At 42.7% G+C, this 116,984-nt stretch overlaps 4 protein-coding genes across 12 annotated transcripts; 3 read left to right on the top strand and 1 right to left on the bottom strand.

The window, feature by feature from the left end:
• Positions 1-1,498: 1,498 nt before the first annotated feature.
• On the top strand, positions 1,499-15,100 carry TCN1 (transcobalamin 1). Its single transcript, XM_019035969.4, has 9 exons — positions 1,499-1,615; positions 3,919-4,098; positions 5,286-5,426; positions 6,332-6,487; positions 8,742-8,932; positions 11,926-12,115; positions 13,149-13,332; positions 14,660-14,778; positions 14,945-15,100. Exons 1-9 carry the CDS (start codon positions 1,537-1,539, stop codon positions 15,004-15,006), a joined length of 1,302 nt encoding a protein of 433 aa, XP_018891514.1. The 5' UTR covers positions 1,499-1,536; the 3' UTR covers positions 15,007-15,100.
• A 7,384-nt stretch (positions 15,101-22,484) lies between these two features.
• Positions 22,485-38,652, top strand: CBLIF (cobalamin binding intrinsic factor). The gene is made up of 9 exons (XM_004051256.4): positions 22,485-22,609; positions 23,941-24,117; positions 24,855-24,968; positions 25,401-25,541; positions 26,659-26,840; positions 30,631-30,808; positions 31,973-32,174; positions 36,189-36,307; positions 38,431-38,652. The coding sequence occupies exons 1-9, from the start codon at positions 22,531-22,533 to the stop codon at positions 38,490-38,492; spliced, it is 1,254 nt and encodes a 417-aa protein (XP_004051304.1). The 5' UTR covers positions 22,485-22,530; the 3' UTR covers positions 38,493-38,652.
• Positions 38,653-57,124: 18,472 nt separating this feature from the next.
• MRPL16 (mitochondrial ribosomal protein L16) lies at positions 57,125-61,874 on the top strand. Its single transcript, XM_004051278.5, has 4 exons — positions 57,125-57,410; positions 58,093-58,158; positions 60,159-60,307; positions 61,177-61,874. Exons 1-4 carry the CDS (start codon positions 57,356-57,358, stop codon positions 61,660-61,662), a joined length of 756 nt encoding a protein of 251 aa, XP_004051326.4. The 5' UTR covers positions 57,125-57,355; the 3' UTR covers positions 61,663-61,874.
• A 3,442-nt stretch (positions 61,875-65,316) lies between these two features.
• On the bottom strand, positions 65,317-113,118 carry STX3 (syntaxin 3). Of its 9 annotated transcripts, XM_055356206.2 has the most exons (12): positions 111,643-113,110; positions 95,872-95,942; positions 94,034-94,117; positions 80,866-80,965; positions 79,065-79,139; positions 77,413-77,480; positions 75,802-75,910; positions 74,872-74,945; positions 74,530-74,664; positions 72,553-72,663; positions 70,643-70,756; positions 65,317-67,249 (listed from the first exon to the last, which is right to left on the bottom strand). In XM_055356206.2, the coding sequence occupies exons 3-11, from the start codon at positions 94,052-94,054 to the stop codon at positions 70,673-70,675; spliced, it is 777 nt and encodes a 258-aa protein (XP_055212181.1). In that variant the 5' UTR covers positions 94,055-94,117; positions 95,872-95,942; positions 111,643-113,110; the 3' UTR covers positions 65,317-67,249; positions 70,643-70,672. The 9 variants fall into 9 exon arrangements, with proteins under 9 accessions (XP_055212181.1, XP_030871755.1, XP_030871759.1 ...); XM_031015895.3 differs by lacking the exon at positions 95,872-95,942 and having other exon boundaries at positions 111,643-113,112; XM_031015899.3 differs by lacking the exons at positions 70,643-70,756; positions 72,553-72,663; positions 95,872-95,942 and adding an exon at positions 72,323-72,433 and having other exon boundaries at positions 65,317-67,172; positions 111,643-113,118.
• Between the last annotated feature and the right edge of the window lie 3,866 nt (positions 113,119-116,984).

Below are 116,984 nucleotides of genomic sequence, written 5' to 3'. Positions count from 1 at the left end.
ATGTATAGCTCTCTGGTTTTCCTCCTTGGTTAGGAAACTCTCATGGAATCTATCTTAGGAGAAAAATCATAGTTTGGAAACCACTATGCCAAAGATCCCCTCGTGTGCTGGGTTCTCCAATACTGCCTGCTTCAGTTTCAGACTTACAACTTTTACTTCCGTTTTTAAATTTTTTTATTTCAATTTTTGTGGGTACATAGTAGGTGTATATATTTATGGGGCTCATGAAATGTTTTGATACAAGCATGCAATGCATAATAATCACATCATAGAGAAGGGAGTATCCATCCTGTCAAGCATTTATCCTTTATGTTACAAACAATCCAGTTATACTATTAGTTACTTAAAATGTACAATTAAATTATTATTGACTATAGTCACCCTGTTATGCTACCAATAGTAGGTCTTATTCATTCTTTCTAATATTTTGTACCCATTAACCCTCCCCATCTCCTTCCCACCACTTCCTTTCCCAGCCCCCGGTAACCATCTTTTCATTCTCTATCTCTATGAATTCAATTGTTTTGATTTTTAGATCCCACAAATAAGTGAGAACATGCAATGTATGTCTTTCTGTGCCTGGCTTATTTCACTTAACATAATTATCTCCAGTTCCATCCATTTTGTCACAACTGACAGGATTTCATTCTTTTATATGGCTGAATAGTACTCCATTGTGTATATGTACATTTGCTGTGTTCATTTATCTGCTGATAGACATTTAGCTTGCTTCCAAATCTTGGTTATTGTAAACAGTGCTGCAACAAACATGGGAGTGCAGATATCTCTTCAATATACTGGTCTTCTTTCTTTTGGGTATATAGCCAGCAGTGGGATTGCTGGATCATATGGTAGCTCTATGTTTCATTTTTTGAGGAACCTCCAAACTGTTCTCCATAGTGATTGTACTAATTTACATTCCCACCAACAGTGTACGAGGCTTCCCTTTTCTCTACATCCTTGCCAGCATTTGTTATTGCCTGTGTTTTGAATAAAGCCATTTTTAACTGAGATGAGAGGATATCTCATTGTAGCTTTGATTTCCATTTATCTGATGATCAATGATGTTAAGCACCTTTTCAAGCACCTTTTCATATGCCTGCTTCCCATTTGGATGTCTTCTTTTACTTCCATTTTTGTACGTTGTATGTGTTTGCATGATCAAATCTACTTTATCAGGAAACATAAAACATAAAGTGAAACGGAAAAAAAAGGAAAGATTCCAGGAAACAGTCATTTGCCTAATATATGTTCACTGCGCGGAAGGCAAATAATAGATGTGAAACCCGAAGGTTTAGGACAGGAGACAAAGGAAAGTTATTGCCTTATTCTCCCTAACCACATCCTTCAAGTCTTCTTCCTTATTTATTATATCACATGGACAAATACACTTGACCACACCTCCTGACATTGCTCAATATTTGCTTGAGTGAAAAGAGGCTGAGGCAACCTGAAGGAGGAGCTCTCATTACCTTCTGCCCATCACTTAATAAATAGCCAGCCAATTCGTCAACATTCTGGTACACTGTTGGAGAGATGAGACAGTCACACCAGCTGCCCCTAGTGGGGCTCTTACTGTTTTCTCTTATTCCAAGCCAACTATGTGAGATCTGTGGTGAGTAAACTTTGAGCTAAAATTACTCTAGAGTGATAGTCTACTGAAAACTGTTGACAAGAGACTCTATGTAGAGTTACCTGAGAAAAGATCCCATTCCAGTTTCATATGTGGTTGGACTCCATGAATGATGAAAAGGGTGGCAGGAGATGGTGAGGAAAGTCTCACGATGCATGTTGTTGTAAGAGGAATTATAGATTGTGTGTTCACTTGCCTAACTGCTCTTTCTGTGCTCAGATCCTCTCTAGCACAGCATCCCTACCAAGTAACTCTCTATTCATGTGAATTTTCAATGACAGAAAATTTATGCTCCCAGAAACTTTTCCAGATCATGGAAAGTTATCTTTTGGTCTTGATATGCAACCTTTTTTTCCTGAAATTCAATGTGTGATTTTTGGGTTAACCCCTTGTAACTACATAGAAAAAAATAATAATCTCTTTCAAATAGTGATGACTGCTGTCTTGTCATGAGTGAGTTTAGATGTTCCAAGTTGCATGTCCACCTTCCCTCAACTCTTTCCCAGGACACATGGGATAAAGTTCCATCATCTCTTGCATGGGTGTTGACCCCAGAGATTGTGTGGTTCTGTAAAAGAACATTAAAGTAAGAGAAGGGAAAACTAAATTCAGGTTTAGTTTGATCCCTTAGTTATTGAATGACCCAACATTTCTGAATTTCTTTAGCTTCATTCATAAATAAAGGATAATGAGGGGAGACTATTGAAGCAAATTATCTCATGAAGTCTGGTGCAGTTCTCAAGTGCATGACTTCTCTTTTGTGAGACTTTACTCTGAAATTGAGCTTCAAACCAGTCCAAAGATTACTAGGTGGTACTATCTGTGCTCTCTAACCAGTAAGAAGAGAACACCACAGAAGACAGGCTTGTATACATACAGGCTAAAGTATAGACTCTTCTGACTCTGATTTTTCTTCTTGGCCTGACATTTCTCCTGTTGGATCCTAAGAATAGGGGATGGCTATATAGGTTTTAGCTTTCAATTCATTTTAAATAATAATGATAATAATTAAATTTATCTTTGAGACTCAAGGAAGCTGATTTGAATTGTTGACCAGGAACTAAAAAGTCTGTTTCAGGGCCAGAAAATCTGCTGAGCTGGATGGTTCCACAAAATCTCAGAGAACTGACTCACAATTGTTCCATTGTGTCTGCAACAAACCATGACCTTTCTACAATCACTCTATTCAGATCTTCTTCACTCATTCTTTTAAAGTAAAGAAAACTGGGCAAGAGAAATTACATTTCCTTGATTCTCAAGTATAGTGATAAAAACTCCAGTTGAGCTGGAAATAATAGTATGTGCAGCATTTTACAGTTTATTCGGTGGTTTCTTGTCCAATATCTGTAAGGTAAGTGTTAACAGCCACAATTTTTAAATGAGAAAACTAAGAGTAAAACAAGTTACATAAGTTATTATCCACAGTCATAAGTTAAGGAGCACAGAACGTGGCCAAAATCTGAATCCAAACCTCATGTTCTTCTCACTCTCCCACTAATCCATTAGATAATCTGGAGATGTGTAGGATTTGGGGCTACTCCTCAAGATTATGGAAAAATACATTGAGAAAGTGTCCTGTGTTTAAATAAATAGTAAATCTTTTTATTCTCCTCTATTTCCTTGGGAGCTATGGATTCTCCTACTTCCACAGTATAATGTGACTTCCCTCCATCTCTGGAATTGGGGCATATTGTAGGCTAAAACTGGAGAGTTTTTCACAGGCTGCATAATGCTAAATAATGATCTCGATGCCCAGCCAGCTGGGCAATCAGACAATAAAGTTTTGGGGTCAATCACCAGTATAACATAGAATTATTACCTGCATTTTCTCAACATTAACCCAATTGATTTAGAAGATGGAGAAGGAAAGAACTGAATCCAGGAAGTAGAAAGTCCTGCTTACTGAGAGTCAGAAGACATGTAGTCTAGTTTCAGCTCAGCCTCCAATTATGGAAGTTTCTTTAAGGACAATCTATCTAAGCTTCATATACAAAATTAGGGAATGATGCTAGATTTCCCAGGCAGGAGTCTGCCAGTACACAATGATAAGTCTGCAACAGTTGTTAAAATATTAAAACATTTTCATGTTGGTTGTTAAAGGAGTAATGTCTGGCATGGGGGTGGGTTCAAGACCCACCTTTTTATTATTCCACCAACAGTCTGAAGCCACTGGATTGGTCTAGGTCTGTGCCATATCTGTTACTAAATATTTTTATATAACCCCTGCTGCAAGTCTTACTATTTTCTGAGTATGTGTTTCTTATTTCCTTCCTTCTCTGCCGCAGAGGTAAGTGAAGAAAACTACATCCGCCTAAAACCTCTGTTGAATACAATGATCCAGTCAAACTATAACAGGGGAACCAGAGCTGTCAATGTTGTGTTGTCCCTCAAACTTGTTGGAATCCAGATCCAAACCCTGATGCAAAAGATGATCCAACAAATCAAATACAATGTGAAAAGCAGATGTAAGTTTCTGTATTTTCTGGAAGATTTAGAAAAAAATCTACCTATTTAAAGATTATCTGCAACTAATCCTAAAAATTATGCATCCAAAGTATCCCTGCTACATCCCTTCTAATGGTACCAAACTTGAGGTAACAGAAACATGCCCAAAATACAATCCCATGCCACTCACCCTAGAGCTAGGTCTTGCTTCTTTTGGTCTTAAAAACCACTTTTCTTCAAGAAGCCACAAACAAAAGCTATGGATTCTTATCCATTAATGCTGTTACATAAGCTAGCTTAGTTCACAACCACATCGGAATACAGATCATAACTAAGAAAGCTGGTGATGGAAAGGCAACTATGGAACAATCCAGATTTGGACTAGGTATGGGTGGGCCTTGAACCAGTCATGTTAATACTGAGCCTCAGTTTTCTAGTTAGTATAAGGGGAAAAGAAGCCACTCTTACCTACCTCATAATATTATTATAAGAATTATGAGAATCCTGAGAGTTTGGATACTCTAAAAGGCAGAACATTAAAAATCAAGAATTACTATCCTAGCAAGCTGGTACCACAAAGAGAAAAAAAAAACCCAAGATCTTGTTGTTTATCTATTTTTCCTCTTTTTTCACTTTCATAAGGATTGTATGATTCCAAAACGATTCTGTGATTTTTATGGAAAAGACAAAGATTTAGTTTGCATTTATATAGTACTGCTCTAAAAGGCTCTGCTTTGAGGATAAAGAAGAGGGGAATCAAATATTCATACAGGAATGCATCACATAATGATGAATATATATGACGGTGGTCCCACAAGATTTTAATAGTGTATTTTTATTGTACCTTTTCTGTGCTTGGATATGTTTAGATACACTAATACTATTGGGCTACAATTGCCTATAGTATTCAGGACAGTAACATGCTATACTGGTTTTTAGCCTGAGAGCAACAAGCTGTACCCTATAGCCTAGGTGTGTAGTCAACTATACCATCTAGGTTGTGTAAGTACAGTCTGTGATGTTTGCACAATGACAAAATCGCTTAACAACCAGTTTCTCAGAATTTATCCCTACCATTAAGCGACACAGGACTGTATAGAGCGCAACAGAAGAAAAAAGTGATAGGCAATATAAGTCTCAAGGAAATCAGGAGGCCCAAAAAATCACAAGCCTGTACCTTGTTAAGCTTGAATACTTTTCTTTTCAGTGTCAGATGTAAGCTCGGGAGAGCTTGCCTTGATTATACTGGCTTTGGGAGTATGTCGTAACGCTGAGGAAAACTTAATATATGATTACCACCTGATCGACAAGCTAGAAAATAAATTCCAAGCAGAAATTGAAAATATGGGTAAGAATTAAATATTTAGAGACCCTAGACAACCTTGTCTTCTCCTCCACTGATTCAAAACTATATGAAGTTTCCCTCCACTCTTTCCTTCTCTTCATCCCGTTCATCTCACTATGTCTTTGCAGGGCACTTCCCTTTTTCTCTTTCAGTATGCATCTTGAATTTTCTTTTTAAATATGTTCAGCTGAGCGTTGACCCTATGTCAAGTACTACTTTACATATGATGGCAGACACACACACACACATACACACACACACACACGCACACACGCACACACACAAGTCACCATTCTCTAATCGTCCAAGAGCTTGGCTTTAAGTCAAATGATGAATTACACCAGAAATAGCTGAACAATACAGAACACAGTGTCATAAGTACAAAATATACAATGCTAGTATATGAGCTAAAGGTGGACAGAGTACATTATCACTGGGAAAAATCAACCGGCCATGGTGGCCACTAGTGAGGTGCACTGTTTTTATTTCAGTTCCCACCCAATATTTATTCTATTTTTCAGTAAGTCCATTTTCCTTTGAGATGGCCTCTAACCTAGGTTTCTACTTACAGTTTCAACACCTTACTATTGAAAACGCAAGAGGATTGGAGGTTGAAAACCTGTATTCTGGCCCTAACTCTGTAACCATCTGAATATCTAGATAGCATCTTAATCTCTTTAAGACTGTGTCCCCTCAGTTATAAAATGAAAGAAATTGAGCGGAATTTAGTGGCCCTTAAAAGCCCTCACATTTCTCAGGTTTTCTGATTCTATGGGTGACCTCCCCCTTCTATTAGCCACCTTTCCTTAAATGTAAAGAAATTAAAATAGAGTAAGTAGGAATAGATGGAAAATGCATACTCCATTACCACTTCCATGATTAAGGGAGGTATTTCTTCTCTTTTCTAGAAGCACACAACGGCACTCCCCTGACTAACTACTACCAGCTCAGCCTGGACGTTTTGGCCTTGTGTCTGTTCAATGGGAACTACTCAACCGCCGAAGTTGTCAACCACTTCACTCCTGAAAATAAAAACTATTATTTTGGTAGCCAGTTCTCAGTAGGTGAGTTACTAAGCCCAATTCCCTTGGTACAGAGGACATGGTCACCAGTAGGTCTTGCTCTTTGAGTTTTTCTACCAGTAAGTACCTGGATTTTATTTTCTACCCTCTTTGCTCTAGTCCCCTCAAAAGGGAATTTTCTTTTTGAGAAGAATGGATGATGGACGGCATTTAAGCTTCTTTCTAGATGTGTGGTATAGTAGAAATACCCGGTTTCTGCTCCAGCTCTTCTTTGGGTTATATAAACAATGAATGTTAACCCTTGATCTTAATTTTTCCATCTGTAAAATGAGGATAAAGCATGAGAATATCCACATGAAATATTTTAGAAAGGGTAAGTTTTAGAAAAGGGAAATGCAATGGAATTCATTTATCTTAACACTGTCTCTTTCTCTAGTTTATTGGGACAATTTGAATACCTTGAGAGTCTTGAACAATACCACCTCTCCAGTGACAAAGTCCAATATTTTAATCAATAGATTGTATATTCACCTTGGGAAATGAACCAGAAATTTCCCACTGTGTCAGCCTTAATATCCATAAAGAAGTCTTCAGACAGTTAGTATAGGCGCTTAGCCTCTATGGATCCAGATATACAAGTTCATCTTTCTCCAAATTCAAAGTTCAAATTGAAGTTCAAAGCAAATCACCATGTAGTATTTCTGGATAGTAAGAAGAATGTGAGATTTCTCAGACTTCTTTTCCCATGAGAGAGGAAAGGTCCCATGCTAAAGAACACAGGAGACACCAAGTATCAAGCCAGAAAACGAGTCCTTATCTTTCCTTCTTCCAGTCTCTTGCCTCATCCTCTTTTGTAAAGAGGTTTACTGGGCAACAACTCTGTAAAGTACTATTTTCTAATCAGTCTAATGAAACCCTTGAGAGCCTTAATAAAACATAGTTTATTTGATGCATTCTCTTAGGTTTTCTCAATCCCTCAGCCAACATGGCTAAAAGATTAGAGAAAGATGGAAAAGATGAGAGCAACCAAGATGTAAAAGTGAAATACTGTCCATGTGTATGCACCTACAAATCCATAGGTGTTTTATGACCAAAATATGTGTAAAAAAAGAAACCCAGAATTGTATTTAAAAAAAAAAAAAGGCAGGGTGCAGTGGCTCACACCTGTCATCCCAGCACTTTGGGAGGCCGAGGCGGGTGGATCACCTGAGGTCGGGAGTTCAAGACTAGCCTCGCCAACATGGTGAAACCCCGTCTCTACTAAAAATACAAAATTAGCTGGGCGTGGTGGCTCACTCCTGTAATCCCAGCTACTCAGGAGGCTGAGGCAGGAGAATCACTGGAACCCAGGAGGCAGAGTTCACAGTGAGATCGGACCACAGCACTCCAGCCTGGGCAGCAAGAGCGAGACTCCGTCTCAAAAAAAAACAAAAAACAAAACCAAACAAACAAAAAACACTCCAGACAGCAGCAAGAGAGCTTTAGAGATTCGTGCTACATCCCACCCTAAACTGCTTTTAAGCTAATTTCCTGGCTCTTTACCTACTATGTGTGATGGGTCTCTTTTGCTTGGCAAGTTCTTAGATACTTTCCAGGATGTTTGGATTCTCAAAGACACCTGTTCCTCAGCTGGGCTCCATGGCCTGGGATTCAGAGTTCAGGCAGCAGACATATCTTTGCAGGGCACTTCCCTTTTTCTCTTTCAGCATGCATCTTGAATTTTCTTTTTAAATATGTTCAGCTGAGCATTGACCCTATGTCAAGTACTTCTTTACATATGATTGCAGACACACATACACACACATACAAGACACCACTCTCTAATCCTCCAGGAGCTTGGCTTTAAGTCAAGATGAACTACAGCAGAAATAGCTGAACAACACAGGACACAGTGTCATAAGTACCAAAATATACAATGCTAGTATATGAGCTAAAGGTGGCCAGAGTACATTATCACTGGGAAAAATAAACTGGCCATGGTGGCCACTAGTGAGGTGCATCTCCCTTAAGTAACCTTAAGTGGCAGACCCATCGCACTACAGTATGAGGTAGGAACTATGGAGTACATGGCAACTGAACATTGGGAAGAAATCTTTAAATATTTGAGTGGTTAGTGCTGGAGAGATGATTGCTGTATCTTGAAATCTTTCTTCACCAATTAGCATGACCAACCATCCCAGTTTTTCTAGATCTGTTTTTCTTTTAGCACTGAAAGTCTCACATCCCAGGAAACCTCTCGGCCCAGGACAAACTGAGGTGGTTGGTCGCCTATCAACAATGTTTTGTTTCCTGACAGATACTGGTGCAATGGCTGTCCTGGCTCTGACCTGTGTGAAGAGGAGTCTAATAAATGGGCAGGTCAAAGCAGATGAAGGCACTTTAAAGAACATCAGTATTTATACAAAGTCACTGGTAGAAAAGATTCTGTCTGAGAAAAAAGAAAATGGTCTCATTGGAAACACATTTAGCACAGGAGAAGCCATGCAGGTAAGTCAGAGGGTGAAACAGGAGGCAGAGAAGGGAGTCTTCTCTGGAAGAAAGCAGTATTTTTTTTTTTTTTAAGATGGAGCTTCACTCTTGTTGCCCAGGCTGGAGTTGCAATGGTGCGAGCTCAGCTCACTGCAACCTCCGCCTCCCGAGTTCAGGCGATTCTCCTGCCTCAGTCTCCTGAGTAGCTGGGATTACACCTGCCTCAGCCTCCTGAGTAGCTGGGATTACAGGCACCCACCACCACGCCCAGCTAATTTTTTCCATTTTTAGTAGAGACAGAGTTTCACCATGTTGGCCAGGCCAGTCTCGAACTCCTGACCTCAGGTGATCCACTCACCTTGGCCTCCCAAAGTGCTGGGATTACAGGTGTGGGCCACTGTGCCCAGCTAGTATCTTTTTCCTTTCTTATTGGCCTCCTAAGACCTTATTATCCATTCTGCGGTTCCTATACTAACTTTCATTTTGCTCATACGATTCCCTTCCCCTCCCTGACATGCACTCTTCTCATCTTCAGCTTTACTTCCCCATAGCCAATGCTTCTAGGAAGCTTTTCCTAACTACAATTTCTCTAAGAAACTCTAGAGTCTACTACAATCTACTTTGTTGTTCTATCACACGTAGATTACACTTTCACACACACAGTAGTCCCCCCGTTATCCACAGTTTCACTTTCCACAGTTTCAGTCACCCAAGGTCAACTGAGGCTTGAAAATATTAAATGGAAAATTTCAGAAATAAACAACGCATAAGTTTTAAATTGTGCATAATTCTGAGTAGTGTGATAAAATCTTGCACCTTCCCGCTCTGTTCCACCCAGGAAGTGACTCATCCCTTTGTCTGTGCTTGTTAATCACTTAGTAGCCGATTATCAGATCAACTGTCCCAACATTGAAGTGCGTGTGTTCAAGTAACCCGTATTTACTTAATAATGGCCCCAAAGCACAAGAGCAATGGTGCTGTAATATATTATTATAATTGTTCTATTTGATTATTGCTGTTGTTAATCTCCTACTGTGCCTAATTTATAAACTGAACTTTATTATAGGTGTGGATGTATAGGGAAAAAACATAGTATATTTAAGGCTCAGTACTATCCATGGTTTCAGGCATCCACTGTAGTTCTTGGAATGTATCCCCCGCTGATAAGAGCAAACTACCCCATTACCTCCATTTCCTAAACTAGGAGCATGAGTCACAGTAACTGTGTCAGCAATCTAACTAATCTCACAAAACCGGAAAGTGGTGTAGATTGGGATGGGACCTGGGCTGTTGTTCTCAAAACTCACACTCAGCACCTACACTGTCGTGCATATGCCCTTTGAGGTCTGAGACTTTATTCCTGCATTCATTCAGCCATTGATTTACAAAACTCTAAGGGGAAGAAGATATAAGAAGCGATCAAGGAAGGTTTACAGAAAAAAAAAAAACTTTACTGCATCATCAGTATGAATAGATATTTTCCAGGCTGACTCAGGGCTAGAGGACTTTCAAGGGAGAGACGACAGTGAGGACAAAGACCCAAAAGCACAAAAGAATGTTAGGCATTTTAAGGTCAAGGTGTTCGGCATGACCAGCACAGAGTCCTTGGGAAACATAACAGGAGGCTGGAGGTGTAAGCACGGGTCCAGTCATAAGGTTATCTGTATTGTTGTTGTTACTATTTATGTTGTTGATTGCCTTACTAAGTTTGAACTGAATATAAACTGCTTTCCCATTTTCATTGCATATTTGAATCACCTAAAGGAGCTCTTAGAAAACACTAATACCCAGGCCCACACCAGCCAGGTAGTACAGAAATTTAGAGGTGGAGCCTGGGCCTTGCTCTGGTTTAAAAGCCCTACAGGTGATACAAATTCACAGTAGGATCAAGAGCTAATTGCCTACAACACATTGTTGGGTATTTTTAAATATTAATAACATTTAATTTATTGTTATGTATGTGAATAACATTTATTGACGTGTCTTAAGAGGAAATGTACTATGACCAGTTTTTCTTTTTTCTTAATATCCCACAAATGCTTGTGGACAACTTGGTTAGCTTAAGAACCTCCAAGAAAAGATGAAAACAGGAACTGTCCATCCCTGGGAAACTACAGAGCAGCATGTTCAAGTCCGACCCACCTTAGTTCCTGTCTTGCTTACCCCAATGCCCTCCTAACTTTTACTACCTCACAATTCTGCCCCTTCAATCAAGCTTACATTCTGCTGCCAGGAGAGTTTCTGTTTAATGAACTATTAGACTCCCCATTGTCAATCAAATGAGGTCAGACATCTCATCATAAAATTCAAGCATCTACTAGTCTAGCCCAACTTCCTTCTCCAGCCTGTTTTTCCACAGTTGCCTCCAATGTTCCCCATACATCAGTTCTCCTAAACCAGGAGGAATCCCCTGAGGAACTTTGCTAAAATGCAGATACTCTCATCATTGCCAGGTCATGTCCTGGCCATTCCTACCTAACACCTTTGTTCATGTTGTTCCTCTTGAGTGCTCTATCCTACTCTCCAAGGCCTAACTCAAATACCACCTTCTCCAGGAAGCTTTTTTTTTTTTTAGCTTAATTAAATGTTTGTGAGCTCCTCTCCTCTTTTGAAAGAGGCATCCCACTAGATGCATCCCTTAGGGCATTCCTCTGGCATCTCCTTTTACAGTAGTTTGTTAATATTTATTGAGTGTCTCCTATATGACAGGTATTTCCCAGCACTGGGATACAGAAATGAATGTGGCAAAGTCTGCCTTCATTGGAACTATTATAGCTTGTGTTATTAAGCAGTTCCAACCTCCCTGCCCAAACTAGTTTATAAGCTTCTGGATAACAAGAAAGATAACTGAGTTATCTGAGGTGCTTCTTAGGTAGTCAATGTTCAATTAATACTGAATTAGTTATATACATAGTTATAGATAAGGCTTCCCCCTTATTTGAAGTGTCTCATATTCTCTCTCTGTCTCTCTTTATCTCTCATCACCCCCCCACCCCACCCTGCCTCATTAGGCCCTCTTTGTATCATCAGACTATTATAATGAAAATGACTGGAATTGCCAACAAACTCTGAATACAGTGCTCACGGAAATTTCTCAAGGAGCATTCAGTAATCCAAACGCTGCAGCCCAGGTCTTACCTGCCCTGATGGGAAAGACCTTCTTGGATATTAACAAAGACTCTTCTTGCGTCTCTGCTTCAGGTATAAGCATTAAAGAGAGCACACTGTTTCGCTTTTCACCATAGCACCCAAAGCATGTGAGATTCAGGTGTCCTTTGAAACCAAAAGTGACCAGATAAACCTCCAAAACATAACAGTTGCCAGAGAGAATTCAGTTTTCATCATGTTACCAGGGATTACAGTCACCTGAGGATTTGTTCTTAACTGAGTGCTAGATGTCCTTCTTAGTTCAAACATTAACAAGGCAGACCTGATTAAATAATGTCCACCTCCAAAGGCGTATTTTCTGACTGTTGGATATAGAAGGATCTGAGCATCATTCTCATCCTAAATAAAGTATGGAGGATTGGTACCGTGACTCTGACTTTGCACAGTGAGTGATCCCTTAGGGAAATGAGACATCCGTGTGGAAGTGATATGCCAGTATTCGAAAATTGTAGCATGCGTTACTTAGTCAAACAAATGACCTTGCAACCAGGTAGAAGGAAAGGAGACATTGTCTTATATCTCTGTCCATTCCTGGTTCAGCCACTCAAGGTTTAGGAAACTTGGACAAAATGTTTAACCTCTAAGCTTCAGTTTTCTAATGTAAAAGTTGGGAACAAGGACAGTACCTAACATAGGTTTTTGTAAAGATTGAATGAGACAATCCATGTAAAATGATTAGTATAGTGCGTGGCAATTCATATGTTTTCAATAAACGTTAAGCAATAAAAAGGAGAAAAGACAAGCATTATTGTATGCTGTACCAAGGCAAAAAAAGAAAAAAAAAATCAGGATCCTCTGTGAGAAACAGAAGTTAGAGCAACTGAATTGCTTAAACAGCTGGGAGTTGAGCCAAGTGCCAACATTCACAAGCTGGTGAGTTTGGGTCTTAGTTTCTGCTTTAGTTATATGAGAAATTTGCCCCTTGAGTGATGATAATTGCTCGTTACAGTAAATCCATGTCTGCATAAAGGCAAGGAGTCCTTGGATAGGGGTTGAGTAGGTCTGCAAACTCTAATATCATTTTTATTTTTCTGAATATTGCTCTGGGCTTTTCTGTCTCTGCCAGGTAACTTCAACATCTCCACCGATGAGCCTATAACTGTGACACCTCCTGACTCACAATCATATATCTCCGTCAATTACTCTGTGAGAATCAATGAAACATATTTCACCAATGTCACTGTGCTAAATGGTTCTGTCTTCCTCAGTGTGATGAAGAAAGCCCAGAAAATGAATGATACTATATTTGGGTAGGTCTGTACCTAACCTAAGGTTAAGATGTTTGCTATCATTTCTAAAGATGCAGTAATAATGCATTCGCACCTAAATACAAAGTATATTTAAAATGCTTCTGGATCAGTAGCTTTGCTGTCCATCTACATCTCACAGCAGGAGTTTAAAATAGGAGGTGAGATATTTCATCTGCTTGCACATAATAGTAAATTAATGTTCGCTAAATAAATTAATGAATCTCAGGGCTCTCTCTTATTTCAGTAAAATTCTTTCAATAAATGTAACTTCTAAAGTCAAACATTTGAGATCTAGAACAGTGGTTCTTAACTCTTTTTGAATCACTGACCCCTTTGAAAATCAAGTGAATGTAATGAATGTTCATCCAGGAAAAAAATGAACGTACACACAAAAATTGGCATTTGTTTATTTATTTATTTTACAGACAGCATCTTACTATGTTGCACAGGCTGGTCTTGAATTCCTGGGCTCAACAGATCTGCCCACCTCAGCCTCCCAAAGTGCTGGGATTACAGGCATGAGCCACTGCCAAATTTAGCATTTCAACTGAGGGTTTCACAGATACCCTGAAGCTTCTCCCTGCCCTCGCTTTCAGAAAATTCATAGATCCCTAAACTAAAGTAACTGGTCAAGGAGGTCAAGTATTAAAATTAAAATAATGGCTTTGCCTCTGAAAAGTATGACTTATTTGGCTCCTTAACTCTAGTTGACAGTTATTTATCATATCTAACAACATAGCATAGGATGCTATAAAGAAAATCAGAATAATAATATAATATACATTATAAAGGCTACCCTCAAGGGCTTTAAGGGAGGTAGAAAAATGACCACGGAATATAAAACAGATACTGACCTGTCACTTTTTAATAAACACAATATGAAATATCAAATTATCCTTTCCTGTTCCTCTTTTCTAAGGGAAAACTCAGTAACTTATGGTGTCTCTAGCACATGAGGATAATATGTTCTTCTACTGAATCAGTATCTTCAGCAGTTACTATCTTGGGGTGGAAGGTTGAAGCTGTTATCTGAAAAGTATCTACCACGGCAGGTGGGGAGAGCAGAAACCATGAGCATCATTTCTCTAATTTAGCATGGAGTGTGGAGTGCCTGCATTAGAATCAGCTGGAGTGTTTATAAAGCATGCAGATTCCTGACCCACAGCTCATATCTAAAAATGAGAATATCTATGGATAGGGCCAGGAAATCTGCATTTTTTGTAATGTCATCAAGTGATTCTCAGGTACATTAAAGTTTGAGAAATGCCTATTGTTGGTTTCCTTTGACAATTCTAAGTCCCAGTAACCTACTGGCTGTCACCCACAGTTTCACAATGGAGGAGCGCTCATGGGGGCCCTATATCACCTGTATTCAGGGCCTATGTGCCAACAATAATGACAGAACCTACTGGGAACTTCTGAGTGGAGGCGAACCACTGAGCCAAGGTAAGGCAGAGACATGCCAAAAAGACCCATGCTAAAAATGCCCAAATGGAGAGGGGTGTGAGCCTCTGTGGGGATTGGGCCAAGGGGTTAGTAGAGATGACATCCATTATTTGGTGATTTAGTGGCCAAATCATTTGACCCAGTTCTCTTTCTTCTTCCTTTTCAGGAGCTGGTAGTTACGTTGTCCGCAATGGAGAAAACTTGGAGATTCGCTGGAGCAAATACTAATAAGCCCAAACTTTCCTCAGCTGCATAAAATCCATTTGCAGTGGAGTTCCATGTTTATTGTCCTTATGCCTTCTTCTTCATTTATCCCAGTACGAGCAGGAGAGTTGATAACCTCCCCTTCTCTCTCTACATGTTCAATAAAAGTTGTTAAAAGATTAACAACTATACAAAAAGAGCATGTTCTAATTAGTTCATTCTGAAAGGATTTTAAAATTTATTAGACGAAAGTCCACCTAAGGAAGAACTGAAGTGAAAAGAAATGAGACCACATGTCTAATAAGCGGGGTTCTACTCAAGGTTCTCCTCCTAACTATCTCAGTGGCATTGGGCAACTGGGTAAAATGGGGATAAGGTTCTAGGTCTAATGTTGCAGCAACAACCAATGAGATCAAGCAGAAAGTCTGTGAGAGACTGAACTCTCTGAGGCCCAGATGCAAGAGAGGAGCCCATTGGTCACACTGATTTCATACAGGTGGTGGGTTAAAAAAACATGTTGCTCAGAAGAAAGGGGGAAACGTGAGGCATATACATAAAAGGTCCGCCCGTAGTTTGAGAAACAATCTCATCCTCTGCCTCCAGCTGTCTCCCTTGGGTCCCACTTATTCTTCTCTTACATTTATTTTCCCTTTATTTCCCCATAAAATCACCCCAATATTCATATCATCAAAATACGTATGCAAAAAAGTCACTTATAATGTTCATTTCCACAGAATTCACTTTTTTCCTTTTTTATTTTTCTAATCAATTTTTGTCATGCTAAGAAGTCACGTCTTAAAGGAAAAAAGTTGAATCACATCAAGGCAGCACGAGCTTGTACTTACACTGAGTACCTAGGCTACATGCAGTACAGTCAGAAACTAGAAGGACACTTAAGATACCAAAGGACAAAAGGTACTTTATGTAAAGTGTAAAGTAACCCATTTAAAGTAATTTCCTGCAAATAAAAACCACAATGAGACACCATGCCACACCAGTCACAATGGCTACTATTAAAAAGTCAGAAAATAACAGATGCTGGTGAGGTTATGGAGAAAAAGAAACACATACACTGTTGGTAGGAGTGTAAATTAGTTCAACCACTGGGGAAAGCAGTGTGGAGATTGCTCAAAGAGCTAAAAACAGAACTACCATTCAACCCAGCAATCTCATTACTGGGTATATACCCAAAAGACTATAAATCATTCTACATCTAAATCTAATATAAACCGCGTGTATGTGTATTGCAGCACTATTCACAATAGCAAAAATATGGAATCAACCTAAATGTCCACCAATGATAGACTTTTAAAGCAAATACAGTACATATTCACTATGGAATACTATGCAGCCATAAAAAATGAGATCATGTCCTTTGCAGGAACATGGATGGAGCCAGAGGCCATTATCCTTAGCAAACTAACACAGGAAACTGCATATTCTCATTTATAAGCGGGAACTAAATGATGAGAACACATGGACACATAGAGGGGAACAACACACACTGGGGCCTATGAGAGGGTGGAGGGTGGCGAGGAGGGAGAAGATCAGGAAAAATAACTAATGGATACTAGGCTTAATGCCTGGGTGATGAAATAATCTGTAAAACAAACCCCCATGTCATGGGTTTATCTACATAACAAACCTGCACATGTATACCGAACTTAAAGTAAAAGTTTAAAATAAAGTAATTTTTAAAAGAAAAATGCCTTCAGGTAGAATTAGTTGAATTATTATTTATTTTATTATTTTTTGTAGACAGAGTTTCGCTCTTGATGCCCAGGCTGGAGTGCAATGGTGTGATCTCGGCTCACTGCAACCTCCGCCTCCTGGGTTCAAGTGATTCTCCTGCCTTGGCCTCCTGAGTAGCTGGGATTACAGGCATGCACCACCATGCCCAGCTAATTTTGTATTTTTAGTAGAGGTGGGGTTTCTCCATGTTGGCCAGGCTGGTCTCGAACTCTTAACCTCAGGTGATCCACCCACCTTGGCCTCCTAAAGCACTAGGATTACAGGCGTGAGCCACCACGCCCAGCCAGGTGAATTATTTTAACAATGTCTTCCTCATTTCTCCTGTGTTTTCTTCACAATCATCCTAGCTTCCTCTCCTTCACCAGTGACACTGCTTCACAGTCAGAGATTGAACTCTCTTCCAACATACTGCTTTCTGCTATTGATACTCGATGCTCAGGTTCAACTCTGCCCTGGTCTTCATTAACTGGGTGTAACACATGACCCTCATGAGTGGACAGAAATGGATTCTATCCCTTGGGTCTGTGTCTCATCTTTAAAGCTAAGTTAGAAAATATATACACCTACTGTGTACCCACAAAAATTAAAAATATAATAACAATAATAATAATAATAATAATAAAGCTAAATTAGAGAAGCTGGGAGGCATGTTACCCTTCCAGGATCCCTGGTGCTGTTAATCGTCAGATCTGTTTGTAGCCTATACAAGCTATGTGAAATTGAAGGATACTGGTTTAAGGTGAGAAATATGCAAAATGTCAGAATTGCATACTAGCAATTAGCACTACTAGCATTTATTTCTAACAGACAGAGCCTAGTTTCTCCCAGCCAGAGGTCTTAAAGTATAATGTAGGCCGGACGCAGTGGCTCACGCCTGTAATCCCAGCACATTGGGAGGCTGAGGCAGGTGGATCACTAGGTCAGGAGATCGAGACTATCCTGGCCAACATGGTGAAACCCCGTCTCTACTAAAAATGCAAAAATTAGCAAGGTGTGGTGGCATGCGCCTGTAGTGCCAGCTACTTGGGAGGCTGAGGCAGGAGAATCGCTTGAATCTGGGAGGCGGAGGCTGCAGTGAGCCGAGAATGCGCCACTGCACTCCAGCCTGGGAAACAGAGCTAGACTCTGTCTCAAAAAAAAAAAAGTATAATGTAGTAAGTAACATTGCTGTCTGATATAAATGCCTTTAATCTCAGAAGTAGACATGAAATAACACTCCCTTAGGGAGGGTTCCACTAACATCGGCCCTTGAAACCTAGTTCTGAGGACAGGCGTGGTGGCTCATGCCTGTAATCCCAGTACTTTGGGAGGCCAAGGCGGGCAGATCACCTGAGGTTAAGAGTTTGGGACCAGTCTGGCCAACATGATGAAACCCCATCTCTACTAAAAATACAAAAATTAGCTGGGCATGTTGGCAGGCAATTGTAATCCCAGCTACTCAGGAGGCTGAGGCAGGAGAATCACTTGAACCCAGGAGTCAGAGGTTGCAGTGAGCTGAGATCACACCATTGTACCCCAGCCTGGGCAACAGAGCCAGACTCCATCTCAGAAAAACATAAAAATAAAAATAAGAAACCTAATTGGCCACACTTGCCTTACAAGAAGCTCCTACAGCTTGAGACTATTACAGTACCTGAACTGAGTCTGAAGAGAGAAACTTCGTTTTGCTGCCACAGCAAAGAATAATCACCACAAATAAACCTTACTTATGTCCAGAGAGAGTCTAGGTGCTTTGATACCAAAATATTAGGCACAGGAGAAACAAGGAAATAAATGAACACATCACCCCAGTCAATAGTTAACCAAGGACTGTCAAAATATCCCTGTTAAGAAATGTATGGCCTGTGTGGTTCCTGTTCTGGGAATTATTTACTAACTGCAACAATTGTGTCACGATCAATCTTGCAGCAGCCCTGGTTGTAAATGGTAATTTATAATACAAGGAAGTGAGTGGTTAAAGAGCTGGCAGGCCAAGGGTGTGTGGATCATCTCAGGACGATCAGGAGCAGGCTCTGGAACGCAAAGTCAGCACCATACTGTACTCATAATCCTGTATTAGATTCTTATTGTTGCTGTAACAGGTTACCACAAATTTTGTTATTTAAGACAAATTTATCATCTCACAGTTCTGGAAGTCAGAGTCTTACTGGGCTAAAATCAAGGTGTTGAAGGAGCCGTGTTCCTTCTAGAGGTGGCACCAGTAAACCAAGTTCTTTCCCTACTTTGTATGGGTCACAAAGAAGGAACATGCAATTGGACAAAAGCAATTGGGTCGTATTCACTGGCCAGGGAATGGAGAAGGGGAGCTCTCGCTCTAAAGGCGCATTCTCCTTAAGCAATGGGAAGCAGGAAAATTTTCAAGAGTTAGACATGAGGCAGGGAGGTATGTAAGCAGGCCGTGGGTGGAGTTCCAAACACGCAGGCGCAGTCCCCAGACATACTTCTTCATACCTCGCGTGTACACAAAATGGCAGCAATTTTCTTTTAAGGGAGAGGAATCTAGTATTATAATGATATGTTAATGATCTAAAAGTAACTAGGGGTTGCCGGTTCTGGTTTGCACCGGTCTGGTGCAGGTCTTATCTTCCTCTGGTATTTGGCAAGGGATCATGAAGCTCCTGAAGCATCCTGGGCCATCTGGAGCTCTTTAAGCAGTGGCACCTATAGATAAAAAGGCTAAGGGGACATCCCATTACTGGGTATATACCCAAAGGACTATAAATCATGCTGCTATAAAGATACATGCACACGTATGTTTATTGTGGCACTATTCACAATAGCAAAGGCTTGGAACCAACCCAAATGTCCAACAATGATAGACTGGATTAAGAAAATGTGGCACATATACACCATGGAATACTATGCAGCCATAAAAAATGATGAGTTCATGTCCTTTGTAGGGACATGGATGAAATTGGAAATCATCATCCTCAGTAAACTATTGCAAGGACAAAAAAAACAAACACCGCATGTTCTCACTTATAGATGGGAATTGAACAATGAGAACACATGGACACAGGAAGGGGAACATCACACTCTGGGGACTGTTGTAGGGTGGGGGGAGGGGGGAGGGATAGCATTAGGAGATATACCTAATGCTAAATGACGAGTTAACGGGTGCAGCGCACCAGCATGGCACATGTATACACATGTAACTAACCTGCACATTGTACACATGTACCCTAAAACTTAAAGTATAATAATAATGAAAAAAAAAAAAAGAACAGGGACAATCTTAAAAAAAAAAAAAAAAGGCTAAGGGGAAACAACAGTTTAAGAAAATAAGAAGCCCTCCCAGCTATTTCCGTAGGGCTCCCCTAGTAACAGAGCTTGTGAAGAAGAATCCATTTCCTTGTCTTTTCCAGCTTCTGGAGGCTGCCCACGTTGCATGGCTCATGGCCCCTGTCCACCTACAAAGCCAGCAATTGCATCATTCTGACTTCTGCCTCTAACATCACATTTGCTTTTCCGACTCTAACGCTCTTGCCTTCCTCTGCAACTAACAAGGACCTCTGTGATGACATTGAGCCCACCCAGATGATCCAAGCTAACCTTCCTCTCTTAAAGTCAGCTCATTAGCCACCTTAATTCCATGTGCATCTTTAATTCTTCCTGGCCATATAACCCACGTAACATGTTCACAAGTTCCAGGGATTAGGATATGGGCATTTGGCGGTGTGTGGGCAGTGCCATTATTCTGCCTCCTATTCCTTCACACAGCATGCAAGGCTGTCCACCAAGAAGATGCCAACTGTCTTTCCAGCCTCATCTTCCACCATATACCATGTATTGGATATATATTGCTGCATAACAAGTGACTCTAAAACTTACGGGCCTAAGACAACATTTATTATCCCACAGTTTCTGCGGGTCAAGAATGCAGGGAGGGTTTACATGGGTCCTCTGGCTTAGGAGGGTCTCTCCCAGGGCTGCAATCAAGATGTCAGCTGGGGCTGCCTTCATCTCAAAGCTCACTGGGGAAGGGTTCTTTTCTCCCTGAATATCGGCTGGAGGCTACTCTCAGGGGCCATATGTGGGCTTCTCCATAAGGCAGCTCACACTTGGCCGCTGCCTTCATGAGAGCAGGAAGGGCAAGAGAGAGAAGGCAAGCAAGAGGGAAATCGGTCTTTTGCAACCACATCCCATCACCTTTGCTGCATTATATTCATTATAATAGAATGTGGCCCCAGGCCAGCCCACACTCTAGGGAAGAGGACTACACAAGGCATGAATACCGGGAGGTGAAAACACAGGGCCATGTTAGAAGTTGTCCAGCACACCCCAATACGTACCCTGTGCTCTCATCTCACAAAACTCACCCATGTTTCCCAAGGGGGAAAAAATGCTTTATTACCCATGTCTTACATTTGCTCATTAATTCACTCATTCAAAAAGTATTTTATTTCTACTGTGAGCTAGGTAGTGTTGTAAGGGCTAAGGATAGAGCAGTGAGCCAAAGAGACAAAGCCCCCCCTCATGGAGCAGACATTCTAGTAGGGAGATAAACAAACGATAAACAACCACACACTTAGTGCAACAGAGGGCAATGAGTTATAGCAGGCGAGGGGCATGATGGGTGTCAGTGGAGGTGAGGATGTAGGATCTTACGTAGGGCGGCCTGGGAAGGCGTCTCTAAAAGCTTACCTCTGAGCAAAGACATGAAGGATGTGAGGAAGCCACCATGAGGCTATTTAAAAGAAGACGGTCCTGGGCTGAGGGGACATCATGTGCAAAGGTAGCTGATGTGTTCAAGGGGCACAAGAAGTTCTGTGTGATGGGAGCAGTGTGAGCAAAGGGGAAAACGCCTGGAGCTGAGGTCAGAAAGGAAACCAGGAGCCAGATCTTCTAAGGTCTTGCAGGTCATGAAAAGGGCTTTGACTTTTATGCTAAGATGGGCACCACTGGAGAATATCCCCTTAAAATGAGCTACTTTACATGCAGGAAAAAAAAAAAAAAAGCTCCTTTCTTTATAATTTCAAGATACCATTTTCAGTTCTCCCTTATAAAGAAGTATAATTTGCATTATAATGTAGCTACACATCTGAAATATGTATTCTTAATGGATCTCACATTTTCTAATTACTTACTTTAAAAGATAATATCTGAAAGCTTTGGGTGTTTGAGATGGCTTTTATCTCCAGATAAGGAAAGAGAAATCAAACAAAACCATTTCTGGGAAACCGAGGTCCATTTCTTGCCTAAAGTCAAACAACTTCAAAGAGTCTAGGCTAGAATCCAGGTCCAGGTAGACATCATTAATTTCACAAAGCCAGATGTCACCTGGCAGATCCCTGCCTGACAGCCTAAAAGGACATGTTGTAAAGCAGGTGTCTAGGATCATAAAATGAGCTGATGCCTATGAATGGCCTAAATCCCAGTGAAGTAGTTACTAAAAAGCAGCCTGGTAACTGACTGGATACAATAAGGGCTAGAAGAAGTCTTGTTGATACTAGCACATTATCCAAACTTCCTGATGTCTGACCCAGGCCTTTGGTAAAGGACATTTTCTCAACATTGCCTTCACTGCATACCCAGCCCCAGGTTTTTCATATGACTGTGTAGCCTAGAAGTCACCTTCAGACACCTTGGAGGGTCTATAGTTGGTAAACTTAGATAAGCAAATGAAAATTTACTTACTTGTATCAGGAAAGGAGAGGTCAGCACAGGGGCAGTTAGGAGAGGCTGGGTTGGGGACAGATTATTTAACAAAGGGAAGCACATATAAGAGAAGGTAAAGAAATATTCCACTTGCAAATCACGGTACCTGTGGATGAGAGACATAGACGAGAGAGTGAGATGGCCTGGTTTGCCCTCTACCTCCTGAGCCTTCTCTGGGCTACAGCTGGGACTAGTACCCAGACCCGGAGTTCATGCTGTGAGTATGATATTTTTCCAAGGAGGTCAGGGAAGCAGTTGCCCTAGGGAAGGGGCTGTGACCTCTGACACTGAGTGGTTGAAAATAGCAATCACTATAGGAATTCCAAAATGGGTAAGTCTGAGTGTGATTGTGTGCTGTTCATCCTTCCTGACTTAATAGAGTAAGTTCTTTGAGAGTCAAGTCTATACGTTTTTTATTAAGAGAGATGGGGCCAGGTGCAGTGGCTCACACCTGTAATCCCAGCACTTTGGGAGACTGAGGCAGGAAGATTGCTTGAGCCCAAGAGTTCAAGACCAGCCTGGGCAACATGGTGAGACTCCATCTCTACAAAAAAAATAAATAAATAAAAATAAAAAATTAGCTGGGTGCAGTGGCATGCACCTGTGGTCCCAGCTACTCAGAAAGCTGAGGTAGGAGAATCGCTTGAGCCCAGGAGGTCGAGGCTGCAGTGAGCTATGATCACACCACTGCACTCCAGCCTAGATGACACAGCAGCACCCTGTCTCAAAAAATCAATAAATAAAAATAATAGAGATGGAAGTACTACTGCAGGAATAATGGTTGATGGTACAAAGACAGACACTCAGTGGCTATTGTGACCAGACACCACTACATACTAGTGAGAGATTTTGGTACTCACTGAGGATAAATTGTATCCCAAATCTTTAATACTCTTCATGAAAGAGTAAGGAAAAAAATGAATGCAAGGAAATCAGTGATTTCCAGGAAAGTGATAGAAACTATGAGAAATGTCATGAGCCATATTGCTTGAAGTTACTAAATTTAAAAATCACTTTCTTAAGGATATGGATTATTTGAGAAGATGTAGAAACTAATTGTCCTCAAAAGTAAAATCTCACCATTTTCTCCATTTCTCTTTAGTGACTTAGGACACTAATGCTAACCAAGTGTTCTCCTAAAAGGCATCAAAGATGGCCAGGCGAGGTGGCTCACGCCTGTAATCCCAGCACTTTGGGAGGCCAAGAAGGGTGGATTACCTGAGGTCAGAAATTCGAGACTACCCTGGCCAACATGGTGAAACCCCATCTCTACTAAAAATACAAAAATTAGCCCGGCGTGGTGGTGCACACCTGTAATCCCAGCTACTCGGGAAGCTGAGGCAGGAGAATCACTTGAACCTGGGAGGCAGAGGTTGCAGTGAGCCGAGATCGTGCCATTGCACTCTAGCCTGGGCAACAAGAGCGACACTGTCTCAAAAAAAAAAAAAAAAAGAAAGGAAGAAAGAAAAAAGCATCAAAGACACAGGGATAATGTTTTTGAGAAGGAATGAGGGTTAGAAGGTGAGTAAATGGCTTTCCTCTTCTCAGCCGTTCCCTCAGCACAGGAGCCCTTGGTCAATGGAATACAAGTACTCATGGAGAACTCGGTGACTTCATCAGCCTACCCAAACCCCAGCATCCTGATTGCCATGAATCTGGCCGGAGCCTACAACTTGAAGGCCCAGAAGCTCCTGACTTACCAGCTCATGTCCAGCGACACCAACGGTGAGACATCTGAGCTGCTCACACTCTCCCTGAATCTCACACATCACATACCACCTCCAGATCCCAATTCAGTGTCCTTCCCACCCCAATGCTGCCTCTGACTGTAAATGAACTACCCAAACACCTTTCCTTACATACCTGGAAGGTACCTGGAAAGAAACATGTATGAAGTCAGAGCATTCATGGAGGAGGTCAGTAAAGTAGGGAGAGCTCTGGACTAGACGTCGAAAGAGCAGCCTTCTGGTTCTGGCTCTGCCACGTCATAACTCTGGGATCTGAGACAAGTCACTGGATACTGCTCAGCCTCACCTTGCAGATGACTGTAATAACAATAACCCTACTACTACTAATAGCAATGATAATAATGATAAAATCTCTGTTCTGCCTATCTCCCAGGAGCTGCCTGCAGTCTCAAGTTAGATAAAGTTTAAATTATTTTGTAACTGTAAATTTCTGTATATAAATCTATATGAGTATTTTGCTGTTTTTCTAATCAAATACCAGGGATTCTCAAATACCAAATACTAGAGTCATCAAGTTACACAGAGGCCACTAGATTAAATATTCCTTTACGTATTCTTCCATATTTTTTTCTTTGGAAAGACAGATCAAAGAACTGCTCATATTATTAAAAAGTCAAAATGCTCTAGATAAAAAGCAGAGAACTCAACACTGGCTCCTGGAGAGCTGTCCCCTGAGGATGTCTCTGTCTAACTGTTGTGTTCTCTTCTCTGCAGATCTAACCATTGGGCAGCTCGGCCTCACCATCATGGCCCTCACCTCCTCCTGCCGAGACCCTGGGGATAAAGTATCCATTCTACAAAGACAAATGGAGAACTGGGCACCTTCCAGTAAGACCTGACTGGAAGGGAGAAAAGAGTCAGGCACATGGTTTTTCCTAAGAATTTTAAACCCAGAAAGGAAAAGGATGGGGGTGGAGAGAAAGGAAAGTTAGGGAAGATACACAATGTATCCTTCACTCTGGTCCTTCTGATAATCACAGAACGGAAAGATTCATTTCCAATCCAAAATGAACTAGACTAGGTCATGATCCCAAGGACACAAGCTTGTCCAGCCATCACCTGTCTGAAGACACAGAGTCACCCCTTTTATTCTTTGCAGATGCCTGATGATGTTCTTTTTGCTCTTTGCCTATGCTGTGTCTCTCTTTGGGGGCATGTTTTCTAGCAATTTCCTTTTCAAAGGCTTGGCTTTTCCTTCTTTGCAAATGTCCTCATCGTGGTGAATGTGAGTCTGATGAAGGTTCTCTGTCCCCTTCGGAGGCCCCAACGCTGAAGCATCAGCCTTCTATGGGCCCAGTCTAGCGATCTTGGCACTGTGCCAGAAGAACTCTGAGGCGACCTTGCCGATAGCCGTCCGCTTTGCCAAGACCCTGCTGGCCAACTCCTCTCCCTTCAATGTAGGTGAGTAGGTCACCACTACCCCGAGTTGGGAACATCAGAGGCATCGTGCACTGAATGGTGGAGCTGGCAGGGAAGTGAGAAAGGAGAGCATCCCATGGAGGAGGAGCTAAGGACGTGAACGTGCCTGTGGATGGGAGATATTTACCAGATGTTTGTTGGGCAGGTGAATTGAGGAGTAAGTGAAGGAAGAGGGGGGAGTATTATGTAGAAACAAGGACAATTGATAATACTTGATATGTCTGGGAGCTACAGAATCTCCGCTGGGAACAATAGTAACGTCATTCAAGTCAGAAGTTCTTCCCAAATTAAATATGAATTCTTGCTTCAGTTCTCCTCTGCCTCCTCTCTTTAATCACTACTGATGCTCCCACACTCCATTCTTTTCGATGCTTCTCCTCATTACATCCAAATATCCTCTCTCCATTAAACGGCTACTCTCGGAACCCTAACTCATGATGTTTCCCTTCATGGAAACTCGGGGACCACCTTGCGTCTTTGTTCTGCAAGCACATGGCTGCTTGTGAATGGAAGCTTTTCCCTCTACTACATCATGTCCTCCTTCTGTCCCCTTCTATGGATAATGATCCTTATCTGTGGGGGCCACTGTCACAGCCCGCATTCATGGTCACCTTTTCTCGTCTGCCAACTCTCTAAGCAATAGTATTATCTTAGGTTTTCACTCCCTTATGCATGCCCCATCAGCAACCTCTCTTGTTTCAGTTTCTGTCAGACAAACAGGTGAACCACTGCTCTAGGATCCTCCCTGGGCGTTAAGAACAGACTGGTCTCCCTTTCACATCTGGGACCTCACACATTTCTGGGGCATCTCTGCCTCCAAAAATTTGGACTTATTTGCTTCTGGTTGTCAGTAACACTAGCACCCTTAATGAAGTTATGCAACTTTCAAATGGAGATTTGGCCCTGCTGCTTACTTAATTTTTCTGAGCCTCCATTTTTTGTCTCTTAAATGGAGATGATTACAGGTACCATTTCACAGGTTGTTCTGAGGAGCAAATAAAATCATGGAGCCAGAATATAATAAGCACACAATAAATGTTAGCTGTCCATATTGCTGTGATGGTGACTATGGTGATCTTATACCCTCTGTCATTCACAGACACAGGAGCAGTGGCAACCTTGGCTCTGACCTGTATGTACAACAAGATCCCTGTAGGTTCAGAGGAAGGTTACAGATCCCTGTTTGGTCAGGTACTAAAGGATATTGTGGAGAAAATCAGCATGAAGATCAAAGATAATGGCATCATTGGAGACATCTACAGTACTGGCCTCGCCATGCAGGTAAACACGTGCTGGATGCTCTTGGTTGGGTTCCTGCCAATAAGCCTGGATTGCAGAATCAAAAGGCCAGGCTTCTACTAACATCTCTGTGAAAGTCCAGCTAGTATGACCTGAGATATATTCTTTGTGGTGCCTGGGCCTCAGTTTCTCTACTGGTAAAATGCAGGTAGGTGTTAATTCCTCCCTACCTCCTACGTAAAGTGTGAAAACAAATCCATATGAGCTCATTTCTCTTCCTTGGGAAAAAAAATGAAACAAATAAATCAAGAAATATATTAATTTATTATTAATAATGATCAGTTTATTTGTAATAGTTACAGACTATTACAATTTTGATATATAAATAAGAAGAATATTAAAGCAGGCCCTCTAAAAATATACAATTTTCTGATGCAATCTTACCAGCCAAGTGTTCTTTTTCAGTGTTTTACCTTGATCTAAAAATAGCAAGTTTATACTCAAAATGATTAAGGAAAATAACCTAAAGTTGACCCAGCCTCACAAAAACCCATAGTAAATGGTAAAGCAGATCTATCTGTCAGCCAAGTCCATATTCAATTCTGTGCTTTCATAGCATGCATTCCCAGGCTTGGATTCTGTAAGATGTGTTTGGTATTCATAGTTCCAAATCCAACAACCCACCCTACCCTAGTTGATTAGGGCAGCAGCCTCCATAGAAGACAGATGCACCAATGGTAGTGGGCAGAAACAACCAACTAGAATCAGAAACTAGCAACCATCTGTGGCTGAATCCTCTAATCCCAACTAAGAAGTTTGAGCTCCAGTGTCTCAAAATGTCCTATGGGGATTAATAGGACCAGGGACTCTTCAACTCAGAAAGCCCACGAAAGGGAGAATCATGGAATGATGATGCCAGCCCTAAACCTAACATAGTTGCGGACTATTAGAAAGAAATTGTCTCCTGGGGAAAACAATGGAGACTAGTATTGAGATTTCATACATTAAAAATTAGAAAAGGATATAAGCAGCCTAAGAATTGGTTCATGTTAAACATAAGAGCAAAAAAAAAAAATTTCCACTTCAATGGACCACATATAGAAGTGACTAATAAAAATAGAGTTCACTTCTATGTCACAGTCAAGGAGACTTTGTCATAGAACAAAACCCTGTTTTTTCCATGGCTGAATTTTACAAGAGCATTCCCAGTGCTCTGGTCTAGAAGCTTTTTGGAAAGAAAAAGGCAGTCTGGAAGAGATATAAAAGATGGTTTGGGGATTTTTTTTTTTTTTTATGTGTGACTCTCTAAAAATAACCTTGCTTCAATTTATCACGAGACAGTGAAGTGTTTACTTCTGCTAACTTGGTTTGTGAATTCTGTTTGGATTTTATCACCTGCCAAGTACACTCTGATAAGCTGTACCTGGGAATTAAAGCTTTTCCTATCAAAAGGCAGGACCCTGTCTACATCCAAATACCACAGGCCATGTGGATTTCTTGTCAGAATACATAATTTCTCCCTACCCATTTTACTGCCTCTATCTGGAACTTATTTAGGCATCCTGAAATCTGGAATCAATAGGTGCCTAATATATAATATTTTCCTAATCTAAAATATTCTGATATAGAAAATCAAAGGGCTCTGGAACTATCACAATTTAGGTTTGACTCCCAGACCTGCCACCATCTCAGACAAATATTGAATTTCCCCAAATTTTATTTTCCCCATAATAATAAGGTTGCAATTAGGTTAAATAAAATGTGGTATGCAAAAAAATGCATGCATAATGTCATGCTTAACAATTGTTCAAGATCTGTCTCAGCAGAGCAGTGATGCTAGTAAAGTTCCTTTTCAGCCTTTGTTCACCTTCTTCCAAGATGTCAGTACACTTCCAGTGGCCCAGGCCACGCTCTTCCCTACCCAAAGACGCTCATGAGGCATTTCCTCTGTTCCAGAACTTCTCATCTTTCTTCCATGAATATCCTATTGCTTTCAAATTTCCTCTGATAGGCGCTTATCTTGAAAAGGGATCTGATAGGCCAGGCGTGATGGCTCACACCTGTAATCCCAGCACTTTGGGAGGACGAGGCGGGCAGATCACTTGGGGTCAGGAGTTCAAGACCAGCCTGGCCAATACGGTGAAACCCCATCTCTACTAAAAATACAAAAATTAGCCTGGTGTGGTGGCAGGCACCTATAATCCCAGCTGCTCAGGAGGCTGAGGCAGGAGAATCACTTGAACCCGGGAGACGGAGGTTGCAGTGAGCCAAGATTGCACCAGTGCACTCCAGCCTGGGCATCACAGCGAGACTCCATCTCAAAAAAAAAAAAAAAAGAAAGAAAAGAAAAGAGAACTGATAAACTTCTTGATGGAAAGTTATTAATGACGTCTAACCACTTAATGTGTTATCCTCTCTAGAGTGTTGGCATTGGTGATGTGTAATCCCAATGAATATATCTTGCTTAGTGAAATTTGGGAGGTGCATATGACAAGTGGACAAGATATTGTTGCTGAGGAGCACCCACTGATGGCCCTTAAACCAACTGCCTTGTAAAGTGGCCTCTGTCCAGAGCCATGCTTCATAGATGCTGAGGTTCAGTGATGGTCGTCCCTGTCACAACTGCCCAGTTGTGCATACTGACCCTAGCTGAGACAGCCGTTTCTGACTCCTCTCTCTCTCTTCTCCCATTTCCTATTCCAAGCTTCAGGTGAACCAGTCATTAACAATCTCAGCCTATTAACATGCTCTGGTGGCCATAATCACACTGTAAAGGAAGGGAGGTGGTAATGACAGTTTCCACATCACACATCACACATCACGAAATGCTTTTATACATTAGCCCCTTGGAACCGCAAATGACTCCCCCAACAATAGATAGAAGTTATTATTTCTATTTTATTCATGCGATAGATAATGCAGCAAAATAGGTGAATGGCTGAATGGCTTGGTGTATTACTCAAGACTCATTTTGCAAGTAACAGAAACCCAAATCCTTTTAGCTCAAGAAAAAAAATGAGGATTTACTATTCACATACACTGGGAAGTCTAGGGCTGAATTAGGTGGTTTCAGGAATAACCAGAATAAAGGGCTCAAATCATGATATCAGGAGCCACTCTTTTTTCATCGTCTAGCCCTGATTTTCCTCATTCTTTCCTGCTGCAGGGCTTCTTCAAAGTGGCTGAGAAAGATGGTCACTAGCAGCTTACTGTTTACTTGCATGGTCCCAGTTGAATAACCTTAGCAGGAAAAAAAAAATCTTTCGGTGTCCCAATGTCTGTATGTTCAGGGAATGACTCTGATTAGTACATGTGTCCACCAATCACTGTCATCAAGGGGATGGTGACCACCATCAGCCCAGCCCAGGTCATGAGTCCATCCTGGGCCAGGGTTGTGGAGCCTCTGAGAGTCCTGACACAAGCACAAAGTGAGGGAAAAGTCCACCAAAGAGGGCACATGGCAACATGAAACAAGGGGTCTACTCCGTTTATGTGGCTAGACTGTCCTAGGCTAAAGCTCCCTCTGGAGCCCAGCTCTCACCCTCACTCTACATTCAAGAGTCGTTCATAAATATGACTGCCTAATAGTGTTCCCTGGATCTGATCATTGCACAGTTCTGTGTCTGCTGTCTGACAGACACTGTGCTAAGTGGTGGGGACATAGCATTGAAGACAAATGTGTTCCAAACCTTACATAGCATTGGCTTTGCATTCTGGGTGACTACGTGATCACAATGATTAGTGATCAAGTTTATCTCTTAAGACATGTAAGAGCCAACTCTCAGCTATGCCTAATTCCTCTTTCTCTCTCTCTTTCTCTCTTCCTTCCCAGGCTCTCTCTGTAACACCTGAGCCACCTAAAAAGGAATGGAACTGCAAGAAGACTATGGATATGATACTCAATGAGATTAAGCAGGGGAAATTCCACAACCCCATGTCCATTGCTCAAATCCTCCCTTCCCTGAAAGGGAAGACATACCTAGATGTGCCCCAGGTCACTTGTAGCCCTGGTAAGACATCCACCTCTCCTTATGTCATAAAGCAGCAACTTATGCCAGAAATGACATGTGGATCAATGTTAAGTGGCATATAGGCTTGTAATGTCCATTATTCCCATGTGGGCAGAGCACATCTGACTCCCAGTCCTTAAGAGTGTGTGCTAGCACACAGACATACCTTCCTGCACTCAGAACTCAGCCCCATATCTACTTCATTCAGCATATATTTACGCAGCCCCTACTATGTGCAAAGCGTTTTGTGGGATACCAGAGGTAGAAGAAGCTCCATGGTCCCAGCTATCAAACAACATATAGCTTCATTTATTCATTTCACAAATGTACCATCAAACACTATGCATATCTTATCATATCTGCCTTTCGCAAAGTCAGAAGACAGATGTGTAAACAAAAACTACAATATTTGGGACAATCGAGTAAGTATTAAATAGAAGTTAAAGCCACACACAGTGCAAATGCCAAAAAGAAAAATAGTGACCAGTTGTTGATTTTGTTTGGGAGGCTTCAGAGAAGAACAGAATTCATATTTAAATCGAGCCTTAAAGATCTAAATATGAAAGCTCGATGCACGCAATATATCAATGAGATGGAGTGGAAACCTAGCATGCCACTTTTTAATTTAAAATATCTTTATTTTATCCAATTATGCATACAATTGAAAGACACTAAAAATTCAAACATTACAGAAATATGCATTTGGAAAGTGGAGGTCTTGCATAAAAACTTATTACTCCAGAGATTACTAGCATTTGGTATGGATTCCTCAGACTCTTTTTTTTTAATAAAACGCTAACACAAAGCATCATTCTTCTTGCATTGCTTGAACTTCCTAAGACAAGAAGAGATTACTACGTTTCTCGTCTATCTCAATGCAGAATGTGAAGACCAAAATCAAGCAAACTGATCCCAATCCTACCAAACACTACCACATTCACTCAACCCCTTAGGCTGCTTCCCAGTGATGTCCCAACCTTAACAAGGTGGCCATGGAGTTTTTGCCGGAATTCTATGCTAGTTGTCCAAGTACTTTGTTAAATGGTATGAAACTCACTACTTTCTTGAAATGTCTTCTGGGGTGAGTTGCCAATAACAGAGATTTTGCACCTATGATACAAACCCCATAATCTTTGACAAATGTGGCCTCTTTGCCCTTCACAGATCATGAGGTACAACCAACTCTACCCAGCAACCCTGGCCCTGGCCCCACCTCCGCATCTAACATCACTGTCATATACACCATAAATAACCAGCTGAGGGGGGTTGAGCTGCTCTTCAACGAGACCATCAATGTTAGTGTGAAAAGTGGGTCAGTGTTACTTGTTGTCCTAGAGGAAGCACAGCGCAAAAATCCTACGTTCAAGTGAGTATTACAAATGTCATTCATCATTCTCTCAAGGCCTGATCTGAATTCCCATTTTTTATCCATCCTGTTTTCCTAATTTTTTTCCTTTTGATAACAGATTTTTATTTAACAGCCCCTTGAGCAGCTTACAATCTAATAAATAGGTAAGGCTCTCATGAAAACTTAAATCATACAAGTCAATATATGATGAAGTTTTAAAAACAAAAATTCAGAGGAGATTCGAAAGTCCATTGCAGAGTAGAACAGGCAAAAGAGACTTTGTAGCTTTGAAACACAAAGAATAGGTACTATTTAGGAAGATGTGGGAAGAGGTAAGTCCAGAAAAAGAAATGGCCAGAACAGGCCGGGCGTAGTGGCTCATGCCTGTAATCCCAGCACTTTGGGAGGCCCACGCCTGTAATCCCAGCACTTTGGGAGGCTGAGGCATGCGGATCATCTTAGTTCAGGAGTTTCACCAACATGGTGAAACCCCGTCTCTACTAAAAACACAAAATTAGCCAGGCGTGGTGGCACAAGCCTGTAATCCCATCTACTCAGGAGGCTGAGGCAGGAGAATCGCTTGAACCTGGGAGACGGAGGTTGCGGTGAGCCGAGATCGTGCCATTGCACTCCAGCCTGGGCAACAAGAGCAAAACTCCATCTCAAAAAAAAAAAAAAAAAAAAAAAAGGAAAAGAAATGGCCAGAACAAAGCATTTGCGATAAGACTGAGCAAGGAATTTGGGGCCAATGAATAGGCCAGGTGGACACACCAGGTTGGGTGACAGTGTAAAAGTCTTGAAATACCAGATTCAGGAGACTGAACTTCATTTTGCAAGTTTTTGAGTAAGAAAATCCACTTGGTAAAATGTTGCTTAGGTCGTGAGAATAGGAGACAAGGCTAAAACATAGGACATGACTCCAATAATGGAGGTGTGAAGTGACGATGACTTCCTCTGGGATACACGGACCCACACCAAGGCTCTGTGAGTGATGGGACATAGAGGTCAAGAGAAAGAAGCTTCAAAACTATTGATTAAAGGGTCAAGAAGAAAGAATATCTTTCAAAGAAAAGGATTAAATTCCTTAGATATGTTTAATGGTAGGCATTTGAAATAGGAACATTAGAAGGCTTTTGGCGGTATAGTCCAGGCACAGTGGTTCATGCCTGTAATTACAGCACTTTGGAAGCTGAGGTGGGTGGATCACTTGAGGGTAGGAGTTCGAGACCAGCCTGGCCAACACGGCGAAACCTCATCTCTACTAAAAAGACAAAAATTAGCCAGGCGTGGTGGTGCGTGCCTGTGGTCCCAGCTACCCAGGAGGTTGAGACGGGAAGATTGCTTGAGCCTGGGAGGTGGAGGTTGCAGTGAGCCAAGATCGTGCCACTGCACTCCAGCCTGGGAGACAGAGTGAGACGCTGTCTCAAAAAAAAAAAAAACAAAAAAAAGGAAGGAAGGAAGAAATTGAGAGAGAGAGAGAAAGAAAGAGAAAGAAAGAGGAAGGAAGGAAGGAAGGAAGGAAGGAAGGAAGGAAGGAAGGAAGGAAGGAAGGAAGGAAGAAAGAAAGAAAGAAAGAAAGAAAGAAAGAAGAAAGAAACAGAAAGGCAGGCTTTTGGAAGCATAGAGGAAGTACTAGGAAAAGAGGTCAGGATATGCAAAAAATAAATTGGACAGTCATCTCTTAGAGGTGATGACCTAAGTCAAGAACCCATGCAGTAGGTAGCAGATACATGCACCCAATAAAACCATAAGACATATTTAGTTATTCTCATTTTACAGATAGAACCCTTAGGCCCAAAGAAGTTAGTAATATTCCTAAGATCACATAACATGTAACTAATAGAGTTGAGAGCGGAACCCAGGTTGGACTGAATCTGATGCTCATGTTCTTTCCATGCCCCTCTCAAGGTAGGGGAAAATACAGAAATAAATCACAGAGGAGAAAATTAACTTTTAGGGCATGTTTATAGTTTGCAAAAAGAGGAAGCAGTAAAGAAACATGGAGAAGTCTAAGCTATAGGAGGAGAGGAGGAAAAATGCCAAGTCATGGAAAGGAAAAAAGCATCTTTTCTTTTCCAAAGAAAAGATGATCCAAATTCTTCAGGAAGATGTCAAGAAGGAATACTGACAAAGGCTAAGGAATTGACAACTGAGTGATACCACGTGGGTATCTATTCCACCCAGTTCTGTTGAGCACATTGTGTCTGCTGCTTACTGCACGACACCATAACTTCCCTAACTTCCATAGACAGGTCAGGATAAAAATTGCACTTCAAAACTATTTAATTTTTTTTTTTTTTTTTTTTGAGACAGAGTTTTGCTCTTGTCACCCAGGCTGGAATGCCATGGCGCGATCTCGGCTCACTGCAACCCCCACCTCCCGGGTTCAAGTGATTCTCCTACCTCAGCCTCCTGAGTAGCTGGGATTATAGGCACCTGCCACCATGCCCTGCTAATTTTTGTATTTTCAGTAGAGATGGGGTTTCAACATGTTGGCCAGGCTGGTCTTGAACTCTGGACCTCAGGTGATCCACCCACCTCAGCCTCCCAAAGTGCTGGGATTACTGGCATGAGCCACTGCGTCTGGCCCAAAAATATTTAATTTTAAAACCCTCTGAATATACCGTACTTCACTTCTCTGAAGTTAGCTTTAATTTTGCCTAATTTTTCTTTTTCTGATTATAAATGTATTAAATATATAGAGCAGAAATTTTGAGGGAAAAAACAAAAAGAAGAAAAATCATCTATAGTCCACACACAATATCACAATTGTTAATATTTTTTGTAACTTTTGTAGGTTTTTTTCTATGCATATTACAAATAGGTGTGATCCATCATATACATGGGACAGACAGATATTTCACGTAAAATTTGTATCTCATATTTTCACTTAACGTTATTGCATAAGTAGTTTCCTGTGTCACTGAAAATTATTGACAAATATTTTCACGGCTTCCAAATATTTAATCTTGGATATTCATTCCATCGCTCATATAATCATTTACCCATTCGGGGGAATTTACATTTTTTAAATTTGATTATTAATAGGTGTTTTCAAAATCCATTCATTTTCATTTCATTTCATTCTAAGTGAAGTAATTTCATATTCATTAGTCATTTGCATGTTTGCTTTTTTAAAATTTATTTATTTATTTATTTATTTTGAGATCACTTTATGAGACTGGCTAATTTTTGTATTTTTGTTAGAGATGGGGTTTCACTATATTGCCAAAGCTGGTCTCGAACTCCTGGGCTCAATCAATCTGCCCTCTTCAGCCTCCCAAAGTGCTGGGATAGCAGGCATGAGCCGCCACACCTGGCCCATTTTCTCTTTTTTTTAAACTTAACTTTTATTTTAAGTTTGGGGTACATTTGCATGTTTGTTACATAGGTAAACTGTGTCATGGGGGTTTGTTGTACAGATTATTTCATCACCCAGGTATTAATTCTACTACCCATTAGTTATTTCTCCTGATCCTGTCCCTCCCCCCACCTGTACCCTCTGATAGGCCCCTGTGTGTGTTGTTCCCCTCTGTGTATTCATGTGTTCTCATCATTTTGCTCCCACTTATAAGTAAGAACATGCAGTATTTGGTTTTCTGTTCCTGTGTTAGTTTGCTAAGGATAATGGCCTCCATCCATGTCCACTGCAGCACGATTCACAATAGCAAAGACATGGAATCAACCTAAATGCCCATCAATAGTAAACTGGTTAAAGCATTTTCTCATTTGATTTTATCTGATCATTTTATCAGATAAAATCATGCTCAAAAGAGAATATCATTTAAAATATCTGAAGCATTTATCTGAAGCATTTAAAGTGTCTCTATCCTGGCGGGTGGATTGCTTGAGCCCAGGATTTCGAGGCTGCCATAAGCTAGGATCTCACCACTAGCCTGAGTAACAAAGTCACACCTTGTCTCTAAAAAATTAATTAACTAATTAATTAATGGACTGTCTCTATCCCTTCATCTTACCGCTTATTCCCTGACCTAAAGTGAGATGTTAATCATATATAAACTTTTTTTTTAGATTTGAAACCACAATGACATCTTGGGGCCTTGTCGTCTCTTCTATCAACAATATCGCTGAAAATGTTAATCACAAGACATACTGGCAGTTTCTTAGTGGTGTAACACCTTTGAATGAAGGTGAGGGAAGAAAAGACATAGGCGTTATCTTCCATAGTCTGAAGGCTACATTCCTTAATTATTTTTTCATTTAATTTATTCATTCATTCACTTAATAATTATGAGATCATATGTGTATATACAATAATTCTATAAACAGTGATTGCTTATATATGTATACACACATATATTTTGTATATATATATATATATAATCATTACATAGAGAAAGAGATTAATTCTGTAGGCAGCGATAATACTTTTCACAGAGAAGGAAAGTAAGTCTTAAGAGACATTAAAGGGTCTTGTAGAAGGCATGCATCTAGAATGTAAAAGTGGATAATCAAACCCAGGTTTCCAAACTCTAGGACAAATTGTGCTTTGTACAAAAGTTTCACTCAAAATTCATGCTTCACCTTCTCTTTTAAAAAAATCTCCACAGAGAGGAATGCCTGCATATGGATGTTGGTGCATGTTTCCCCTGAAAAAATTAGGAGAAAGTGGGAAGAATAAAACTCAGACTTCAGCAAAACCTTAACATTTGTTAAAGCTTTTGCACACATATTAAAATATTCCCCAATTTAAAGAGCATTGCTGTATGGTTTTAGTCTAAGCATGATGTTACCTAGTTAACCTGATGTTAACTGTCACCATGCAGAGACATGTAAAGGCAAATAAAGTCACAGTACAGCCAAGGCTATAGGTTGGTAAAGATGCTTCATTATCCAATATTACAGTGGAGGAGATGTTTTTCTTAGAGTCTATCATGTATTTAGCAAAATCTTGCCAGTCAGAATTTGTGGAGTTGTAGCAAAGCATATAATAAAGATCTTGGTGTCACAGAGGACTTGGTTAGAAGCTCTTTCTCTTATTTAATAGCTGCATTATATTAGTAGTAAATCTGTGAGCCAGTTTCCACAGCTTTAAAATGGAAATTGCATTAATCATTTATTAGGTTATTGTAAGGATTGGAAATAATATACTTAGAATGATTAAGTACAATGTTTTTTGCATGGCATGTATTCAAAAATATTAATCATCATTATTATTAGTTTTCCCATCACCTTCATCCCAAGAAATGTCTCTATCAAAATATCCCATATACCCCATAAACATACACACCTACTATGTACCCACAAAAATTAAAAATTTTTTAAACACCCAGAATTTTTTTAAAAAAAGAAAGTAATTCACTTTGGGAGGCCGAGGCGGGCGGATCAGGAGGTCAGGAAATCAAGACCATCCTGGCTAACATGGTGAAACCCCGTCTCTACTAAAAATACAAAAAAATTAGTCGGGCGTGGTGGCGGGTGCCTGTAGTCCCAGCTACTCGGGAGGCTGAGGCAGGAGAATGGCATGAACCCAGGAGGCGAAGCTTGCAGTGAGCCAAGATTGCACCACCGCACTCCAGCTTGGGTGACAGAGCGAGACTCCGTCTCAAAAAAAAAAAAAAGAAAAGAAAGTAATTGCCCCAGGAACTTAAATCAGGCATATTCTCATGTCTACCAATTACTTTTCTTCCCTGGGAGAAAGAATGGTAAAGGCCTCTGGGAAACAAAAATATTTGGGCCTGAAACTGTCATTCTTTCTGTTGCCAGCTACCTGAAAGGTAACAGATATTGACAGCATCTATCTTTCCTGTTCTGAAAGACAAAAATTCTCAACCCACTGCTCTTTTTTTGTCTTACAAAATCTTCAAAAATGAACAGGAGGTTCTCCCTTGAATGCCCTAATTTTGGCCTAAATAAGCCATTTTAACAATAACCACCATTTATTGCACAATTATTCTGTGTCAGGTACTGTATTAGGTACCCAGCGGTCATTATTCCTAATTCTGAAAATAACTCTTCAGAGTAAATATTATTAACAAAATCTTGTATGTGAGGAAAAAGAGACTTGCGCATCTTAAAGGGTATACCCAAAGACTTACTCCATGAAGTGGTGACCAGAGACTGGAAACAAGAACTCCCTAAATCTCAGTTTCATGTTCTCTTCATAATCAAACTGTCTATTTCTCTCTAGGATGATTTTACTCCTTTAAAAACATTTAATGGGTTCACTGCATCTAGCTCACTGCATCCCTTGGGGGATGGAGGTGGTTACATGCACCACAGTCACCTCATGTTATTCTCTGCTTATTTCCAGGGGTTGCTGACTACATACCCTTCAACCACGAGCACATCACAGCCAATTTCACACAGTACTAAGGAAGAGGTGGGTTCAGCTTCTAAAAAACACCTCCAAAGGATGGGTGAAATTTTTTCCACTTCATTTTAAATCTATGCAAAAAAGCGAATGCCTGTGATGCTACCATATTCCTGGTAAAAACATGGAAAACCACTATGTAGAATAAAAATGCAAAGTTCACTGGAGTCTCAACATCTATGACTCATGAAAATAAAATTTTCATCTTCTCAACACAATGACTGCCAATCATCGTTTAAACCTAAGCTGAGGGGAAAAGGGAGAGTAGCTGATATTTTTGGATATCATTCTGATTTCTTGATTAATTAAATAGCACACTCCCTATTTCTACAAATGATATATTTTTTAAATTTCATATTTTCTTATCATACCAAGCACTCCTTTTCAAATTGCCTAACGTAAATATGCCCACATATGTACATACATGTATACATGAAATGGCCAAACTTTTCAACATATAAAACTCCCAGACTGTTCAAAACTTGGTAATTGATGTTATGTCTTAACTCTCTCCTTCCATTTCCAATTTTTTTGTTAAACTCATATTTAAAATATATATTTAGATCATTTAATATGTAGTTAGTAAATTAACTTATATTCAATATATTATACAGAATTTAATATATCATATATTTTACATGATTATATATAACTTAATATATGTTATATGATTATATATAATTTAACATATTATATATTTTATATGATAAATAGATATAGATCTTTGAAAAAAATTATGCTTTCAAAGATAAACATAACTATAATCTCTACTGGTAGGAGTGAACACTGCTACAAACTTTCTAGAGAATAATATATAAATTTGTATCAGAAGACCTAAAATGACCGGGCGTGGTGGCTCACGCCTGTAATCCCAAAAGTTTGGGAGGCCAAGGAAGGTGGATCACCTGAGGTCAGGAGTTCAAGACCAGCCTGACCAACATGGTGAAACCCGTCTCTACTAAAAATACAAATATTAGCCTGGTGTGGTGGCATGTACCTGTAATTCCAGTTACTTGGGAGGCTGAGGGAGGAGAACCACTTGAACCCAGGAGGCAGAGGTTACTATGAGCTGAGATCACACCATTGCACTCCAGCCTGGGCAACAAGAACAAAACTCCATCTCAAAAAAAAAAAAAAAAAAACAGGCCTAAAATATATACACCTTTGGCCAAAAAAAAAAAAATCCCAATTCTGAAATTTATATATATATATATATGAGAACACATAAATATACAAGAATCAAAAGATCAGCTGTAACTATTATAGACAAGAGCTTAGGTGTACAGCCACAAAACACTTCCTAAAACTGAACCCCAGAATCAGATAGACTGAACTGCCCAGGCACAAGCCTCCCATCTGAGCATCTCAGAGCAAGTACCTGCTCTCTGGTAACAGTCTGGCTCCTAGGAGAAGGAGGTGTGGGCCACACAGGCCCAGGTCCTCATTTCAAACTTATCTATTAGGTAACTCTGTCTATCCCAGAAAAAGGCCAAGACTGTCACTACAATAGAAGGAAATCTCAGGGGTGGTGAGCAAAGTGCTCTCACATAACATGTTTATAATATGGGAAAAAATAGAACAATCTAGATGTCCAACAATACGACAATGGACAAACTCTGGTGCATCCATATGATGAGATACTTAAAAGTTACTAAAATTCATGTTGAAGATAAATTCTTACCGACATGAAAAGACGTTCATGATGAACATGAATAAAGTGAGTGCATGAAGTGAATGAAGGCAACTCCAAGTGAATGAAGGCAAGTACATGACGACATTATAATATTGTCCATGCTGGAGTGTCTCAGTGGTGATCTCTGTGTGCAGAATTATTGGTGATTGGATTTTTTTTGTTTGCCTCTCTGTTTTCTAAGTTTTAACCATTCAACACATAATAATTCAGCAACTGGAAAATGGAAAAAACATTATTTTATACAAAGATTATTTCTGCTTGTTTAACAATAAATTGGGCAACCAAAGAGATTTCTCTCTCTCTGTGTGTGTGTGTGTGTGTGTGTGTGTGTGTGTGTGTGTGTGTGTGTATGGGAGAGTTCTGTCCCCAACCTTTTCTCTAATAATAGAAACTGAGGAAACAAGCCTAGGGAGGAAACAAAGAAAACAAACAGAGGGAAATCACAGATTTGTTTCATATAATGAAAACCTTGTTTTAGCTACCTATCTAGGACTTAATTGCGTGTGTGTTCATCTGTATTGGCAGAGCTAGAGACAAGGAAACGGCTTCAGAAGTTGTAATTCTGTTTTGAAGAAGTGCTTTATTTATTTATTTATTTATTTATTTATTTATTTATTTATTTTTGAGACAGAGTCTTGCTCTGTTGCCCAGGCTGGAGTACAATGGCGCGATCTCGGCTCACTGCAACCTCTGCCTCCCAGGTTCAAGCAATTCTGCCTCAGCCTCCCAAGTAGCTGGGATTACAGGTGCCGATCACCATGCCAGGCTAATTTTTGTATTTTTAGTAGAGATGGGGTTTCACTATGTCAGCCAGGCTGGTCTCGAACTCCTGACCTCAGGTGATGCACCCTCCCGCCTCAGCCTCCCAAAGTGCTAGGACATATATATCATACGTATGATATATAAGCATATATACCATACGTATGGTATATAAGCATATATATCATACGTATGATATATAAGCATATATACCATACGTATGATATACAAGCATATATATCATATATATGAGTGCATATATATAAAAATACCCATTTTCCAAGACTTATTTCCATTTTTTAATATGTTTCCAATACATTTTCCAGCTTGTTTCCATTTGTCATTATCTCACAGATTAAGGATTTCTACTCTTTTTTTGTTCATTTGGAGACTACTACACAGTTTAAGGATTTTTTTTCCAAGCACTGCTTCTCTTGTTTCTCTTGCCCATAATTCTCATGTTACAGTCATTTAGCACCAGTAAATCATCTAAGAAGAAACAGTTCAACTGGGTGACTTGTTAATATACAGTACCTGATTTCTTTTAAAAAGGTGGTAACAATGAAACAGAATACCCCTGAAACAAAGCCACAGCCTACAACCAACTAATCTTTGACAAAGTCAACAAAATAAACAATGGGGAAGGATATCCTACTCAATCAATATTGCTGCCATATGCAGAAGAATAAAATGGGATCCCTACCTCTCACCATATACAAAAATTAACCCAAAATGGATTTAAGACTTCAAACTATAAGAATCCAAGAAGAAACCCTAGGAAATACCCCTCTAGACATTGGCCTAGGCAAAGAATTTATGACTAAGCCCGCAAAAGCAAATGCAACAAAAACAAAAATTGACAATTGAGACCTAATCAAACTAAAACTCTTCTGTTCAGCAAAATAAATTACCAGCTGGGCACGGTGGCTCATGCCTGTAATCCCAGCACTTTGGGAGGGTGAGGTGGGCAGATCACTTGAGGTCAGGAGTTCAAGATCAGCCCGGCTAACATGGTGAAATGCCATATCTACTAAAAATACAAAAATTAGCCGGGCATGGTCGTGGGCACCTATAATCCCAGCTACTTGGGAGGCTGAGGCAGGAGAATCACTTGAACCCGGGAGGCAGAGGTTGCAGTGAGTCAAGATCGCACCACTGCACTCCAGCCTGTGCAATAAAAGGAGACTCTGTCTCAAAAAAAACAAATAAATAAAAATAAAAATAAAAACAACCAAGGAAAAAAAAGAAGTTACCAACAGAGTAAACAGACAACCTACAGAATGGGAGAAAATATTTGCAAACTCTGAATCCAGCAAAGAACTAATATCCAGAACCTATAAGGATCTTAAACAAATAAACGAGAAAAAAAAAACCAATCCCATTAAAAAGTAGGCAAAGGACATGAACAGAGACTTCTCAAAAGAAAACATACAAGCAGCCAACGAACATATGAAAAAATGTTCTACATCATTAATCATCAGAGAGATGCAAATCAAAATCACAATGAGAGGCCATATCACGCAAGTCAGAATGGATATTATTAAATGATCAATAAATAACAGATGTTGGCAAGGTTGAGGAGAAAAGGAAACACTTATACAGTGTTGGTGGAAATGCAAATTAGTTCAGCTTCTATGAAAAGCAGTTTGGAAATTTCTCAAAGAACTAAAAATAGAATTACCATTCAACCCAGAAATCTCATTACTGGATATATACCCAAAGGAAAATAAATGGTCTGCCAAAAAGACACCTGCACTCATATGTTCATCACAACACTATTCACAATAGCAAAGACCGGAATCAACCCAGGTGCCCATGATGGTGGATTGGATAAAGAAAACACGTTACATACAGGTCATGGAATACTACATAGCCATAAAAAAAAAATGAAATCATGTCCTTTGTAGCAGCATGGTTGCAGGTGGAGGCTGCAATCCTAAATGAATTAACGCAGAAACAGAAAACCAAATATTGAATGTTCTCACTTATAAGTGGGAGCTAAGGCTGAGGGGAGTGGCTCACACCTGTAATCCCAGCATGTTGGGACGCCAAGGTGGGAGGACTGCTTGAGCCCAGGAGTTCACAGACCAGGTGGGGCAACATAATGAAATACTGTCTCTATGAAAAATTTGAACATTAGCCGGGCATAGTAGCACATGTCTATAATGACAGCTACTTGGGAGGGTAAGTTGGGAGGATCACTTGGGCCAGAGAGGTTGAGGCTGCAGTGAGCAATGATCACACCACTGCACTCCAGTCTGGGTGACAGAGCAAGACCCCATCTCAAAAAACATAAAAAATAAAATAAGTGGAAGCTAAACATTGGGTACATATGGACAGAGAGATGGAAACAATAAACACTGGAGATGAGACGGGAGACAAGGAGTGGGGCAAGGGTTGAAAAACTACTTATCAGGTACTATGTTCGCTTCTTGAGTGACAGGCTCATTAGAAGCCCAAACCACAGCATCACACAATATACCTATGTAACAAACCTGCACGTGTACCCCCTGAATCTAAAATTTTTCTTTTAAAAAAAAAGGATGGATGCGGCCGGGCGCGGTGGCTCACGCCTGTAATCCCAGCACTTTGGAAGGCCGAGGCGGGCAGATCACAAGGTCAGGAGATCGAGACCATCCTGGCTAACATGGTGAAACCCCGTCTCTACTAAAAAAACAAAAAATTAGCCGGGCGTGGTGGCGGGCGCCTGTAATCCCAGCTACTCGGGAGGCTGAGGCAGGAGAATGGCGTGAACCCAGGAGGCGGAGCTTGCAGTGAGCCGAGATCGCACCACTGCACTCCAGCCTGGGAGACAGAGCGAGACTCTGTCTCAAAAAAAAAAGGATGGATGCTCACAGATTTGGAAGATGAAGCAAATACATTTATTAAACACTGTAGTGTTTCACTTGGAAATTTAACGTTTACTTCAATTTTTATGAGGGGAGCTTTATGGAAAGATGCATTTGTATTTATTATGCACTCAGTTTTATGTTGGGTAGTAGTAAACTCTCACAGGAATTAATGAGAAGAAATTTGTAATATGATAACTGTTTTTCTTCATATTATTTCATATGATTATAATTAAAGGGAGTTGTTACACTTTAATTCATTCTTCTCTATTACACTCAGTACATTAGGATAGAGAGCTTATTATAAGCAGTATACATATCTCAGAGAATACAATTTATACTTTGAAGTTAGAATGCAAATTTTAACTTCAAAAAATAAATTAAATTTTAAAAATAGAAAGACACAAAATTACTGAACATACCAAAGAAAATCAGTACTGAATATGCATAGAAAGTACCTATCAGGAAGAAACCTAACATTACCTCTGAGGTTCTTCTGGTCATTATTTTACTGCCTCTACTCACATTTTTCTCATAGTCTCACAAGCAAGGATCATTTTTGCTTAACAATATATCTTCACCACCTAGCACAGCACCTGGCATAAATATTTATATTGAATTAATTAATTATTTTAGTTCAGAAAAGATTAAGTTACTATTGGAAAACATAGTCTACAGATACAGTGTGAGAAGAAATCTAATCTTGGAATCAAAAGATTTTGAGTTGTCACTCCTGTATTTGCTCACAAACAAGCTGAGTGACCCAGACGAGTCTCTAATTAACTCAAAGATCAGTTTCTTTATCTATACTCAGAGATTTGGCATAGAATCATCTCTAAAATTCTCTTTATTTTTGGAAAAGTCTTAAGAATTGTATTCTCTGAGATATGTATACTGCTTATAATAAGCTCTCTATCCTAATGTATTCAGTGTAATAGAGAAGAATGAATTAAAATGTAACAATTCCCTCTAATTATAATCATTTATATGTGCTCATTATTGCATAATACAAATGCCCAAGCACGCATTTGGTTGAGGTTTCAGTGTCTATAATAAGCACTTTGTGACCTCTACTGGACATACACGGTAAAGTCTCGTATGAGCCCAGGAGTTCGTAGATCAGCTGGGGCGACATAATGAAACACCACACCGTCTCTATGAAAAATTTAAACATTAGCCGGGCCTAGTAGCACAGATCTATAGTGACAGCTACTTGGGAGGGTAAAGTGGGGAAGGGTCGATTGAGCATAACTATTTTGTGAAGATGCAGAAAAGAAAGAAAGGAAGATTGCTAGCAAATACTTTCCCTCCATTTAGGGATTGTATACAATTGCACTTGTCTTTCATTAGATGTGTGAATAACCTATATAACAAGTATGTGGTTGAGGTACACTGTTGAGGAACTGGAACTAAATATCTGACACCTCCAGTCGCCTCAAACTGAGATCCTGCAATTCTTTGAAATAGCAAAAGCCTCAGCTTTGTCAGAAGTGCAAACGGTTCTCAGATTAAAATGAAAAAAAAAAAGAGAGGAATGAGAATTCTAGCCAAGAAAATGAAAACGGAGAGTGTGGACTTAATTTTATCTTGAAGAACAAACATGTTAAACATAGCCAGTATGTTTTTTTGCAGAGTGCAAAAACAAAGAACTTGACTGAACAGATATAAAAATGTGTAATAAAGTGACAATGACTAAAACAATGTAGCACCAGTCTCAGAGCATATGAATGGAAGAAAATGTCAAAAGGAACTCCCGAAAGCTGTGAGAATTTAGTACATTATAAAGTCACATATTAAGGCCAGGCCCGGTGGCTCACACCTGTAATCCTAGCACTTTGGGAGGTTGAGGCAGGTGAACTATTTGAGGTCAGAAGTTCAAGACCAGTCTGGCCAATATGATGAAACCCCATCTCTACTAAAACTACAAAAATGAGTCAGGCATGGTGGCATGCGCCTATAATCCCAGCCACTTTGGAGGCTGAGGCAGGAGAATCGCTTGAACCTGGGAGGCGGAGGCTGCAGTGAGCAGAGATCACGCCACTGCACTCCAGCCTAGGCAGAAGAACAAGATTCTGTCTCAAAAAAATAAAAAATAAAAATAAATAGGCCGGGCGCGGTGGCTCACGCCTGTAATCCCAGCACTTTGATTGGCCGAGGCGGGTGGATCACAAAGTCAGGAGATCGAGACCATCCTGGCTAACACGGTGAAGCCCCCTCTCTACTAAAAATACAAAAAATTAGCCGGGCATGGGGGTGGGCACCTGTAGTCCCAGCTACTCGGGAGGCTGAGGCAGGAGAATGGCATGAACCCGGGATGCAGAGCTTGCAGTGAGCCGAGATCGCGCCACTGCACTCCAGCCTGGGCGACAGAGTGAGACTCTGTCTCAAAAAATAAATAAATAAATAAAGTCACATATTAAATGAGAATTTTCAACTTTGAGAAAGAATTATGTTATATCCCTACCTCTGGCCTTTATAAGCAGTATCAATATATTTTGAATTATCAAAGTAAGTCAAATATTAATATTATTATTAATATATTTGACTTATTCTTTTTGTTTCTTTCTTTTTTTTTTTTCTGAGACAGGGTCTTACTATGTCGCCCAAGCTGGAGTGCAGTGGCACAATCACAGCTCACTGCAGCCTCAGGCTCCTGGGCTCAAGCAATCCTCTTGCCTCAGCGTCTCAAGCAACAGGGAGTACAGGCATGAGCCTCCAAGTCTGGCCAATATTTTATTTTTGTAGAGATGGACTCTTGCTGTTTTGCCCAAGCCAGCCTTGGACTCCTGGGCTCAGGCAATACTCTCATCTCAGCCTCCCAAAGTGTTGGGATTACAGGCATGAGACACTGCACCTGGCTGAAAGTCAAAATTCTTAAGACTATTACTGACAGATTTTACTGCATAAAAATTATAAATGGTTCTACTTCAAAAACAATCAAGATATATTGAAAACTGAAAAAAATGAAAATATACAACCAGCTGGGCACAGTGGTTCATGCCTGTAATCCCAGCACTTTGGGAGGCCAAGGCCAGTGGATCACCTGAGGTCAGGGATTCAAGACCAGCATGGCCTATATGGTGAAGACTCATCTCTACTAAAAATACAAAAATTGGCTGGGCCTGGTGGTGCGCACCTGTAATCCCAGCTACTCAGGACACTAAGGCAGAAGAATCACTTGAACCTGGGAGACAGAGTTTGCAGTGAGCTGAGATCACCCCACTGCACTCCAGCCTGGATAACAAGAGTGAAACTCCATCTCAAAAAATATAAATAAATAAAAATAAAACATATACAACCTAATAGGAGGTAATATACTTAATAAATAAGCAATTTTGAATTGATAAGAAAAAAAGCAAAATAATTAAAAAATGGACTAAGTATACAAGCAAATCACACATACAGAAAACAAATAGACAAAATATGTGAAATCAAGGACATGAGAAAAAATTTGACATCACTTATCATTAAGGAAATGCAAACTAACCTACAATCAGTATGTAGGTTATATTAAGTAAAATTCAGAGAACGTCATCAGAAATCAACTTTAGTTTACTACTGGTTATCCAAATCAACTCTGTGAGGCTGGGTTGGGTTTGATTTTTTGTGTGTGTTGTTTGTTTGGTTTTTGTATTTTCTCATTACTCTCTTATTTAAAACATAAAAATTAAAAAGTTGTGTTGTCACTTCTAATCACAGAAAACATTCTCACTTCAGGACCTAAAACGTCTAATTCTGTGTAACAGTCACAACTCTGAATTCCATTTAAAAGAAAAGTGACTCTCCTCCCCCAGCTCGGCCCTGCTTCAGACAGAGATATAATAGTAAAAACAAAATGGGGAGCATGGGGTGAACCTGTTTCCTCATCTTGCACTTTTACTAATCAGGTAAGATCTTTCCTATCCCCAGTCTCTCACTATTTACGATGCCTCTGGGATGGTGGCACCTGATGTGAGCTGAATAGGATCCTTCAAAAAATATATCATCTTGAAGACCTAACCCCTAGCACTTCAGAATGTAACCTTATTTGGAGACAGTATTTTTACAGTGGTAATCAAGTTAAAATGAGGTCATTAGGATGGGCTCTAATCCAATTCGCTGAAATTTGCATTCACACAGACAGACATATACAGAAGAAAGATGATGTGAAGAGATGTCGGAAGAAGACGGTCATCTCCACGCTAAAGAGAGGCCTGGAAAAGATCCTTCCTCACAGCCCTTAGAAGCAGCAAGCAACCCTGCAGACACCTTGATTTCAGACTTCCAGCCTCCAGAACAGTGAGGCAATAAGATTCTGTTGTTTAAGCCGCCCAGTGTGTGGTACTTTGTTTTGTGTTCGTTTGTGTGTTTGTGTGTTTGTTTGTTTGTTTGTTTGTTAGAGACAGGGTGTCACTCTGTTGCCCAGGCTGTTCTTAAAGTCCTGGACTCAAGCAATTCTCCCACCTCAGCCTCCCAAAGTGCTGGCTTACAGGTGTGAGCCACTGTGTCCAGCCTGTGGTACTTTGTCATGGCAGCTCTAGGAAACAAATACAGCACTCAGCAGTACTTTCCTTCTTAAAGAAGAATTCATAAAGCACTCATGAGAGAAAGAGGGTGCTTTAATAGTGATATCCTGTCTCTAAACAAACAAAGTACCATACACTGGGTGGCTTAAATAACAGAATCTTATTGCCTCACTGTTCTGGAGGCTGGAAGTCTGAAATCAAGGTGTCTGCGGGGTTGCTTGTCACTTCTAAGGGCTGTGAGGAAGGATCTTTTCCAGGACCTCTCTTTGACATTCTGAAGTACAAGGGGTCAGGACTTCAAGATATCAAATGTTTCACATGCACAAACACACATGCACACAGACACACACACACACACCTGCTGTGGATCTCTCATCTGCTGTTCCCTTGATGCAGGCAAATTCATCTCTGCTGAGTTGTTGGCTGGTTGCACACGATTCTTCCCTCAGGCCCAGGACATCCATCATCACACCTACTCCACCTTCTTTCTCCCTGTCTTTGATGCAGTTCTGTTGATGTAAGAAACCCTACCTTGGCACTCTACACTGGAGTCCACACCTAGTCATGGAGTCCACACCTAGTCAACAGGACATGCATGCCTTTGCCCCACCATCAATGGAAATGTGGCTACTTCACAACTGCAGCTCTCTACTTTTGATGCCACAGGCAGCTTCCACCAGCCTCCAAACATATCATTTTCTCAAGCCAGTGTCAAACCCCAACGCCCACTGTCCCTTAAACTGCAGAAGAGTTATATTAAACTCTCTGAATGATCTAGAAATGTCTTTCATTGGGCTTGATGGAGCACCCCCCAACCCTTGCCATTGAAGAGGGGAAGGCATGAAACTCACAGTACAACAACAACTGTGTTAACGAAATCTTTATTATAATCTCCAGTCTCCACTTCCTTTCTTGGCTTTTCTAGTGTTTTTTACAGGCTGGCAGAGAATGGGCAGCTAAAAATAGCAAAGCCAGTTCCTACCACCTGCTGCATAAACTGCCTAAAAGGCCCAGCACCTCACTTTGAAATGTGGAGATTACCTTGTGTTCCCAAGCAAAACTGAGGCAGAAACAATCGCATTTTAACATCCTGTTATAAATGTAACACTGAGTGGTGTTTTTCACCTTTCATATTGGCAAAGCCATAGAAAAATTATAATATCCTTCTTTAGCAAGGGTGTTGATCAAGAAAACACTCTGATAGGCTGTTCATGGAGGCCAATTTTGCACAACTGTATAAAGTCAAAAGACATAAAATGAACATTCCCTTTGATCCATAAATTTCTCCTTTTGAAAGTGCCCAAAAGAAATACAAAATAACAAAAATGTACAAGGCTGCTTATTGCAGCACGGCCTATAATAACAGATTTGTAAGTAATTTAATTGAGCAGCAATAATGATTCATTATGATGAACACATTCATAGAAATACTTTAATATAACCCATGAATACTGAGACAGAAAACAATAAGATTAATTGGCTTTGTTCTTTCTTCTTGGTCACACAATTAAAGAGTTGATGCATTTTTTGCACCTGTTGACTTAATAGATGAGAACAGCTGAAATGGCTTTCTTGTAAAACTTCAGTAACTCTTCCAGTTGAGACTGAATTTAATTTACCTTGAAACCTCTGGAATAAGTGTAGACACATTAATTTTGCTCATGGCACTATAGTAGATGCTCAAGAGATGTTTGTTGAATGAATAGACACTTGAATGGAAATCCCAGCTCTGTGCAATGATCTTAATAATCTTAATGATTTCTGTGTGTTATATCCACCATTATCATGTACATAATAGGATTCCAGTAAAATAATCTATGTGTATGTGAAAGTCCTTTGTAAAGAGTAAATCATGCTAATATGTTAATGGTTAATATTTTATTAGAGAATATTGTTTTTTGTTCTGGCAAAATCTATGGTATCATTGCCCTTTTACAAATGCTCTAAAGCATGTAGAAGCTAATTTTTTTTCTTTTCTTTTCTTTTCTTTTTTTTTTTTGAGATGGAGTCTCCCTCTGTCACCCAGGCTGGAGTGCAGTGGCACAATCTCGGCTCACTACAACCACTGCCTCCTGGGTTCAAGTAATTCTCCTGCCTCAGCTTTCCGAGTAGCTGGGATTACAGGTACGCACCACCACACCCAGCTAATTTTTGTATTTTAGTAGAGACGGGTTTTACCATGTTGGCCACGCCGGTCCCGAACTCCTGAGCTCAAGTAATCCACCCACCTTGGCCTCCCAAAGTGCAGGGATTACAGGCGTGAGCCACCACAATCGGTCCGTAGAAGCTAAATTGATGAGGAAGCTAACATTAACAAGTCCCTTGAGGAGCTCTGCACACTTGGAGTGAAGAAGTTTCAAGGTAATTTATTATGACATTATGGTTACATTTTGATCAGCAAAAACCCAAGTGGTGTATTAAAAGATAGTGTACATGCACATGCATGCATACACAAACACACACACACAGAGTTTTTTGAGGAACTTCCATCCCATTTTCTACAACAATAATGTACTAATTTTCATTCCCACTAACAATGTACAAGAGTTACATCATTTTCTCCACATACTTGCCAACGTATTATCTTTCATCTTTTTGATAATTGCCATTTTAACAGGTGTGAGGTGATATCTCATTGTGGTTTTAATTTGCATTTCCCTAATGATCAGCGATGCTTAGCATTTTTGCATGTACCTGTTAGCTCTTTGTTGGTCCTCTTTTGAGAAATGTCTGTTTAGGTCCTTTGCTTATTTTTTAAATGGGTTATTTGTTTTGTTGCTGTTGAGTTGAGTTCCTTATACATTTTTAATATTAACCCCTGCTGTTTAATTTGTAAACGTTTTCTCCCATTCTGTCTGTTGTCTCTTCATTTTGTCAATTATTTCCATTGCTGTGTAAAAGCTTTTTACTTTGATGTCATCCCCTTTGTCTATTTCTGCTTTTGTTGTCTGTGCTTTTGAGGTCATTTCCAAAAATTCATTCTCACACCAATGTTGTGGAACTTTTCCTGTATGGTTTTATGAAAGAAAAATATCCTGGGCCCCCAGAATCACTAATCTAAAGGGAAAAGTCAAGCTGGGAACAGTTTAGGGCCAACCTGCCTCTCATTCTAATCAAAGTCGCCCCTCTACTCACTGAGATAAATGCATATCTGATTGCCTCATTTGGAGAGGCTAGTCAGAAACTCAAAAGAATGCAACCATTTGTCTTTTATCTACCTGTGACCTGGAAGCCCCTTCCCCACTTTGAGTTGTATAGCCTTTCCAGACTGAACCAATGTTCATCTCACATATGTTGATTGATGTCTCATGTCTCCCTAAAATGTGTAAAGCCAAACTGTGCTGTGACCAACTTGGGTACATGTCGTCAGGGCCTCCAGAGGCTGTGTCACAGGCACGCATCCTCAACCCTGTTAAAATAAACTTTCTAAATTAACTGAGACCTGTCTCAGATTTTTCAGGGTTCACATTTTGGTAACCACAGGGGGATTCTGAGTGGAGGTGCCTCTTACCTTTGACAAATCTATCGGTCCTTGGTACCAGCATGAGCTAACTTTATGGCTCAAACCAAAAGGACAATTTGCTGAGGTCTGGGAGCACCCCCTCCAGAGAATCCCTGATCTCCCAAAATTTGGTCAAGATCTAAAGTTTATTTTGCTGTATAAACCCTCCCTTTTTTTTTTTTTTTTTTTTTTTTTTGGAGTTTTACTTGCTTCCAACACAAGGAAGGCAAGTTTTTCCTGCTTCCATAACAATGGAAGGTAGGTAACTCCTTTATGGAATTTGAGCTACTTCCAACAGGGAAGATGAAGGGGGTTTTTTGCTGCTTCTAGGATAGTAAAGAGCAGTCTTCAGCCTGAGAGCCATCCCTGGGTAAGTAACTGAATTGGGATTTGTCTTGGATAAAGTTAAAATTAACAACCAACTGGTCTTAATTTCTCCTTAACATTAGAGTGCTCAGTGATCACATAAGTTGTGCGATCCCTTGTTTTGCTTAACTGGTTTTTGTTGCTGTTGTTGTTGTTGTTTGTTTCTGTTTTTGTTGTTGTTTCAGTCTTTTCCCACTGGGTTTGACCAATTCTATTCAACTTGATCAAATCCAAGGGAATGTTCCAAATTATGGGGAACGAGGCCTCTGAAGTGGCTAAATTCCCATAAAAAAAAAAGAAAAGATTTTTTATTTTGACTACTTAAGGAGCTTTATTTACATAACAAGGCCACCTTTTTGCTAGCCAGGCCAAACTGAAAGAGCAATGGCTGTACTTCTGAAAGAACAGAAATACAGTAATAAGATTTAAAAACATCTATTTTAAAAGGAGCTCAATGGTTAAAAGTCACCCTAATTAAAAGCTAACATCCAAGATGTGTATATGTATGTGTGCATGTGGATGTGTTTGTATTTAAAAGGCCCTCACATTTTTGTTCTGTTTTTCTCCTAGGACCCTGTCTTTTTTTGAGCAAAAGTTTTTTCCCACTCAGTTGACTGAATTCTGGTTTCTTCATTTACTTCTGTCTCTCCTTTATCTTGCCCCCTCTGCTGCATAGGGGACCTAAAATAGTTTAATAATAGCCTGGGGTTCCTTAAAGAAAACTGAGATGAGAAAGTGCCAGACTCCCTTTGGGGGAGAAACCTGTTTTTCTTATGGGACCCCAAGAACGTAAACAGACAAGTTCATCTCAGCTCTTAAACTGTTTGCTTTTGTATTGTGTTACCTGTTTTGTTTTGGTTTTTTTTGACTAAAATAGTTAACTGCAACAGAGCTTACTCTGGTTTTTAAGGAAGAGCGTGGTTTAGACACTAAGATATGTCCTCATTTAAAAAAAATTTTTAAGTGCACCGTAAAAGCATCACATTGTCAAACCTCATAAAATGATCTCTCCAAAAGATTTTAATAAAAGAAAAGGGGGAAAATGTGAAAGAAAAATAAATCTTGGAACCCCCAAATCACTAACCTAAAGGGAAAAGTCAAGCTGGGAACTGCTTAGGGCCAACCTGCCTCCCATTCTATTCAAAGTCACCTCTTTGCTCACTGGGATAAATACATATCTGATTGTCTCCTTTGGAGAGGCTAGTCAGAAACTCAAAAGAATGCAACCATTTGTCTCTTATCTACCTATGACCTGGAAGTCCCCTCCCCATTTTGAGTTGTACAGCCTTTCCAGACCAAACCAATGTTCATCTTACATATGTTGACTGATGTCTCATGTCCCACTAAAGTGTATAAAATCAAACTGTGCTCTAACCACCTTGGGCACATGTCATCGGGACCTCCTGAGGCTGTGTCATGGGCACACATCCTCAACCTTGTTAAAAAAAACTTTCTAAATTAACTGAGACCTGTCTTAGATTTTCAGGGTTCACAGTTTCTTCTAGTAGTTTTGTTACAGGAAAGTGTCTCAATCCAGATCTCAAGAGAGGGTTTTTGGATCTTGTGCAAGAAAGAATTTGGGGGTGAGTCCACAGAGCAAAGTGAAAGTAAGTTTATTAAGAATGTAAATAAAAAAGAAAGAATAGCTACTCCATAGACAGAGCACTCCCAAAAGCAAGAGGAGAAACACATCTGCCTTTGGTATAATGCTCGTTTATATACAAGATAACAAAGCAAAAAAAATCAGGGGGAGATGTGTTCTACTACAAGTGCTTGTGACAAAGGATTGTTAATCTTTGTGTAACTACTGTCTTTTGCAAGAATCTATATTATTAAATTGAAAGTGAAACATTCTTTTTTTTTTTTTTTTGTGGGACGGAGTTTCGCTCTTGTCACCCAGGCTGGAGTACAATGGCACGATCTCAGCTCACTGCAACATCCGCCTCCTAATTCAAGTGATTCTCCTGCCTCAGCCTCCTGAGTAGCTAGGATTACAGGTACCCACCATCACACCCAGCTAATTTTTGTATTTTTTAATAGAGACAGGGTTTCACCATGTTGGCCAGGCTGGTCTCAAACTCCTGTCCTCAGGTGATCCACCGTCCTCGGCCTCCCAAAGTGCTGGGATTACAGGCGTGAGCCACCACATCCATCTGTGAAACTTATCCTTACACTAAGAATGCTTTCGTTATTAAGATATTGGGACATCAAGACATTTCCTGGGTCTGTTAAGTCCTGAGCCTGTTCAGTAAACATCATTTTGTTTTTTTGAGGTGGGGTCTTGCTGGGCACAGGCTGTAGTGCAATTGCGCTATCACAGCTCACTGCAACCTCTGCCTCCCTGGCTCAAACTATCCTCCCACCTCAGCCTCCCAAGTAGCTGGGACTATGGGCATGCACCACCAAGCCTGGCCCTGGTAAACATTATTAACTGTTCCCTTAACCATAAATATCCTGTGACTAGGAATGCCTAATCTCCTGGCAATGCAGCCTAGTAGACCTCAGCGTCATTTTACCCAGCCTTTATTCCAGATGGAGTCACTCTGGTTCAAATGCCTCTTGACAGTTTTACACTTTCAGGTCTTATATTTAAATCTTTAACCTATTTTAAGTTGTATGTGGTATGAGACAAGGGTCCAATTTCAATCTGCATGTGAATACCCGGTTTTCCCAACGTCATTTGTTGAAGAGACTATCATTCCCCCATTATGTTTTCTTGGCACCTTTGTCAAAAATCAATGGACTGCGCCAGGCATCATGGCTCATGCCTGTAGTCCCAGCACTGTGGGAGGCCAAGGTGGGTGGATCACCTGAGGAGTTTGAGACTAGCCTGGCCAACATGGCAAAACCCCTTCTCTACTAAAAATAGAAAAAATTAGCCAGGCGTGGTGGCACACCCCTGTAGTCCCAGTTACTAGAGAGGCTGAGGTGGAAGAATCGCTTGAACCCAGCAGGAGGAAGTGGCAGTGAGCCGAGATCGCACCACTGTACTCCAGCCTGGGCGACAGAGTGAGACTATGTCTCAAGAAAAAAAAAACAAATCAATGAAGTATAAATGTGTGTGTTTATTTCTGGGCTCTCTATCCTATTCATTTGGTCAATGTGTCTATTTCTCTGCCATACCGTGCTGTTTCGATTACAATCAACTTATGTTTTGAAGTCAGGAAGTGTGATGCCTCCAGCTTTGTTCTTTTTGTTCCAGATTGTTCGGGCTATTCAGGGTCTTTTGTGGTTCCAAATGAATTTAAGGGTTGTTTTTCCTATTTCTGTGAAAAATGGCATTGGAATTTTGATAGGGATTGCACTGGATCCATAGATTGCACTTTTTGGCTCTTTTGAAATAAACAATAAGGTAGAAGTTTTGGGGTACCAAAAGACTTAGAGACCAATCAAACCGTGATTTTAGTGCCACTTCATTTTTCACTCAAAACAATATTGCACAATATTCAACTTGAGGACTAAGCTCTGATTTTTTATCTTGCCCAAATTCCTGCCTAAGGGAATCATGCCCTACAAACCATAAATTCTCATCAGATAGGTTTTATTTGACCCTATATATTGTGACTTACTTTTCAACATGACTCTGGCATAACATTATGAGACAAAGAAAAAAAAATTTAACCCCAAAATATATTTCTTTGCCATATCTTGAAATTGCCCTGCAAAGTCTCTTGCGGGAAAAATCCATTTCTATAGGTATGCTCTTTCCCCTTTGTTTTCCTTCCTTCCTTCCCAGATCCAGGAGACAATCAACTAAGAGCCAGGCATATTTTTTTTTTCTCTGTCTTGCCCAGTCTGGAGTCTGGAGTGCAGTGGTGTGATCTCGGCTCACTGCAACCTCCGCCTCCTAGGTTCAAGTGATTCTCCTGCCTCAGCTTCCCGAGTAGCTGGGATTACAGGCACCCGCCACCATGTCCGGCTAATTTTTTGTATTTTTAGTAGAGACGGGGTTTCACCATGTTGGTCAGGCTGGTCTCGAACTCCTGACCTCAGGTAATCTGCCCGCTTCGGCCTCTCAAAGTGCTGGGATTACAGGCATGAACCACTGCGCCCGGCCTCCAGGCACCCTTTAAGTTGATAAAAAAACAATTTACAACAGTCTTTCTCTAAAGTCTGCTATCTAAGAGCTTCCTCTGCATAATAAAACTTGTCTCTACAATCATTTATGTTTAACCTGAACATTCCTTTCTATCCATCCCAGGTCTTTGGACAAACTCAACCAATTGTCAACCAGAAAATGTTTACATTTACCTATAGCCTAGAAGCCCACCTTGACTTGTCCCGCCTTTCTGAACCAAACCAATGTATTTCTTAAATGCATTTGATTGATGTCTCATGCCCCTCTAATATGTATAAAGCCAAGCTGCACTTCTACCACCTTGGGCACATGTTCTCAGGACCCCCTGAGGGCTGTGTCACAGGCCATGGTTGCTCATATTTGGCTCAGAATAAATCTCTTCCAATATCTTACAGAATTTCACTCTTTTCATCAACAATATTGTTCATTCACTGAGATCTCTGGAATCACAGACTGTGCTCAAATTCTGATGGTACTGTTTTCCTGTTGTATGACCCAGAACAAGTTAAATTATTTCACCCTCAGGATGGAATCTGCAAAATAAGTATAATGACTTATCTCATAGATTCGTTGGCAGGACTAACGAATGAGGTACTCAATGACACATTGCAATTGCCCTATACATGTTAAACCATTGCCAAATCTGGTATTCTCCTAATGTCTTTGAGGGGTCCCCTAGAAAAACATCTCAAAGGCTGTGAATCGTAAGGGACCACCTTGCTAAGCAACCGGCAGGCACTGACAGTTGTACTCCGCAGAAAAATAAATAAATAAAACAAAAGACTCCCCGCCCCGCCGCCCTCTTCTTCTGGGGAAAGACTGGAGATTGGAAGGAGAACCCTAGAGAGCCAACGGGGCCCCTGGGCGTGGCTGGGCGGACAGCGCCTTTGACCGGAGGAACTCAACCTCCTCCGGAACTCAACCCCCGTCGCTCGAGTTTCTTTCGCTTCCGTCGGGACTCTGCGGAGTGGACCCGAGTGAACACAACTTCCGGCCCCACTGAGCGGTGTCTTGAGCCGATTACAGCTAGGTAGTAGAGCGCCGCTGCTTACCTGGGTGCAGGAGACAGCTGGAGTCGCTGGGGGAGCTCCGCGCCGCCGGACGCCCGTGACCATGTGGAGGCTGCTGGCTCGCGCTAGTGCGCCGCTCCTGCGGGCGCCCTTGTCAGGTCAGAAGTCCCTTTTGGTTCCTAAAGACTTTACCCCTCTTCCTCCCCCACCCTCCAGTGCTTTTTCTCCCTAACCCAAAAGGCGGCTCTGCATATGCTTGGTGAAGCACTGGTTAGGGACTACGCTATCGCACCGCCGACCTCCACCGTAGGGGTTCGTGCAAGAGGGTCACAGCTGCGTCTGGGAGTCGGCGCCCAGAGATCCTGGCTGGCCTTTTGCGGAGCCTGAGCCTTTGAGTCCATTTAGTGGAAACCGCATCCCACACCTCAAGACTCCTCCGGCGGAAGTACTTTTGGGCGGGCGCGGTGGCTCACGCCTTTAATAGCAGCACTTTGGGAGGCCGAGGCGGGCGAATCACTTGAGGTCAGTAGTTTGAAACCAGCCTGGCCAACATGGTGAAACCCGGTCTCTACTGAAAATACAAAAAAAAATTAGCTGGGCGTGGTGGTGGGCGCCTGTAATCCCAGCTAGTCCGGAGGCTGAGGCAGGAGAATCTCTTGAACCCGGGAGGCGGAGGTTGCAGTGAGCCGAGATCGCGCCGCTGCACTGGAGCCTGGGCGACAGAGCAAGACTCCGTCTCAAAAAAATAAAATAAATAAAAATAAGTAGTACCTTTGGCCCAGGTTGTATCGGGGTCCCGGCCTTGTTACCTTCGTCGTTTAACTTGATTTGTCTTTGTAGATTCCTGGGCACCCCTCCCCGCCAGTGCTGGCGTAAAGACACTGCTCCCAGTACCAAGTTTTGAAGGTGAGAGCTTGTCTTTCTCCTGTTCGTAAATCTTTCTCTGATGGAAACCAGGAGCGGGTGGGAGATGACATAGGAATGTTCTCGTGTTTCCCATCCCCGTTCACTCTTTCAATAAATATGTTTTTAGAGCTTACAGTTTTGCCAACTAATATTCTGAGCAGTAGAAATAAATCAAAGACAAAGGAAACCAAAAAAGTTCCCTGCTCTTACGGAGCAGCGTCTAATGAGATAGCTCCCCTAACACCTCCCACTGGTGTGTGTCCCATGGTCCACTCAGCCAGTAGTCATTGGCCTGAAATCTGGATTTTTGAGCGGGCATGGTGGCTCACGCCTGTAATCACAGCACTTTAGGAGGCGGAGGCGGGTGGATCACTTGAGGCCAGGAGTTGGAGACCAGCCTGCCAACCTGGTGAAACCCCATCTCTACTAAAAATACAAAATATTAGCTGGGCGTGGTAGTTTACACCTGTAATCCCAGCTACTCAGGAGGCCACTGCACTCCAGCCTGGGCAACAGAGTGAGACTCTGTCTCAAAAGAAAAAAATAAACCTGGACTTTTGATGTTCTTTCCAAATAAGTTTACATATATGCAGTCATCTAACGATATGTGAAAAAGCTTTAATTTGTTAAATTTAAGCCACAATATCGTAAAACTAGTTTACTTTTTAAAAAAGAAATACACTGGAACCCTCAGAAAAATGAATAGGGTCTGTACATCTGAGGGTCTTCTGTACAGAATTGTTAAACCACGTTTTGAAAGTACATTTTGACTTGTAGGTGAAAGAAAGCATTACTAAGATTCTCTGTAGCTACATATAGAAGTTGAGGGGCAGCTTCTGAAACTCTGATAGTAATAATTTGGTATTTCCTCAAACTCTTCTATTTTGTATTTGTCTCCATTATAAAGCCATACTTGGTTCATTTAAGAAATTTTTAAAAATGATTTGTATGTTAACTTTTTTCCCCAAATCGTCAAGGATGATAAAGAAGATGTCACATGTCTGGCCTGAAGTTTTGCCTACCCACCCAAACCTGGCACACTGACCTGTGCAGGTCTCAGCATGAAAAGTCCCTGCATATATGACAAAAAGAGCATTGATCAAAGGATTCCTAGGTTGTAAGTTTCTCAACAAGAATGTGGCAGAGCTGGAGAACTTAGATATTTTTATGTACAATATAGTATTCTTCCACTACCCCCATTAACATCCAGAGAGGCAGGGAAATATATGTATATATTTTTGTGACATGGTATGTAGCTTTGCTGTTGAACTGGATGGCATAGACCAGATTATAAAGTGTTTTTAGCCCTCGGGTTCCTCTTCTATAAAATGGAGATTAAAAATACTACCTGCCTAATATCCTGTTTGTTGATCTGGGTAATAGTGATGTGTGTTCATGTGTTCACTTTCTGGTAATTCACTGAGCTATGTATTTTTAATTTGGCCCTTTGATATAGCTGTGTTAAACTTTGACAAGTTTAAAATTTTTAAAAAGGGAGCCCTGAAAGAATACCAAGGCTATAAAGTTATTTTAAAGATTAAGTGAACTAGTGATTTCCAAACAATCCCTGTTACAGTGTTAAGCACAGAGTTGGTGATTAATAAGTGCATTTGGATTCAAAGGATAAAACTTTGCTATCTTTAAAGTTTTAGAAACATTTGCATTAGCGACTGTCACAGCCAGAAGATTCCAGTGTCACTAAAAGCATCTGCAAAAATGTAATATACCTTTACAGTTACTGTTCAGTGGTAACTTTAAGACTTTCAGGCTGGATATGGTGGCTCGCACTTGTAATCCCAACACTTTGGGAGGTAAAGGCAGGAAAATCACTTGAGGCCAGGAGTTTGAAACCAACCTGGGCAACATAGTGAGACCCTGTCTCTACCAAAAAATGAAGAAGAAAGAAATTAAGACTTTCACCTGTTATAAATCTTTCTAGGAAAACAGATCTTTTGAGATGTATAGTTTTACTTTATCCTGGTTGTCTGTGCTTCTTTTAGATGTTTCCATTCCTGAAAAACCCAAGCTTAGATTTATTGAAAGGGCACCACTTGTGCCAAAAGTAAGAAGAGAACCTAAAAATTTAAGTGACATACGGGGACCTTCCACTGAAGCTACGGAGTTTACAGAAGGCAATTTTGCAATCTTGGTGAGTGAATTCAGCATCGAGCAGCAATGGGATGGAAGCTAGGGAATAACAAAATCTCATACTCCTTGAGATAATTTAGTCTCTTCCTCCACAGTTTTTATTAGAACTGCTACCAGTTGCTCTTTAAACTGGTATGTACAGAGGCTACTGGGTACCCAGTAAACATTTGGGTTATACATCTTTTTTTTTTTTTAATGTAGAGTGAAAATAACGTAAAAGCAGAAGGAAGGGGCTAGCTAATGTGCCCCATAATCAGATCATGAGATCTTTTCAAGCCCTGGTAAAAATAAAACCATCCACAATATAGGATGTGGAAGACAGCTGTTTCCTTACTTGTTGAGTAGCTTCCATGAAGACTTGATGTCAGCAGCCACACAAATGGGTGTGCACTAGGATTTGTTTTCCACCAGGCAGCCAGAGTGATATTCCAAAGTCCTCTTCCTGCAGCCTACATAATCACCCCCACTGACCTCTCAGAACCTCCTGCCCACTCTCCCCATTCCTCACCCTACTCCAGCCACATTGGCTTCTGTTCAACTTGCCAAGCCCTCTGCTGTGCCAGGGCCTCCACATAAGCCTTTCTTATGCCTGGCACACTCCTCTCTTTTCCCTTGGCTAGTTCTTTTTATTCTGGTCTTAGCTTTAGATGTCACCTCTTCAAAGAAGCCTTCCTGGCTCTCCACTGAAATGGGTCCCCCTTCACTCTATTACTGTGTACCCTAAGCTTTTCCTCCATGGGACTTATTAGACCTTAGATTTTTATTTTCAGTTGTATCACTGAAGCCACAGTTACTAGAAGAGACAAAATAATGAGCCCATAGATGATGTCGAAGTCCGCATGTGTTTCTAATTCTCCCATTCACTTTTAGGCATTGGGTGGTGGCTACCTGCATTGGGGCCACTTTGAAATGATGCGCCTGACAATCAACCGCTCTATGGACCCCAAGAACATGTTTGCCATATGGCGGGTACCAGCCCCTTTCAAGCCCATCACTCGCAAAAGTGTTGGGCATCGCATGGGGGGAGGCAAAGGTGCCATTGACCACTACGTGACACCTGTGAAGGCTGGCCGCCTTATTGTAGAGATGGGTGGGCGTTGTGAATTTGAAGAAGTGCAAGGTTTCCTTGACCAGGTTGCCCACAAGTTGCCCTTCGCAGCAAAGGCTGTGAGCCGCAGGACTCTAGAGAAGATGCGAAAAGATCAAGAGGAAAGAGAACGTAACAACCAGAACCCCTGGACATTTGAGCGAATAGCCACTGCCAACATGCTGGGCATACGGAAAGTACTGAGCCCATATGACTTGACCCACAAGGGGAAATACTGGGGCAAGTTCTACATGCCCAAACGTGTGTAGTGAGTGTAGGAGATAACTGTATATAGGCTATTGAAAGAAGGATTCTGCATTTCTATTCCCCTCAGCCTACCCACTAAAGTCTTTGGGTAGCTCTTAAGCCATAACTAAGGAGCAGCATTTGAGTAGATTTCTGAAAAACAATGTTATTTGTTAATTTAAAAAGAAAACTGTATTTTTATTAAATAAAATTTAAACATCACTTCAGGATATAACTTCTCATTGGTCATTCTTAATCCCTTAAAAGATTAAGAAATAGGCCTCAATGACTAAAGAGTTCTTGGTCCTCCTGGGGTGTAAGATGAACATGAAAGCTGAAACAAATGTTTGCATTCCCCCATCTATGATGCGAGTCTCACTTAAATGTTTATACTGCCTTTTATACGTACACACTTCAGGAGCCGGTGTCTGTGATATTTTACTAGGTTAAAAACACATTTTTAGAGTAAGAAAAAAACAACAGTACATAGGTCAATTGATTCAATATTTATTGATGCCCAGCTACCCATCTTCTCACAATCTTGGAAGGGGGATGTTGGACAATATGCAAGGAACATACCCTTTGCCTTTTAGCAAAACGAACCGATGACAAAAGTTAGAACTGCATGGCCTTTTCTGGGTCTGAAATTCTCCAAGAGGGAGAGTGTTTGGCTCTATGTTTGTGCCCCTGCAGAATCTAGTACAGTGCTATGTGCCATGCACCACTTAAATTCTTACTGCTAGTGAATGAGGGCCCCCGGGACTCAGATCCTCACAGCTCCAGCTCCGTTTGCCCAGATTAATGTTTTCCAGACCTAACCAGCTGCAGTCTTCTATCCCCTATTAAAACTAAAGGAAGCACAAATTAATAGAAATCTCAAACCATTGGCTTTTGAAGGTGGGTAGAAAACAGCACTGACCAAAATATTTTTTAATCCCACTTTCTTAAAAAATAAGGTATCAAACAAATAATTTACTTTCAAAAGTACAAACTTAGCAGTTGTGTGCTCCTCACAGTTGTATACTGTGATTTTTTCATCAATTTTAGTTACATAATCACTAAATAATCTGCACTAGAACTCACATTCACATAGCTGGTTTTAAAGCTGAACACAACTGAACCTTGAATGGAATTGGGGACAATATTAAGTATTAAGAACAGTTTCTTTCTTTTTTTTTTTTTTTTTGAGATGGAATTTAGCTCTTGTTGCCCAGGCTGGAGTGCAGTGGCGCGATCTCGGCTCACTGCAACTTCCGCCTCTTGCATTCAAGCAATTCTCCTGCCTCAGCCTCCCAAGTAGCTGGGAATACAGGTGCAAGCCACCATGCCTGGCTAATTTTTGTATTTTTTGTAGAGAGGGGGTTTCACTATGTTGGTCAGTCTGGTGATCCACCTGCCTTGGCCTCCCAAAGTGCTGTGATTACAGGCATGAGCCACCGTGCCCGGCCTATAACAGTTTCTTACACATATGTTACTGGCCAGCAGTTTCAGCTAGCAACACAAATCAGGTGAGAGGTGAAGTGAGTGATAACCTCATTTCACCTTTCTCACTTGACACCTTTATATGTTCTTTGTTATGGTTCACAGAGTGTTCTACTGATGTGTGAGTTCAGTCATGCTATAAACCTATTTCTTTTATTTTGTGGGCCTGTATTTCGTTATTGAACCACAGTCCTGGGGCCAGCCATCTTCTCCACAGATTAAGAGGCTGTTGCTAGAACTCCACCATCACCACCCATAGAAAAAGCACTTTAAAGTTTCATGTTGTGGTAATGGGGTTTGAAAGGTTGGTAGCATTTTTGCGTAAGCAGATCAGCCCATTCCCAAGCGATTTTACATAGCCTCTGATAGTAACAAACCACGTTCTCATTGGTACCTTAAAGAGTTTAGGAGTCAAACCCAAGGCTTTGTCCGTGACTGAAATAAGAGCTTAATTATAAGTAATTAAGTCAGCAGATATTTGAGTACCTGTAAGCAAGCAGGCGCTGTGCTAAAAAGTGGGGACACAGCAGTGAGCAAGACAGGCATGTGCTTATCCTTAGAAAAACTTCACTTTTAAGACTACTACTGGAGCCTGAAAGAGGAAACAGATGTAGGGTGGTCAAAGGTGAGACCTAGAGGAGCCTGAAGAGCAGAAGTGCCCTGACTTGACCAACTCACAGCAGTTCAAGTAAGATCCTGTTGAGTTAGGTGTGCTATGATATCTGCCCCTTCACAGCCATACTGCACGTGCAGGCTGTAAGTGTCACTTCCTAAAGAGGCACCCACTCTGCTTGCTTCTCTACCCTGCAGTCCTCCTTTAAACCATCTGCCTAATCAGCTATGTATCTGTACTCCCTGTCCCTGTCCTCCACCCAATTCTGTATACGTTTGTTCTTTGCATAATTCTTAATAAGTAGTTGATTGGTGCCCTGTTTCTTAAGAAGTTTCATAATGGAAAGAGGAGAAGCTGATGAGGAGTCTGCGTGGAGAAGTGATGGTACCACAGAAGTGGAAGGAGGATTAGAAATGCCAGTCGATCAATCTGTGACGGCTGTGGGAGATAATAGAAAAATGGAGGAAAAAAATCATAGATTATATAGCATGGTGTTCGTGGCTGGGATCACCAAATCCCTCTTACCCGGGGTAAGGGACTACACACAAGGCTGTGTTAACTTTCATTAACCTTGAAAGGGAAGAAATTTAATTTGAATTTACTGTGTGGCCGGCCCTCTTCCAAAAAGTTCAAGATGCACCTAATGCAAGAACTAATTCTTGTTCTTTTTGTCACTTCCAGATACCAAGGCTCAAACTGTTTAGCAGGAATCAATATCCTTCACCTGTACAAAGCATTCTGCCACACCAGGTTATAGGACAGATTGCCACCTTCTGTCTCCCCCCTCCTCCCACAGACTACCTACTAACAGTTCATTCTTCACTCACTTTTCTGTCTCTGAAACATCCCTTTCTTTAGTTTTCTCTAACCGTTATTAGCACCTAATCCCACCCAGATTAAGGCACCTAGAGTGCCCCCAAGACGCAAAGGTTTCAAGTCAGTGAAAGAAGGTCTGACCCTCCCCACAGATGGCTCACCTTTTTCAGGCAAATATGCTCCCAATGGTGGAAGCTAAGATGATCGCAAGGATAATACAGCAGATCATGATCATGATCTTCTTCTGCTCATCCAGACAAGGAAAGAAAGAATACATGAGAAACATCATCGCAAAAAGTATTCTGCAGGGAGATAAGTGCATGTGGACATGGAAGAGGGTGTGAAGGAAGAGAGCAACAGAAGGAAAAAGGAGATGGATCTGGCTTCTAGGACCCAGAATGCCAACAGAAATGTTATTTTTGGTGAGACATTCAAGTTAGATTAAAAGGATTCCCAGAGGATGTTTGGTATGGTCATTCCACCTTCTAGATAACATCGTGACAGATCTCCCCCATTTCCTCCTAAAGCCAGATACTCCCAAGGACTGAACCAAATTATTTTGGGGGGAACACCTCAAATCTGAAACACAAACATAGTTACACTGCATTCTGTGGGAGTTAAACCATGTTCAAAAATTGCACTTTTGAACCATCTGATCCAGCACATGGCTTAAAAAGATGTGAACTGCATTCTAAAACCTGAATAAAAATCACCACATGGTGGCACCAGATCATTGTGTTTCTGCATGGAGACAGAGCCAGAACCGTTTCACAATCAATACAAAGTCATTTTTATTTTTAAATTAGCAATAAAATAATCAAGTTTACATCTAAAAAATACAAACAACAACAAAAACCTTCACATGTTGTATTCCAAACTGTAAGCCCCAGGCCTCAATGTCAGAGGAGAGCAAAGGCCTTTAGTGATTTTGTCTCTTGTTGCTGGAGCCCATCCACTGTCTGACATCATAGCCATGGGCAAGAGGATATTGCCTTGGCTCTGTCTGAGTGCTGGATTGTGACCGGCCATAAGTAGCCTTTGCAAAGGAAGCTAATGGACAGTGCCTGAATTAAGGGTGCTTAACCTATCCTAGAAAGCGTTAAAGTCAAAGCGGAAAATATACATGGTACCCAAAATCAAGGAGACTGCCAGAGACCAGCAGGGGATCTAAGGGATTTACCACTGGGTTAGCACAGACACTACACTTGAAGATTTCCTGGCGGCTGCTGCTGCTGCTTCCACGGTAAGAATTGAGTGAGACAAAGAACCTGCCAAGCTCATTAACCCAGTAGCAGGAAGAGCTACTGTGTAGCCTCTGGTGTTCCCCAACTGACTCAGCCCTGCAGATGGGACATCCTGTAGGTCATATGAATATCAAGTTACTGAGGGATGTTCTCAGGACAAGCCTAGCATAGGCACCAGGTGGGGAAGGGTGTCAAAAAATTATACCTTCTGTCTGCTAAGCAGAAAAACTTAATTGGGATCAATTTAGCTCACTCCAGAGTTCTCATTTTATTCTCCCAGTATTCATCCAGAAAACAAGTTTCTTGATGATATGGGAAGATCACATTTCCACAGTGATTCATTTGCAGGTAAACAAATGTCCTTTACCCAATTTTTATCCTAGCTCAAAGTTGGCTTTTTTTTTTTTTTGAGGTCATAATAGCTTCCATTTTTATTTCCTACTTCCTGAGACACACACACTTATGTGTACATACATTTCATACACAATTAGAATACATCTGGAACACATGAGTGATTACACCAGTGTCATGAAATATTTCCAGAGCTTAGGATTCTAGCACCTTGTCCCTTGCCCAATTTAAAATCCCTGATTATTTTTGGCCCCAAGACAATAGTCTCACAAAACATCACTTTCTAACAATGAGCAGCCAGTTTCTAAGACTCAGACATGGAAACATATTCCATACCGTCAGCCTTTTGCAAAGCATAACCTCAGATGACTGTATCATCCTGGTCCCTCCTTGAGTAAATATGAGAGACTACAACACAGAGAAAAATCAAAGTTGCCCCCCAAGCTGAACAACTAAGAGCTTAATTTAAGGCTGAATTTCAAACAAGTCAGCTCTTTAGACCAAAATGACATCTGCCAGTCCCTCATGTTTTCAGGACATACGGACAACAAACAGGATTGGCATCCTGCCAGGTAGAAGACTCAGATCCAAGCCTTCTTGTTGCCAAACTTAGAAGAATCCTTCTGCTTTGTTAAAGATACTCCCCTAAAAAAAATACATTGCAGTTTCTGGGAGAATACTCCATGAGGTAGAAAAATACAGCACCTTGGGAGGGTCTCACAAGAGCTCTCCCAGGTGCAAGGCATAATCTGACACACAACAGGGAGGAAGAAAGCTGGGTGGGTTCACACAGTCCAGGAGAAAAGGTACTTGAGAGCTGGTGGGGCAGGAGGAGGCTCTGGGGAGAACTCAGGGTCGCATCAGGTAGATCACATTCCCCCAGGGCTAGATTGTTAGCTGAGTCAGGTCCAAGGGTGGTCGCAAGGAAACAAAGGAATGGGTCGCACTCGCTCTCAGGAAGGCCATTCAGACTTCATTCTCATCTGAAGACAAGGGTGGCCACACCAGTCTGGAGTGAAATCAGTTTCTAGGAGGCAGGGAAAGGAGGAGCTGATCAGTACACAGGAAGAAGGCAAAGGGCAACAGAAGGAGTCAGCCACAAACCTGGAAGGTGGGGAGGAAAGACCAGAAATCACTATGAAATAGACAAACCCAGGACAGAACCTGGAGTTAAATATCCCACTGTACAAAGAACAAAAAGCCCTACTGTGAGAGGGGAAAAAAATAGAAAAGCCTCTAGGCCTTTTATAAGCCTTCTCACAGGCTGTCCACACCCATGGAAGGACGTGGTGGGAAGGGACAATCCCTAGTGAAAACACCTGCTCTGCAGGTCCCACAGCAGCACCGCTCCTGAAGACAGGCTGCAGGAGCTGTTTTCTGGTTCTCGATCTTCATGAACTCCCTGCTGCCTTTCTTTTAGAAAACAGAAGGACACAATGAAAAGCCTATGGAAAAAGTTCAGGGGTCATATTATGGCTGCTCCACCTTATGAGCTACGTAGTCTTGGGCAAGTTCCTTAACTTCATTGCTCTTTCCCCGTCTGTAAAATGAGGATACTATGATCTTAGCGCAAGCAGCTGGCACATTACTAGGAAATATAAACACACTGTCTGCCCTCCTGTTCAGAGACCTCTCTCCCTTGGGTGACATGGAGGAAGAGGAGAGTCCAGACCTAGGCAACAATCAGTCTTGACTTTGTTAGGGAACATGGAATACACTACAAAAAAAGCAGCTTAACAACTGCTCAGCAATTTAGCGGTTAAAGATAGGGTTAGTCAACCAAAAACAACATATTAATTAGTCTGCTCCTCTTTGAGGAGTTACGTCCTGAAAAATGATTCATATACCTTCTGAAGTCCTGGAATTAGGAATAGAAAGGGGCAACACAAATTTGCATATCATCTTTCATCCAAGGATATGGAAAAATAACAACTCTTATATCTTTTTAAAATTTCAACATCTATTTCAATCAGATTGTTCAAAGCCAAACCAAAATTTAAAGTTCACATACAAAAAAGTCAAGGGCTAGACTCCAAGTGCCAGAAAAAAGAGGGGGAAAAAAAAAGCAACCAACCACCTGTCTATGAGAGGTTGTTCATCTCACTGTTGCTTATCTTTCAAGATGAAGTTGAATGCTCAATGCTATAATAAGCTGACTTTTAGATCCTCTGGTCACATGGAATGAGGAGGAATAAGAAGAGACACACTGAAACAAATATAAAAGGAAGGCACAGCTCTGGGTACTGGCATGGTATTATGTGCCAAGTCTTAAAAATGTTTGTACCTGTTATTTCAGTAATCCAACTTATATGAGTTGGTAATAAAGAGAAAATTTAAATGAGGAAAATATTAAATAAGGTTAGTCACACTGTTAGCTACAGCAAAATAACATAAACCTCCAACATTGTGAAAATGTTAAATATTTGAGAGTATGGCCACAATCTCATATTGAAAATTAGATTTACAAAGAGATTTTAATGCTGTGGAATGATGCTTATAATTTTCTAACTGGGTACAAAACTATGGATAATATAGTCTGAACTATGTAAAACTATGTCTGGGTATGTGAACGTGCCACAAGGTTATCAGCAATAATATTAAAAGTTCATTAGTTTTATGTTTTCTGTATTTTATAGGTTTTTTTTTAACAATGCATGCTATATTTTATTCAGAAAAATATTTTAAAAGTCACTGGCTGGGCGCAGTGGCTCATGCCTGTAATCCCAGCACTTTGGGAGGCCAAGGCAGGTGGATCGCTTGAGTCCAGGAGTTCAAGACCAGCCTGGGTGACATGGCAAAACCCCATCTCTACAAAAAATATAAAAGTTATCTTGGCGTGTTGGTGTACACCTATAGTCCCAGCTACTCAGAAGGCTGAGGCGGAAGGATCACTTGAGCCTGGGAGGCAGAGGTTGCAGTGAGCTAAGATCGCACCACTGCGCTCCAGCCTGGGCGACAGAGCAACACACAATCTCAACAACAACAAAAAATTGTTTGTTTTAAAGTCACAAAAGTCTTAATAGTCCCAATAACCAGATTGATATACTCACTACTATTAAACGTGATTCAGGCCGGGTGCAGTGGCTCATGCCTGTAATCCTAGCACTTTGGGAGGCCGAGGCGGGTGGATCACCTGAGGTCAGGAGTTTGAGACCAGCATGGCCAACATGGTGAAACCTCGTCTCTACTAAAATTACAAAAATTAGCCGGGCGTAGTTGCAGGCACCTATAATCCCAGCTTCTCGGGAGGCTGAGGCAGGAGAATCACTTGAACCCAGGAGGCGGAGGTTGCAGTGAGCTGAGATCGCGCCACTGCACTCCAGCCTGGGGGACAAGAACGAGACTTCGTCTCAAAAAACAAACAAAAAACAACAACAACAACAAAAACGTGATTCAGGCCGGGTGCAGTGGCTCACGCCTGTAATCCCAGCTTAGGCGGGCAAATCACCTGAGGTCAGGAGTTCAAGGCATTCTGGCCAACATGGCAAAACCCCATCTCTACTAATAATACAAAAATTAGCTAGGCGCTGTGGCATGTGCCTGTAATCCCAGCTACTCAGGAGGCTGAGGCAGGAGAATTGCTTGAATCCAGGAGGCGGAGGTTGCAGTGAGCCGAGATCATGCCACTGCACTCCAGGCTGGGAGATAGAGCAAGACTCCGTCTCAAAAAAAAACACAAAAAAACAGTGATTCAGTGGTAAGTCTATCACTTTTAACAAATTTTCAAGAAAATGAATAGTCTAAATTTTAGCATCACTATCCTCTAAGGTTCTCCAGGCTTTATAGTTAATGATAAGTGGCTACCTTCTTTTACAAAGAGAAGCTAGGTCCACTATTAGCTGTGTGAACTTGGCCCTGTTATTCAACATTCTCTTTGACTGAGTTTCTTTGTCTGTAAAATGTGCATAACACTGTATGTGTCTCAAAGGATGTTGTAAGGATTCAATGATATGTGTATAAGGTGTTTAGTACATTGTCTGGTACAACACAACACTCAAAAGTGTGTTAACTATCATCATTTAAGACCCAACCAGTCAGCAACAGAGAAAACTCTGCAGATCCAAATCCCAATTCAGAGTTTCATTTACATTGAAAAGGATACAGAAAGTAAAGCCCAACATCCATGAAAAACAGTAAGAATTCAGAAGACAGACTCCAGATCCAAGACAGAGGTGTACCCAACTTAGAAGCATGCTTCCTGAGTAAGGGGAGTCACCTGGGGTGCTCAGGTATGCTGGAAGAAGTGGTAATATGACAAGACAGAGACTGGGGACAGAATCTACAGGATAAGAACAAATGGAGAGCTCATCCACGTACTGCAGCCAGAAACCAATAGAACTATAAGGAGATAAAGAATCCACAGGCTACTGAAAGTTTTAGAAAGCTCAGTGTGTCCAAGGACAATCATAGGGGGAAAGAAGAGGAATTTGAAATCCCAAGCTAATTTCCTCTTGAGGAGCCAAATCCAGAGTCCCCAAGAACCACTCGTTTACTTACATTTCAGTGCAGCAGCCTCTTAGGCCACTCTTATTTCAGCCCAACGGAAAGTCCAATAATCAATGCTAAAATGCCCAGCAACACAACTACTAGCACAATGATAATTATCAATTTCTGGAGAGAGGAATAAGACAAAAACAAATCATTATTACAAACAACCAAAACAATAACAACTCATCCAAAACCTAACCCCTGTCACCTCTACATAGAAAATATCTTACCAGTCTGAGTAAGAGGCCTACCTCTCTACATACAGACATCCTTCTAGGATAGTTCATTTATTTTTAAGACAGGGTTTTTCTCTATCACTCAGGCTAGAGTGCAGTGGCATGATCATGGCTCACCGCAGCCTCGACCTCCTGGGCTCAAGTGATCCTCCTGCCTCAGCCTCCTGAGTACCTAGGACTGTAGGCATGCACCACCATGCTCAGCTCATTTTCTTTATTTTTGTAGAGACAGGATCTTCCCATGTTCCCCAGTCTGGTCTCAAATTCCTGGGCTCAAGCAATCCTCTCACCTCGGCCTCCCAAAGTTCTGGGATTATAGGTGTGAACCACCACACCCAGCCTAGGACAGTTTAAATTTCTTAAATTACTTCTAGGCTAGGAATGCCAGCAGAGGGAAATACGGGGCTTCTCTCAGCTCTCAGCTCACACTGCAGTTCTGTATATGTGGACAGATAGAATCAGAGCCACTATCGTGGGGTCTCTAAGGAGCAGTTGGCCAAGATAAAAAGTCACTGATTTTTTCCGTTTTAAGAGGGGATGTAAAGGCATTTTTGATAGAGTTCTAATTTCCTACTTTTGCCCATACTCCTACCTGTCAGACCCAGTACACTGCCTGGATATCAGAAAATGCCACCCAGCCTGGATTCACCATGTAAAATAACTTCCCAGTCCCCTAAATCCCTGCATAAGCAATAGGTAAAGTTGGATGAAAAACAAAGAACTAAAGAACAACAATATCAGAGCCCAAGAGAACCAGTCAAAGGAGAAAAGTCTAAAAAGCAGAAGCCACCAGAGCTGGATAACCACAGTCGTGAGCACAGAAGCCTAGAAGTCCTTAAGTGGCAGGGGCACCAGAGGGTGGGCAAATACAGTGGTGTGGTAGAAACAGAATGATTGGGATCTGAACTTGAATCCCAGTGCCTCTACTTACTAGGTGGCCTGAAGCCAGTTACTGAGCCCCTGACCCTCAACTGTCTCATTTATAAAGTAGAAATAACAGGTGCTCCATCAGATATGACATAATGTATAGATAGCAGTTAGCATGAGCTAGGTACAAGGTAGAGAAAAAGAGAAGGGAGGCGCAGCTTGGGCGCCTGGAGTGGAAGACAATGAAGAGAAGGTTTCTGAACAGAGGAGTCAAGTGTAACATCTGAAAGGCTCATGAGCTAAGTCCAGGAGAAGATTAGCAGCACCACCTGGGCCATGCATCCATCCTACAGAACTGCCTTTCAAGTGTGGGTTCTTGGGGAGATAGCTTGTGAGCCAGATCCATGCAAGGCACACCTGGGAAGGAAGGGCAGGCAGCTTGTCTCTAGGAAAAGCTGAGGGAGGGGTTGATGAGGCCACGACAGGCAGGGAGGCGTGGGCTCAAGGACACAGGTGGGGGTGGCCAGGGAGAAGAGATACTAGTAAGACAGCTGAGACGAAGGACAGTTGAGATGAAGGTGCTCACCCTCCGGGCTTCACTCTGATACTTGACAGCCTTTTTGGTATCTGCCACGGCCCGCTCCACAAAGCCCACTGACTGGTCCATGTTGTTCTCAATACGGTCAATCATGGATCCCTTTCCCCAGATGCAAGAGGTGGTGGCAGCAGAAACAGAGACAGGGAGAGGGAAGAGAAAGAGCGAGACACAGCAAATAAAATGGACTCTCTTCTCTGAAGGCCACAGGAGAGTCTCACCTTCCGGGCCTGACTCTGGTATTTCACAGCTTTTTTCGTTTCATCTCGTGCCTTCTCCACGTGGTCCACTGTGTGCATGACATTCAACTCTATGTTATCTAACATCTCACCCTGCAAAGAACAGACTCTGATCACACCAAGTAAACGTCTCAGGTCAGTCCTAGCCAATGCGGGGAAGGGATTCTCTTTCTTACAATCTTCAGTGGCAAGAGAAGCATCCAGAAACCTTGATGCATGGCCTTCCATAGGACACCCATTCACAGTCCTTGGTGGTGGGGTGGCGGTCACTTGTTCAAGAAACATTCAGTGAATTTTACTACTTCTCTGTGACCAGCACTCCACCAGGCATCCAGAACCTACTGTCTAGATACCTAGTAACTACCTATAAATATACTCTGAGATATCCCCGGACAATCTTTGTTATTTTTTTTACACTTAAGCACATGGAGAGGAACCAAAATAAGGATATCTCATTGTTATTAGGACATCACTAGGATGCTGGCCTCGCCTCTTCCTGGTCATTCAGACCTGAATCAACATCATTCAGCCTGAATTGAGTATATTCACTAACTGCAGAAGAGTGCCTGGCACATAGTAGGTGCTCAATAACTATCTGAGGTGGGGAACATTTGCTTTCTCTAAGTTATTTCCAGGCCCTTTAACTGACAGACATTGGGTTTACCCAAGCTATTTGGTTATATTTTCCCTTCCAGACAGTGGTCTCTTGATAAGCTTCCCAACCATTTCCTAGCAATCACTTCCTGACAGGGAAGTTTGATCATTCCAATTAATCTTAGGCATTTTAGGAATTCTCCTCAACTACCCAACCCAACTCTATCACTTTATGGCAGTCTGTAAACAGAACAAGGCACTTACCACCACTTGAATCTCAAGCCAGTTCCTCGGCAAGGCAGTGTGGGGGAAAAGAAGAGGTGGGATGGAGGGACTTGAGAAATGGTCTCAGAGGCCAGCAGGGAATGGGGGGAAAGCACCCAGGCCCTCGGCAGGGAACCAATGTCAAAAACTAGTCAAGCTGTGCTCGAGCTTCAACTAGGTTGTGCAGTCTGCCTACTATGGAAGCAATTTTCTCTCCTATCCAAGTGTCAGAGCAGCTGGAAGTTCATGGCAACAGTGCACAGCACCATGACCCTGTGGCACACTCAGCTGTCCCATAAGAACTAGGAACCATCTAACTATGTGAAACTAGCGCCCTATGCAGGCAATCCAGAATTCTATCCCGAGCAAGCATGCCTGGGACAAAGTAAGCTGTCAAACCAGCACCATGAGTGTTTAGAGTCTTTCTGTCAATGCTATTTTGCTACTCCTTCATTCATGTTGTTGTCTGCTCTGTGCCTTAGCAAAAGGTGCCAAAATTAAAAAAAAAAATACAAACAGAAAAAAAAAAATGGAAAAAAATAAAAATTTATATTAAACCTGAGTCTTCCCTGTGAACTAGAGAAAAGATCACATTTTCAATGTCATCAGTGAACTAGTCCATATCAGGAGGCTGTTTTAAAACGTCACCATTAGGAGCCCGGATCTCTGATTTTTAAGAAAGAAAAAAGACAAATCCTGGGAGGATTGCTTGATCCTGGGAGGTCAAGCTGCAGTGAGCTGTGATCACGCCACTGCACTCCAGCCTGTGCAACAGAGCAATACTCCATCTTAAAAAAAAAAAAAAACATCAAAAATCCAGGGGAACTGGGTACTTGACAGAACACATCAAACCCTGTATCAACTAGCAACGACTGCAAGGCCAAAGGGACAGGCAAGAATGACAAGGTTAAGATCACCCAAAGTGTCAACATTCAATTCGAATGCGCACTTTCCCATGGGATTCTGTTTCTCCTTTATGCAAATTCCCAATGGTTCTCCCACCCTACCTCACTGGCTTCCAGTATTCCCTTTCTCCCTGTTCTCAGGAGACCCTGAGCTTTCCTCTCCTCCCTCCCCATGCTGGGACTCACTGCCACTTACCTGATTCTCCACCAGCATGGCGATGTCCATAAACATGTCGTGAAGCTCCTTGATGCTGCTCTCCAGCCTCACAATGTCCTTGTGCCGTCCCTCAATCTCACTGAGGGCTTGCTTGGAAATCTGTGAGTCAATGATCTACAGCAGGCCACACACAGACTGTTAGCTACCCCTGCAAGAAAGGCTGCCCCTGCCACAGCCCTCACGCACACTCCTGGGGAGCTCCTTGCCTCCCTGAACTCCCTGCACCTGCAGCTCCCCCTCCACCTGCTGGACTGCATGAGCTCCGCAGTGGCCTCCCTGCTCATGAGAGGGATGTGCTATCCGAGCACACAGGGCACTCACCCCAGAAGTGAAGATGGCCGGGTTGCCACTCTCCAACATCTCCTCCAGCTCCTCATCGGTTGTCTTTTTGCCAGCTTTGTAACAAGAGAAGTAGAGAGCGTCAAATATAAGATCACGGTGAAACACCATCTGATAAGGTCCCTGAAAATTAGGAACGTGACTTCCCTATAAAGACCGTGGCCTTTACAACACTCCCCCAATTGCCTCCTGACTCATCTTATTTCTGCCCTAATCCAAGCCATCCTTAACACTATCAGCAGTTACCTTCCTAAAGCACATATCTCATTACATTGCTTCCCAGCTCAGAACATTTCCTTGCCCCATTCACTACACTATGGTGTCCAAGGCCCTCATAACATGCTAGTTCATGGGCAAGCCCTCCCTCAATCCATCCTAACCTTATGCTACTCCAGACACACCCTTTTTCCAGACCCTAGACAACCTGCCACTCCTAAACACACTTGCTCTTTCTTGATTATGTTCATACCATTCCTCTCATCCAAAGCACCTTCCACTCCATGGGGCCCTGCCTTTCACATTACTACATTCCTAAAGGGTACGGCTTTATTTATTTCTCTAATCCTCCCAGCAACTTACACCACACTTTTTATTTCTTAAATGTGCTTTGCTGTCAAACAGACAGCAAAATGATACAATGAGTCCACAGGAGAGCAACTGTTTGGCAAGCATTTCCCCTCTATATAGGAGACAATGCTGGACCCCATACAATAAAATTACTTGGGCCTGATAAACACGGTGTCACCTTTCAGCCTACAACACAGCATTCAGGATGTGCCAATGCTGTAGGAGCTGCCCTAGACTTAGGCACAAAATGTGCTTCCTGCTTGCTCCACCAGGGCCTCAAAACTTGGGATGGACAACCAGGTGGCAGGAAAGGTGGAGGGCACACGCCAAACCTCAAGTACATACTAATTTCGAGCTGCCGCTGGATTCGCCCTTTGCTGCGTTCTCGGAAGTCCACCTGAGCTTCATTGTATTTGGTCATCACCTCCACAAACTTCCGAGAAAGGACAGAGTGCTGTGGGATGATGTAAAATGCAGTCAGGCCCCGGTGGTTCTGTAACTATTATAGAACCCCTCCCCACCCCCACATAGCCATCTACAATAGCACTGGACTTGGAATCAAAAAACCAGGTGTCAAACCAAGTTTTTTGTTTCCTAGCTTTGTGCCACTGGGAGAGTCCACTGCCCTTTCCAGAGCATGGTTTCAGCACCAGTTTACTGAAACGGGTTTACTGCTGACCTCACGTGTAATTGCGAGGCCAGAGGTCACCTCTAAATCTCTGAGCCCTACATCCACATGGACTAGTAGCATTTTTCTGGCACAACACTTGGCTTGCATTCTAAAACTGTCAGATTCCCTTCCCACATGTCATACTTACCAAAGATCCTTGAGTTCTTAACGCTAAACTCATCTCCCCAACTCTTCTTGCTTATAAGTAGATGCATTATCTCAACAGCCCTGGATGCCTAAGCTAAAACCTTCCTAATAATTTTTATTCCTTGCTCACCTCTCAGCATCAAGCCCTACTTACTGGTTTCTCCTTTGGAAAATCGCCAATATGTATACTTTTTCCAAACCCACTACCACCATGCAAATTTAGACCAAAACCCTTGCAAAAACCTAACTAGGGACCTTCCAGTCTCCTGCTTCTTTCCCACTTGTAAACGGCTTTCAAATGGCTACCATAATAATCCTCCTAATATACTGCCGCCTGAAGCAAATGCCTGTAAGTTATAACACCAGATCCAAATTCCCCAGACTGGTCCTCAAAGACCTCTACAATGTGGCACTACATTATCTACTAAAAATTATGTGTCCACTATCCCACAGCAAACTTTTTTCTACAGAAAGCCTATTGTCTTCACATCTGCCCCTTACGTCTACCCCCCACCACTACCAACCACTGCTGCCAACACACACATACGTGCGTGCCTCACTCCTGCCCCTGTGCCTCTCAGAGAGGGGAAACTACTTCCTGAGCCTGCTCCTGTTGGCACTCTGGCCCAGCCTCCTCTGGCTACCCCCAATTCTTCCTGAGATCTTTTGATGCTGAGAGCACCATGCATGTGTCTTCTTATCGCATCCTCCTGCTGGGTCTTAGGTAATAGCTTTCCATGCCACTTCAATGGCATGCCAGTTCTTTAAGGACAAGGATCCTATCTTTGATGACCCCTAAAGTGCCTAGCTCCAAATTGGACAACCAATGACTAACAATTGTTAGAAGACATTAATTTCTTCTCCTGTAAAACAAGAAGGCACACTAAATCCTAAGCTGTGCTCTAGGAAGCCTGAAAAGCTCTTTAGGGGCCTCCTTAGAGAAGGAGAGTACAGGAGAGGAGCCAAAAGGGCTGGACTCTGGCCCTGACCCCTATTTCAACCTGGAGAGTTCTCCTTTACCAGGTCTTCAAATTGAGTTTCAAAATAAGGATTGTATTAAAAAAAAGAAATCCCTCCACAGTTAAGGGAAAACAATAACAGATTGGACTAGCTAATCGTGAGACCAGGAAAAGTCTTACCTGGGATTTCCGAATCCGAAGGTCTGCCGATGACCTGACCTCACCTTCTTCAATATGCTTCTCCATACCTAAAGAGGAGAGGAAGGTTATACTTGCAACCTATCTCCGCCTCCAAGAAACATGCTATTCAGCGAAACTTCCTCACTCATTCCCACACATCCAGCCCACAGAGATGTAACAGGTAGGTGTCACCTCAAAAGGTCAGCTCCCAGATGAGCCACAGGACGTGCATTCCACAGCCTTTACGATGACCAGGTTTTGGCATAACAGTTAACAGCATGGGTTCTGGTCACCATGAGACTTAGGCTTGAATCCTTGCCCTGGCACTTACTGGGTGTGACTTTGAAAAAGCCACTTAACCCCTCTTAATGTACCTGTTCTCTCATCTGTAAAACAGAGTAACAGCCCCTCCCTCACAATACTAATGTGAAGATTAAATGAGAAGACACATAAAGTGCCTAGCACAATGGCAGGTGCACTATCACTGTTATTACTGGAATCTGCTACTAATGACTCCTCCAGTTAAAATAGTTATTGCAATATACTTGGGGGGAAGAAATGGTAAATTGAGCTGAGCAATAATGCTTTCTCTTCTGATCAATAGCATGCATGCACCAAATACACTGGGCAAGAATGCAGGCTCTAGCAACAGAACTAAGTAAACCTTCTAGGCTCTGGAAGAACTGAATCTATGACAGTAGCTTCATTGAACTATACTCTCCCAAATGCGGGGAGTGAGGGTATGGGAAGGTGGTATGCCTAGCCCACCAAGAAATATCTGTAGACTGAATGATATCTCTTGCATTTATATATCTCTAAAATGACTATTCAAATGTATGTAGGTGGCCGGGCATTGTAGCTCAAACTTGGAATCCCAGCGATTTGGGAGGCCCAGGCAGGTGGATCACTTGAGGCCAGAAAAGTTCAAGACCAGCTTGGCCAACATGGCGAAACCTCGTCTCTACTAAAAATACAAAAATTGGCTGAGCGTGGTGGTGCATGCCTGTAATCCCAACCACTTGGGAGGCTGAGGGATGAGAATCACTTGAACCCAAGAAGCAGGGATTGCAGTGAGCCAAAATTGAGTCACTGCCTTCTGGCCTGGGCAACAGAGCAAGATTCTGTCTTAAAAAAAAAAAAAAAAAAAAAAAAAAAGTATGTAGTTGCTAGGGAAATAAGACCAATAAGAGAAAAGTTGATGGGCCAGGTGCGTCCCAGTTACTCAGGAGGCTGAGGCAGGAGAATCACTTGAACCCAGGAGGTAGAGGTTGCAATAAGCCAAGATCACGCCACTGCACTCCAGCCTGGGGGACAGAGTGAGACTCCGTCTCAAAAAAAAAAAAAAAGAGAGAAAAGTTGAAAGACTAAGTTAAAGGACCAAGTCACAAAACTACTCAGCAGCTGAAAGCACATTTTAATTCTCATCTCCTAGCTTCAATTCTGGACTCTTTCCAGTATAGTCAGGATTTAAGAAAAGGTAAATTTCTGGGGCTACAATGGATCATTGAGGGGACAGAGCCCAAACCACAAGCAAAGATGGACCAAGTGGTGTCACTTCCATCAAGAGGAGTTTCAGTTCGGAAAGCTGGACCCTAGGGGAGCTGAGATAGATGGTGGTGGGGACGGCCTTGTTTTCTTTGTTCCCTTCTTACTCTTCAGTTTGTTCCGGACGTTGTTGGCCCTTTTCTTAATCTCAGTCGTGAGCTGCTCTAGGTCATCCTTGGTTTCTGGGTAAATAAAGGCAGGCAGAATCCGTTAGAAAGGAGAGGACTGATTCCTTTGTGAGCTACAGCAATCATCATCAGAGGAGGGGAGCTTTATCAGGCATCCACTGCCCAGAATGGTATTTATCCCAACACACTCCCCAGAATCTGTCATTAGAATCATAGAGTGCTTATTTTTTTAAAGGCATTTTCCAGGCACCCCATCTCAGTCTACAGAATAAAAATACCCAGGGTTGGAACCACAAAATCAGCCCTTTCAACCCTCCTAAGTAATCCTGCAGCACATAAAATTGTGGAAACTCTGCTTTTAGAGGAAAGAGCCTACCACGGGAGCTTCGGTTGAGAAGGTTCTAGGGAGCTTATGGGGAAAAGAGATTTCAACCAAGGCTAATCAACTTAAAATGAGGCAAATATTTATGACATACCTACTACACACATCCTAGGTTGTATAGAGCAAACTAAGTGTTAGCTATAACCATTCATTCAAAAGCCATCCTTCAGCCCCTACTACAACTTTGGAACAGAGCTAGAAACTATGGAATCAGAAAGAAGATCTAGATTTTTCCTGCAAGGTGTTAGAGTCTAGTGGGAGACAAGGGAGAAATAAATCAGCAGCTCTAATATGCAGCGTGGAGTAAGGTATGAGTGCTGGTCAAGGTGTGCACAGCCTGGAGGGATCTGGAAAAGCCTCTAAAGATGCAGATGAGCAGGACTGAGTCTCAAGGACTGCGAGTTGGCCAGGTGGAGAAAGAGACTAAGAGCAGGAATCCCAGGAGAAGAAACAGTAAGTAAAGGGTATGAGTGAACAGGAAATGTCTGGGGAACCAGACAGAGTTGCTCTGGCTGAAGCGTGGGGAGCAGGAGGAGGATGGCAGGAGACAGGCTGGCTGGGAAGACAGGAATGTGATCAAGACAATGCCCATATGCTCTGCTAAAGTGTTCCCACTTCAGTCTTTAGGTAATGGGGCCCATGGGAAAAATGAAAGAGTGGAATGACAGTGTCAGGCTTGTTCCCTGACCAAATATATAGCCCTAAACCACCTGTGTCCAAACCGTGGAACGCACGGATTTTTTTGCTTATCTGTAGTGGCAGATATCAGGAAAATTATGCACAAACCTTTCTTTTAGCTCATCAGCTATCGTTAGTGTTAGTGTATTTTACGTGCGGCCCAAGACAATTCTTCTTCCAATGTGGCCCAGGGAAGCCAAAAGGTTGGACACCCATGCAAACAATCAGGGGAGAAAAAACGTTTGCCTAGGTGGTGGTAACAAACAGGAGTTTAGGGATAGAAGGAATTTCTGTGAACTCGAACCATTTTGGAACACCTCATGGAAAGAAAAAATGGACTTGATCTGGTAGGATTCAGAAAGAGGGCTAGGAAAAGCATTTCAGGCTGGGGAAATAGTACACGCAGAGGCTCAGAGGAGGGACAGGGCACAGGGTACGTAAGCAGCAGTGGGAATCGTCGCCAGTCAGGAAGAGGGACTAGCTGGGAAACAGGAAAGTCTAGCTAAATGGTTGGAGTGGGACCATGAAGAGAAAACCTTGACTGTGGCCAGGCAGTAGGAGCTCAGGTAAGGTAAAGGGGAGGGAAATGAGATAATATGTACACTAGTGCCCTGTAACTTGTACACTTCCCTACTGCTCACGAAGGGCAAGAAAACAAGGCTGGCTCAGCCCCAAGGAAAGGGTGATTGTTGGATGACTCAGTTCTAAGTAAACACTCACTTGGCTCTGGAATCGGTGCAGAGAGAATGATACTGTAGAGTTTCTTAGCCTCCTCTACATGTTCTGAGATCTTGTCGATGTTAAGCCGAGTTTCCTCAATCTATAATCAGAAAGACAATAACCTTCATCATCAAAGAGGAAGTACAGGTCCATGGCTGAGATAAACGTTTGGCAGAGCTGCTGGTGAAAGCTGCCCATCTTCTGGGTTTGTGGAAGAAGATAATGACTTAAAGTCCTCAGCTGCCCAGTGAGTACCCTTTCCATGGTCAGATAAAGTCATCTCAACAGAACAGTTGTTAAAAATCCATACTTGTTGCTCCCTGAGAGTAATACATTCGCCCACTTTGGATGAAAGGATTCAGGCCAAAGTCAAGAAGAGCTAAGAAAAACCATGAAGAATGATCAGACGGGGAGAATCAGCAGACCTTAGCAGGCAGAGCCTTAAAGCCCAAAAAGTGAGAACAGAAAAGAGTGAGGATGAAGGAGAGGGGAAAAAGGAAGGAAGGAAAGAAAGAAGTGAAAGGAAAAGAACAAACCTAGAGAATGAAAAACACAGAATGAGAGGAAGAGAAAGACAGAAACAGATAGGCCAGGCGCGGTGGTTCATGCCTGTAATCCCAGCACTTTGGGAGGCCGAGGCAGACGGATCATGAGGTCAGGAGATCAAGACCATCCTGGCTAACACAGTGAAACCCCGTCTCTACTAAAAAATGCAAAAAAAAAAAAAAAAAAATTAGCCTGGTGTGATGGCGGGCGCCTGTAGTCCCAGCTACTCGGGAGGCTGAGGCAGGAGAATGGCGTGAACCCGGGAGGTGGAGCTTGCAGTGAGCCAAGTTCACACCACTGCACTCCAGCCTGGACGACACAGTGATACTCTGTCTCAAAAAAAAAAAAAAAAAAAAAAAAAGAAACAGATAAAGAAAACAAGGAGAGAAAAAAAGAGAGATACTAGGCAATGAAGGTCTCAGGAGACAGCCCAAGCTTCTCTAGGACATATATGTTCTTGTACTAACTGATTTCCTCAGACGATCAGGACCCAGTAGCTCGAGCCACAGCCCATTTCTGCATATTTCTAAGGCTCCTGATTGTACAAGGCTGTGGGTATCATAAAATATTTCCAGCAGCACTTCATTCCCAGGTAGAACGCCACTGTCAGACATTCCTGCGTGAGCTTTGACTGCAGCCTCAGCTCCCCCTTCATAGGTGCCCATGCCACTGGTACCACAGCCCTGCTGCAGTGGAAGCCTATGTACAGGGAGCAGGGCAGGAAGGAGAGACCTCAGCACCTGCAGGGTCTATCCGCTTCACTCTCAAAGTGAAGGGCACATCAACATTGCAACAATTGACAAACAGAAATCTTGTAAAATGTCATACAGTAGGATCCTAACATCTGAGATGCAACAAAAATAAAACTCAATGTATATGCAGCTTCCAGCATCCCTCTTTTCCTGTGGACACTTCACCTTTTTCAAAACCTGATTATAGCTCTTCATATTCAATAGAAAATAGGAGAGTCCAGGCACAATGGCTCACACCTGTAATCCCAGCACTTTGAGAGGCCGAGGCAGGCAGATTACTTGAGCCCAGGAGTTCAAGATCAGCCTGGGTAACATGGCAAAACCCCGTCGCTACAAAAAATACAAAAATCAGCCAGGCATCGTGGCATGCCCCTGTAGTCCCAGCTACTCAGGGGGCTAAAACGGAGGATCCCTTGAGCCTGGGAGGTTGAGGCCACAGTGAGCCATGATCATGCCACTGCATTTCCTGCCTGAGCAACGGAGTGAGACTCTGTCTCAAAAACAAACAAAAAAAAAAGGGAAAAGAAAGAAAATAGGAGAAACAATACTTGAGCTCTCTAGCCCTCAAATCAGTACTTTTGCCACTGGAGCACAGGATTTTCCCCTCTATAAATATATTGGCTTAGATGTGCCAGAGTTTAAGAGTAGAGTTGCTTGCTGAAAGATGTAGAATAAAATTACAATGTAATAATATCATGGGAGGGTAAACATACATACAGGTAACTACCCAAATATTTCTGAAGCATTTTAAGAGTTTACAAAGCAACCTATAAGACTGGACCAGTACCATTATTCAAATGAGGAAACAAGTTTAAAGAAATTATAGGTCACATAGCTAGTGGTAGGGACAGCATGCAAATAGTGCCCTCCACACTCCAACTAGGATGCTTTTTTCCATTAGATTGAAGAGTTAATTTTTTAAATTATCTGTACTGTTTAGCAGCATTCCAGCCCTACCCAGCTATAAAAAGGGCCTCTGTTACAACCTATGATACTCACTGATACAGTTTGGCTCTGTGTCCCGACCCAAATCTCATCTTGTAGCTCCCATAATGCCCATGTGTTGTGGGAGGGACCCAGTGGGAGACAATCGAATCATGGGAGTGGGTCTTTCCTGTGCTGTTCTCGTGATAGTAAGTCTCACAAGATCTGATGGTTTTAAAAACAGGAGTTTCCCTGCACAAGCTCTCTTTTTGCCTGCTGCCATCCATGTAAGATGTGACTTGCTCCTCCTTGACCTCTGCCATGACCGTGAGGCTTTCCCAGCCACGTGGAACTGAAAGTCCATTAAACCTCTTTCTTTTGTAAATTGCCCAGTCTCAGGTATGTGTTTATCAGCACCATGAAAACAAACTAATACACTCACAGACTCTAGGGGTGTGACCACCTCAGAATCTACTGGCCCCTCTTAGAACTCATGTCATTGCATCACACCATGGTTTCCAGTTCCACCACATAACTGTCTTGCCAAAGCAATTACACTGTTTTACAGGATTGAGGGAGGGAAAAAGGCTTTCTAGAAGAAAACACACTAAACATTTTTAAATGAGTTTATCAAATTTTAACAAGTCATGAAGGACTTAGATTTTGCATGTTCAACAGATTGGTTGTCGCAGAAATTCTCTCATCTGGAAAATTATTTTATAAACTGAAGAGTATTCTGACCCAAAGTTTAGTCAATGGTAGAAGCACAGGAAGAGATAGGAAGTTTCTAGGATGAGACTGGCAGGCCTCAGGCTCAGTGTCACTACAGGCATTTGGAGACTAGACGGCTGATACTCACCCTGCCCTATGCACAGGAGAACTGGTCCTGGGTGCTCTATCCGCAACCTGCCTACGGGACTTCCCAGGCCCAGGGAGCACTCCATTCCACCCCACCCATCCTCCACCCACTGTAGCCGGTCTCTTTCCTCTGACCGCATCAACCTTTCTATTTGGAGGCATTTCAGGGAATCTGATTTCACAGCAATTTAGTCAGTTCACCAAATAATCACAGGACCTTTTTGGGACCTCAGGATGGGCAAGTGGCCAACCACAGAGCTTTCTTTTTTTGAACTTCGTGGCTTTGCTTTTTCTTAGAAGTACTGGTTTTCCTCAAAGGTGACTTTCTGAGTATTTAATGGTGTGAAATGGCAGCTACATGTGGTTTCCTTTTGTGCATTTGCCACATAATCAAAAAATCATGAGGCAATTGCAGGAAAGGGGTATAGGAGACTGATAAGTGCCCAATCTAAAAGTTTAAGGGCTATTGCATGTGTTTGTCTGGGGTTAAGTATACTGACATCTAAAATTACTCTGCATATTCATATATTTAAGAACTAAAATTGACTAAACATATTCTTGTATCAGAAATGATGCTATGCACTTCACAATACTTCTATGAGGCTACCATCATCATCTCCTTTTTATACATATGAGAATATCGAGTCTCAAAGAAGTAGAGAAATTTACTCCAGGTTATACTGCAGAAAGAGGCAAAACCGAGGTTTGAACTCAGGAATACTAAATCCTGTCTCCTGAACCAGGTAAATGCCTAAGGAAGGCTCCTATATCTTCTCTCCCAAGTTCATGCATATTCAGCCCACACCAGGTTAATGTGCATGTTCAATCCACTGTTTTGGGAGAATGGATCAGTTGCCTTTCACAGAGATCATCCTTATTTCTCTGTCTTCTCACCACCGCTCCCTATAGAAAGCTTTTTACAAAATGAGCCCTCAAGAAGTATTGTTGACCAAGTGTTGACATCTAAAAGTGTTTTTCTTTAAATCACCATGTAAAATTTACAGCTAATATATTCCCAGTGCCTTGTCATTGCACATTGTTTATTAATTTTTTTTTTTTGAGACAAAGCCTTGCTCTGTTGCCCAGGCTAGAGTGCAGTGGCATGATCTTGGCTCACTGCAACCTCCACCTCCCGGGTTCAAGTGATTCTCCTGCCTCAGCCTCCCAAGTAGCTGGGATTACAGGCACCCACCACCACACCAACCTTTTTTTTTTTTTTTTGTATTTTTAGTAGAGACAAGGTTTCACCATGTTGGCCAGGCTGGTCTCGAACTCCTGAGTTCAAGTGATCCGCCCACCTCGGCCTCCCACAGTGCTAGGATTACAGGTATGAGCCACCAGGCCCAGCCTAAAATGTACTTTTCAATGCTTTGTTAGTAATATGGGAATCCAGATAATATAGGATTTAAGGAATTAAGATCAAACAGACCAGGTTCCAGTTTCTGCTCCATCTCTCTTAGCAGTTTTATGACCTTGAACGCATCCCATAAGTGTCCCTAAGCACCAGTTCTCTCATCTGTGAAATGAGAATTATCACAACTCCCACTTTAGAGTTTTTGTGAAGATTAAATTAGACAATACATGCCAAATGTTTAACATAAAGTACATGTTCAATAAATGTTAGGTGATGACAATGATAAATACAAAAATGCCAGCAATTACTGCACATTTATCATATGCCAGGTACTATGCGGTGCATTTACAGGCATGTCTCATTTAATCCTCATAGCAATCCTGTAAAAAAGTCTTCATAAAACAGTCTGACCTCATCAGTAGCCACCCAAGGAAATCTAAGGTCAACACCCAAGTCAATCACTCTACATGTTGGGCGTGGCCAAATATAATTACTATATTATACTAATAACTATAATCTAACTAAAAGGAAGGAGTTATTTTCGAGATCTGGATGGCCTCTTCCTTCTGGACCTAATTAGCCAGTGGAATCTAATTAAACAAGGAAAAGCAGAGAAAGTACTAGTTTGTGGAACTGGCAGGTTGCATGGGGTAAGATGGAAGGCTAAGCAAAAAAGCTCTGTTTATTCTCCCTAAGAATTAGTCTCGGCCTCTCCTAAACTCCCAGGTACCTTGTACCTCTAGTTGAGCATTAATTGCTGCATATTTACATATTGAAAACTTATTGCGAGGTGACAAAAGCAATGTGATTTTAACTGTCAAATGATCCCTCCTTTTCACAATTTATACACCTTCACTTTCCCCAAAAAATGACAGAATCCCAAGCAGTCTTCATATTAGAGCTGGTCAGTCAAGTCCTCTTTAATTTGTTTGCTTCTTTGCTTTAGAAAACAAATGTTGATGAAAAGGGAGGGAAAAGGCCACCTCAGTCAACCAAGCAATGGAAGTCAAGTCCCCAAAGCATTTTATCAAGACCAGGACTAGTGTTTCAATTCTCCTTTTATGAATGAAAAGAATGATCTCGGAATTATACTGACCAATGAAAACAAGTATTCTGAGACAATAATCTCAAGTAAATTAAGTGTGTTGGGGCTTTGCATCACTCAAAAGTTAGTCAGGAAAGTGAAAACCTATCTAGTTATTTTAATCAAAGTAATATAATAAAGGGATTGTTTATGCAGGGATGCAAGCGTCAAGAAGCCAAACAGAAGTTTGCTGGGGCACTCTGAAAATTAGCAACAGCAGGTCAGAGGGAAAAAGAAGGAAGGCAGGGTCACCAGAGCCTAAAGCCAGAGCTGTCTGATGGGGGCCAGACCATGGTGGAGTTGACCAGCAGAACTGGGACCATGGAAGCGGGGTCTATTGAGAAAGAGCTGAGGCCATGAAGAAGGCATGTCTGAGGTAGAGAGAGAAAGGAGGAAAACTATGGCCTCTTCCCTCCTCCTTGAGTCTTCTGCTAGTACCTCACTGTCTTAATCTGTTCAGGTTCCTGTAAGAAAAATACCATAGCCTAGGTGGCTTAAACACAGGATATATTTCTCACAGTACCGGAGGCTAGGAAGTCCACTGGCAGATCTGATGTCTGAGGAGGACCCTCTTCCTGGCTTGTAGACAGCTGCTTTCTTCCTGTATCTTCACATGGTTGAGAGAGAGATCATCTTTCTCATGTCTCTTTTTATAAGGGTACTAATTCACCCTCATGACCTAATTACCTCCCAAAAGCCCTACCTCCAAATACCATCACATTGGAGATTAGACTCCAGCATATGAATTTTGAAGGGACACAAACATTCAGTCCATAACACTCTCCTTAGTCAAATATACCAAAAGCAATTGGCAGGGGAAGCTGGGAAATGTAGTTCCCTGTGATACAGAGAAGAGCAGAGGAAGGACAGTAGGGAATGGGCCTGAATGCAAATAGGCAAATGACTGGCAAGGCTTCCTGCCTGCCCCATTGGAAGAGCCCAGAAATGCAGAATCTACCAGTTTGCTTGGTAGGTCATTGTCATCCAATATTCTACTTAAAGAATTAAAAAGTATTTAACCTGCTAGATTTAATGTGTGGATTTCCAAGTTGGATTCACTTTGAGGTTCTTAGTTCTAACAAAAATCAAGCCTACCTAGCAAATCCATATGCTTCAAGACTGGTCATCTCACAGCTCCTCCAGCCAGGTATTGCTCCACCCACCCCTCACCCCAGCCAGGCTCTGCTGCACTATGCCCACAATTTATCCACCCTAACTTCTCCCAGAACTGATTCAGACCCCCTCAAGCACTAGGACCACGTGTTGCTCAACTTAGACTACTTGATATTCATCACTGTCAAGCATGTGGGTCACTCAGTAGACATTTGCTGAATAAATAAATGAATAAAAGTAACTGCAGGAGACAAGTATGCTTCTTATATCACTACAAATGGTCTGTTATACCACTACAAATGCATACTTCTTATGGACTGAATGTGCTCTCCCAAAATTAACATGTTGATGCCTAATACCCAATGGGATGGTACTTGGAGGGAGATGGGACCTTTGGAAGGCATTTAGGTTGTAAGGGTGGAGCCCTCATGACTGTGTTTTGTGCACTTATAAGCAGAGGCCAAAGAGCTAGCTTGCTCTTTCCACCATGTAAGGATACAGATACAGCAAGGTGGCAGTCCACAACCCAGAAGAGGGTCCTCACCAGAACCCGATCATGCTGGAATCCTGGTCTCAGACTTTCAGCCTCCAGAACTGTAGGAAACACATTCTTATTGTTTATAAGCCATTCAGTCTATGGTACTTTCTCATAGCAGCCCAAACTAAGACAGCATTCAAAAAAGTAAATTTTTGGCCAGCGTGGTGGCTCACACCTATAATCCCAACACTTTGGGAGGCCAAGGCGGGCGGATCACCTGAGATCAGGAGTTCCAGACCAGCCTGACCAACATGGTGAAACCCCGTCTCTACTAAAAATACAAAAATTAGCTGGGCATTGTTGTGGATGCCTGTAATCCCAGCTACTTGGGAGGCTGAGGCAGGAAAATCGCTTGAACCCAGGAGGAGGCGGAGGTTGCAGTGAGCCGAGATCACACTGTTGCATTCCAGCCTGGGCGACAAGAGCGAAACTTCATCCCAAAAAAAAAAAAAAAAAAAAAAAGGAAAAGAAAAGAAAACTTTCATCCTTATTAATAGAAGTTCCATGTTAGAAAGTGTTGCTGTGAAAAATTAAATGCTAGGATAGCCAAGTTAAGCTGATTTATTACAGGACTTCTTAGAGCTTTCAATAAGTTAATGTGCATTTTAAGTTTCCAAGAGAAGAAAGAAGCAGGAAGCATTTCTCAAACATATTTGATCACAGAAGGCTTTTTGCACCTCACACTGCCATCTGTGACAACGCATTTTGACTGACCCAACAAAAAGCCATTCCCTGGCCCCTTCCCTTTCTTTCTTTTTAACAGAAATCTGACTTTGTTTGGGTAGTGGCATTGCCAGCCCCAGAGGATGAATCATGATGTGTTTGATGGCAATCCTGGCAATCCTGTCCCTTTGCTGAGTACTCATTTTCCTGGTGTCCCTTCCGGCTAAGGAGGCCCACACCATGTGACCCAGTGCTATCCAGGAGGCCACAAGGGAAGTCAGATTGGAGGATCTGGGCAGTTTTCCTCTCTGATGAAAGGACCTTTGGACTTTTCTAGCTGCACCCTTTCTTAATGCTTGCAACACTGTCACAGGGTGATGCCAAATAGAGCTCTGACTCTGGTGGTTTCAAAACACAGGCAGGTGGGACCTATGTACCGCTCTCTTAATCTGGCAGGCTTGTGACTGCTTCAGTAACAGAGCCAAGCAGAAGTGATGTGCTATGTAACTTCTGTAGCTGGAACACTTGCCTTGCATCCCTGAGCTTCTATGTAACAAGTTCAATAGCCCTAAGTGGGCCAGCTACGAGAAACCCAAGCCACAGAAAGAAGCCAAGTGTAGGTGCTCTGATTGACAGTCTCTGCTGAGCTTTTCCCTTGAGCCACCCCAGTAAAGGCACCAGACAGTAAAATTTTAAAAGCCTCTACAAGATTCTAGCCTGCAGTTGTTCAAGTCTTCCCAATAAAAGCCCCAGAAATTGTAGAGCAGAAATAATCCGGACGCACTTTGCCCTGTTTGAATTCCTAATCCACAGAATCTGTCAGCAAAACAAAACAGTTGTTTTATAGCATTAAATATTGGGGCTATGCTGTGATATAACAATAGATAATCAGAACAGACTCTCTCTCTCACAATCCTAAGAGAAAAGCCAAGAGGATCACAGTGATGCTGACCTAGAACCCCAAGCTGACCTTTAAACAGCACCATCCCTAACCCCAAACTACTTCATATGCAAAATAATTACATATCTTTGTTGCTTAAGCCACAGTTAGTCAAAAGCATCCCTAAATGATAGGCCACACTGCTGCTCAGGATCACAGATTCAGGTCAAGGCTCCATTGCCAGCTTGCTGGTCTTTCCATTTCAGGTCTTTCGCACCCTCCACAAACTGCCATCGGAGTGAATTTTCTAAAACACACTCTGAGCCCATCACTTCCTTGTTTAAATCCTCGAAGGTTCCCCATCACTTTGCAGTGGTGCATAGCTGCAGTAGGCAACAGAATTATCTGGAAGAACTTCCTAAAAATCCAAAAGTCTGAGCCATTCCAGTCCCTAAGAATCAGGTATGTGTATGTGCAAAAAACTCCCCAGGTGATTCTGATGACAAGTCTAGTTAAGAACCAGGGAAATCTTCCCTCACCTTCCTCTCTGCAGGCAGAATTTAACGCTTCCTCTTCTGTGCTCCCATGGTACCTTACTGACACTTTTCTTATCATATAACAACATTTTAAAAATTTCTATCACCCTTACCAGATAAGGAGACAACAGGGGGCGAGAATCCTGTCACAGAACATTGGATCCCCAGCACCTAACATGCTATCTTGAAGACAGTAAGCGCTCAAATACTTTGATGAATAGATAAACGAATACAGAAAAATAAACCCCTAATGTTTCTGCCTCCAAAGGCAGGTCTGTTTCATCTGAACATTACTTTCTGCCAACTGAGCAAACAAACCAAGAAAAATATAGACAACTGCAAATTAGACAAAAATGTGGCATTTATCATTTACCAGGCTCTGGCTTGATCAGCCAAAGTGGCCTGAAAACCCAAGGGCCAATCTTTTTCTCCAACGATCAAGAAGCTAGAGAAGATACAACGGAATCTGACAGTGCAAATCACATTCTGAAAACACCCTGGTCCTATGACTTCATGTGCACCTTGCAAATACCTCTATGACTAAGCTGTGATTCATGCTCTCAGCAAATAACCAAGGATGACCTCCTGGAACCAGTCCAAACAGTAAGTTTTATCAAGAGTGCTTTCCCAAGAAAGCGACTTAGTTATATAACCTGCAGGGTGTAGTGGGCATGATCACCAGTCACATAGAGGGGGACAATCTCTCATTTCCCCAAATCTCTATTCTCTGAAACATAATTTATCCCAATTTCAACAGTATATCTACACCACATTCTATAAAATAAACTTTGTGGTCTACTTATTCATAAGTACACTGGGGGACAGAAGGGTGATAAGAACATATCTACTAGATGTCAGGCACTGTGATAGGTGCACCCATACCCTTTCTCATTTTATATCCATAAAAACCAACAGGTAATATTCTCTTTTTAGAGAAAACTGGGGTTTAGAGTAGTTAACTTTTCCAAAATTGTACCACTGGTAATGGGCAGAGCTGAGATTCAGACCATGTTAGGTGGGGCCAGAGCCTACTTGATCCACTCCCTCTTACTTCTCCCCACTCCCCCAAGGCCTTATCCTCTTTGTGCTCTATCAGATCCAAGAAAAGAGGAAAGTAACGCTGCTGAACCCCATGCTAAGTACTTCCTGAGCATTAGCTCCTTTAATCTCTACCAAATCTATGACATGAATATTTTTCTCCCCAGTTTACAGATACACCCACTGATACTTGGAACAGTTAAGGAATGTGAACAAGATCACACAGTTAGTGGCAGATATGGAATTTAATTCAAAGATCATGTTCTTTCCACCTCCCCATGCTGTCCCTCTTCTCCACTCTAAATATAAGTTTCACGGGGTTTTTCCCTAAATGACAGACACACACATAACAAAGAGAAAGAAATAAGCAATGCAGCAGCCCTGAAGGTCTTGTTAAATCTTCAAAGGCCTCTTCAGAAGTAGCTACCACCCATCCAGTGCTTTTATGTCTGACAATCCTTCCCAGATGTGTGATCCCATATGATCCTCATGGCATCCTTGAAAGGTAAGTACTAACACTCCCAATTTCCAGAGCAGGACGTTAAAGCTAAGAGAGGTTAAGCAACCTGACCAAGGTTACACTGCTACGAAATGCTTGAAAAGTGGACTCAAACCATGTTTTAGAGGCCAAAGCCCACCATCGTCCCACCTAACAAAGAGGGTCCTCTCAGGGACCCTCTGACTGGCTCAGAAGAAAAAGGAGAACACAGTTATTGGAAAAGATTCCTTATCTTAGGGAAGAAGTTCTTTAATGTATCTGGTTCTCCAAGGCAGACTGAGATGAGCTAGAAAGACTTCAAACATCTCCTTAAGTCCACCCCCATCACAGAGTGAAAGGATATTGTCCTTCCACGATCCACAATTGGAGTAACACTGGACTCACAAAGCCTAAGTGTTGTTTGATCTCACTATGACTCTGATGGACCCGCCTGTGAGGAGGGTGGGGATCTGTGGAGAGTTTACAGCCAACTTCCCAATCAGGCCAGCACACACTCAAGTTTATTCTTAATTCCTGTTTATTACTCTAACAGATAAATGGGCATGAACCGTCATGCCCCACTCCATTCCTTTCAGAAAAAAAACTGGAGGGTTACTTTTCCACATCCACAGTCTAGAGGATGGGAAGCATCACATTCTCTCTGCAAAAAGAGCACGATACTTCTTGTTTTCTTTCCAGGGGAAATTAAAAACCTAAGAAACCATAGTATGGTGGCAGAACTTCAACAATAGTGAGCTTTTTGTTTTTGTTTTTTGAAGTATCATTCATTAAGCACATATATGCCAGATGCTATGCTGTGTTACAAACATTATTCCTCTTGGTTTTTTTGTTGTTGTTTGTTTTTGAGACAGAGTCAACCGCTGTCACCCAGGCTGGAGTGCAGTGGCGCAATCTCGGCTCACTGCAACCTCCGCCTCCTGGGTTCAAGCGATTCTCCTGCCTCAGCCTCTCGGGTAGCTGGGATTACAGGTGCCCGCCACCACACCCAGCTAATATTTGTATGTTTAGTACAGACAGGGTTTCACTGTGTTGGCCAGGCTGGTCTTGAACTCTTGACCTTGTGATCCGCCCACCTCGGCCCCCCAAAGTGCTGGGATTACAAGCGTGAGCCACCACGCCTGGCCTGTCCCTCTTAATCCTTATGCAACTCAATGGGGATTTTTGTTGTTTATTGTTTTTTTCTTTTCTTACCTAAACACTGGATCACCAGTGAATTTTTTTTTTTTTTTTTTTAGGGGACAAGGTCTCACTCTGTTGCCCAGGCTAGAATGCAGTGGCATGATCATAGCTCACTGCAGCCTCAAACTCCTAGGCTCAGGTGATCCTACCTGTGGGAAATTACATTATCAATCCTAATTTACAGGTAAGGAAGCCCAGACACAGATTGTTAAGGAACGTTCATGAAATCAACAGCTTCTCAGAAGCAGGGTTGAGATTTGGGCCCAAGTTTACCCAGCTCCAAAGCCAGTGTTTTCATCCACGATACACTACTGCCTCTACAAGCTTTCCTCCACCACCTACCTATCATAGCACCATCCCACTGAGGACCTTTAAGATCAGAGTACATGGATCTGTAGACATGAACCCATTTTTGCCCCTGTTGAACTTTTACAAAACTAAACTGGCAGTTTGGTTTCTCAGTTACCACTAGAATTAAGTCAGAGGGACTATATTTTGTGTGTGTGTGTGTGTGTGTGTGTGTGTGCGTGAGACAAAGTCTCACTCTGTCACCCAGGCTGGAGTGCAGTGTTGCGATCTCAGCTCACTGCAACCTCCACCTCCTGGGTTCAAGTGATTCTTTTGCCTCAGCCTCCCAAGTAGCTGGGATTACAGGTGTGCCTGGCTAATTTTTGTATTTTTAGTAGAGGCAGGGTTTTGCCATGTTGGCCAGGTTGGTCTCGAACTCCTGACCTCAAGTGATCCACCTGCCTCGGCCTCCCAAAGTGCTGGGCCTACAGGCGTGAGCCACCATGTCTGGCCCCAAAATTTTCAAAACTACACATTTGATGTATCTGAATCACAAGCCTAAAGATGCAATGTTTTATACTCATGGTTGTGATCCTATGGTTGATTCTGTATTTGTTATGTACTTTAAGCAAGAAAGGATATCATTAAAATGTTGTCATATGGCGTAAGACTTTAAAAGCATCTCTTCAATTACATACAATTGACCCTCTGCTGACTTTCTTAAGATTTTTAAAAATCCAGATTCAAGTAAATATTGAAAATAATGTCATTTTAATTTCTTTGTCTGGCCATCCCACCCTAGCAAAAAACTGTGACCTTCCTCTGCTACCCTGAAAAATCTAAGGTTTTTTATTCTTACTAAGGAAATAGTGTTTCCTTATGTACATTTAGAAAAAAATACAGGAAGGTTGCCTACCTCAGAAAAGAACTCGTCCATAAAAGCCGTGTTGTCGATAGCAATCTCAACCTCATCAGTATCATCATCCTGTGTCAGCTGCTTCTGCAAAAGGCAAAAAAAGAGCAGAGTGAGACTAAAAACACAATCAATGGCTAAATTATTGAATGCTGTGAAGTACTAGGAACTATATTCAGCATTTCACACATAATTTCCTTTAAAACTCGTAACAGCTCTCTGATATATCAAACTCTGGTGTCTCAACATCTGAAATTAAATCCTAGCTCTACCAATTGCTGGGTTTTGTGTGTGTGTGTGTGTGTGTGTGTGTGTTTTCTTTCAGGGGGTGAGGGGTGAGAAAGGGAGGAACTGGCAAGTTACCTATCTTGCTGTGCCTAGGTTTCCTTATCTGTTAAATGCTGATAAAAACACTACCTGCTTCATAGGATTGTGTAAGGTATAAAAGAGATAAAGAATATAGGATGCTTTTGTATGGTGCCTGGTACCCTGTAAGTTCAACACATGCTAGGTTTTGTTGCTGCTGGTTGTGGTGGTAGTTACTGTAACTCACTACAGTTGAGGAACCTAAAACTTAGGGAGGTTAGGTAACTTGGCAAAAACCACACAGCTAAAACATGGCAACAGGTAGAATCAAACTTATCTTTTGGATCTGAACCCCAGGGTTGCTAAACCCTTCTCCCTGCTGTTCAAACAGGTTCCAGACACAATTCCTACAAAGCACAAGCTTTCAATTTTCACATTAGGAGTAAAGATTTTCCTGTTTTCAGAAACCACCTATCACAAAGGAAACAATGCTATGTCACTCCCTGTCAGAAGCTCCTGTTTATAAGAAAGAGGAAGCTCTCCCCCGGCCCCCAGCCACCTCTGGGGACCCAAGCTTTCTCAATCTCATTCAACTTCCTCTGTAAAAATTCACAAAATGGCCATCTAAAGGAAGTGATTCCATTCCCACCCAGCATAAGGGCCTGAGCTGTTTCTACATTCCTCTTCAATGTTCTTCCCAGACAGCTGCTGCACAGCACATTGCTGATTTCTAAGCACAGAGAACTGACTGTTGTGAAAGGTGGAGGTGAGGCAGGGGATAAACCCCCCACACCTGCTTCTTCACAAGCTTCAGCAGCCTCTGATCCTCTAAGTCCAAGATATAGCACTCTCGAACACTCAGAATTCCATGGGCAATGAATGCCACCAGAAGCCTCTTTCCTTCACCCACGACCATCCCCCTGAATCCACGGCAGAAGTTGTTACTGGGAAATCCTATGGCTATTTGGGATTCTCCAGCCATGTGGAGAGTCTCTTGATTGGCTCCCCCAGCATCTCATTCTCTGGCTGGTCTGCAACAATCAGCATCCCCAGGTTAATAGCCACATTCAAGGGAGTTGAATTTGAGGGCACTGCTACCACCTCCCCGATCAACTTCCCTAAACTCAGAACTGATCATGTCCTTCTGCCACATAACATCATCCAATGATAGCTTAGCTCCTATAATTTAAAGGCCCAGTGCCTAACAGAGCACGTGGGGCCCTTTAAGATCCAGCTCCACCCATACTTCTCCTTCTATGATGCACACTCTAGACCAAGCAAGCAGTTGGACACACCATTTCCTGGACACACCATTCTTTTAGATCACTCTATCATACAGGGAGTTCTGCTGAAAGGCATTGGTCCAACTGACAAACATTTCCTTAGCCCTTAAAACTCAGCTCGGACAACCTCTGTATGCCTGACCTGGGCATGGTTCCCGCATGCAAAAGTTAAAACCTCCCTAAGCTCCCACTGCACTTTGCACAAACTTTCGACACCAACCATCACAGCCCTTTACTCACCCCTTTACTCACCTGTCTTTCCTGGAGATTCTGTGGGCGGGAGGGGGCAAGTTTATGCAGGAAGACTCACTCTGTTGCCCAGGCTGGAATGCAATGGCGCAATTACAGCTCACCCCACCTTCAACCTCCTGGGCCCAAGTGATCCTCCTGCCTCAGCCTCCCAAATAGCTAGGACTGCAGGCATGCACCACCAGGCCCCGCTACATTTTTTTATTTTTTTGTAGGGACGGGGGTCTCACTAAGTTCCCCAAGCTGGTCTCAAAATCCTGGCCTCAAGTAATCCACCCGCCTCAGCTTCCCAACGTGCTGGGATTATAGCTCTGAGCCACTGCACCCAGCCGAAGTGGATACTTGTATGTGTGTCTGTGTCTGCTCGAAACACCTTCCTCTGTGGAGCAACCCCTCACGCCCTCCACATTATTTGGGGGAGTCGATCAACCGTGACCCAGGCTCCCTGAGGAATCTGAATTGTGAAAGGAGTCTGAAGTGAATGGGCCCGAGTCAGTTGATGGCTGCCCCCAGAGATGTCCATGAAATTCCCAGAGCTGCCCTCATTCCCATGCTTCCCACAACACCCCTTGGCTTTGGGCAGGTTCTACAGATCTTCCCTAGTCTTCTTTCAATGAGTTGAACAGTATCCTCCTAATATGTCTTTTTTAAGTTCATTTAGCCAGACTTGGGTTTTGTCACTTGCAATTAAAACTGAGCACTGTACTTGTCATTAATTAATTTATTCCACATTTCCTGAGCGCTCACCCTGTAACCAGGCATATAATAGAAATTTAACCAATTTTAGCTGAATAAATAACTAGCTTCCACAGAGACTAGCAGCCAGGATTCACCACCAGTTTTTAAAATTTGAGACAAAATGTTCCCTTCATCAAGTATCATCAACTCTCAGGCCCCTCAGCAACCTCTAGAGAGTTCCAGCTCCCAAGAGGTTCAATGTGACCCGGTCTTCCTCTAGGAGAGTGAGTCAATAAGCTTTTTAGGGAGTATCCTTTCTTCAAAGTCATCTAGAGAATGACTGAGGGGACAGACCTCAAGTATATCTGTATACATACATATACCCACACACACACACTCCCCACAGACACACACACCCTATACATACACACACTCCACACACACACCCGCCCACCCACACCCCATATACACACACCCTACATATAAACACACACCCTACACACATACACTCCACACATATACCCACCCACATACACTCCACATACACACACCCTACACACGTACATTACACACATACACCCCCCCTTCATATACCTTTCATACACATACAGCACACACACACCCCCCTTACACGCACACCCTATACACACATGCTGCACACGTACACACACTCCACACATACACCCACACCCATTCCACATACACACACATCCCACACACACACACTCATAACCCTCCCACACACATCTACAAGCTCCCACACACCGACACCCACAACCCACACCCCACTACACACATACACCCACACTCCAACACACCCCCTCCAAACATACACCCACACACACCCACACACCCTCCCCACACACACATGAACATATACATACACACACACACACACACATACACATGTGTACACTATAAGACATCAGTCTTCAAACACGTGTTAAGGAAATGGGAAGAGGCTACTATCATGGGATGGACTAAAGGAAGTTTCCAGAAGCTGGGAACAACTGTGACCTGGAGCATGGGAGGCAGACACTTATCACTCCATCATGACGTAAGTTCTTGAGACCCCTAGTATCCATACAGGGATTCCCCACATCCACAATGGCTACTTCTTAGCTTTGTGCAGATGTAGCCAGGCAGCCTGGTCGCCTTCAGTGAGAATCTGTGAAACGGGCAAAAAGAAACCTAGATCCAAAACCTGCTGTTTCCAATTACTGGCTGGGATGCCTCAGTCAAGTCCCAAACCTCTCTGAGTTTCTAACCTGTAAGTAGTAATACCCCCACAGACCTTATGACCTTTATGAGGACTGAACGAGATCACATATGGAAAGCATAATACCAGGCATACATCAGCGCCTAACCCCACTGCCCCGCTGAAAAGATGTGGGTCTACATGAGCAGAATCCCCTGTGAGTCATCACTGTCTGCACCCATCCTCATCCTCCTCCTCCTCCTCCTCCACAGGAAGTTCTCAAACTAAAGGCTAAGTCAGTAAGATCGGCTCCGTGGCAACATAATGGCCAGGGCTCTATACCACGGTCCATCACATGCTACTCACTGAACATTAAACAGATGGTTTAACCCCTCTGAGCCTCAAAAGTATGGAATCAACCTAAGTATCCATCAATGGATGATTGGATAAAGAAATGTGTGTGTCCCTGTTTCCCAATACATGCGTGCAGGGGAGTAGATGACAAGAAATTACTTAATGGATACAATGTATACTATTTGGATGATGGATACACTAAAAGCCCAGACCTCACTACTATGCAATAGAGCCATGTAACAAAACCACACTGCTACCTCCCTGTAAAGTTACACACATGTAACACATCTCTGAGCCTCAATTTCCTCATCTATAAAATAGTAATAATAGAGTATTTTTGGACCTTGCTTGAGTAGCAGACCCTGTACCATTACAACAGCCTCCTGCCCATACCCACCTCCATTATCTCTCTGGTCCAATCCCATTATGTCCCTGTTTCCCAATACATGATGGTTCCCTATTACTTACTGTGTAAAAGTCCTCAGCCTGTCTGTCATAACCCTTTGGAAGCTGACCGTATTTATGCGTTTAGCTATATTCCCACTATTCTCCCCCAGACACCTTCTGCTCATCAACTTGATCTCCTCATGTCTTCTGCACACATCCCATTGCTTCCTGCTCCTGGGCTTTCTTAATACCATGCCCCCTCATTCCCAACCACCATCAATAGTCATATTAGCACTATGTCCCCTTATTCCCAATCACAACCAATATTCATATACTCCTCTGCTATTCAAACACAGGGCCCATTTCTCCCACAAAACTTGCCCCACTTCATGTTTATCAAATAGTTTAATGAGTTGCAGTCTCAACTTCAAGCTCAATTTTAACCAACCTGAAGTCAGGGATAGTATCTCATAAGTGTTACTAGTATCTCCTGGGCACCTGACACAAGGCTGGGCACATAGAAAGTTGAAGTTGATATCAACTGACTGAATCTGCCTGTCACATGCAATGTGACTGCATGCCTACCAGCACTGTCAAAACGTACTCTTTGGTTTTACTGCAACAGAGAGAATCCCTGAAAAATCCACCCCTCTTCCCTGCCTCCTTCTTCTATAAAAAATATATGCTATCTGCCAGGGATGCTGTGAGAATTCAATATGATGATATTTTAAAGTTCCCTATGCAATGTAGAGCACACAGTAAGAACTCAATAAAGCAACCATATATAAGATCTGGCCAAGTCAACTTCTCTATAGCTTTGACCTGGATATGAATATCTTTAGATACAGGACTTGCAAAGCTGAATGCAATGTTAAAGATTTTACCATCAAATCCCCTCACTTAGAAAAGGGGAAACGTTGAGGCTGAATTCTGGGTCCCTGAACTCTTTTCACTTTCTGTCCAGAGAGGAGGTCTGGACAGAAACCAGGGGGAAACCAAGGCCCAAAATGAAATAATGAGTTACTGACACAGAAAGGAATAGAACCCAGGTTTCTGGATTTCCATTTTCCCATGCAGAGTTTTTCCCACTGTAGCATGCCACTTCCAAAAATACAAAATAACAACAACAAAGTTTGGTCCAGATCAGAAAACTCAAGGAAGAGGCCATCATCGCATGTTATCTGGAGTCACATGAAACTGGAGCTACCAGCAGGCTTCCCTACAGAGCAAGCTCAACCAATCTCAGGGTAAGGGCTCCTGCCCTTCTGACATACATGTGCTCTCTTGCAGATCTAGAGGCATCAGAACCCAAGGGCAAGGAAAGCACACAATGCCCTTATCTTCAGCCCACATGACTGAGCTTAGCCAAGAAGAGAACTTCAGCATCTTTATCAAAGAATCAACGTATCTGGTAATAGGAACATTACAGTAGCTGCAATATCAGCCACAATAAAAAACATACAAGTGAACCACAAGCCCAGCCATCAACTTCCTCCCCTCCCCAACCTCCAGATGCCTCTCGCCCAAGGAGATGAGAGATATCACCAATGACTTAGGCAACACTGAACTCCAACCTGGGATCTATCTCCCCCGACCCTACCCCTCAAGTGTGCCCCCAAATCCAGAAAGGACAGCCAGGGTTATGACCTCTTCTCTGGACAGAAAGTAGAAAGAGTTCAGAGGCCCAGAATGCAACCTCAAGCAACTGAACTGCAATTCCTCTCTCTCAAGGCTCAGTGTCTTTGTCTCAACTGCCTTCTCTATCATTGTTAGTCTATCTGACCACAGGTTCCTCTCTTCATTAGCTCATATAATTTATAAAAATATTTGCAACTCCATAGAGCCCCTAGTAGGTGCTAGGTGGCCACAAGACACTAGCTGCTTTGTGTACACCATGTCAACGAATCCCATCTGCAGTATGTAGTTGAGAACGTGCAGGTCAGAGAAGGTGTAAGTTATTCAAGGTCTCCCAGCTACTGATTTGCCGAAACAGGGCTCAAGCTTAAGTCATCTGTCCTAAGCCCTTCTTATCGCACTGCACACTGCTCAGGGCAGCCTGTCACTGAGAGCAGCTGGGGCCCAGAAGCTAAGCAGCCCAACCCTGCAGAAAGCATCCTGGGCTGAGAGAGTGGAGCTGTGGCCCTTTGGGGACAACATTTGTTTCCATTAAGCCTTTCTCATCAATTAAGGAGGGGCTTGGCTTTCCAGTGCAGATTTGTGGAAACCCAGGAAACTTCACATGTGCCTCAGAAACCCCACTCAGGGTACTCAGGGAGTGGGGAGCCAATGGGGGGACGTAGCCGTCCTGAGCCTCACCCCCTCTTCAATCTGCAGAGCTTTACTTTTATCTGCTTTATACACTGGGATTCAATATAAGATTTCATTTTAAGAAAGAGTCCTACTGTCACAAAAGAAAGAAAAAAAGTTGGAAAATCACAGAAATAGATGAACAAGTGCTTTCTAAAAAGAGTTTGTCCCTCCTTTCCAAGTTAAAACACATCTGCAACATAAGTTTAAATCATCAGTATCTCCTTAAGAATGTTTACAAATCAGAGCAGCAAGGCAGAATGAGACAAAGAAAAAGGAAGTCATCCCAGATGAAGAGCACAGTGTTCACCAGCTCTGATTCTCTTCCTGCCACAGGTGCCAGACCCCAGGCAGACAAAAGGGTCCCAGGACAAGGCAGAAAGCCCAGGAGCCCCCAGGAAAGTTTCTGGGTCAAAGAAATAACAGAGGGGAAAGGGTATATCTGGTCCTTAACTTCCCACAGTGGGGCATTAAAGATTTGTGGGCCGGTGGGGCAGCACCCCTCCTGGCACAACCAAGCGAGTACAAATTCTTGCACCTTCTCTTCTCCAAATTTAAACAATTATTTCTCTGGAGACACAGATGCTTCTTTATAAATCCAGATTATCTCCCAATAAATTTAACTCAAAGAAACAATGACACACCTGGGTTTTGTTTGTTTGTTTGTTTTGTTTGTTTGTTTGAGACAGAGTCTTGCTCTATCTTCCAGGCTGGAGTACAGTGGTGCAATCTCGGCTCACTGCAGCCTCTGCCTCCTGTGTTCAAGCGATTCTGCTGCCTCAGCCTTCCAAATAGCTGGGATTACAGGCGCACACCACCACACCCAGCTAATTTTTCTATTTTTAGTAAAGACAGGGTTTCACCATGTAGCTCAGGCTGGTCTTGGACTCCTGACCTTGGGTGATCCACCCTCCTCGGTCTCCCAAAGTGCTGGGATTACAGGCATGAGCCACCGTACCCAGCCTGACGCCTGGTTTTTCTTGTCCTTGCTACCCACTTCTCCCAACTGCCTCCCTCCAAATGAGGGTCTGGGGATTCCTAAAGACAAACACCACCACTTACAAAGGTTACACAGACACACACAGACACACACACACACCCATGTGCACACTGCCCAACATCTGGTCTTTCCAGTCCCTCTTCTTTAAAGAGCCAGAAATTCTGAGTGTAGGTTCTCAACAGGCACTCCATGCTCTCTGTTTCCTATGTGAAGAGTCAAATGACTCTTCTCCAGTGCCCAGTTCTCTCACTAAGCTGTGCTTTCTCTTCCAGTGAAACCCTCCCAGAGGGCACACTTCCCCTTTTCACTTAATTCCATCTTCCCCAACACACTCATCAGATGAAATCAAGAGGAAATTGACAGATAATAATATCCTAAGTGAGCCTCGTGCTTTTACTTTGAAGAAAGCCCTAGCTGAACAACTTGAGGAAAGAATTAGCCCTATTTGAAAGATGAAGACACTGCAGAATAAATCCTATCAGTGAGCCCAAGGCCAGTGAGCCAGTGGACAACTGGACAAGAGCCAAGGTCCCTGAGGACCCCACTCCACTCAGTGTGCCCTAACAATAATAATAATAATAATAATAATAATAATAATAATAATAGATAATGTGTGTGTGTTGTTGCAGGCACTTTTGTGTTTCAAATGTATTAATTCTCACATCAACCCTCTGAGGGACAAATATTACTTTCCCCATTTCCAGATAAGACAACTGCTTCATTAAATAATTCATCCAAAATGATTCAGCTAATAAACGACCTCATTAGGACTCACAGGCAAGTCTGTGGGAGCCCAGGGCTCCTGCTGTTCCCCACTACACACACTTGAAGGCATCCTCCCCACTCAGGCTCAGTGAACACGCTCTCACTTATTTCAGGGGATACCGCAACATCCATAAAACTAAGTTGGATTAACCTATATGCATGAGTGAAAAAGATACCAGTGTATATAATCCAACTCAGGCAGTCAGATGTATCTCTGTACCTCTACAGAGATACAGAGTTGAAAACCTGGCTCTACCATTTAATAGCTATATAGTCTTAAACAGATTACTTAACCTCTCTGTGCCTCAGTTTCTTCATTTGTGACATGACAAGAATAATCTGCTCATAGAATTGTTGCAAGGATTAAATCAGTACTACAGGTGACATGTTTAGAGCAATGCTAGGCACATATTAAATGCCCAAGATCATGTTATCTAAAGCAGAAAATTGGGCCTTGTTTTTGCTAAGAGTTTCTGGCAAAGATGCAATTCTAATGCCAATTCTTAGACGGTGACACTAGATGTCTCAGGAGGAGAGAATTTCATGTATTCATTGGCATTTACCTCATGTGCTTTAAATCTGTCATTTTTCTACTATATGCTTTTAAAGAAACAGAGCTCCCTCTCAATTCTTCCACTACTTCTCCCAAATTTTGATATTTACCACTCTTGTGATCATTCCTTTTTTTTTTTTTTTTTTGAGACAGAGTTTCGCTCTTGTTGCCCAGGCTGGAGTGCAATGGCTCGATCTTGGCTCATTGCAACCTCCACCTCCCGGGTTCAAGTGATTCTCCTGCCTCAGCCTCCTGAGTAGCTGGGATTACAGGCATGCGCCATCATGCCCGGCTAATTTTGTATTTTTAGTAAAGACAGGGTTTCCGCCATGTTGGCCAGGATGGTCTTGAACTCCCAACCTCAGGTGATCCACCTGCCTCGGCCTCCCAAAGTGCTAGGATTATAGGCGTGAGCCACCGCGCCCAGCCGATCATTTATTTCTAAATAGTTTGTCATTTCTACTTTGATTTATCTTTAGCCCAAGAGTTATTTAGAAAGGCGTTCTTACATTCCCAATATGGATTAGCCTGGGGAGGACAATTATTGTATTAATTTCTAATTATATCACTGTTAGGAAACGGCCTATATGACTTTTATTCTGTGAGATTTGGCATTTTCTTTGTGTCTTAATACATGGTATTTCTTAATCTTCTATGCATATTTCAAAAGAACTTGCATTCTGCTTGTCGGATACAAAAATCATTGAAGTCCAATCCTCACTTGCCATCCTACCTGCTTTTGCTTCTCCAGACTTGAGGTGGGTCTAGACAAGAAAGATAAAAAGTCCCAAGAAAGCAAGAAGAGGGGGAAAAGGCCCTCTAGGTAGATGTTATGTACACTAACAAAGAATCTGTGGCTAGGAAGGTTAATTCATCCAGAATCACACACTTAACAAGGAACACAGCCAAGATTAGAAACCTGGGTGGTCTAATCCAATGTTCACTCCTTCATTAACTCAGAGAGGCATCTCAAAGTCTCATCACCCATCAGCACAGCCACAATGTTCCATGCAAAGTAACAGATTCATTTGTTCATTCATTCATCCGGCAGTATTTATTGCACATCTAACATCTGCCAAGCAACAGTCCATGCGATACAATACCACATGACACGTGAGGACAGTGCTTTAGCCCAAGGAATTACACATCCAAGAGAAGACGCAGTGCCCAACCCTGCCTGAATTCAAGGTTGAGCCTGGGGAAGATAGAAGCTTATTCGAGAATGTTGGCAGAAGTGACTCCTTGGAGAAATTTTGTGGAATGTGTGGATTTACCCAAATGAAACCTACAAGAAGGCCACTCAGGGTGAGGAGATCAGACCTTCTTCCTGCTTTCTCTCTCATCCCAGGAGCCATTCAAGGAGATTCAAAGAAGGCCTTCTTCTTCCTCCTGGAGATCTCAGGTGTCCTTTAGATCCTTCCTCCTCCACCCCACATTTCTTCCCTCTCTGACTTCCACTCCCTTCCCCTGTCTCCCGTCCTGGCCTCTGGACACCACCATGGCATTCAGTTCTCAAGGACACAGAGAGGAGGAAGAAAGGAACTAATACTGTCTTACTCCATCCTCAGCCTTCTCCCCAACCCATCCTTTCAGCCTCTGTCCCACAAGCTTCCTCTCCCTCATGGTCATTCTAGAATACTTAAATAACAGTGACAACGCGCAACCTTCATTAAACACTCAACATGTGCTGAGTGAGGATCCTTCTAAGATGTGTGCTTTCTGTTGACCATGACAGTTAATCCCTAGGCCAGTCTTCTGGGGATATTCCCCATCTTACAGCTGAGAAAACTAATGCATAAAGACACCAAGCAACATGCCCAAGATCCTGTGGACAGTGGGCACCTGAGCTAGGAGGGGTGCCTGGGCAGCTGGCTGCCGGGACTTTGTCCTCAGCCATCTGGAGTGTTGCCTCTTAACAGCTGCTCCACCACCACCCTAGCTGTAGCATGTAGCACCGGCCACAGGAAATGTGCTTCCAGAGCACTAGAAAACAGATGCCGGAGCCCTGCCGACAAGGTCACAAAAAACAAGAGACTAAGCAATTGTCAGACAGGCCAGAGGAAGCTAAGGAGATGTGACAACCGAATGCAATGTGGTGTCCTGGATCGCATCCTAGAACAGAAAGAGGACATTAGTGGAACAACTAGTGAAATCCAAATAAAGTATGGAGTTGGATGAATAGTAATGTACCAATATAAGTCTCTTAGTTTTGCTAAGTGTACACTGTAGTATAAAATGAGACCAAGTGAGTGAACCAGGAGAGGACTAGACAGGAACTCTCTCTACTATCTTTGCAACTTTTCCATAAATCTAAAAGTAGGCTAAAACTTAAAAATTTATTTAAAAAAAAAAAACCCTGACACCATACTGAGCTGTCCTAACCCAGACAGCTGAACATAACCAGACAGTATTTGCTCCACTAATCTCTTTAGGTGGGGGGTTGAACTTCACTCAGTTTCCAGATGGAGACTGGGGAAGTTGCCATGGAAATGGTCCAATGCCAAAAAGCAGGCTACCCTGAGAGAGGAGATGGGGTGGGGGCAGTTGCAGAGGGGCCTAACATAAAGGTGGCTGGAGGTAAGGCCCCTCAGGGACTACAGAATCTGCGGGCAAATAAATTTACAGAATATCCCCATTCATTGACAGGACAGTTTGGTTTACAGCTTTACAGGCTTTGGGCTGGGAAGGTACAAGAGAGAATGAGACACATGTGGTCTGTGCTCTCCCAGAGCACAAGAACTAACAGAGCCAGTGGCATCTGAAATTGCAATACCATGTGGCTATTTGTATATACCACCAAAAGTAAAGTTTGTGGGGTCCGAGGAAAGGCATGCTCAGTGCTGTCAGCCTGGGAAGCTGGATGACACTGGAACTGAGACTTTGGAGATATGTAGGATTTTGCCAGGAGAAAAATGGAGTACCTAAGTTTTCACCATGGTAGCCACATCTTCGCCTTCATTGTCCTTCTAAATAGGGGCAACCTTCCATGTCATCTTGGGCTAGGTGTTTAGGTGTAGTTAGGAGCCTTGGAACTACGTCCTTGGGGATGGACCTGTAAGGTCTGGCTTCATTAGCAAACATATGGGTTCCCTCAGTAAATGTTCCACTTCAGGTAGGTAAAGATTCACCAGCCCACAGGGAATGGAGCAAGAAAAATAAGTCATAATAATGAGTAAAGGATGTGTAAGGGTCAAGCTGTTATTAATCAACTAAGAGACAAATGTTTAATACAGGCCTACCATGCAGAGTGCTAGGCCCTGGGGCTCCAGAGGACTATCATAACTGCTGTTGCATCAGAGGCATATAGTGCAGTTAGGGAGATGATCAAATACAGTGTAAGGGGATACAAAGAAGCAAGACACACATGTTCAATTCTTGAGCCCACCACTTCCCAGATGGGGATCTCAGTCAAACCTGAGCCTCAATTCCTTCACTTGTAAAATGAGAATAATATCTCAATTCCCTTGCTTGTAAATGAGAATAATATAAAAACCCACTTTGCTTTGCAGGGTTGAGAGAATTAGAGACAAGGTATGTAAGGTATGTAGCACAAGTCTGTCCAATAGTAGCTGCTCAATAAATGATTGTTGTTATTGTAACTGATATGGTGACAAGAAGTACTAGAAACACTGACCTTAAAGACAAAAGGACCTAGAAGATAAAGGGGATAAAGGGTCTAACTTATAAAAAGCAACGGACAGTGGTTTCAAACCCACTCCATGGTAATAAAAAAAACCAAACAAACAAACAAAACCCCACAACCTACTGCAAAGCAACATGCACCCCGTGAGCGCTGCAAGAATGGAGGAGAGTATTCTAGGCTGCAGTACAGAACACCACTACCTATAAAAAATGAGTTTTGGAAGATGGGTAGAAATTTTGACAAAAGGCAGGGAGGAAGCTTTGGAAGAGAGAGAGGACAACATGAACAAGTGTCCCTCCCTTAGCTCCTGCCAATTCCCCCAACTTCCCCCACACTCACAGGAATAAAAATAAAATTAATCCCCTTCTCTCATCCAAGCATTTTCTGGCCTCCGGCTGATGGGGCTGTAATCCCTACTCAATCCCCATCACTCTCAGCTCTGGTTCCCGTCTGCTCACAGAAAAACAGCTCTTCCAGAGAATGAATCCTCCCAGGTACAGAGAAGAGGGGAGGCAGGAATCCTGACTTGAATGAAATTTTATGACTAGAGAAAGACAGAATCTCAGTGAAGCACAAATTGGTATGTTAAGGTTCAGTTATGATCCAAAGCACCTGGCACATAAAAGCGGCTCGATGAATATTTATTAACAAATTAAGCTTTAAAGGAGAAGTACACAGCTCCATGTTGCTGATGGGGTTATAATGTTATCCTAAGGAACTATGATTCCACAAAGATCCTGGAGCTTCCAGTGGGGAAGGAGGCCAACAACAGCCATTTAGGAAGCAGCAAGACACAGAGAGAGTAAAAAGTTAGTCTGGCCTTTAGAGCCCCAGGTGGTTGATTTCATTAGTGTGTCCCTATGAGTGCTGGTCTTTGAAGGGCCATTACATCCACGTCATTTCTAGTCCTCTATAGATCCGTCTCCAAGGGACTCCAAAGCCTTCAACCTCTATTCCATACATCACTGGCTTCTCCATTACCACCATATCCCTTTGATTACTGTTGGCCCTCTTGTCATGTACTACATGTCTTTGTCTTCCCTATGTGATCATTTACCCTTTGATACTAGGACTTTGTCAATCCTGCCTAAACGTGATGCCCAGCAGGATGCTAGGCACACAGAGGTCACAAAGCTCTGATCATGGTGGTCAGCAGGTACCATGCACATGCGACCCTGCTGATGCTCCCTTGAGTTGTTTATGTGCTTGATGGTTTATACACCAATGGGAGAGTGCTTAAGACAATCTAGGATCCTTGCCTTTCTTGTTAAGCCTCAATTCACTCACTTGTAGAATGAGAATAATAGAAAAACCCACTCTGCTTTGCAGGGTTGAGAGGATTAGATACAAGGTCTCTTTACTTATCTGGTACGTAAAGTAACTTATGTATCTCCAACCACCTTTACATATCTGAAAAGGTCAGATTGGGCTGGAAGAAGCAGCTGAGCTCAAGCATTACTTCTTCTTGGGAACCCACCCAAAGCCTCATGCCCATCTCCCATCTTCCAAAGACTGGCCAACAGGGTCTTCCTGTGGTTGCTTCTATCACAAGGGTGATATCCTCATGTCTATTTCTTCTGTTTCTTCCAACCTGACCATGAACTTTCTAAGGGCCAGGAACATGTGTTTATCACCACTACACTCCAGCATCTAGTACAAGGACTGGCATACAGTAGGTACTCAGTACTCAGCAAATGTTTGCTGAATGAAAACAGGGCCATGCAAAAGCATGGAACTGTCTGGACTCAGCAGATTCAAAGTTCAGCTGCTGAGAAGTCAGAGAAAACCATGTCCTGGGATAGGCTGGGTAGAGGCACTGCACATTCTTGGCAAGCCTGTCCTGTGTCACTGAAAAAGCATGCTGTCAAGGGAGCCCACCAGGAAGAGCAGTGCAAGAGAAGAGATGAGATGAGACCAGGTGAGTCAGATCTTGTGACCATGGCCTCAGGAAGGGATGCCCTTCTGTGTGGACGCTGTTGCCAGCAGGCCAAGACAGAGGAACTAACAGTAACAGTGGTGGGTGATTGTCACGGATCATCTCATTTTATCCTCACAATGATCCTATGGGAAAAGGGTGATGAGCCACTTTACAGGGGCAACTCTTGAGGCCTCAGTCCCTGTAGACTTCAAAGCCTCAGGACAGGCTCACAATTAAGCATTTTATAAAACCGCACATTCTTAAGGTTGGTGAAGGCCTTATATCTCCTAGTTCACCTCCCCTCCAAGAGATGCTCAAATTCCTACAACATTCAACATCCCAACAAGCTTCTTGCTTCCTCCCATGCTGGAGTGTGCACCATCTACTCCATCCTTGGGCAGCTCTGTCTATTAAAAACGCTTTCTTACGGATTCCTCATTTCTACCCATCAACCCCACATGTTCTCCTTGTATCTACCCAGAACAAAGTCAATCACAGGCACGGAAAGCCCTCCAGCTATTGGGAAGCAGTTACCACCTCCCCTCCCCAGGATTTAGAAAGAACACCACAGAAAGAGATTGCATAGGCTGCTCAATGTGCAATTTGTTTCATGCAGGTTAACAAACGCTTCTAATTGATAATGGAAATCAGAGGGAGAAGACGCATATCTTGTTTCAGTGAGGTTGATCCCTGGGAGTCTGGCTGGGGAGAGGGGATAAGAGGAGGTGAACTGACACCAAAATCCACGTAAACCTTAACAGTCTTCAAAGAAAAACCTATAATAACGCCAGAGGGGGCTTCTGAGATCAACTCAATTCTTTGTTGTATAAAGGAGGAATTGAGAAGCAGAGAAGTTAAGTGATGCAAAGAAGCACAGTGATCAGAGTCTTGGAACCTGCCACCTGTGTCCCTTTGTCCCACGCTGCCATGCATCTGCTCCAAGACGCTACAGAAGCCACCCTGTGATTTCAGAACAATCCTCCCATAATACCACCACCATCTCCAGTCTCACTTTCACCACATCCCCAAGAGGGAAGGGGAGGAAACCTATCATTAATTCCATTGTACAGAGGGTAACCATGAGGCACCGAGGAGAGGCAAAGAGACTTGCTCAGGGTCCCCAGGCAAATTAAATTTATTTTTGGAACTCAAAGCTCAGTTAAGACTCTTTGCTCATTGTTGACAATGAGCTACTGAAAGGGGCCATGGAGTATCTTCCTCTGGAAGTGGATTTCCTAATAAATGGAAGAGCCTGCTGTTCAGTTTTGTACTTTTTTATGGTTGCTGGGTGTGCCGACACAGAGAGATCTTCAAAATCGTGCTCTTCTTTTCCTTCTGCCTCCCCAACCAGCGTGCTTCAAGGGAAGGAGCACTGTGGAGAGTGTCAAGAGCCTGGGTTCCTCTCCTGGTGGTGCCCTGGCTGGCTCTGTGTCCTGGAGCATCCCTCCTACCCCGTGAGCAGCAGTTTCCCCAACTATAAAAACAGGGGCAATAAATTCTGCCCCATCAGTAACCTGGACGCTGTGAGGCTGAGATGACTAAGCACAAGCCTGAGGCAGAGAGGCCACTCCCACAATAGGCAACTGTCCCTTTGCTTCTCTCACTTCCCCAGCTACCTGCCTCCTCCGCAGCCCTGCTACACAGAACAGCTGAAACAGGCATGAAGGTCTCATCCAAGCAAGGGAGAAAAAGGATAAACTCTTGTAACATCATCCCAGCAGTCCCTGACATCTGCATTTTCCCAAGAGCACTCACAGTTATTAGCATATTTCACCATTTATTAAGTCCCCCGTGCCATGCACCCTAAAAGTGTTCTTAAGCATGTTCTGTTGCATTTCGACCTTACAACTACCCATTTTACAAATGACAAAACTTAGGCTGGGAGTTTAAGGGATCACCAGTAAGCAGTGGAGCCAGGAGAGAACCCCAGTTCTAATCCAGTCCAGTGCTTCCCAAACTGTAATGTGCCCATGAATCACCTGGGGAAATGGGGAAATTAGATTCTGATTCTGCGGGGCTAGACTCAGGCCTAAGCTGCTACACTTGTAACAAGCTCCAAAGTAGATGGACTAAACTCTTGAGTGTCAAGAGCTAGATTTTAATTCTATTAAGGTAGAACCTGTGCCACTGAATCTCCAAGGCTTAGCACTGGACCTCCCCATAGAATACACTCAAAAATTATGTACTGAATGAGTCAATGAATATCCGGCTTAAAACTCTATGCGTTAACCCTTTTCTGTATCAAGTTCCATTGTATCAGCTGATCCTCCCAACAAATTCCTAGGGTATGATCATTCCCATTTGATAGATAAGGAAACAGAGACTCACAGTAAGTAACCTAAGGCTTTACAGCTTTTGCGCAGCCAAGGCTGGAGGTAGTCTACCTTCAGATCCTTTGACCTAACCACAGCTGTTCCAAAAGATACGGTGGGGGACGGGGGGACAATGACACCCGGGAATAACAATTACAGACCACCGGTTGGAGAGGAGCTGACCCATCCCAGCATGTGACCGGCTCACAGCTCCAGAGGTCACCAGGGAGCTCTGAGCTGCTCCCTGGGGGAAGGGGCAGCCAGGCCTGTAGCACCTCAGGAGAGAAACAGGAAAGGGAGAAGGAGGCTGGTCCTGGGCATAGTGCCAGGCAGCAGTGGGCAGGTGGTGAAGGGACCCCTGACCTCCCGGGCCCAAGCACCCACTTCCGGAACCAGCTCTGGACAGACACTGTCCAGCTTGCGGGGTGGGAGCGTTAGAGGCGTTCAGGAAAATCATTGCCTAGTGATGAATCACCGGGCACATGACCCCGCAGGGGAGGGGAGGGGAGGGTGCGGAACCGGCGCGGGAAGCGGTGGGGGCTTGGGGAGGGCAAGCCTCCGGCTAGGGACCCCCTCCAGCCTCGACTTGGGGAGCAAAGGGAAGCCCCTCTCCCACGCAGCACCCCTCCTGGCAGCACCCCGCCTGCGGCGAAACTCACGGCCTTCAGCTGCTCCAGACGGTCCTTCATCCTGAAGCCCAGGCGCCCGGAGGCAGGTAGCGCGTCCCGGCTGAGCGCGTCCCAGGTGAGCGCGTCCCAGGTGAGCGCGTCCCAGGTGAGCGCGTCCCAGGTGAGCTGCCGGAAGCAGCGGCCGGGACCGCCGGGGCGAAGGAGCTGGAGACGCAGGCGGCGGCGGACGGCGGCCGCTAGCTAGGAGGAGCGTCCGAGGCCACGGGAGCCTCCGCCGCGCCGCCCCCTCCGCCCCCACCGGCGCCGCGCGCTCCAAATCCGGCTCCCGGGCCGGCGCCGGCGCAGCGCTGATCAGCCCGGGACCCGCCCCTACCTGGCCGCGCCCCGCGCTCCTTCTTAAAGGGCCCGCGTCCCGCCACCGCCCGGCCGCCCGGGGCGTCTCCAAAGCCCCCTTCCCTAACCCGAGAGCCCTCCAGACACGCGTGGAGTCCGGGGAGAGGCCCCTGCGCCAGCGGATCCTGCCGCAGGGCCGAGGAAGAGCAAGAGCGACTGTCTGGCTGCCGTCATTCGCTGTCTGTGCCGGGCTCCTCGCTAGGATCCAATTCTTAGCCGACTCGTTGCTAGGCGGGGACAAGCTCCCGAAAACAAATAAGACAATGTGATGTGGGCTACATTGGGTGGCAGTCGAGTGTTCTAAAAATATCCCGCCAGGAGGAAGGCATTCCGAGTAGCGGGATCCTGCGCAGCCTCAGGGCTGCTGGCAGTGAAAGTGGGGGGATGGGGGAGGTGTCCAGAGGAAAGACCTGGAGATCTGGAGATACAGGACGGTCAGGGTGGTCAGAGAATTTGGATCTTTTGCTTGTTGGAAATCGGGACCGCTCCTGGAAACGTAAGCAGCTGGATGTTGTTAGTGCCAGTGGAGACACTGGCACTCACAATTTGCATACGTTTGGGAAAGCATCGTTTCTCAAGAGGACCCCGTTCCCGTGTCTGTAAATCAGAGATGATACCCACTTCGTAGTTCGCTGTGAAGCCTGTGAGCGAGGAGGGGCTTTAAAATACAGAACTTTGCACTGGAGCGCTCCCCGTCCTCGCAGCCTGCTTGGTGTGCAGGTGGTTCCCAGGCGGCTTCTGCTTCCGAAAAGCAGATCGTCCCTTTATCTCGAGTCTTCTCCCCGCCTCTCCCTCTTCTCCCTACCCAATTTGTCTTCTTGGGAACAAATGACTCATTTATCAGAGTGGAGATCCATAAACGGGACTGGCGAGCCGAAGATTTAATTCTGAAGAATAGGATCTGCTCTGTGCTTTCAGGTTAAAAAGCTGTAAATATCTTTGTAATTCTAGCAGTACTTTGCCCTCTTCTGCCATCTGAACGCGTGCTCTCTGCTGACCTCATCGGCTCCCATAAAGATACGGTGCGTATGGCAGAGGTCGGGCTTTCAGCCGGCCCCGCAGGTCTCAGCCCTAGTTCTCTCTCGCGTCCGGCACACTTCCTTCTGCCAGCTGTGCTCACTGGGCAGGTTGTCCCCGCCTTAGTACTGGGAGGGCTTCCGCGCCCCCTGGTGGTCATACTAGGAAAGGCGAGTAGATCAGAAATACACACTGTCCCACCTCCTTCCCCTAACACATTTTTGGGGAGTTTGGGGGTTGTTTGTTTGTTTGTTTGTTTTTTAGACAGAGTCTCATTCTGTTGCCCAAGTTGAGTGCAGTGGCGCGATCACCGCTCTCTGCAGCCTCGATCCCCTGGGCCCAACCCATCCTCCCATCTCAGCCTCCCAAGTAGCTGGGATTACAGGCGTGCGCCACTACGCCCGGCTAATTTTTTGTTGTTTTTTTTTTTGTAGAGATAGGGTTTCGCCATGTTGCCCAGGCTGGTCTGGAACTCCTGTATTCAAGCCATCCGCCCGCCTCGGCCTCTCGAAGGGCTGGGATTACAGGCGTGCGCCACTGCGCCCTGCCCCTTAACAGACTTTTGTTAGTGGGGATACTTACTTCCCCGCGCTTCAGGAAAATAGAGTCTTCCGCGAGAGGCCGAGATATGAACAACCAACCCTTCACGTTAGGCATCTGAAAAGGACCATTGGGGTCTGGAGTAAAAAATTCTCTTTCTACAGCAGGAATCAAGGGTGGCCTGTCAGCCTCTGCTCAGAGGGTTCCTGTTACAGGATAATTGTTTTGAAAAGAGTAAAATCATGACTCCTCTACAAATATAAAATGCACACACATCAAAGACTTTAATTCATTAATGAATGAGGAGACCAGTAAAGCTAGCCCTGTCCAGAGGAAAACACAAAGTGTACACACATATATAGGCAATCAGGAATGCTGAAACGAACATGTTAATAAATGCACAACTGGCCGGGTGCGGTGGCTCACGCCTGTAATCCCAGCACTGTGGGAGGCTGAGGCAGGCAGATCACTTGAAGTTAGGAGTTCGAGACCAGCCTGGCCAACATCTTGAAACTTCATCTCTACTAAAAATACAAAAAATTAGCCGGGCGTGATAGTGCACGCCTATAAATCCCAGCTACTCGGGAGGCTGCGGCAGAAGAATCTCTGGAACCTGGGAAGCAGAGGTTGCAGTGAACTGAGATCACACCACTGCACTCCAGCCTGGACCACAGAGCAAAACTCTGTCTTAAAAATTATATTTTTAATAAAAATAAATAATAAATGCAGAACTGGCCTCGGGGTGCTGGGAGAGCAATTGCACTTCTACCAGGCATCTCTATGGACAAGAATCATTGGCATTCCTATGAATTTTCTACAACTTACCAAGTTGGAAAATAGCTGCAAGATTTTATAAGGCAAAAATCACTAAAAAATCAGGTAATCCAGAAAGGTGCTTTAGATAAGGCCTAGCATGCCACAGGACACCCAATAATTTTTAGAGTTTTTGCCATTTTAACTTTTTTAGTTTTTCCAGACATTCCCAAGGTGGCACCTTCCATAGTTGTACAGTTTCAACTGTGTTAAAAGTTCTTTGTCGGGGACTGTTGTGGGGTGGGGGGAGCAGGGAGGGATAGTATTAGGAGATATACCTAATGCTAAGTGATGAGTTAATGGGTGCAGCACACCAACATGGCACATGTATACATATGTAACAAACCTGCACGTTATGTACATGTACCCTAAAACTTAAAGTATAATAATAATAAAAGTTCTTTGTCAGCTTGGGCAACAGAGTGACACCCCATTTCTACAAAACATACATAAATTGAGCCGGGTGCAGTGACTCATGCCTGTAGTCCTAGCACTTTGGGAGGCTGAGGCAGGTGGATCATGAGGTCAGGAGATCGAGACCATCCTGGCCAACATGGTGAAATCCCGTCTCTACTAAAAATACAAAAATTAGCTGGGCGTGGTGGTGTGTGCTTGTAATCCCAGCTACTTGGGAGGCTGAGGCAGGAGAATTGCTTGAACCCAGGGGGCAGAGGCTGCAGTGAGAATTGCTCGAACCCGGGAGGCAGAGGTTGCAATGAGGCGAGATTGCGCCACTGCACTCCAGCCTGGTGACAGAGCAAGACTCCGTCTCAAAAAAAAAAAGAATTAGCCAGGTATAGTGGTGCGCACATGTAGTCCCCAGCTACTCAGTAGGCTGAGGTGCAGGATTGCTTGAGCCCAGAATTTTGAGGCTGCAGTGAGCTATGATCACGGCACTGCACTCCAGGCTGGGTGACAGAGAGAGACATGTCTCAAAAAAAAAAAAATTAAAAGTATATATATTCCTTTAAAAAGAGTAACAGGATATTCATAATGAAGCACAGGTAAAGGGCAATTGGATAATTGTGGCTTTAAACTCCTTGTAATTAAAGAAATAAGCCATCTAATGTATTTCCTCGTTTGAATGTTTGAATAGCCATACTGAATTTTACTGCACTTTTATAACTTTGTTTTGTTCTCATATCTCACAATCACTCAGGGAGGGAGTTAGGGTACATATTATTATCCCCATTTTATTATAAATTAAATTAAGTACAGAGAAATAAGATGATTTTCCCAAGCTCACATAGCATGCTGATAGACATGCTGCAAAAGGCAGTGGTTGCCTGCCCAGGCTGTGGAGCCAAACTACCCAGGTCAAATCTCAGTTCTACCACTAATGGTTGTGTGACCTTTGGCAATTGATTTAATGCCCCTGTGCCTCAATGTCCTTATCCGTAAGCAAAGATAATAATAATACCCATCTCGGCCGGGCGTGGTGGCTCACACCTGTAATCCCAGCACTTTGGGAGGCTGAGGCAGGTGGATCACTTGAGGCCAGGAGCTCAAGACCAGCCTGGCCAACATGGTGAAACCCTGTCTCTACTAAAAATACAAAAATTAGCCAAGCATGGTGGCTCATGCCTGTAATCCCAGCAACTCAGGCGGCTGAGGCATGAGAATTGCTTGAATCTGGAAGGAGGAGGTTGCAGTGAGCCAAGATTGCACCACTACACTATAGCCTCAGTGACAGAGCAATACTCTGCCTCAAAAAACTAATAATGATAAATAATAATAATAGTACCCATTTCATGGGTTTTTGTGAAGATAAGTGAGTTAATATATATGAGAATTGTTAATTCCGTAATTTAATAACTTGAACAAAAGTCTGCTAACCCTTTATAACTGCAGTGCTTTTTCAGAGAGCACGGGAAACTGAGAAATGCCTGGAATATTTCATTCACAGATAAAATAATAACCATCTTGGTATTCAGAGTCAACATTTTCCAACATAAGTTCAGCATTCTCCAACATAATGCTGCATTTATCAACATAAGTTCAACAACACAACCCATTTCAAGACATCCTCCAAAGAAAAAAGAGTTTGGAAAACATGGCAAAATAAATCCTTCAACTTAGGGAATCATGACCGCACATTTGCGGGAGAAAGGGGAGGGGAATGAATAGTTGTGGGGAGAACATTTTGGAGGCAGACTGATACAGAGCCAGTGATTCATATGGAGACCAATAAGCTCTGGTATAAAGGTAAGAAAAGAGATCGGGTGTGGTGGCTCATACCTGTAATCCCAGCACTTTGGGAGGTCAAGGTGGGCAGATCAACTGAGGTCAGGAGGTCGAGACCAGCCTGGCCAACATGGTGAAACCCCGTCTTTACTAAAAATACAAAAATTAGCCAGGTCTGGTGGTGTGGCACCTGTAGTCCCAGCTACTTGGGAGGCTGAGGTGGGAGAATGCTTGAACCCGGGGGGTGGAGGCTGCAGTGAGCCAAGATTGCACCACTGCACTCCAGCCTGGGCAACACAGCAAGACTCTTATCTAAAAAAAAAAAAAAAAAAAAAAAACAAGAATAGAGAAGCTACCGAAACTCCAAGACTCCGATATTTTCCCCATCACCTTTCCCTGGAATAGAAATTAGGATGAAAGATTAT

The sequence above is a fragment of the Gorilla gorilla genome, chromosome 9 (genome assembly GCF_029281585.2).
Source record: "Gorilla gorilla gorilla isolate KB3781 chromosome 9, NHGRI_mGorGor1-v2.1_pri, whole genome shotgun sequence".
NCBI classification, from domain to species: Eukaryota; Metazoa; Chordata; class Mammalia; order Primates; family Hominidae; genus Gorilla; species Gorilla gorilla.
The sequence above is the reverse complement of the archived record's forward strand: the minus strand, read 5'-3'. Positions and strand labels throughout refer to the sequence as shown.

What these genes read in the sequence shown, in the direction of transcription:
- TCN1 (XM_019035969.4), top strand. Translation starts at nt 1,537, where the DNA reads ATGAGACAGTCACACCAGCTGCCCCTAGTGGGGCTCTTACTGTTTTCT. An exon ending in TGGTAGCCAGTTCTCAGTAG is followed by an intron (nt 6,488 to 8,741) that starts GTGAGTTACTAA and finishes GTTTCCTGACAG; the next exon opens with ATACTGGTGCAATGGCTGTC. An exon ending in AGGCGAACCACTGAGCCAAG is followed by an intron (nt 14,779 to 14,944) that starts GTAAGGCAGAGA and finishes CTTCCTTTTCAG; the next exon opens with GAGCTGGTAGTTACGTTGTC.
- CBLIF (XM_004051256.4), top strand. Translation starts at nt 22,531, where the DNA reads ATGGCCTGGTTTGCCCTCTACCTCCTGAGCCTTCTCTGGGCTACAGCT. An exon ending in CTCCTCTCCCTTCAATGTAG is followed by an intron (nt 25,542 to 26,658) that starts GTGAGTAGGTCA and finishes TGTCATTCACAG; the next exon opens with ACACAGGAGCAGTGGCAACC. An exon ending in CGCAAAAATCCTACGTTCAA is followed by an intron (nt 32,175 to 36,188) that starts GTGAGTATTACA and finishes CTTTTTTTTTAG; the next exon opens with ATTTGAAACCACAATGACAT.
- MRPL16 (XM_004051278.5), top strand. Translation starts at nt 57,356, where the DNA reads ATGTGGAGGCTGCTGGCTCGCGCTAGTGCGCCGCTCCTGCGGGCGCCC. An exon ending in CCTGCGGGCGCCCTTGTCAG is followed by an intron (nt 57,411 to 58,092) that starts GTCAGAAGTCCC and finishes TTGTCTTTGTAG; the next exon opens with ATTCCTGGGCACCCCTCCCC. An exon ending in CCCAGTACCAAGTTTTGAAG is followed by an intron (nt 58,159 to 60,158) that starts GTGAGAGCTTGT and finishes TGCTTCTTTTAG; the next exon opens with ATGTTTCCATTCCTGAAAAA.
- STX3 (XM_031015895.3), bottom strand. Translation starts at nt 111,672, where the DNA reads ATGAAGGACCGTCTGGAGCAGCTGAAGGCC. An exon ending in GTCTGGAGCAGCTGAAGGCC is followed by an intron (nt 94,118 to 111,642) that starts GTGAGTTTCGCC and finishes TGCCTTTTGCAG; the next exon opens with AAGCAGCTGACACAGGATGA. An exon ending in TGGACGAGTTCTTTTCTGAG is followed by an intron (nt 80,966 to 94,033) that starts GTAGGCAACCTT and finishes TTCTGATTATAG; the next exon opens with ATTGAGGAAACTCGGCTTAA.